General features: G+C 37.3%; 1 long non-coding RNA gene across 1 annotated transcript; it reads right to left on the bottom strand.

Annotated features, from left to right (window-relative positions):
* Nucleotides 1–35,117: 35,117 nt before the first annotated feature.
* Nucleotides 35,118–65,257, bottom strand: LOC114144072 (uncharacterized). The gene is made up of 4 exons (XR_003595398.1): nucleotides 65,149–65,257; nucleotides 63,365–63,416; nucleotides 58,417–58,557; nucleotides 35,118–36,085 (listed from the first exon to the last, which is right to left on the bottom strand). It is a non-coding gene; the product is annotated as an uncharacterized LOC114144072 (long non-coding RNA).
* Nucleotides 65,258–107,611: the final 42,354 nt, after the last annotated feature.

The raw sequence follows: 107,611 nt of genomic DNA on the forward strand, positions 1-107,611 counted from the left end.
AGCTCAGTGCATCAAAAGCAGTAGTCTGAAACAAAGCTCTCCGATTGTCGACAGCTAGACCATTACTTTACTAATCCTACTCATAATTAGGTTGGAAGTTAAAATTGATACTGTAGCAATATGCTTTGTTGTTCATTTAGGTAATTCTGTAGATAATGAAGGGTGGATATTTATTAGGCAACATTCAGAGGAACTTGTGCATGAAAATGCAATGGAAAATAGCAAAGACAAGGAATATAACATTGTGTAAAAGCCTTCATGAATAATGGGTGGAATAAGGGAGTAGGACTGATGAAGAGAAAAATAATGACATTAATAAAACTACTTATTAAAAGAAGTCCTGTTGTGTAATCAGAAAGGTAATGTGAAGAATTGCACTGCTTGCAAAAGTGACAGTATCCATGGAAACTAGTCAAAGTTGATGGAAAGATGGCCACAGGATTATGTTGGAAAAAGTCCTGTTAGGACTATAAACACACATCCAGAACTACAATGAACTAGTTTTAATGAAGCATATGTTACAATGTTGAAGACTTACATTTAGTTGAGAATATAAACATTTATTAGTTAAGTGTGACCCAATTTAAACATGAGAGAAAGTCAATTTCACACTGCATTCATCAGTGAACATGAAGAAAATCATTTTAACAGCAGTGAATTCCAAATGTACATTTAGAATAAAATTGGTGGTTTCATGCATGTTTGGTTTCTGTTTTACAGTCAGATTGATCATGTAAAAGTATCCTGAACCAGAACTTTAGTTCTGATTTATTGGCACAAGCCTCTCTTTTTATTTTACCAATATATCAATCATAAGTATGTGTAGAAACAGACTATTTAAATTGGGTAGTGGTTTTAGGTTTTATGTGTTTGAACTGGAGATTTTGAAAGGTACAGAGAAAATCCGGTAGAGAGAAAATGGAAGAAGTTCATATGTGCACATGTTGGACACCATTATCTGGATAATTCTTTACAAAAGAAAAAAGAACGCAAGCAATTAAACTTTGAAGCTCAAACCACAGTAACCTTGATAACAAAGGCTCTTTGCCTCGAGCTATTAATAACAGTTCAACCAAATTATATGATGTATGAAAAAGAAAAAAAAAACTTGTAAAGGACCATTCAGAGGAAATGTCAGAAGACCAGAAAGTTGCATGGTAGGAGGTCAAGTAGACACTCAACTGTCTCTACGCTTATATTTGAATATGTGCTGGTGCCATTTGCCTATCTTAAGCTGGAGTTTAAAGTTTCCTGACACCTACAGTTTTAAATCACCAGGCACATCAACTTTAATCTGCTCATGGAAAATACAATGTTGTTTATTGTATTTTCCATGAGTTATTTGGATTGTAGAGCTCATGAAAGGAAAAGTATGTTATTTATAAAAGTCCTCTTGGACTTAAAGCTGACTAATAAATTGGCAATCTCACATCTGATTGAAAAGAAAAAATGTAATCTAATAATGAAACAATCAACAGTCTGTTTACAAAGCGTTAAAACTAGGTGCGAAGTAAAACCCATTTCAGCCTTAATGTTTTGTTTTGTGGAAAGCTAAGAACAGCTTTACTGCTTCCAAAAGCCTGGATGAGTCCTCTGGAGAATGAGCTCCTCTATCTCAGCAGGGAGTCATGGAAGAAGTGGTATAGATTGTTCGTGATTTAAAGCGGGTTGTTCAGTGACCTACTGCTCCTCACTAACTGGAAGAAAACATCTCCAAGTTCTGACCAATTTTGCCTCCTGCCGTGTGAATAAGTTTATTGATCCTGCTGTCATCTCTGACCTTAGTGCTGTTCCTCAAGCAGACCACAGTAAATGACACTCATAATCAATGGTTGGTAGAAGGTTTCTGGTAGATTACTGAAAGTGTGTGCAACAATTACATACTTACTGACTGGATTCAACAAAGAATAAAAAGATAAATTACAGTGGTGGCAGAATTTCTTGATTTGTGATATATATACAGTATATATTTATTTATTTTTTTTGTCCAAAGGCAACTTGTTCTAAACTAACTAGCTTCAGGCTTGGTGATACAGCACCCATATTTCTCTACTCTAAATTGGATGTCGCAGTTTGCTTACTAATTCTAATGTATAAACTAAGGATGTAGCAAACGTTACAATATCTCACAATATTAGACAAAATTCTGTCTGTTTACCAAGAGCAATGCAGCTGCTGTCAGCATGTCACTTTGTCTGCTCAAGTATGGCCACGGCTGGACTGATAAAGGTGCATACTGAGCATCTGCTCATGACATGTCCACTTGCAAACTTTGCAGTTAGAGTTGTATCAGGACTGCATTTCTCTTTGCACTCTTCTCCTCCTATCAGTTGTTGAAATGTATGACACTAAAGAGTGATGTCGTTGCACTATAATTTTTAAATCAGTGTTAATATTTAAGTGTTGTTAGTACATAATATTCCCCCTGAACGTTTTTTTTTTTTTTTAGAAAATACTTTGCCATGCAGTTCCAAGCGTGCTGAGTCGGGCTCAACATGCATTGTCAGAAGAGTGTTGGTCACTGATTGGCAAGGGGTTTGAGTTACAGGCTGCGTCCCAACATCTCTTGGAGTTCTTCAGCGTTTCATTGTGCCTTTTCTGCAGCTCTTCTTTTTAGAATCAGGCAAAAAAGTCACAGATTGCTTAACATAGCTTCCATGTCCAACTTGGGACAAATATTGCTTGTCTAGTTTCTAGTCCAAATATCTTATTACAATAAGACAATACTAACTTAAAAGTAACTTTTCAGTAAGACATATGAGCTTTTAGTAAGTAATTCTGTGTGATAAAAGTATTAGTATTATTATGCCAGTGGAACTGTGTTAGCTGATGATTTTTGCAGCCCTTTCCAGCCTTATCCATACATTATTTTTGACAAGACTAAGAGCTTTTCTCACTTAATGACATGCAAATCAACTTTTATTTAAGGTTTTTTAGTTCTTTTATTGATGATTTGCTTCTCTACATTAAAATTAGATTATATAAAATTTCGGGAGAATGCTATTGTTCATAAGAGAGTACACTTATAAACTACAAAGGGTTCAAATACTGCATCTGTTAGCATGAATTTACTAATAAGTACTACAGCCATTTAAGCCGTTTCAATTTCCAGAAAAACAAATTAGGAAAAAAATTCAAAGTTGAAAAAGTGATAAATTTTAGTTCCTGCTTCATCTCCCTTTGACAGATGCTCACACTCAGCTGCAGGAAACAAAGCTCCTGCGCTGCATAGCTGAGGGGCAGCTGTCAATGAAAGATGTCAATCATGGCATCACAATTCCTTGTAGAGCATGAAAACAAATAGCTTAAACCTGACAAATGTGCAAAATGAGCACTTGATCCTTCCTCAGAAGGTTAAGAGATAAAACATACATGTCTTCACCAAAATAAAAAGCAAAGGAAATCTGTTTAGGAGGTGGATATTCTTTGCTGTATTTTTGAGAAAGCTATATTTTGGGAGGAGAAAGGTGGTCTATATTTGTATCCTGCCCTCCCAATTTAATACAGAACCAGATTTTACTGTAGTTACAGTTGCAAATCGAGTAGCATTTCAAAACAGAACTTTTTCCAAATTCTTTGCAAAATAGCAGATGCTTAGTTCCAGTGAACGGAGTATATCTGTGAACATTCAGTTTTAAATCTCACCACAGATTTGGGTCAGGACTTGGATAAAATGTTGTGTCCTTGGCTGTATGTGTAGCCTACAGCAATAACTACCTATATGCTGGTTTAAAGTCTTTGGCATTCTTGAACAGATTGTTTCCCCAAAACTGATGTGGGATTTTCCCCAATTTTATCTCTGATCTGTTTGAAGTTCTTCTTACTTTTATGATGCTGTTTCTTAACCAATGTTCACTAAAAAACCTCTGAGGCCTAAATAAATGGTGGACTCAACTCAATATTTTCCTCTGTGCTGCCAAAGTGGACTGACTTGCAACTGCATGACTCACCTGTCAGATTGTTTGTTGTACGGAACAAATTTAAAACCATGAATCATTTTCCATCAGTTTTCCTGCACTGCCTAGAACTGCATTAAAACACATTGACGTTTTTGACTGCAACCAGACAAAATGTAGCATGAATACTTTTTCACAACACTGTAAATCCAACACTCTTTAAAAAAAATCCAACACATATTGAAGTAAATAGAGAAAGAGAAATATCAGAGATGGAAAGACTAGCTGATGCGGTGAGCAGAGGGAAGGTGTATAGGATCACCTCCAGAATATCAAAGAGCCACCGCATCAGGATGGGTTAGGCCTGCCGTCATTAAACATGCTCTCTTAATGATGAGGCTCTCACTCTTGCACTGATGAGGGAAGGAAAGAGACCAGCGGACAGCTAATTGGAGTCAATTTCTGCATCACTGAATGTGTGCATGTGGATTTGTTTGCATGCATATGTACAAACCTACTGGTTTGTATCTGTTCCCACAAACTTATTTGAAAGAGAGAAGAGACCGCATAAAACTTCTCTCTGACCACTCTGTGCAAAAACCACCTGATTCTGGCTAATTTAGCCTCATTTTAAAAGACAGTTTTTTAGCTGGTCTCCATCAGTCAACTAACCCACGGGGAAAGACAGACCCCAGGCTAACAAGACGAATTTAGCCAGGGAAGCAACTGAAGGGCGGACATATTGACAGACACAGAACACAATTGAATCAAATTAGTCCACAGAGTATTTATTTAGTCCAATTAGTTCCAGGACTAATACCAGAAGAGGAAAGTACCATTAAACAGCTCACCTCGATGGAACCTTGCTTGCTTTATTTGCCGAATTAAAGGACAAAGTCAGATGTAAAATCATCCTCGGTTTGGCAGCATATAGTTGATGAGACAATTTATTATATAAATCAAGGCATAATTAAATTTCACAGGTTTGCATCATACCCAACCACCTTTGACAAGGACAACATTTTGTCCTAATGGTCACAGATTTCATTTAATTGGTCTCAAACCGGGGACTGTGCATGCTGTTGTTTGTACTGTTGCCTCACAGCCACAGGGTTGCCAGTTTGAGTCTCAGCCAATCTCAGTCTTTCTGAGTGGAGTTTGCATTGTATCTCCATAAGGGGGTTTTGTCTGGTTACTCTTCTTTGTTCCTTTGTACACAAACCCTTGCCCATGTTTTTTTTTTTATTTTTTTTTTACTACAGCAAACAAATGTTTCTTGGAAGTTTGCAGACAGTGTTTTTCCTCCGTTACAAAGTTAACTTCTACAATGTTCAACAACATTTCACCTAAATAAGACTTCTCTTTGTCTTTTATTCCTAAATGACCACCAGACTCAGTACATAGGGTTACAAAAACAAAGTTAACACACATCTTGCCTGGCACAACAACAAAGATGATGAACACAACACTTTCATCCAGTCTTTCTGCTTACCTACGCTCTCCTCTAGTTGACTACTGCCAAATTCCAAATAGAGATGTTCTCATTTGCATGTTCCTTTTTTCTTGACACATCATTAATCCACCGTACAATATTGAATAAAAGGCGACTGATTAAGACTGCATTTTGATTTAAACTAAAGTCGATTATGTGCTGCACAGTGGAGCAGTTGTTGCTGCAAGGAAGGAAAGCAGCAAGAAGGTGCTGGACTTTACATGTTCTCCTCTTGGTGCCATGTCTGCCTTCAGCAGTCCAAAAAAATATACATGTGAGGTTAACTGTTCAGTCTAAATTGCCTATAGGAGTTAGTGTGTACATGTAGATCGGATGGCCTGTGTGTGTCTGTAGTATCCTGAGATATATTTGTCACTCCTTCAGGGTGTAACTAAGGATTGCTTGAGATGGCTGTCATCCCACTACATTGTAAGGCAAGTTTAATTTTATAGCACATTTCAGCAACAAGACAATTCAAAGTGTTTTTCATGATGAAAGCAAAAATAAAATAATAAAAAAATAACATGCAAGACACATTACAGTGCCAGAATAAATTAATACAGAGAAAGGATTGGTGAATGGTTTTCATTCCTTATATTTTCTGTTACACAATGACAAAAAGACATTTGTGACAGAATTGTTAAAGTGTATGAGGTTATTTTTAATCCACATAATCCAGATGTACAATCTGAACAGCAGCTACCATTTATATAGTTCTTAACCCTCCAAAAAGTAATTATTTTATCCCAGTTTTAAAATGCACACAATCAAATCACACGACTATATCAGAAGATCTGTTTTGTAAAAAAAAAAAAAACAATCAGAAAAATTTATATCAAATTAATGATAGGAGAAAATGAAATAAATGCTGCTCTTCAACATGCCTTCCTACTGGAATAGAAAGCATAACATGTAAACATCATTATAAATGAATGTTGTTCGTCTCCACTGATCCTTACAACATACAAAAATAAGCGTACTTCAAACATTAAACTATTAAACAGAATTAGGGTTTCCTGATGTTAATATGCTGCACCATTGTGTTTACTCGAGAAAGTAAATAAGCCTGAAGGCATTGAGAAGCATTCATGCCTGGTTGATCCCATTAGTGGGACTTACCAATTTGTGTGGACATGCAAGTTGTAAATAGATAGATTTGCACAAACATCTTATTTTCCTGTTTGATATTTGGAAGAAATTCTCCTTTATATGGAGAGAAATTGTGTAGACTACAAGCTGTGTGTTGTTAGCCCTTTTGACTTGCAGCAAGAAGGACCTTGATTCCAATCCTGGCCAACAGTTTTCTGTGCAAGTTTGCATGTTTTTCCTTGTGTATATGTGGGTTTCCTACCAGCCTACTGCCAAGGTTTTAAAGCCTGCATGTTAATTGGAAACTCTTGATTGCCCTGATGTGTAAGTTTATGCATGCATTTCCTCATGAACTATAGTTGGCCTGTCCAGGGTGTGCCCTGCCTCTTAACTATTAACTGCTTTAGTTAATGTTTAAGCTAAATGTAGCAACACTGCTACATTTAGCGGGTGCTGAATGGATTTATAGCTGTGCTTTCGGAGATTTTTAGATACAAACTGACAGATCTTTTGCTTTATTCAACCTGACAAACTATTAAAATCACTATTTTACCTGAAACACAAACGTAACTGACAGACAGCAATCATATCACTAAAAGACTATTTGAATACTATTGTAGTTACTTGTCATTAAAGCTTGCTTTTAGTAGGATCATTCTTTGGTTCATACATAACTAAAATATCCTTATGTAGTGGATCTAGAAATTAATGTGTTACTAAAACAGACACCCCCATTTTTGAAAAGATTATTTTAAGATGATTAGAACAACTGTCTAACATTAGCTGACTCATGTCAATGACTACCTAGTCAGTAGAGGGCGCTACTGTGAGTGAATGAACAAACGAGGAAACTTCTATAGTGTCTGCCCGCGCATGCGCAGTTAATAATAAACCGCTGCCAGCAGAGCAAGGCACAACGTATTAACGTGTCTGTTCCTCATCATTCACAGGTACTATTTATAACTATTCCTAAACATTCTTAAAGATGTTGAAAGTAATGTGAACTGTCTGTGACATTATAGTAACATTTTGAGAGAACTTGATCCGGGTTCTGAAAAGTATTTGATTTGTTTTGTCGAGTCGAATAATGGCTACCGTTAGTAGTTCTTTAACGGCTTGATTACAGAGAGCCCCTGGGATGTACAGATGTGCGGGTGAAAGAGAACATCGTATTCGTTTACGTTTACTTTTTGGTATCTGAGCTAATGGCTGAAGGTATGAATGGGCATTAGAGTTATTACTGTCTTTGGTGATGGGAAGTTATTATTTTGATGAACATTAAGTTTATTTTGCAATGAACGACATATACACTCAGAGGCAGACACACGTAATGGGTTATTATGTTGCACTTTATTTTATTTTACAAAAGAGTATTTGTTTGTATGACTCAGGTTATTAACAATATTGCAAACCAAGAGGTCAATTGTATTTGAGCTGTTTTGAAGTGAAAGACTATGACAGTGTATTTTGACATGAATACTATCCCAATGTTATGATGTTTTGGGATAGTGTCAACTCAAGGATAGTTTGATATTTGTGTTTAAATAGAATGACTGAATGTTTAAGACTGTTGGAGTTAATAATAAACCGCTGCCAGCAGAGCAAGGCACAACGTATTAACGTGTCTGTTCCTCATCATTCACAGATCCACAGCGCATCCTGCCTGTGCATCGCTTGTGCCGGCCCAGATTCCCCCTAGGTCTGGGGCCGGTAATACTTACAATACATACATGGAATGCTTTCACTTCTAGTTATGCTGATTTTACTGCCTGGGATCTATGTAGGGACTACAGTACTTCAACAATTTAAAAAACCAAGAGCTTTGTTTGATTTGCCTTAAAAGTTTGCATTAAGAAAATAATAATTAAGTAAAAATGTGTCAATAAGTGGGTTCCTGTAAGGTAACTTCAGCCTAATTGTGTTGCTTATTGAGTCATGCCTCAATAAAATAGAGATGCTCCAGTTTGTTTATTTTAAAACCCATCAGTGCAGCCATGAGTGCTGTCTGAGAAAGAATGCCTACCCCCTGTCAATCACATAAACACTACCCAGCCTTATTACAACCAACAAAATGCAAAGAGAAGCAAGAATGTGCACTGAATAAGTGACATGACAAACAAATTGTAGAATCCTAAGAAACCTGGGAACCTCTCCTCAAAACTGAGCCACATTTTTTCTGTAACTTTCAAAAAATTTTATTGTTCTGCTGAGCATATTTATTTGATAAACATCAAAAATTAGTGGACACTTAAACAGCAAGAACAGTCCAAAACAGGTTTTTACCAATTTGACTTAACTACAAATACAACTAAAAATAACTAAAAATACAAAGTACATGACAATGTACCAGTCCTTACTATTGATGTGGAACACAAACAATGTCTGAAAAAAAGACATTGAGGGGAAATCACTGAGATTAGGAAAGGGTGGCACAGCTGTTGTGGAAGTGGGACAGCTGTTTTGGGAGAGCTGTTTGGACATTTTGATGAAACTGAAAAATAATTGCTTGTGATGCTACAGCTGTGTGATAAGTGTAGAAGTAAGTGCTTTCATTTGTAACTCTCACTGCTACTCAGGCGCCTTAAGGGCACCTAAAATGTATAAAATTCACTAAAAATACACAAAAGTAACACATCATTTACATGTAGAAAGAAGACCAGTTCTAAATGACATGACATTAAAAGATACAAATGATGAAGCGCAGCTGGTTTCTTACACGGCGGCAGAGATAGTTCACTATTCAGCATGCCATATTTCTGCTTGCATAACCGCCTGACAGTGTCTGTGCATGGGATCAGCACATTCTTTAATAGCTGCTGTGACAGTTTCCTCGATGTTTCAGCCAACAAAGATCTCACTTCACCCACACCAGAGCATCAGCGAGCTGACATTTTTTTCTTAATGGTGTCACATAGGTGCCCATGGGATTTAAGATTTGGTCTGAAGGACTGTCATTTTAGAGCTTATTTTCTGCTGGGCGAAATATTCTTTTAAAAGCAGTCTAGGATGTTGTGGCTAATAAATGGTGAATTTGCTTTATAGCTCATATCGGGACCCTTTTGCACACTTAATTGCTTTGATATGTAATGGGCAAAATAGGCAACAAGAAGGAAAACATTACGAGAAAGGCGTTATTTCTTTTTACAATAGTCATAGTAAAGGCTGATTAGTGTGGTATCATAATGAAACTCGAAAGGTTTTTATATGTGTTGGTCAATTGTTTTTCCCAAATCTAAGTCAAATATCTCTTAATTAATGACTGACATTTTCTTATTTAGTGTCCATGCCATCATAAACAGCAGTGCATTTTATGAACTCCAATCATGCTATTTTTTCTGACAATATCATCCAAAGCTTCTTACCACTATGCAAATATTCCCTATATTTTACCGTGCTTAAATTATAAATCATAAATCACTCTCGTCGTTCCTTGTTAGACTGTCAGAAAGAGTCATGGGCCCTCTGTAAACATGTTCTCACTTCCCACTCACATAAAGTTGTCTGGCATGCACTCTGTGCTCTCGTTTTTCATGGTGTAGGGTTTTCAAATAGATTTAAAAATAAGTTCCTTAACATTAATAAATTATTAAGACCAATACCAAGTGCTATGTGGTTGTAGCTTTCAAAAATTGCATCTGCTTTTGAACCTTAGCTTAATGAAGTCATTTGTATGCCCTAATCTGACAGCAACTCAATTCAAAGTGATGCAAAAGAAGGCTCATACTGTTTGTCCTGGTTGCTGGTTCTGAAACTCAAAACCAGCAACTGGAATAAAGGAGCTGCTATTTATTTTCTACTTAGTCAGCCACCTTGACAAGAATCCCTCACTTAGCCATCAGAAAGGGCAACTGAAGATCTGCTTCCTTACTTACTTCATAAATTCAGTGTGTAATCTTTAAAGTATAAAACAATTTTATATTCGCCGCTCATAATAGTAGCTTTAAATGGTCTTCATTTTGATGAGAAATGTAATGTACAAATACCATATACCAAACTAGTGGATTGAATCAGCTGTTAGAGGTAATTAGTGAGAAACATGTAGATGATTACCCTGCATGTAATTATGCTAAAGTGACAAACTGTTAATAAAACAATGTTAAGCATTTTTGTGACATTGTGTGAGAGACACTATTTGGCCTTTATGAACTATTCTTTCAACCAAACATCATGTACAGGCTCAAAGTAATGAGTTTATATTTTTCCATGAATTTTTTTTTACTATTTATCATAATCATATATGATATGATTTTCAGGAACTGCCATGAAGTAGACATTGTCATATCACCCTAAACTATTAAATTTGTTGTTTAATACTGAATTTTATTATAATTGTGTATGCTCAATTTAGACACACAGTCATAAAGACAGCAATATGAATGTAATTCTTGGTTTTAGACTTATTAGAAATTCTGATTGATGATGATCACCGTCACTATAGGGACTTTAATGTCTAAGAAGACAAAAACATTTCTGTAGTGAAATGCTATAGAGTATTTTAATTGTTGTTTGTTTTTTTTTAACACTAATCATTTTTTATCCTATCTAGTGTTTCAGTCATGTTTTTTGAGTGATTTTTCTTAACCTTTTGCTATTTTTCTAACTACCTCAGTTTTACATCGCAGAAAATATCCTTTTTGGTTTTAATTATGAGATTACTTCTTAACTTTTGTTCAGGGATGCGGCTTGCATGAGGGTATCATTCATACTATGTGAGTCTTGGGGGGGAAAGGCCGGGTTCTAAGGAGCTTTCCAAATAAATTTGGCTCCACAACAGCCACACAGCTGTCCACCAGCTGTGATGGTATTTTTAGCTGCTGCTTCGCACCATCTGTGACTTGAGCCTGTTACTATGGAAAATCAGGTTGGAATATACAGAGTGCTGAGATTATGATGCCACTTGTTGCTGTCAGTTAAATCTGAAGCTGCTTATTCTCACCCAGAGGGTTTAAGACTGCTAATAATTCTTATCACATAATAGCCAACCATGTTGTGCCTCCTGCCCTGAAGGACTGAACTACAGGGAACTAAGAGACTGGTATAAGAACGATTAATCCCACAATTAGGGATGGGCTGGCCATGGATCAAAAGGTGTCCTGGCTGGCTGGTCTGCTCCAGGCCGAATGGGCCAGTGGTTGGAATGTGTTACTTATTTTCTTATTAATTTTTACTCCATAAAGCACATCAGTTGAAAAACCTGTGGAAAACATCAACTGAAAAAGTTAGTGCAGGATGCAATCAAATTAACAGATATTTTAAATGGTGGGGAGGAATAGGTCAGTGACTACACAGGACCCAGTGGCAGGACTAGATTAACAAGCACCATCTACATGGCTCTATCGTCCCACCCTGGACTTGACATATATTATGTTTGGGTTTTTGTATGTAAGGAAAACCGCAGCTGGTATAAGCAGTGTTTTTTGAGGACAATGACTGATAAAGTCATTTTAATCAGGCAACATTAGCTTATTTCATTTAACCAGAGTTTTGCTTTCCTTCCTTTGGACCAAGCAATGTGAAATATTCCTAAAAAAAACATGTTAAATGTCTAAATACTAGCCAATCTACAGTAGGTATTGTTTATTCAGCTGGTTGTTAATAATAGGCCCCTGCAATTATTTATAGTATAGTATTATTTATATTTATTTATAGCTATTTATTGCTATAATCATGTGCAAGAACTACATGTGTTATCAGCCAGTGGCTTAAATCAATCCAAATACACTGATGCTCCCTTTATCTAAAAATATTTATCGGACTGACAGAATACTTGTTCAGTTAAGACCATGAATTTGCAACAGCTAACCCACTCTAAAAGAGGGTACAAACAAACTACCAAAGGAAAATGTATCTTGAAAAAGCACTTCTTTCTTTAAAAATTGTAACAGCAAGTTAAATTATGTTTGTTACTCCACAAGTCCTCCTGGGAGCTTTGTCAACAAGGCTATAGTAAACCCACCCTTGACCCGGCAGGGCACCTTTAAGCTCAGGCCAACACTGGAACAGACTCTGCAAAGCTTGGCTGAAGGCAGTGGGGAGCAGGTCTGCCAGTGATTGCTGATTGTCTGTGTACTCAAGGGGATTGCAGATATTGCAGGGGTTTATACATATCTGCTCAGTGTCGCCGCTGTTATTTTCCTGGCTTGATGGATGGTTGTTTGCTGCATTCATTTTTTAGCCCTGGCTTTCCCTCTAAAAGCAGGCTTTGTGAATGAAGGTGCATGTGTATGTTTATGTGCCTGTTTATGTGCGCAACTGAGTTAAAAACCAAACGACAGCCTCTGTGATTGATACTACATGTGAAACTAAAACTGTCCCCCGCCTGTGCGGCATAATAAATTACACTTGACGACAACGATGTGTCCACAGATGACAGCAGGACGTGCCCCAGTACCAATAAATCTATATTTCCCCTTGTGCTCTGTTCATTTACTCCCTTTTCTTCCTGCAGAGGCCTCATTGACAAGTTGCGCAAGAGCAGGTTTTATCTTGCTTTACAACAAATGGCAAGAAGAAAAAGTGAAGAAGCCAGAGAATGAGAGTTGATGATGTATCAACAAGGGGCCTGTGAAGCTCATGATGGCTGATGAGTTTTCACTTCAACTGTCAGCAGGTTACAACAAGATGTACAAATTTAGTATCACAGATGGCCAGTGTACAAAAGTTTAGTTGTATATTTGATTTTCTAGATTTCTTTTTCTCGCACATATATATTATGCCACTCACAAGGTGGCTACTAAGAGCCATCACAAGCATACATGCATTCACCATTGGCAAGAATGCCTGGAAACATCTTTTGGGGGGAATTGCAAGATAACTCTTCAAATAATTTTGAAATGAAGTACTCTGCAAATTTCAATTTGTGCATTTTCTTTTCTCCACACAGGATAAAAATCCCACATTCATGTGGAATGATATACATACAGCTTCACTAATATTTTGTTAAACATTCCCTGTCCAGTTGAATCTCATTCAAATGCTTTTTGTTGCTGTCAACCAGCTTTTGAATGTAATTCTGTCTGGATTTTGACCACATTTCTTGTCAGAAATGGTAGTTCTTGGCATTGAACTGGGTTTTAAGTATATACTATTGATTCTAAATAAAACTGCCGTAAGGCCCAGTGTGTTATGGTCAGACGAGAAAAAAACAACAACTCAGCTCCCCCCCCTTAAGTTAGGTTTATATTGCCCTCTTCAACTCCAGGCCATGAGGGCCAGCATTCTATAACTTTTAGATGTGTCTCTGCTTCAGCACACGAGTCAAATAATCAGGTCGCCAGCAGGACTCTGGAGGACTGGACTGCATACTGAGGAGATAATTCAGCCATTTGATTCAGGTGTGTTGGACCAGTGACATCTAAAAATTGCACTGGACATCAAGGCCTGGATTTGAGAACCCTTACTGCCAGGCTAATGCTTATGGTTTTGTTGCCAGTGTTTCTGGTGCATTGCCTAAATGGTGGATATAATGTAAACTACATATTGGTCTTTAGCTTCTTAAATCAACAGCTAAATGGTTGAACCTTGATACAGTTGAGTAATCCAACAGAACAATAATCAAAATGATCTAAACTAGTTGTGGGCTAAATAAAGCAAGGTAACAATAAACCCCAAAGCACTTCACACTACATTCAGTCACTCACCCACACATGCACACTCTGATGGTGGTAAACTACTGGACTGTAGCCACAGCTGCCCTGGGGCAGTCTGACAGAGGCAAGGCTGCCACGCAATGGTGCCACCGGGTCCTCTGGCCACCACCTCGCTCTCTGGAGGGATTCATACAACCGTAGTTACATATTAACTTTCGTTTTAGACTGTGTAGGCTTTTTGTTTTAGAACAAAAGTTGTACCTCTCACACAACTGTCAATGCCAATCTTCATGTGGAATGTGGAGATTGTTGTTCTATAGCCTCTAAATGATAAAATCCTCCCTGCATACTCTGAGGCAGAGTATGCTAAAATTAAGCTACATGTGTGATGTTTCTCTCTGCTCAGGCCATCTACTTTCAACACTTGCTTTTAGGCAAAACTCACGTTTGGAGCCATACTGATGGCTTGAGGGTTTCTAAAAGATGATTGTGTCACTTTGAGAAAGAGAAGCCATTTTACTTGAGCTGGTGGTGTGCACTGCATTCTTTATCTACATTTGTCTTTCATCCAGCAGCTTGTTTTAAGTGACATCCCATGGAGTGTCATTTGATGACTAGCTTTATTCTGTCTAACTCCTTGCTGGGTGGTTCTTTTGTGCACCAAAACTGTTAGAATTACATTGTGAGCATTGTACCTCCAGCCTCCCGTGAAACTATGCTCACTCAGTGCTTTATCCTTGAGAACGAGCGACTGAGAAAGCAAGCACCTTGTGCAGATAGACTTAAGGTACAGACTTGTATGTTTTCTCAATTCTTTTCGAAAAGCGCAGCTATTTGGGGTTAAGAAAAGTTTCCCCGTTACTTGGTTTCAGACACATGCGGAGCAAAACCAAAGTTTTAATGACTTGATACTGTCACATAACTACTTCATTGAAGATATTTTGGCAAATAGGTGCCTGTAAACCTGTTAAAGAGCTTTTCTACACAAACACGCAATGATACATGCTTTCATATCTACATCCACCTTGATAGAGCAGCACAGGTAAAGGCAAAAGCTAAGCATGAAAGTCAGGACCCCCGCAAACACACTCAGACACATCCAAAATAACATCGTAAATATGCACACAAGCCCGCGTTAGAGGGAAAGATTCCTCAGCGAGTAAAAAAAAAATGCCTTCAAGTTAGCAGAAACACACAAACACTCCTAGACACATGCAGTGATCTGTTGTCCTTGTTGTTGTTTTTCAGCTTTTCCTTTCATGTTCAAAGCTTAGCGTGTGATTCCTGCCTCTCCGCTGAGAATAGAGTGAGAGAGCATAATCTGTGTGACGGGATAGAGGTAAAGAAAGAGAAAAAGAGGTGGCAGAACGAATGAAAGGCAGGGGAGAATGTATAATTGAGCAACCTTGGCGATCTCACATCCTCATAACATGATTAGGACTAACCTGGCATCCGAATATGGAACAGGAGAATGTTCCTGTAGGTTACCATTGCCACAGGCCTCCATATTTAACACGATAATATTTCATAATATTTGTTGATTGCTTATTCCCTGTGGGTGGATGCAGGCAGGGTGTTTCTGTGTTGCTGCTGCAGAGACCCTCATAAACATCTTATAAGAATGAAAATCAAACCAGTTCCAAATTTTTTAAAAAAATGCAAAAAAGTGGTAGACACTTGGAAACGAAAGACAAATCTCTCAGCAGTTTAATGTTGGCAGCGCACAGATGGGAACAGACAGAGGAGTCAAGTTTTCCATCAAAAACGACCATCAGCAGAAGTGATGGGTCAGTAGAGCCTGTGTGTACTCACGCAGCCATAATAAACAGAGTCAGCATGAGGTAAAAATGGTTCCTGGCAGATATTAAGAACAAATAGGCTCCAGACTCATCTCTGTGTTCCCCGAAAACACACACAGACGCTCACTGCACCAGTGGCGCTAGGCCAAGCACAGATGAGATGGGGTAGAGTGACAGAAGCAGCGGTTGGCAGGATATCAGCAAAGGACTGAACGTGAACGGAGCAAAATTTGTGTGTGTGAATTGCGTGCCTGGAGACATGCAATGTGGGTACGTGTGTGCACGAGTTGACAGAGACAGCTGGGTTTTTAACAGGAGCAAGCTGTTGGATAAATCAATGAGGCTGTGTGGTGGCCACCACCTCCCCTGTTACTTAGCAGGGAGGACCTATATCCATGTCCTTAGGACACTTCCCACTGCGTGTGCTTGCGTGTGGGAGTGTGTGTGTTGATAGTAGTGGAGGTTGGTGAATATCTGCCAGCTGAGTCTTTGCCAGTTAGTGTTTATGGATCTTGCTGTGGACTACTGTGTACTCCCCTTGTAGCGATCAGAACTCACTCTTTCTGAAACTTTCTCCTGTCTGATCAGCAGAGCTGTTTCGCCTGCCAACTTTTCTTTGTGTTACACAGGAAGTAGGTATAGAACGCATCACTGTTCTTGGTAGATTTCTATTGGGCCTGACATGAAACACACAACAAAATATCAACACAAGTTAGGTCATTACGTAAGTTATGTGTAATAAAGTGGAGTCATCAGGAATGTGTATCAAACATGAATAAAATCAGTTGTAAAAGGCTAAAAAAAAGTCCTGGAAATAAAATACAAACTTTCAGCATTTAGATACCAGGGACTGTCAGTGAACAATTTCCTTTCTCTTACATTGTATGACTTATATCAAATACTGCCTAGAACACTGTAACATAAAAAGTACTAGCATTAACATCAAACTAACGCCTTAAATTTACAAGAATAATTTTCCATGAAGGGCTGACATTTGTCCCTTATCTTTCTCATGTAACTCTTTTCCCTCACTGAACAACCTAGTCAACGTCCCTCCTCCTAAACTTGAGAGGTTGCATGACTTAGTTGTTTCTCGATTGGTCAATCTTGCTTGTCCAATCACATTAAGAGAGAAGAGAAATTTGGAAGTGAACAGTTCAAGAACAGCCAAAATATGGGGATTAGAAAACATTGAAAGACACCATTTTCAAATAAAACAAAGTTTCTCTCTTTAATCCATCTATCAAAGTAGGGTGCTAAAAAAAGCTTGTCCAATAATCAATCCAAAACAGTACAAAAAGTAAACATCAACATTTCTGTGCATGCATTATGAAAATCTAGTACATTTAGGTGCCAAGGACCAAGGTTGCAGGACAGTAAAGGCTTGTTATTAATCATATTTTTCTGATGTTTCTGCAATTCTATCTTGTCTTGCAAGGAGAAATAGTAGACATACAGTAAAGTGAATCCCACCAACAGAATTAAAGTATTTTTTTTTCTTATTACTTTACTCAATTGCTTGCTTGCATATGAGCTTCAGCAGTGAATAATATCAGTAACATTAAGATTTCTTTTAAAAAGTGTCCTTCAGCAGCAACAGATGTCTTAGATTCATAATTTCAGCAGCATGAACACGGAAATCGTATTCATTGACTGTGGAAAGGATGCAAAAGGGTCTTATCTATTGATTCCATTTGCTGAAATTATGTGTACTGTATATATTAGACCACTATATATCAATCCTAATTATTTTCACTGTAGCAAAATCAGAATGCCAGAAGTTAATTACTGTGAAGGATATGGTATGTGTGTCTCAGTATTAACAAATGTTTGTTGTGACTTTGTACTACAGAGGCTTCATCGTTTGAAAGACTTGATAAGATATGTTAACATCATGCTAGGTCTATGGTAATGCGCATAACCTTACCCAAACAAGTTTCAAAAGCAGGTGTCTTATTCAGTCACCTGTTTCCATGGTTACAGTGACTATCAGACAGGTAGTAGGCTTAAAAAATTTATTTTTTTGTTTAACAGAATGCACTTTCCTCTTTTATAAGAAGAAAACATGTTTAAGCAGATAATGAATAGCAGACCCAACCTGTGGGAGGTTATGAGGAGAAGAAATGTGATGTTGCCATTAAAAGGCCAAGTATGTCTAACTAAGCACACACAATGCACAGCATTGCTTATTACATTATGAAGCAACTCCTGAAAAACAGCTTCCTACTTCATGTGATGTTATGCCTGTTCGCTTGAAAAGTTTTGCAAATCAAGTCTCACATTGTTCACGTCCTTCAGCCTATGTCGAAGAAGGCACTCAGGATTCCCCAATGCTTGGGTTATGGATGTCACCTGCTCTTCATCTTCTCTCATGTCGTCTTCCTTTTTTCTGCGTCTTACATTTACAGCTGGGCCAAATTTTTCCCCTTCAAGCTTTTTTGATTTTCACGGTTATCTTTAAGTGTTTCCCTCTCTCTATTTTGACACTTGCATGCTGTCAAGGACAGGCAAATGCAACACAAGAATTGGCAGTTAGTGCCAAGGCACAAAACATGCTTTGATGGAATGTCATGCAGACTTCAAAATGCTTAGCGGACCTTGTACATCAAAGCTGTTTGGAGTTGAGGAGGTAGAAGTGATGTCGATAGAGACCGTGAAGTTTCTTTAGATGGTCTAAGTTGGATGCTTTTAGTTAAGAGAAACAAAAAAACAAACAAATTGTTTACTTCACTATATTTCACTCTGCAAGAGGATGGCGGTTGTTCTGTTTCATGGTGCTAGGGTCAAGTTAATTTAAAGATAGAAAGAAAAATGCAGCTTATCTTGGAATTCTGAGTAAAGAGACTAACTGTATTTCTCATAAAAATACACAGCACAGAGAAATCACACAAGGAACGTTTTAACAGGAAGGCAAAAATGTGGAAAGGAATAAGAGATGCCCATGACCTCCAACACAGGGTATTTCCAATGCATCATAGAGTTAAAGAGTTTGAAGCGGTCTGTTAACCAAAATTGAATCCATAGCTAAAGACCTTCAAGAAAAAATAAAAAAGGCATTACAAATGCCTCAATTTTTTCTGAATTGAATTATTTTTCACACATGGTTTTAAAGGCAGAAAGTATTTCTGGATTTTGGAAAATTTTCACATAGTATCATCACAAAGCTGCAGTAAATTTGTCAGCTGCACCTCAGTAACAGGAATGTTGCATTCCATTATGTCTCAAAGGTGCTCTATTGGACTGAGATCTTCCCTAAAGTGCATTGTCAGGCTCACCATGTAGGGGTAATTTGAGCTTTGTGACATGGAACATTATCCCACTGGGTGTGGCCATCAGCAAATAGGTAGACTTGGGTTTAAATAGACGGACAGGGCCAGTGGCGATAATCTGACTGTGGTTCTCTTGAAAGCAGCTAGTACTGTACCAAGTAACCATTACAATACCTCCATGGATAAAATTTTGTGGCTGGTTTCTCACCACCTTAGCACCTTCTTGTCTGATAAAAAAATCAAAAACTGAGGCAAGTAAAGGTGGGGCACTGGAAAACCTCCTCATTTGCAGCACATCTCCCTCTGGAATTGGTTAATCATAGCTTCGCTAAATGTCAATATGCTCATAAAACATGACACTATATCGAAGACAGTGTACACATTTGAATGCATTATTTCTCTCTATATGAGCACTAATTCCACATTTTTGCTTATTTGGAGATGGGAGTTGTTTTGGTATTGTAGGGCGAAGGGGAAGGTTATGGGTACAGCATTATAACAGAAATTCTACAAACAAAGGAATATGAGCTGCATTTGTAAATACACTTGACAAATGTTCAAACATTTTTCTGCCACAGCAACAATTGTAATATTTAGTTCGATGCCTTCCAATTTATTATATTTGGAGGCTTTTCAAGTGTCTGGAAAAAAGCAACAGCATTGTAGTTTTGAATGTGTTACTGTCACAACAACCATCACGAAATGTGCTATGATATTCATTATTTTTATCTGACTTCATTGTCAATTCTTCTCAACAAAAACAGTAAATCAGGAGGATGTCATGGCGTTTTTCAATTAAAAATGTATCATCACTGAACGAAAAAACAGAAAAGCTTAAAATTACTAGTTTGACGTGTGTTAGTGTGATACATTTGTTGTGATGTTTGCCTTTTACAAGCAGAAAAGCTGTGAATTTTTTTGCTGACAAGTTATTTTGGAGCATACTGATATATCAGTTCGAATCTGCAAAGCATTTCTGAAAATAGTACTCCATTTCATATCGTAGTATCGCAAAAGGAATTAAAGGCAAAACACTGATCAAGAAGAACACACTCATTGCCAGTGTAAACGGACTCTTTACCAGTCATCAACTTTATGAAAAACTAATTTATATTAGTTTAGTACCTTGTTAGTACTTAAGCAGCTTAGCAAAACACAATAAAATAAACAATATTTAAAATGATTTGCCCTAAACCAGAAAACCCGATTGACCATTGAGTTGCATGGTGGGCACTCAGTCTAGTAAAACTACTAGATTTTAAAAAAATAATAATTAAAAACATAATAAAACTGCACAATAAGAAAGCCACAGCAACAACAAGACAGGGAACAAGACATGAAATTTCCTGTTCTGTATCCATCCCCCTCCCATTGTTACAGGATTATAAAGTCTAATGGCCCGTGGTAACGGGGCTGCACAGTGGCGCAGTTGGTAGCACTGTTGCCTTGCAGCAAGAAGGTCCTGGGTTCGATTCCCGGCCGGGGTCTTTCTGCATGGAGTTTGCATGTTCTCCCTGTGCATGCGTGGGTTCTCTCCGGGTACTCCGGCTTCCTCCCACAGTCCAAAAACATGACTGTCAGGTCAATTGGTTTCTCTAAATTCTCCCTAGGTGTGAGTGTGTGTGTGCATGGTTGTTTGTCCTGTATGTCTCTGTGTTGCCCTGCGACAGACTGGCGACCTGTCCAGGGCGTACCCCGCCTCTCGCCCGGAACGTAGCTGGAGATAGGCACCAGCAACCCTCCCGACCCCATTAGGGACAAGGGTGAACAGACAATGGATGGATGGATGGATGGATGGGCCCGTGGTAACTACTTGTACACCCTTGACCTAATACGCTATCCACAATATCATCAATTTGCAAACAAAGGATCAAGAATGAGCAGCCACCCTGTTCCTCTGCAGTGTGCTACTAATCTAGGATCAATCCAAATGGTAAAAACAGTATTCAATTCAGTGTCAAAAATTAGCTAAAAATACCTCAAAGGCCCATCCGAGCGTCACAAACTCCACTTTCTCTTCAGGAGATATCTTACCATCCATTTGCGCTGGAACTCGAACCTCATTTCATCAGTGTTTCTTGCTTATACGTCCATAACTAAGCATGGATGAGACATGATCTGACTCAAAGAAAGGTAATTTGTGATTTCAGTAAGCCTTATGCTGACAAACATGTACAAAGATATATTAACATAATGAGCAAATCAAGTTTTCCTTACATAAGAGCTCAACTGCACTAGTGTTGAGAAAAACGTTGTTTTGATGGAGGCACAAAGTTTAATGGCACAGATACCAAAATATTGCGCTATGGAAAATACACACAAAGATTCAAAGGGATTGTTGTCATCAAAATGGTCCATACACAGAAACTATGCATCTCAGGAGAAATGTTTATTTTCAGATGCTGTCTCTTTCAGTTCCTTTCGCTCTCCTTCAAAGCTTCTTGCCTTGCCCGTGCTGAGTGAGTTGCTGCCATGCCACCGTGGAGAGTTTGAAAGTTAAAAGATTGTGTTTATTGTTTCTAAAGGAATAGCAGAACACGAAGACACTTCCTGCAACAGCTTTCTTTTTGAAGTGCAATCGCTGTTTATCTTTCTGCGGGGTTTTAGTTTACATCGGAGAATACTCAAATAGAAAGCTATTACATTTTTGTATGAAAAAAACATCAAATGCAAAGTGCTTCCTGATAATTGCACGCTGCGTGACTGCTTGTCGTTTTCAAAGATGCTGTCGGCGGAAGTGAATTGAACAAGAAAAAATAAAGTTGCTTACATAGGTGTAAGCAGTGGTTTCATTGATCAAAACTAATCCAACATGAAAATGGTTTCTTGAGCAAACTTGCAGCGTTCTTAGTGGAACACCGGTGCATGAGCTGGAATTTTTGTTTTCCATCTGAAAATCTTCAAAAAAATAAAATAAAATACTACTAGAGGGCCGTGAAAATAAATAATTTATTTTACTTATGCAAAGTATTTTTACATTTTAATTCTACAAGCTCACAAAATACTTTAAGGGCTCAAATATCAGTAAAAAATAAATCCAAAATCCATGATGGCAATTAAAATGTGTCAAGAACATCTGGGAGCCTAGTTGTAGGAGTTCAAATAATTAATTTTAAAAAATGTAAATGAAGCAAATTCAACATTTAAAGCTCAAGATCATTAACTCCTTGGCATAACTATACGAAGATTCAGCACGATGTTTATTATTTTGATATGTGTTGGGGGGGGGGGGGGGGGGGGGGGGGGGGAGGAAATATCCATTCCATGTGGGCAAGTGAGAAATGTTCTCGGAACTAAGAGGCAAATAGAGTATAAAGATCAGTGCCATGGAAAGGATTATTAGAATTTCAGGAACACATGGCAGAATAATGGGTGTGTGACCTTGATCCCTTCTGAGACATCCAATTAAATGTCAAAATGACCACCAGTAATATTCAAGATCTTTTAAGTGAGATTCTGTTAAGATATTAACCTTATATCCTAACTGCAGTAAACTCTCTTGGCAACTTCATTTAGTATAAGCTTACAACCTAACAACTTATTACATTAAAACAAATCCAATCTTCAATCATCATATTGTTTCATAAGAACAGCATTTTATGAACCATTAGACACTTGTTATGTTTATGTGCTGTTATTTACAAAGAAAACAATGTTTACACTGGAATGATGATCTTCCTGTGTGAAACACGTGAAGCATTTTTGCTCAGATTGACTGTTGGGAATAAATGTGAAGTGTTGAAAAAGCGAAAGTGAAATTTACTCTGTCCAGAAATGCTTCACATGTTCCGTTCTCTGGATGTGTTTCACAGGAAGATCATTGCCATCCCATTGATGATCATTCCCCTCCCTCCATTTCCTGTGTAATGTAAATAACCATCCAAAGAAAACATGACCATTGCTCACGCATTCATAAAATAGCCCATCTGTCCATTATCTTGCAGGGTCACGAGGTTGGCTGGTGCCCATTTCCACCAGTCAACGTGTGAGAGGTGGGACACGTCCCGGACAGGTCAGCAGTCCATCGTAGGAAGGATGGACTGCTAGACAGGGTAAACAACCAGCATTCACACACATAGAATTAGGATGGTTGGAGGATCCACATAGGGAGAACATGCAAACTCCATGCAGAAAGACCCCAGGCTGGGATACAAACCCAAGATCTTGTTGCAAGGCATCAGAGCTAACAACTGTGCCTCTGTGCAGCCCAAGTCATAAAATAGCATTCCAAGTTAAACCAAAAATGATTCAATAGCATTATTGAAACGTTAAAATATTTCTTATTTCAGTTTTTTCCCCTTTTTTTCCACAAATACGTTAATAAAAAGCATTTGTTGCAATGCAAGTATTTTTTATTGTTTTGTCTTTTAATTCTACTTCTTCAGTTGTTTTTTAGTTTCAAGGCACTGTTTTGCAAATGTGTGTGCAGTTATGCCCTAGGTGTGTAAGTCCAAGTTATGTTGGGATAACAGTGCATATTATGCTTCTTTTTTTTTTTTTTACATTTCAGGTTCATTCCAATAGAAAGGTGTTTGTGTTTTATTGCTGCCAGCTTTGGTCTCACACAATTTAATCTTTGTAACTTTGAATAATTGCAATAAATGAGTGTGATGTTCTAAGTGTTTGATGCCATCTCATCTGCAAACATTTGCTGTGAACTGGTCACAGCGGGAGCAGCTTTTAAATCTGCAGATGTATGTGGGTGGAGGAGGAATGATACATATCCATCCATCCATCCATTTTCCGTTCACCCTTGTCCCTAATGGGGTCGGGAGGGTTGCTGGTGCCCATCTCCAGCTACGTTCCGGGCGAGAGGCGGGGTACACCCTGGACAGGTCGCCAGTCTGTCGCAGAAATGATACATATCTTTGTTTTAAACAAAAAATAAAGCAAACATACAGGCTGGAAGAGAAATGTGGTGGCTTCAATCCATCTAATGGGCTCAACAAACGTCAGTTCAATCTTGATAAAGCAGTTAAGTTAAACAATGATAAGCAGGGATGAAGACGCTCTTCCAGCCACCAGGCTTTGTCTTTGCTCTTTTGATGTTGTCAAACCCGCTGCGCAATCACGAAATGACACTGCAAACGAGCCTCTATCTCCACTCAGAGTACAAACAGATTTACAGAAACAGACATAACTGCACACTCAAACACACAGACGGCACAATTTCTAACAGAAAACCTTCGGCAGGCACACGCGCACACAGCCATGTTTTTGTCGAGCTTTGGAATGGTAGTCATCTATATTACTGTGAAACAAAACGGGGAGAGTTTTGGAGGCAATGATGGCTTATACATCAAAGCCAGGCTGGTTGATAGTGATCGTAGCTTGTGGCTCCATGGAAATGTGCAGCTCGACACATCCCTCTCAGCAGGACCACATAACGTTGGTATGTGTCTGTGTGTGCATTTGTCTGAGCATAATCATTTAACAGTTTACCCGTGTGCGCCGAGTTCACGCTTTGCACTTTTCACAGGAATGTGCTAAAAGGATTCTGTCAACATGCGCTTGTTTATCCCATGGTCGTCGACTCAGGGGCAGATGAGACTTGCCAGATGTTATCTTTCTCTCCAGATTCTTTCTTTGCATTAGTTCTGTACAATGTGTTAAACTTGGAAACAAACAAAACAATATTTTTATTTTCTTCCAAATACTGTTTTCGTCTGCCTACATATTTGTAATAGCTAACTGAGCCTTTAACAGGGATCTCTGCCACATGGGACGGGGGGTTAGGGTGGGATGTTCATTTCTTGCATGTGATTTATTGCAAGTTGAGTTCCATTTTTGAAAACGCAGGGACTTTTAATTATATGTTCAATGAATGTTTATTTCTGCATGTGTGCATACTGAAGTGTTTTTTTTTTTGCTGGTTTAAATCCCCAGATGTGGCAGACCTTACCTGCACTGTTAGTTAATGGTCATTCAATATTAGTGTGATAAATGAATGCAGTTCCACGGAACAATTGTTTTACCACTATAGTAGAAGTTTGCAAGAACAGTCTTATTTTACCTTTGAATACATTTTGGAGATAAGTCTTTGATTCCAGTTTGTTCTGGTTTAAATATTTTGGGTCACATAATGATATAGCCAGCTTGCCAGCAAGCAAAATTTGTTAGTTTTTAATTTGTAGGACATTTTTCAGTTTTTTTATTTATTTAACCAAAAATGTAATTACAATCTTTCACTTGATTATGAATTCTAAAGCCTGGACTTTTATAATGCATTTCACAAAACAATGGTACCTTTGTAAATACAAAAAAAAAAAAAACTTTAATAACTTGAAAGCTTTCAAGCTTTTAGTTTTTCTTGATAGATGAATGAGAGTGGGTGTTAACAGGTTGATGGTGCAGACCTCATTCAATATAACATTTTAGTGTGTAATTAACATTAATAATGGCCTTTGGCTGACAAGAGGTATCCATGTTTGCTTTTGCTAACCCTTTTATTTTTATTACTAATTAAGAGATACTGGAACATACAGAAAGCACTGCTGTGAGCTGTTAAGTTACTCCCATCCATCCATCCATTGTCTGTTCACCCTTGTCCCTAATGGGGTCGGGAGGGTTGCTGGTGCCTATCTCCAGCTACATTCCGGGCGAGAGGCGGGGTACACCCTGGACAGGTCGCCAGTCTGTCGCAGGGCAACACAGAGACATACAGGACAAACAACCATTCACACACACACTCACACCTAGGGAGAATTTAGAGAAACCAATTGACCTGACAGTCATGTTCTTGGACTGTGGGAGGAAGCCGGAGTACCCGGAGAGAACCCACGCATGCACAGGGAGAACATGCAAACTCCATGCAGAAAGACCCCGGCCGGGAATCGAACCCAGGACCTTCTTGCTGCAAGGCAACAGTGCTACCAACTGCGCCACTGTGCAGCCCAAGTTGCTCCCATACTATACTTAATACTTGATGTACAGTTGATCAAAAAACTCTATGCTCTTTGTACAATCAGTTGTCATTGCTTGTGTTTGTTTTTTATACGTTGCAAAGAAAGCTACAAAATGGCAAAGTACTCCTATAAAGCAAGGTTGTTTTCATAGGCAAGAACCAATGCTACACTCACCTGAAGGACAGACCTTCACCAGTCAAGAGTATTACAAAAACAGTTCTTTTTATAAAGAAAGTTTGCTCTATTGAAAATGAGATATTGAGAAATGCAGATGCTACTACTTCATGAAGTTCAGGGACTCTTAAATTGAGAAAAGAACAAGGTAAAGGATTAGGTACAAGGAGAGGAAAGTGGATAATCAGTGTAAAGTAACAAGTGATTTTATATAAATACGCTGAAATCTGCTTAGAAGAAGAGCTTGTTGAAAATATGAAAGGAAATTTCTCATAATGAAGCTGAGAGGAAACAATGTTTCCTATTGGACACTACAAGGCTTTTGATTAAATGTTTGTTACATGTAGGTAGGAAAAACATTTTTTTGGTACCAAGATGATAACAAATTGACAGCACAAGAAAGGAAAGCAGGGGGCGAGGAAAACCAGCCACGATTGCAAAAAATGACCACAAACTGTCCTTGAAAAAGTGAAATGGACAAATAAAAAAATGAGATGCGTGTACAAGGGCAAAGAAACGTGTAATCTGTTGCTGCAGCATTCATTTAGTCTCTGATGTTGGTTGATGCATTTTCTCCAGTGTGTGTGAAAACAGCACACACGCTGAGCATGTGCACTGCCCAAATGTGAAGGCTATTTGGGAAAAGAGGGTGTTTAACCGCAGTAGGTGGGAACTAATTTCATAGGAGAATTTAAATGTGGAGCCAGTTCAACTTGGAGCTGGTTTACTTTTTTGTGTGTTTATGGCAAAATGTTAAAGTTAACACTCAGATTTGTATTTCTTCTGTACTGAAGGATACAGCAAAAAACAGAAAAAAAATTATTTGAGACATAAAAAATATGCTTTTGGGTACAAAGATCCAATACAATTAAAGCCAAGTAGAAAGATAAATACATAGATACATACTATTCCTTTTTAAGGCATATGCTAACATGTTATAGTGTCCAAATCAGTCTTTTGAGTCATGACTACTTAAGCAGGAAGGCATAGTATGATAATGTACTGTATATATAATCATACTATTTTGATAACAGCATCATCTTAATCCTTATCACTTACATACTTTCTTTAGAGTGCTTATCAAGAAAGTATAAAAGTAACCTGGCTTGTAATTAGGTATGACAAGCAATATGATATATTGATATTATAATTAAATGTTGTTTACTTGAAAGTAGATTTGCCAGTAAACAAAAAAAAAAAATTTGAATATTGGTGTATATGAATTTCAGATGTCTTCGAAGTCACATAAAAATAAACATCTTCTCCCCTAGTTATTCTGCTCGTCTATATAGTTTGCATCTCGCTCACATTAGCATAAATCAATATGTTTCTAAACACAAAACAACTGCAGTAAAAGTATACAGTTAACCGCAATGAAGTTAAAGAATAAGTATCTCCACAGAATTGTCAAGAAAGTTTTTAGTTTTGTTTTGTGAGCATTCAATGTTCCCAATAGAAGTGACTTTTTAGGACTAACCAATGTTATTTTGTGTGCAAACAAATTTTGAATGACATGATACAGACTCTCCCTGAAAATACATTTTGCTAGTAGAATTGAGCTCCTGTAAGCTTGTTATGTACAGAGAAATGAGACTTATACTATCACTGCATGACTCCATAATATTGGGGTATTCTGGTGAAAGTTGTTCAGAGAAACTACATAGCTGATGCATCAAAGTAACAATGCTGGCCAGAACTGGAGCACAAATTTTAACATCAGAATTCCTAGAATTTGTATGTTTTTGGGGGTTTTTTTTTGTCATTAGCAGTTACTCTGGTAAATCACAGAAATTGAATTATACTTAATAATCCATTATCCATCCATTATCGTTCACTTTTTCAGAGGCACAATGTCGCAGAGGCAGCACCATAAGCGGAGAGCTCCAGACTTTAGAATCAGCTGTAATTGAAAATTTAACTAGCTGCATTGAAACTGATGACGCAACACAATACTTTAAAACACAGTTTGAGATTTATGATATATATATTTTTTAGACTTGAACAAACACACAAATGAGCATTTTCAATATTTTTTGCATCAGCTCCATTTAAGTCCAAGAAATGCATGGAAACCTGTTATTACATACCGATATATATATATATATATATATATATATATATAAAACAGGCCAGATCTGGTCAATAATTATGCTAAAACAGTCTTTTGTGTTATGTGAAGGGGTTAGTTTTATCAAAAATGTTGTCAAAATGTTTTAATGTAACATTTCAATGAACCCAATGTACAACATATGCTCTTGTGAGCTGAATGTTTCAACACCGTTGATGTTCCACATGCCATCAGTGCTGCAGTGATAACAGTTTAATCCCCTTCAACTGAATTTCTTTTTGACACAGTAAACATTTGTGAAATATAATGTATGTGCATGCTAGCTCTCAAAGCTCTACTCAACTATTATTTCTCCTTTAGTTACAGCTGTGTAAAGATGTTTGCAGCTTTATTTATTATTGCCAATGTCTGTAGATATAGCGATATTCTTTTCAGAACGTATTTGCATAATTAACTCACGTATCCTTCAGTGAGCTTGTATGTATGATCTTTCTCAAATCTCAGGGTCAGAATGTGTTGGTGGTAGATTAAATGAATTATTGAAACATTAAATTGATTTGAGTCTTCTGTGCAAAAGATAAACCTTACAATAACAAATGAAAATGTACCATCTATGTAATTTATTTAATACATTTTCTGTGTAAGTGTTTCTCTTTCAACATTGCATATAAATAGAAATTTGTTTGTGCACATTGTGTACTTAATTTATTTTCATTTTAAATTAGAACAACTTCAAAAAACAAATCGAATCAATGGTTGTTTAACCTGTGCTCTCATTCCTTTTTTCATAATTGTAAATTTTTATTGTAAAGATCAGGGAGGTTAAAGAAGCAGTTCAGCAACAGGAAGCTTTCATGCTTTAAGCGTTTTCACTTGGCTTCTCATATTTAAAAAAAAAAAAAAAACTAAAACAAATTGATACATCAAGACATTGACTGGCACCTGATACTGGTTATCATAGAATGATAATAGACCATATTTTAGCATTGTTTTGGAAGAGCCGGTGTAAGGACTTCAAAAAGTTGCTGTGTTGTCTTTTCTTAATTTTAGTAAGAAATCAAGCAGCAGCTTGGCCTGTGAAGACACGGTTGCAGTAATCAATTCAACTAAAGATAAACGCACTGATTGTTTCTCAAGACCTTTTTGGGACATTAGTTATTTAACTCTATAAATGTTTTTCAGATGATAGAAGGTCGTCTTTGTAATGTTTTTTGAAGTGGTTCTGAATGTTCAGCTTAGGGTCCATCACTACACCCGGATTTCAGGACTGATGATTTGTTTCTAGTTGTAAGAGCTCAAGCTGCCTGCTGACTCTTAGTTGTTCCTCTTTTGGTTGAAAAACAATTGCTTAAGGTTTTTTTTTTGTTTTGGAGGAATATAGCCCACATTGAAAATGAATTACAAATTAAAATGTGTTTCATCCTAGCCAAGCCCATTATTAGTTTAATTTATTGCCTCTAAATGCTTCAAAAATCAAAAAATTATATTGTTTTTAAGTATTAATTGTCATGGGCTTGTTGTTTTGAAGAGAATGTCATTTTATGTGAAACTTGCTCCTAAAAACTTGTTAAACATTCTGAATATGTGACTCTTTTAAATGATTAAAAACAAACAAAAAACTAAACCCTGGATATTAACACAGTTATTTCAGCAGAACAGAATTTGTCAATCTAATGTTCAACATCTCATCCACACAATTTCATACGGGCTTGTCTGCCTGTTAATGGAAATGAGCTTCTGTGTAGTCATACCTGCAAAATTACAATAATCTTTTATTACTAGGAGGGTAGAGCTCCCAATTTGCTATTAACAAGGTCATATCCTGTCTGGCGAAAAACAGGAAACAAAAGCCATGCTCGCAAAAAAAAAAAAAAGATCAGCATCTCACTTCTACAGATCACCAGTGTCATGAACTCTTACTGAAGCCAGACTCCTTTCTTTTTCTGCCACTTATGAGCATAACCACGCTTGAGTGCATATAGCTGGCCAACTTGAGATCCATCTAGCAGCCATGCTGTTCTGCTGCTCTGTGACAGATAAATCTGAGTTCTGGTTTTGTGCTTCTGTGTTTGCATTCAGCGCCCACGGCAACTGTCAGTCACTGCTGTCGTTTTTGAATGAGCTTCACTGGGAGACGAGGGTCCATTTGATTTGATCGCATAGGGGAAGCATAAGGCCCGTATCGCTACTTCTCTCACATACACACCCACCCCCATGCACACACGCACGCACGCACACAGAGATGGAAGAGAAAGTTGCTATTCCTGCAAAACATCAGATCCTCTCAAATGCACATACACTGACGGCATGCATAAACACCAACCACAATACAGACACTGACGCATCTGCACCCATGTGAATGAACTTGGGCTGTTTAGAGGATCTATTGGATTACACAAATGTTATGGTGCCTTTAAATGTGCAGCCTCTGTTTGCAGCTTTGTGAAGAGAAATTGACTTTGATGAAGACATAAGGGATGACCAACAAGGAGTCAAACATAGGAGAAATATCAATAATACAACAATAAAAATAAGAAAGATACAATAAAGCGAACAAGACTGTCTGGTCAGAAACCAGGTGAGTATTCTTCTTCAAGTGCAGACAGAGTGGGCTTGCTTGGCCCGTTAACCTTGAGAGCTAGTAATTGGCACTTAGCATTAAACGGCCCCTCTGCTTCTGGGATAAGAGGAAAACAGGAGCTGTAAGATCTGGGAGGCTAACAACAGAAAATCAGGTACTGAGATTTACTGCATATCTCTATAACTCAGATAATCTACTAGAGTTCAGGGGCAATATAATGGGATATTAACTCTCAGGAACTCTTTATGGGAGTATTTTACATATACAATATGAGAATAAATTGAACAAATCAGTCACGTGTCTAAGATTTTATATGAAAAACATGTTTGAAGTTGTTTGTGAGAAATCCCTGCATTTTGAGTTCCTCAAAGCGCAGTAACAGTGAATAAGAGTCAGGTGGTAGCAAGAGAAGAGCCACCTCTGACAGAGTTTCTAACCATTATCTTGATTTTATGCATCTGACTTGAACTGTATTGATGTCCTAGAACAACTTATAAACACTTTCCCCTTATTTTACTTCAATTAGCAGGCAAATATTAGATCATTTATTTTATAAATCTAAATCAGGTACTCTCCAGTATGCGCTTTGATCTCCATTAATAAGTCAGGGAATAATTTAATTTTTCATTCCATTGCCTACTTCTTTTTCTTTGCGATGACTTAGTTTTCTAGTAAATTCTACTTAAAATGCCTCACCATTTCCAGTATGTGTGCATATACTGTCACATCTAATATTAAAAATTGACCTCCTCTGCTTCCTCTCTCAGATCTTACTGCCATCTCCAAAAATACGCCGCTCGGTCAGAAACAACCAATCAGAGTCAGGAGGAGGATCTTAGCACTGACAATCATGCTTTTCAACAGGCTGCTCACAGCCTTCCACTTGGACTCTGCTCAGCTGCAGCTCCTTCCCCACTACAGAATCCTGTCATGCATGCTAAGCCTAGTTAGCATATGCACAGATGATGGTTAATAAACAGTAAATTGTTCCTCTTCTTGTAGCACACTTGCAGGAAACCGACAAATAAATCTATGGCATATTCTCTCATTATAACAACATTACACAAACAGACTAAAAAATGGGTAATTCTTTGTTTGATTTAAGACAGAGAGAGAAAAGGGGTTTGTCTCTTTACTCAGCATTCGTACACATCTGAGGCTGAAAAAGTAGTCGATGTATTTGTTACTTCAAGGCTGGACTATTGTAATTCTTCACTATCAGGAATTCCACAATAATGCCGTGAAAAACCTTATTGTCCTCTCCAGGCACTCGAGGCGATGTGTTGTGAAATATAAATAAACTACACTGAATTGACTGCAAGAGACAAGCTCCTGCTGCACACATTAGCAACCAAATTACAACTTTCTGCTTTCATAAAAATGGAAAAGCAACCTGGATGTAGGCAAACTATTGCATGCAGGCGAGAACAGTAATCAATTTATCCCTTGAAAAAAAAGATTTTCATATCATTCTTTGACATGGAAAACTCATTACATAATTGATTTTATTCAGTTTAAAGTTAAACACTCTTAGCAAAGCACATTACTAAGTTATACTATTTATTAATAGAATACGTATTTCTCTGAAAGACCCCATCTGCATAATAAAGCTCACAGATCATTACCATGTGTGCCGCATTAAAACTGTGCCCAGCTTCAATTAAGGTAGGATTGCCAATGCATGACCAGTTTTATCCTCATTTTGAAAGTGGTGCACATAAGCTGAGCACAGATTATTTTGCTTTGAATCTAAAGTGTAACCACAGTTGTTTCTCCTTTTTTGCCTCTAGAGCTGCCTTTTCTGTCACAGATTTCATACTTATAGGTTTTAGAATCCCACGCTCTATTTACGACTAGTGGCGACTTTCTTGACGGCAATTAACTTAAAACTTCTCTCCCCTTGCAGTCTTGGAGCAGGCACATCATTGATTTCCATTAATTGCAGGTGCTGCTGCAAGCAAAGTCTGCATAAATTTCGCACTCCACTTGAAGACACAGGCGCACACACACACACACACACCCCTGGATGTCCATGTCAAAATATGTCCACTTGACAGACAGCGATGACTGAATTAGGATTTTAAAAAGATGAAGAGCTTTGTGCAAAAACTCATTAAAAGTAGTTAACAACTGACATTGCTTTATTAAACATGTGCTTATAGTATGCAGGCAGGCGCACACATCCATGCACACACACACGCCGACGCACGCATTCAGCACCACTCTTGGGACTTAATTATTGCCACATGTGAGCCAGAAGGAAGCTACTTTATTATATTAACATAGTTTCATTTTCCTTTTAATATTCAAGGAAATCCTATTAAACCGAGAGCCTTTGCTGAAAACCGAAATGAGATCTCGATTAAATAAAAATATCTTTGTCCCTCTCCTGTCAAAAAAAAAGAGAGAAAAACTGAAATGTCTGTGTGTATATGTCATAATTCATCCAATAGGTGTGGCCGTTGAAGAAAGCACATAGCATGTTTTACCTTATCCTCACATTGACCTCTGGACCATCTGTGGCACCTTTTCTTCTGTCAGTTTTTCATTCCATTTTGATTTTCTTTTCATGTCATAAATTCTATCTTTTTCTTGTGGCAACGAGGAAGAGTGCCTTTGATTTTTTGTCGGTAACGTTTGGCTCATTACTTTAATATGCAAGACTTACATTACTTTTTGAAAGTGCTTCTGCCAACACAGAGATTGCTACTTCAAACTGCACCACTGTGGACTCTGACACAAATCTACAGCAAAATCTTTTATCCTGTTACAATGAAAAGCAGAGCCTGAGATAAGATGATTTCCTTTAAACTCCTTCTTCTGTAAGGCTGATGCTACTTCGAACATGGAGATTTGTTTTATTCCTTAAAGAACACATAATGACATCTCCATTTTGATAAATGCCTGACATTCATACTTTACTTTATATAGTTTCATTCAACATCATATTTTTAAGCCATGTGAAACAGCTCTGCTGTCAAGAGCTTAAAACCCCGCAGGAAACAATGTCTTATACATTACTTATGATGTTAATTGTTCACAACATCTCTTTTATAGGAGGAATGTTAGTCACATCACATTGCCTTGTAGTGACAGTGAGCCGTTGAGCTGGCTCGTTTCTACTTTTGTTACTTGCATGTTTGTTCAGTGGTAATTTTAGTTTTTACTTTGCACAAAGTTATTAGATGTTTATGAGTTTACATTTAGCATGCACACTTTTTGCTTTCATTTACTGTATTTTGTGCTCATACTGAGAGAGCTGCCTATTGACTTTTATCTTTTTTTTTAAATCAAATTGGTAAATGGGCAAATAAATATATCCCTTAGGATTTTAGTGTTTATCCAACTGAAAAAACACGCAGCTTCACACGACTTCTGACGTAAATGTTTTATGATGCACCGAATCATATTATGTGGGACTTGAAAGTTAGATCTTAAAGGAATTAACCTATGAAGAACTGTGGGCTAAAACTAAATTCTCCTTTACAAACCTTTAATGTAGGTTTTAGCTCACTGATAAAATTTCTCTCCAGGAAATGTTGCAGTTTGAGGTTGAAACCATCTCACACAATCAATATCATCAATGTAGCCTTCGGGAAACATTATATTCTCCCCCTCTTAGGAGCACACAAACATCAGACAGAGTTAGCAGCAAACTAGTGAATACATAAAGCTGAACAATCGGCAGCTCTTTGCAGTCGAGCTTTGCAGTGGCCATCGTCAAAACAAGATGCATACAGGCCTCCTCTGGATGTAATTAAAGATGGAAAGCAAATTTAAAAAAAAAAGAAAAGTTTTAGCACATAGTGCAACAATAATTAAAAATTTTAATGTGGACTTAAAATGTGGACACTATTTATTTATGCTAGGTTTAGAAATATTATAGTAAGACATACAAAGTTTAAAGTTACCATTATAATAATTTTGTTATTCCATTAGTTTAGTTCTTGACCCAACTTGTGTGTTTATGTAGTGTCAGCCCCAAACCAGTTACCTTAGCTTCCCTCTTGTTCCCTGCGTCAGCCAAAGTATCAGCCAGTTATTCTGACTTACTCCTTTCTTAATGTGTCCTCTCAATATTTATTTTCAGTGGTGTTTTTTTTTTGTTGTTGTTCCTCTCCTGGTTTTATAATCTCATCACAACCTGAAGTTTGTAAGTTCTGTGTTTCGATAAGCTTGTGAAAGAACTCAGTACATTAGTTTTGATACTTATGCATAGTTTATCAATTAATGGATACAAATATAAGCCCTACAACTAGGTCCCTCCACAGTAGTTGGACAAACATCAAACAGAGTAAGAAAAAAAAAACATGCAGTGTTTTTGTCAGGTGGTTTACTTTGACTCTGAAATCAGTTGTGAAAACATTGCAGAAAATTACTATATTGGATTTTCAGTCTCAAAATATATATAAGATATATAAAATGTCAACGTTTGTGAATCCTGCTGGTCATTTTATACAGTAGCTTGATGAGTAAATAGGTTACAGGTGTGTGAATAGGACAGCAGGAACTCAAAGTATCAGAAACACTTAGAGGGAGGAGGAAGACAGGGCCCAGCAGGGTCAAGCTGACACACCGAAATTGGATTTCATTGTCACAGTTTTGTGACCAAAATCTTGTTATTTTGTTCTCAGCCTTATGTCGGTCACCTCTTCTTTTCACAACTCCCTAGAGGTTCTTTTAGACTCACCCTACATCCAAAATTCATGTGTGATTGGTCAGAATTTTGTGGGTGTGTTTGTTTATACACAAAACAGCCCCAACTACTCAACTTCCAGGAGCTGGTTTTTCTACCAGAGAGCAGGATGGACAGTTTTAAGGAACAATTGTCCAAGGCCGTGAAGAAATACGTACTGTTGGACCAAAACACTGAACCTCCCCTGCTCGGTTCCGGTCTGATGCAGTGGGTGAACATCTCACTGATGCCTTTTGTTCATTTTTTGGCAAAAAATTTTGCTGCATCTTGTCAACCATTATTTATTCCTCCTCTGAACGTGTGAACTGATAATAGTCAATCTTTTCTGCCATGAGCACTGTGTTTACTGTACTGTTGTAAACCAGACCCATGACAAAACACCATGACGGACATTGCAGTGGGAAGGATTTCAGAGGAGCTTTGCTTGGTATGTCTTATGGATCTTGAAGGCTGGTTGCGAAAACTAATGTCCCTCAACCACATGACTGCACGTCAATGGTTCCACCTCATCGCAACCATGCTGGGCCCTTGAGAAAGAGAAAACAATACAGAAAAACAACAAACTCTCCATCATCACAACAAGTTTTAAAACAACAAATATATTTTTTACTGCAAGTACTTTGAGTTGCTTATCTTTACCTGTTAAAAGCTAAGAAACTTTGCATCACTTTTTTATGTCATATGGCTACATACAAGTTTCAAACCAGGCTTTGCTGCTGGGTTGTGTCTTACATAGAAAGCAATTAGAGCAGATTGCACATGAAACATAGGCACGAGTGACTTTCTTCCATTTAGAAATAAAAAATAAGTGACATGAAGGGTAAAGTCTGTGCATGCAGGTCTCTTGCACTGCCTTTTGGAGAGCTGGCAGATATATATTTTAGCTACAGCACAAATACAAGTGTGCTGCTACAGCTTTAAACAAGGCCTTATTCTTCTTTAAAGGTTAGTTATTTATGATACTGTATCGACCTCTCTAGCAACTAATGACTTTTCAAAGTCAACCAAGTTGAGGGGCATCGTATATAATTGGAAGCTAAAAACCAGAGTGGTGGGATTAAATGTGAGTTTGATATCTTTGGATGTGTGATGGGTTACTTCTCACCTTAAGGATCTGTCCACTAGAGGAGTGAAAAGCTAAGGTGAAAAATGTGAAATAATCTGTGCTGTGATTGGTTCGCTGTGTGATATCTTGTTTTCTAGCTCCGGAGACTCAATCAATACAACTGAGGGTGAACAAAGCTCACTCTGACCATCTCTCACTCTTAGCTTAAACAGGTATGATAGCTGATACTATATCAACTATCTATTTAATAAAAGTCTGATTAATTGAGATTCACCTGTATGTTGCCTGGAAGTCAATTGAAGCTGGCAGATTAAGGAGAGTAAAATAGATCTGTGTTATGATGACTGTCACCAAAATGAGAAATGATGTCCAACTGTCATGGAGACAAATTAAGTCCCCCATTAAACAAATTGTTGAACAAGCATGATCTGTTACCCAGGACCACATGTACCAGTTAATGTAGCATTTAGTAGGTTGGAGGTACAGTATGTGAGCCTATCTACAGCCACAACGGGATGCAGTACAGCTCAGGTTAAACAGATTTAGAGGCTATAAGGCCAACAGATGGCTCATACCTGCATTACAGATAAGGGGCACCTGGGAGGGGTGTTGTTGTCTCATTGGTGATTTTCTTTCTTTGTATTATTAAGGCTTTCTGCTGATGGGAAACCATCTTGTGGTCCAGGAAAAATTCTAGACACCACAGAGGGAGCAAGGCAGCAGCTTCACTGCAGAAACGATAAATAGACATTAACAGTGATGACCCAATTACCTGCAGCTGTGACTGCGTCGCTATGCCAGCCAGAGCAGCGTGCCAATCCAGGCAGATATACCTCACCACGCTATCGCATCTACATCTCCCCAGGCTGCATCCCCCCTGGTGGGTTTGAAACAGAGTGAGCTGCAGTAATTTCGTCAAAGTTCAAATGAAATCTAATATTTATCATGACATCGCAAATAAGCTTGATAAACCTTTCGAAAACAAATTAGAGTTGTCTGTTGCTTTAAGCTCCAGCTTTAGGACAATCTGCCACGTTCGGTTCTGATTGTTTGTTCAAAAAACTGACAGAAGCCCATAATTGGGACTCAGCCAAAATGGGTGTTTACCAAGAAATTAATTTATTACCTATTTTGGATTTTAAGAAACACAAATAGCAATGCAGGTTGAAATGCCATGGAAGGAGAAAGAATGACTGTTTTTCCTAATTTAGTTACATAAATACATTTAGGTTTAACTCACAATTATATGAAGAAATTATATCCAAGTAACAACTTTTTCTTCCTGAACAGTGTCGGAGGGATACAGTGTAGTGATGCTTGCGAGGACAAAGTCTCAACAGTAAGCTTGTGTTTTGTTCCCAATAGATACCGCCTTAATTAGGCAATTTAGAACTAACGAAAACTGCTAGAGCCTCATATTTTTTGCCATGTTTTTATGTTTAGGTTTATGGCAGCAATACAGTTTAAATTATATTTTTATTTCCCATGTATTAGCATCATTCCAAGACACAACAGGCTGTTGTTTGTGGGAGGAAAACAGCACAGCTGTGTAATCAGATTTTTTTAGCATGAAATGGCAGTCAGCGATTACTTGATGTTTCCTTTAAAAATTTATTTATAAGCTTATAAAGATGGCTGTACAGAGATTTTGACTGTTGTGTGTTTAAGCTAAAGCTTGTTTGATTTAAAGGTTATAAACCAATCAGTGAGTCTCATAATAACTCCTCTGAGAAATCTGCTACAAATGAAAGGGTTCTAGATTTTATTTAGAGTCAATGCTGAGATTATCTGTCCGCCCATACCAACATATCTATGGAGGGGACCAAGTGCCAATCTCCACTGGGTAAGAGGCCGGGTTCACCCTGAACAGGTCACCAATCCATCACCAGGACACACAGGACAAGTAACCCTGTACACACACTCACACATAAGGACAATTTGGAGAAACCAATTATCCAAACAGTCATGTTTTTGGACTGTTGAAGGAAGCTAGAGAACCCACGCATGCATGTGGAGAGCATGAAAACTCCATGCAGAAATACTCCTGGCCGGGATTTAAACCCAGGACCTAAAAAATTCTCATTTTCAAATGTTTGATAGGATTAAATTAGTTAGTGTCCAAAAGCATGTCTATGACTAAACCAATGAAATTTTCCCTGACTTGCTGATTTTGTACATAAAAAAATACCAAACCATAAAAAAATGAAAACAAAGGAAGAAACTTTTATTTTTCTTTTAAAGGTATGTTTGTTTCCAATTCAGTTTAGAATTACATATAGAACTTGAACCTAAGTTTGAAGTGCTTATGGATGACTTCTTTAAGAAAACAATATCTTTGTTCCAGTAACTCCTAACATGACATTGCCTGTATGGTAGATGACCAGGGTAGATGGATGTCATTACATTAAACATAAATACATGAGTGGACATTTATTTGGCCATCATACTTATTATTCCATAAATCAAAGATCACCATATGTGATGGTGACAAAGTTTATTACAGACTTGGTATCCTGGTGTCTCACAATAACAAAACTCAAATCCGCTAAATCACTTTAATTACATCTCCAAACAATCCCTTCTACAATCTGAAAGCTTGCTGGAAACACAGAAACAATGTTTACAATAATATGAGTTAAATTATTTTGTGTTAAGGATTTCCTTTTTTTTTTAATCTGTCCTTGCCACTACAGATTGCAAGATAGAAATACTATAAAAGCAAAAGCCCTATAATATATCATAGTGGGGTCAAATTATATTATTTAAAATTCTCTGAAATGATAAATTCTCATTCTGTTATGTCAATCTGTTAGGATTGTTTTTATCCTTTCAACAGTGGAAGAATGTATTTGCATACATTCATTTCTCTGAGTATTTGTTGGATATTAAATGTTAAAAAGTCCCAGGGAGGAACAGTGAGAAGCTGCTGAAAGAGTAGTTACTTGTTTCTTTTTCTTTTTCTTTTTTTAACAACTTAAACAAAAAAAACAAAGTTAGTTTTCTGTGTTTATCCAGATATGCAGAAAGGCAATAGTTGTAGATAGTGAATTCAGAATATGTTGGTTACCAACAAAAACATTAAATTAAGTAAAAAAAAGGACACATATTCTCTGTTTTGGCTGTTCTTTAGTATAATTACCACCTCAATAAGGAAGTACAGCTTTCTGAAGCTGGGCAGTACTCTACTACTTACATCCCTTCAGTTGTAACTTTACAATATGTTCAACAAGAAGGAAAAAGGAGATTGAAAGCTTTTATTTTTAGCCATGTGCTAAATTTGAATTAAAGTCATGATAAGAAACTAGTGGCCTAAAACAGTAACACAGAAGCCAATGTGCGAGAAATCCTACAATGATCTGTTAAAGAGTTTGAAGCTGCATAATTAATCAATTAATTATCTTAATTTAAATCCTTTTGCTAACACAGCTACTCTGTTTAGAAGCCATTTCATCTACAGTTTATCGCAAAGCCCTCCCCCCTTCCACTGGAAATTAGATAAGACTTAAACTCAGATAAAAGTTGTGAAAACAAATTGGCATGGTAGTGAATTTCAGATACAGCAATTTAGATATGATTTATCTCTTGAGTGTAAAGAAATAAAACAGATGGTGGATCAGATGATGTGGCCTTGCTCTGGGATTAGTCTACCCACCGAGATGATGGTAATGGTCGTCTACTTACTGAACAGAATTGAGCAAAATTTAAAGACGTAGAGAATGTCTAAAACAGATTATTAAAAAGGTCATCTGAAAACTACAAAATACAAGCTTTACATAACAAATCTGCAAATAGGAACAATAAAGACAATTAATAAACCTTCTGGAAAAAATGCTTACTGTGAGGTGATACATACTGTGAAATTGGTTTACAATTTGTTTAAGGCTTTCAAGCATAAAATTATAACAACTATTGAGCATGGTGATAGTAGTATCATGTTGAAGGTTCCGTTTTAGCGGTTTTTAGGTGGTGGTGAATTATAAAGTAGGCAGAAAAATGGAAAAAGAGGTTTAAGAAGTATTGAAATAACCAAGTGATTATACTTGTCAACAAGAAGATCCCCAATAAACAGACTTGATGGAAGGAAATGATAAGGAGCTACCAGGAGCTTCCATGAGGTATGGTTAATTATTGACGTGAAAACAGGTATGTGGTTTCAACAAGCTTTAGCTGTGAGTGGAGCGGGAATCTAGGAGCAACTAAGGAAAATGATGAAACACAAGCAGTTTCTGGGAAACACTAAGACAAAGGAAAACAATAGCTAAAAAAATGTTTTGAAGTGTAACTAAACTTAAAATCTTTGTGACAAAATAACCAAATATCAAAAAGGGGAAAAGGAGGTGAATAAAATACAACCTCTTTCATCTGTTGAACCTTCTATGCTAAACTATAAATACCAGTCAACATACTATTCAGAAATGAGATGCACTTATGAGCCAAAGATTAATCTGCTTTGGTCTGAAATGGTCAGAGTACTGTTAAGGCAGCAATTGTGCAACTTTATTTCTGTTTTAATACACAAGCTCGTTATGTTGCTCAGGTGCAAGTCAGTGGGAGAAAACTGATAAAATGTCAAAGCAATCCAAACTTTTAGAGCTTTCTGATGTTTAGCATTTCATCTGTAAAATTTAGGCATATTTTACTATGCTAACTTCCAAGGCAAACTGTTTCTTTTAGAGCCTCTTCAGTATTAAATATGTCTCTCAGATCTCTTTTGGATAGCAGAAATAGCCTTGTCTGAGAGATTTTCAAATATAGCAAGCATGCAAGGATCTGCTATGAAGGTGCTCATCAAATTTGACTGAATATGCCATTGGTCTGCCTTTTAACTCTCCCACACTGTGGCAGCTACACTCAGACTCAGCCTACCTGTGGGAGGCATTGATCTCACAACAAGAGGTCGAGAAAGACAGAACAAATCAGAGTGTGTGCATCTGTGTGTGTACAAATGGTAGAAAGAAAAACTGCAAAAAGGTAGGGAAGACAGGTAAATCTCCTCAAAGTAGGAACTCGAACAAGATGAAACAACAACAAAAGACACAAAGAAAACCACATACTAGAAAACAGTCGAACGGAGAAGAAACAAATAAAGTCAGAGGAATATTACAATAATAACGAGATTATTCAAACGTAGCATGTTCTTTCATCACCCCCACCTTGGATTTCAGTGTTAGGAAAGAATATTTTGATCCTTGTCAGATGTGCAAACAGCTTACGCATTTGGTTGTTTCCGAGGCAAGCAAAATGAAGGTGTTAAAAGCTAACAGCACAAATTATTTAGATATTATTTAGATCACAGGTAAAGCCGTCCAATGTAGGCTGTTAAAGAGATCAGCTCATCTCTGCATCTCCTAAAATCAAAAATTGCCTGAGGATCCCCAAGTCAAACTGAGTGAACCTTATAAAATTACAAAGATAGCACCCTTACAAAGAAAACACAGCCTTTTTCCAAGACAGCCTATGCATTATGTAACCGAGTGAAGCCAACCCACCCACTACATGCAGCAAAATGTGCATTTCATGATCTGGAACAGCACCAATACTTAGAAAAAAACAACATAAACATTATAATTTATATATTATATGTTCGTAAATTTAAGAAAAGGAAAATCACAGTAGATATGTTTTTAGTGACCAGTTATAAGAACAGAAAGAAGATTTTTCTCCAAAAAATGTCTACAATTCTGCTCGTCTTGTACTTTGAATTGACTACATAGTAAAGTAAAGGTAATGCCAGACAGCAGACATCTCCACTTACGGTTAACTTTAGACCTGTAGAGAGAAGTATTGGCAGAGCAAGGTTCTTGTCACGGTGTTTGTGCTTATCTTTCACCTCGAGGCAAAAGGGGAATGTTGTTCCAAAAACCACCGACTGTAGAGCAGACAAGCTGCTTTTCCAAAGCAAAAGGTAAACGGCTACATTTCACTTCCCCAAAAAATCTGACAGTGCCTTTCAAAAGTGTTATTAACTAATAAATTTTATCACGTTTTGTCACGTTACAACCAGAAACTGCAATATATTTTATTGGGATCTTTTTGTAGACCACCTCAAAGTAATTTTACTGTGAAGCAGAAATAACATGGTTTTTATTTTTCCTTGAAATGAACATATGAAATGCATGGCTTGCATTTGTATTCAGATTTATGTTAATACTTTGTAGAAACCAATTCTATAAAAAAAAAAAGTAAGTTTAATGTTTTTTGGTATTTGTTTCTGCTCGCTTTGTTCCTTCATCTTTTTAAAATAAATCAAGCATCTCGGAGTGTCTTTTAAAGACATTCCTCAGACTTTTCATTAGATTCAGGTCTGGTCCCTTCTAATAGATTGCTATTTCTCTGTTTATCTCCCTCCATCTTCCCATCAACTCTGACCAATGCTTCCAGCCTGTTAAAGAAATGAATCCCCACACCGTGATGCTATTGACAACATTTTTCAGGGAGAGCAACTGGTGTTCAGCTTAATGTTAAGAGTGTGAAGATAACTAGTTACATTGGCTTTAAATTAGGGGTAGGGATATCAGACTATACTTTATATAACAGACCTTTCTTTGTATGAAGAAAATAAAAAAAAACACATTTGTCCTTTTCCTCCTCCTTCATAATTATGCATTGCTTTGTGTAATAACTAAAATAGAATATGTAGAAGTTTGTGATTATAACATGAAAAAAGAGCCAGTGATTTTCCAGTAAATGAATCAAAACATAGTGATTCAAAGAAAGAAACAACATAAATGATATTCCCTGATCCTAAAATCTGCATGGTGTATTCTTTGTTTTTCATGATACTGAGAAACAACAGGAGAGACCAGATGTAAGACCCAGCATGCCGCAGAGAGTGTGTTTCTTTTAAAATCTGCATGAGCCTGTCTCTTTTATTCAGGAAATTGAAATAATCTAACTTTCTTAAAAGAAGGCATTGACATCAGACGTGACTATCAGTAAATGTTGAGAAGTAACTATTTTCTCCCTCCGACTGAACAGTGATACAACTGTCAGTGGCCAATAACACCAAATTTCAACAAACAGAATCTTTTCAACTCAAATCATAAGCTCGGACACTTAGTGTTTGTGTCTCCACAACTGTTATTGGAGATTTAAATCATTTTCAATAGAAAAAGATTTTTTCAGACGCATTTGAAACTCCCCATCAAAAAACATAACAGTGTGATATGGAGTTTCAGAAAGCTCAATTTTCAATTAATACCATTCACTGGTAGAGTTAATCAAGAAACAAAACAGCAATTTTGACAGGTATGTGGATGAAACAACTTTACATTGCCGTGTCTCCTTATACCAATCACTGATGGCACTTTAAATGATTTCAAGATATTAAACATTGATAACCAATATTTTTTTCAGCTCATTCAGGGCAAATACGATATTTTCTTAACTTTCAAAGAGATTTAGTGGAAAACTACAAACTCAGTTTCTTTTCTCTCAGTAAATATTACCTGAAAAACACTGTCCGAGTTCAAACATTTCTCTTTTGTCCCAATGCACAAAGTTTTATATTCTTTTAATGGTTTGCAGAATATATTACAGAAACATTATGCTTTCTAAAAAGTAAGCAACCCATCTACAGCGACTAACATTCAGCTACACAAATAGTGACAGAAACGTAAATTAGAAGTCTCCAACTGAATCTTTTCAGTACTGATGTACATGTTTCTCAGCTTCTTTTACTGTATGAGTCATCCACATCCCTCATGGAAAGTTGAAAGTATTTATTGATTATACCCATAAGATAAGCAAAAACCAACAGTGAGTCGTTATTTTCGCATGATTTCATATAACTCTCATCTGTGGAGTTTCATTTATTGAGAGCTGAGGGAAGTGGAGACCGTTTGTGTTCTTTAAAAGCAAACGTATTTGTTTTGCTCAACATTTAACTTCAACGATTGTTCCTAATTTCGTTTTTACTAATTAGCTTTTAGTTTTAGTATTTACTTTCTCTTTGTATTGTGTAAACGTTTTTAGAATTTCATATGTACTAGTTCTCATAATTATTGTATCTGTTTTGTTTCATCCAGAGGTGGATAGATTACCCACCAATCAAGGAAGAGCAGCACTAGTTCAACATATTTACTCAAGTAAAAAGCAGAGTAAAAATACTCCTTAAAGTAAATTTTCCCAGAAAGTTACTCAAATAAATCCAACTAGTTCTTGCCCAACTCTGGTCCCATCATCATTATTAATCTAGTCTTTCAAACCAACATCACTTTTATTCATGACACGTTTCAGTTTTTCATATTCTGTTTGTTCTATTAGTTTATTTCCATATCTTTATTTAATTTTGTTTTCTTATTTTGTTATTTCAGCTTTGGAAGCACCGACTGCCGCCCTTGGTGAGTAAGGCTGCTCTAAACTTAAAAACTGATTTACTGATTGATATACACATTCACTGTCACTCATAAAGCACCTCCTCTATCATGTCCTGAGTGGACATCTTAGACACAGAATGGGAAACATTTCACCTCTGCCACAATGTTATTTTACCCTTTGAAAGCTTTGCTCAGAAAGGCCTCAAGTGCACGAGGATAGAGAGTTTGACGATTCCATTAGCAAATCGGTGTATAACTATGACAAAGCAAAGCAAATATAAGCAGAAGGTGAGAGCTGAAGAGCAGTGATTGTTTGAGAACAGGAAAGAAGAAAAAAAATACAATGTCATACTTGGGAAATGAAGGGAAGCACAAGCTTCCCCTGTCACCATCTGTAGTCTTGTGGAGAGCATAAATCCTCCTATCTGTGTCATGCATACAGTACTGCTGTTGCCGCTGCATCGGAGATCATCTGTGCTCACCCACACAAACACAGACATATACACACTCGCAGACGGACGCAACACACTTAATGTCTTCCACCCCTCTTAGCCCCATCTGTCTACGTCTGTTCTTCTGCTCTTCCCTCTGATGCTCAAATAAACACTGTTTTCACTTTGCAGATGCAAACAAACATGGTAACACACACCAGCAACTAAGAGCAGGGGCACAAGAGCTAATATACACACAATTTCTTTTTTCTATTCCACACCTTTTTTTTTTTTCAAACTCATCTCATCCATTTTTTAATATCTTTTGATCTTTCCAGAATCACGATACATATATTTCCTGGATTGCCACAATTTCTTCTCACATATTCCTGTCCTGCAATGCATTTTTCTTTTTTTTTTATTAGTTTAGAAGTGCCAAGCATGGTGTGAGTGCTTCTTTCACTTTGTTGTCTCATTTATCTAATATTGTTTTACTAAAGACCTGTTTATGTCTGCTGTTTGTTTTGTCTCCTCCATTTACTTATGCATTTATGTCATTACTATAATCATTATCATCCCTTTATCTTTACACTCTACCTCTCAAAACCGCTCTTTAACTCTTTCCTTAATTTTTTTTTAGCAACTTGCCTCTCCCTTCCTTCTTCGCCTTTAAATTGTACTCTCTGTTTCTTTTTTTTTTTCTTCTCATCATTTTCGTTGTATTTAGATTCTCTGAATCTCTTCCTTTCGCTGAAACTCTCTTCTTTTCCTCTGCTCTCCCTTTGGAACGGCAGATCAGAGAGATTTACATTCAGCACCACGGACAGATCCTCTCCCCCCCTCCACACTGGAAAAATAAAGAGTTGCAGTGCCACCTGTTGGCTGACATCAGAAGAACGCTACTCAGAGGATGCCTGTGCTGGATGAATTATTGTTTTGCTCATAAAACTGGACAGATAACGACCACATGCTCATACATATGTGAACAAGGCTCGTCTACGAGACCGGAGGACCCATCTTAAGCCGGGGCTGCACAAAAAGTAGGGTTTTAAAAGAGCAAACCCTTGACTCTGAAAACTACATAAAAGGAGATTCAGCTGGGAGATCTATGTGAGAGGTTAAGCTAGCAGGCTTTAAGGTAATGGCAACCATATATTACCCCTGTAGTTTCATCCCACTATGTGTCGGGGCTCATAGATGCAGTGCAACTGCGAGGCGCTTGAGCCAGAATGGGAATCTCAAGTCTCATTCCCGTTCATAGCAGCCAAGGGGGGAAACAATAGCATCTGCTGTCCTTGGAGACAGGGAATTTAATCACAAGCACAGCCAAGGTAAGATATGAATGTAAAGTAGTGTGGTGATGGGTTTTCTCTGTGTGTGTCGGTGTGGATGTGTGTGAGACAATGAGTCTATTTAAAGGAACAGACATGTTGTTTTGGTAGTGAAAGTAATAAAATGTCAACAAAGGAGGCGGATGACACTGGATGTGAATATGGAAATATGGGAGAATTGTAAATACATGATGTGTGTGTGTGTGTCCAAATCTCCACAGATGTGATTCTCATCAAGCAGAGCACACTGAAAACACTTTCTATTTGTCTCAACAAATGCGCACAGTGGTACTGATCCACTGTAGGGATCATCAGTGATCCATATCAGTGCTCAAACTGGGCAGCACTGGTGTGTGTCTTTCTCTCAGTGTTCCATCCTATTGGGAAGGCAGCCTTGTGTACGCACATGGTGTACATGCATGACTGAATTATTTTTTTGTGTCCACAGAAGATTCTAGAGAAGAAAGAAGTGGTGGAAGATCAGGCGAAGTGGAGATAAAAACATAACAGTAACAATGGAAATGAGGGGAATGACACAGGCAAGAAAAAAGTTTTTTTTTTATTCCTTCTCCCTCTCTTTGCCTACATCACTTTTTTTTAATCCACCCACACAGGAGTAAGTACAATGATCACAGAAAAGCAGATCTAAAACCTCAGCTAGTCAGAAAACAGTGACCAGATATAGAAACATGGGATAAAATCAAAGACAGTTCTGGGTAAGCGCTGTTCAGCTTTCTTTTCTTCTGTACTGTAGGTGAGCAGTTTTTAATGAGAGCATGTTAACAACTAAATTACACAGAAACTGCAAGAACAAACCCCACAAGCAGTGTCTTTCAAAATGAGCCACAAAGAGCAGTGAAAAAGTATTTGTTCCACCACAGAGGTCTTCGACTTTCATGTTAAATGTTTCAGATAATCAAGCAAATTGTAATGGCGATAATCACCTGAGTAAATGCAAAATGCTGATTTCACTAAACGGGATGAAAGTCATCCAAAGCAACTTGGATGACTTTCCAGTTGCTTTGAAAGTCAAATTGAAAGTCGACTTAAAAAGTCTTGAAAAAAGACCATTTTTTCATGTCCTGAGAAAAGACCATTTCTAGTCAATACCTGATAACTGATTTTGCCCACCTTGGCATCAACAACTACCATCACAAATTTCTGATAACTGGCAATTAGGCTTTTTACATCACAGTGGACAAATTATCCTTTTATCTTCGTGCTTCAAAAATGATTTATTGTTTTAAATTTGGCATAGGAGTGTTTTGGAGCATGAATGCCCTTGTTTAAAACCATGTCATGGCATCTCAATCCAAATGGAGTCAAACTTTGACATTTAGCATGTTTTTCTTGAAGCTATTTAGAGGTAGATATTCTGATGTTCTTTGGCTTTTTGTCCTGTTGTGTAAAGCTTGAGTGCAATCACACAATCGGAATGTTGTTTATCTATTCATCATAAGATCATTATATTTGGGGATTTTATGAATAAACAAGATATGACTTTTTGGCAAGTCATTGAGGTCCTCAAGCAGCAGGATCTGGATAATAGCACACTTCACATTTTTTGGCAAATGTGAAATCTTTCTGTCTCTCTTACACATCTTGTGGAAAAATGTTAAAGGAACTCCTTTGGCTTTCTTTTAGCTAATCTTCCAACTGAGGTATGGATTTCTACACTCCTCCTGAGCTACCATGCATGCTTCTCTGATTAGTTGCTCTCCTTGCCAAGCCTGCCAGTTTAAGTGGACAGTCATATTCTAATGCGTTTGCCATGATGGAATACTATTTCCACTTTTACATGTCCAAAGAATAGGATGTTGTTTTTTCAAGGTAACCCTGCCTTAAACGTTTCCTGTCTCATGTTTTTTTGTTGTTGTTGTTTTTTGGGGGGGCTTCACGAAGCTGTTTGTTCACTCACATTGCATTCATACTGAGAATAATTTACAGGGGATCCCAGTTATTATTTGATATGTGGTGGTTTTGACAGATGTTTGTGCTGAGTTTTATTTAATGGTATCAAAGTAAAGATAGTTGAATATACATATATGCATGATATTTTCAAGGAATTGTTATGTCCAAAATGTTGAAAACCATATATCCTTTTTTTTCTGCTGCTTCACAATTTCTGTTGTCCTACCAAAGAAACACAAAGTGCAACCAACAGGACAACTGAGTAATAATGGACAAAAATAGAGGGATTTGTGTCATTTTTAATTGTGTAGCGAACCTTCATATCCCACTTGTGATGTCTACAAAGAAAAGCACCTGCATAGTAAATGTACTTATTTTTAGAGGGATAAGTACTAACATGATTTAGCTAGCTTTGGGACTGCTCAGACTAGTATGAAAACAACTTTGTTGAACATTTTGCATCTCCCCTCCCATTTACGCACAAGTTAGACTTTTTTTGGTTGGCAACAGACGGAAATTAGTAAAGCCGCTGAAAACGTCAAAGAAGGAAATTACTAACCACATTTTAGATGCTGTACCAATTACAATGATTAGAACAATAACTAGGGGTTGAGAGGACATAGTAACGCTGTAAATCAATAGCCACAATGACAGAAGTGATGAGCAGATCTTTTGCTGAGACATGCATTGAGGCAACTACAGATGTGAGATTGAGTAAAGACCCTTTCATAGAATCGTGCTTCTTTGCACTGGATATGCAAAGAATCTGAGGGTTATGTTCTCAAAAGCAGTGAAGGCAAAAAAGGACATCAAATCTATGTAAAAAGCAGTCTTGTAAAACGTGTTTTTGCTTCTCTCTTGAACATAATATCTGTTCCTCTGCCCGTTAAAAAGTGACTAGAATGGCCCTTTGAAGTAATATTTGTTATGTAGATTCTCAGTATAACAGTGTATAAAACTTAAAGTCCCGCTGGGTTCTCCTCTGTTTGGTGAAATTGTCAAGCTGACTCTTGGTGGTTTGAGGTGGTGTCTCTGCCAGCCTCTTCAACATGACAACAAATTCACATGTGGGACTGTGCATCAGCAGGGCTCTGACAGAAGCTTGTTTTTTATGACAGTGGTGTTGCATCACAAAATTTTAGGGGAAGCCTATGTTACAACCCCCCCCCCCCAAGACCACCAAGGGTAAATACTGGCACTGGATGTAACACAAAATAAAATATCTGGAGCAGTTGGATTCAGTCGAAAAAAAAGATAGTTTAATTGATAGTTCAACATAAAAACTAAGTCACAATAAACATTAAGGGAAGCTTTAAGCTTCAGGGTCTCCAAGGCCAAAACAACAAACAAAACATCCCCCTTTTAATTATAAAATAAAAACACTTTCTAGAAGAGAAACTGAAAATAAAGTACAAAACCTGAACTCCCTGGTTAACCAAGAAACAGGAGAAAAACAGTTAAACAAAATGGCAGAGAACCCCTACCAGCTTCCACGGTGAAGAAAAACAAAATTATAACCACTTGAAGCTTCACACAAATGCTCACAGCAAAATTATCCAAAGTCTCAAACAAAGTCAGTTCACCGACATGATCATACCAGATCAAGGCCCAGGGAAAAAGGGCTCTGACATCTCAGGTTTGGAGCTCTTTATGGGGTGGCTGACGAGCTCCAACACATTACACCTGTGGCGGCCAGGTGGAACTGAAACACAAAGAAGAAGCTCTCTCATAAAGAGAGCCCCTAGAGGTCAGTGACCGTAACAGCCTAAGAACAAAATAAAGAAATAGAAATTGTGGCATTGCCTTAAATGCAATTCAGTCTCTGCTACCCACAAAATGTCAGAAAAAATGATTTTTGTTTTTGTTGTAGCTGGCATGAATACCTCGGGTGATGACTGAGGCAGAATCTGAATAGGCAGGTGGCAAAATGAACAGCACTGATTAAAAAGCATACTACAAACATAAATTGCTGACTTCTTACTTTTAAATGTTTTTAAGAAGACTTTGGAGTTTTAAAAATGTTTTATGAGCACAGTAAAATATGCTATTTTATTAGTTTTACTTTGCTTAGCATTGCAAACTGGTTGTACTAACAAAACCATTAGGCAAAAGAACAAAAACTACTTTACATTTAGAAAAAGAACACATTTCAATTACAATACGATAATAAAAAGGAACATTTACAATTGTTGAACAATTGTAAAGGAGCCTAATTGACTGCAGTTTTAAAGCTAGGGCTAGTTTCATTACCAGTATAATTTTTTCCATGTCCAAGTCACGTCTCGAACCCTGAATGGCTGAAATCAATATTTCTGCTACGCTAAAGTGAGAATAAATTAAAGCTAGAGCTATTGCAGAACAAAAGTGCATACGATGTTAGAGCAAAGTATGTTTGAGCCACTTCTGTGTGGTCATAATTATAAAACTCATTACATACATTTGCATTATACATTTATATACATCAGTCTATAGTTATCCATATAGGGAACAGTGTTTGATTAGTATCAGTTTGTCCGTTTGTCTCATGTGAGACATGGTGGGTAAACCAGAATGCAGAGCGAACTCGGCACAAATAATTTTCTGATGGTTTCCGAGTTTTAAATTTTTTGTTCTACGTCTACTTTGCACCAAACTTCACCTTTCGCGGCTGCAAACTGCCATATTTTCTACTCAAGGGGAATCCAATTCACACATCAAGGCATCCTGACAGCAGGTGGTGTATTGGAAATCATACCATGTGTTTACATGCCCTCAGCTGTCTGTACACATAAAGGTACGCAAGTGTTAACAAACGTTAATGAAGTGAGATTTCAAGTTGTTGTTTTTTTTCCACATAAACCCCACCGCAAGCAATTTGGAATAGGTGCACACACAAAAGGATGAAGATGAAAAATTTTTGTTGAGGCATCATTTACTGTAATTTTAGTCATAGGCTACTGTGGTATATAGCGGTGACAAACACTATGTTTATATTGAATACCTATGCTGATTTTCTGGTTGTCGTTAGCTGTTGTTACTGCTGTAATGTGATTGCTTACATTTGAAACCCTCCTGGTGTTTTCCCCAGCTCTATCTGGCAGTTATTTTTCCTTCTTCTCTTTGTTCTGTTCTTGGATTTTGGTTAATTTCAGAGGCAGTCTCAGTGTAACTGTTCTATTCCAGCTCCTGCTGGTTCTAATCTTCTCTATGCCAAAAACTGTTTTCCATCTCCTCTGCCATCAATAATGTAGACAAAGATGTCAGGTGGTCTGCTTCCTGACAATTGACATCACATCATTTGCAACTGTAAGCTCAAACAATGCCAAATTTAACCTGACAATCCTACTTTTTTTATTGATCTGTGGCTCAAAACCAACATGAACGTGACTTTGAGATTTCAGCTGAGTAACAAACATCCAAAATTAAGTTGATAATTTGCAGTTGACCAACAAATAGCTCACAAGATTTACTGCTTTTCTGTGCCACAAAGCTAGAAAACCTTTTTATAACAGATTTGAGTAAATTAAGTCAAACAGTTTTAATAAAATGAAATGTTTTAGCACAAAAGGGTAAGCCTGGAATATTGGGTTAAGATCAGGAAAAACATGTAGCCCTCTCCCCATATAAAACATTTGGGTAGAAACTGACTTAAAAAGTATATAAAAACAAAAGCAAGACAGAACAGAGAAAACGTGAGCTTTAGAAATACAAAAAAAAGCGGACAAAGTGAGGATCTGCCTGCTAAATCTGAAGCATTTAACAGACAACTCTGCATGGCGGAAAGCCCCTGGGAGGGCCCTCATGATGTAATTTGAACTTTAATTTGGCCTTGGCACAGAAAGCTGTGCTTTCAGCTGTGTGAGCCCTTTTAGGGCCAGCTGCAGTAGACAATGGAGCTTGTGGAAGTCAGTTGTCTCAGTTGATAAACTTTGCCCTCAGTTATGCAGCATGTGTAAACGGAGTTATTCACTGTACAAACAGCTGGTGGTATTCTTATTTTCTCTCTGATAATATTTACTGCAGTACATTTGGCTATGGTATTTTGTTTTAGGTGATATTCGCTTACTTACTAATTACTTAATGTTTTTTATAATGTTTAGAACTGTACTAATCTACAGTGCCCTGAAAAAATGTGATCTGCATTTGTTTTGAGGTCCCTTTACTACTCATATGTCTAAATGGAAACTGTTGACAACAACTGTCTTCAAACCTCACCTAATTATTAAATCCAGTCCAACTTTGCATAATTTAATTTCAGCCCAAATGCTGCAGTTTGGTAAAAGGCAAGAGGTTTATTAGAATGCGATTATAAAATGCATGGAAATAGCAGGTCAGAGGTAGTGTGGAGTTGGTTTAATCAGGCTCAGAGTATTAAACACCCTAAGCTTTGGACACTTCACAGAGTACCGTCCAATCTGTTATTCAAAAATGGAAATAGCATAGCGATATGCCAAACATGTACAGATATGGACCTCCACCTGAACGGACAGGACTAATTAGGAGAGCAACAAGGAGGACCAAGGTATACAACTTAAGACACTTATATGTTTTAACAACAACTATTTGCACTTTTCACAAATCCAGCTTCAATGAAAGAATGTCCAGAATGGGAATTACATTTGCAAATAAGCCATGAAAGGATATTGCTCTTCTGCAAACGTGGGAAATAAAAAAAACCTAAAATGTTTTGCTGAAATGCAAAATGCCATGTGTGGCACAAAAATTACAGTGCACACGGTGGTGAAAGCATCAAGCTGTTGGAGTGCTTTTTGACAGCAGGGACAGTGAAGCTGGTGAAAAAAAATGTAAAAAAAGAAGACAAATGCAGCCTGAGATTCCTGTTAGGGATTAGAAAAGACTTGAGACTTTGGCACAGGTTCCACTATCAGCAGAACAAGAATGAACAAATAGTCAGTATTATGATAGAATACTTGATGGAAAACTCATAGAAGTTGATTTTTTTATAATAACACCTCTTTAAATTTTAAAATTATGCAATGATTTTTGTTGATCTGTCAGATGAAATTTGTGGTTGGAATGTGACAAAATGTGAAGGCGGACAGACTCTGTTTATGCCACAAAGCTAAAAGTCATCTGTAGCAAATTAATATTTATTTGTTGTCTTTTACATAACTGAATTGTGTTTTAAAAGACAGATTATTGAGGCACCTAAGATTTTTTGAGAATTGGACAGGAGCGTGATGCAACTTCTTCGCCTCTTTGCACACTGTTTGGTCGAGGAGCTCGACCCGTTGAGACACCCAGCAAATAGGTAGGAGAGATGAAAAAGCATCTGAAAATCCATTCACCCATATTAAAAATACAGCTTACACACACAGCTGTGCACAGACGGACACACTTTGAGGGCACAGCAATGTGTCTGTCACAGGGCACTGGTCACACCGCGACTCCAACACACACTCACACATATACAGAGCTTGACCACCCATGGCTGCCCTCTGATTACCACCACCTTCCACGGCCACTGTGACTCCTTCTCCCCATACCTCCTGCACACTCCAGTGCTTCACGCTTCTCTCTCAGCTTCCCCATATTCATCCCACCATGGTTCCCATCCTTCTCTGCCCTGCTTCCACATGTTTTCCACCTCTTCTCACTCCCCCATTCGTTTTTTTCACACCATATTCTTTCCTCAATTTCCTCTCTTACACATTAGCATATAAAATGCATCAACTGGTTTGTAGGCTTAAGTGTTTGGTGACTTAATCAGTCAGCTGCATAGCCACTTACCTACTCATTCCCTCACTTGATTAGTCAGCTGCTCGCTCACTCATTTACCTGTTTACTTTCTCAATCTTATTCATTTAGGTCTTCATCCACTCTCATACCTCATCAGTGGTGATAAATGTTTCTACAGTGATGGAAGCTGGATATACACTCACAAGTTCTCAAGTAAACTCTTTTTTACTGGGGTAGCAACCAAACTGAAATTTCCAAGGATGAATGCTGGGAAAACACGTCTTCTTTTTTTGTATTTTTTGCATGTCTGTCATAAAATGGAAAAGTTTGATTCTAGTGAAACGCTATTAAATAGCTGTTGTCATTTCAACGACTTCCTATGCTTAATATATATGACTTTCATATTCCATGGTTTAAAATAAAACCTTTGTATGTCAAAGAATGAGTGAATGTGATCGTTATCCCACTTTGACTAACATTTTTAAATTATTTGATCACTGGTATGATCCATAAAGGAGAACAACAATTACATAAAATAGGATTTTATAGGTTGATTTTGCAGCTTCTGGTTGCTAAATAAAAACTAAAAATAACACATACATAATTTAAGTGGCAGTGAAAAGTCTTCTTTGCCCTTAAACTTTTCAGTATTCTGACATGTTGCAACCACAATCTTCAGTATAATTTATTGGGATTTTATGCGACAAACCAACTAACCTATAATTGTGTAGTAAAGGAAACATGACACATTTTCAAATACATATGTATCCAGGCCTTATTATTCAATATCACCTTTGTCTTCAATATCAGTCTGTGTTATCTAGACAATTGTTTGCCAAAATAACCTAATCTCAGGTTGTGAACAGCAATTTTCCACCTTTCTACAATTTCTAAGCTGAACTTAGGTCTATTCTTTTTCAGAAACAAGCTAATAAATGAATATGCCTTAATAAAAAGCCTTTGGCTTTCACTCTGGCTGTATAATTATGTAGTTTTCTTCCTGGAAAGTGATTATCTGCTCTACTCCCAAGTCATTTGCAGGCTTTGATTTTAATTTTTTTTTCCTAGGGTTGTCTGTTTAGCTTTATCCATTTTCCCATCAACTCAAATCAGCTTCCCAGTCTCTGCTAGAGAAAAAAACATCTATAAGTATTATGCTGCCACTACCATGTTACACAATGGATATGGTGTGTTTCAATGAGGTGCAGTGTTAGTTTTAATTCAAACTTTGAGACCACAATGTTCAGTTTTTGATTCCATTTTGCAAGAACATCAAAATCAATTTGTTTGCCATGCTGTGTTCTACGTCAAACTGCAAAATTACTTGAAGATTTATCACACACACTTTTGACAAAAGTACAAAAATATAAGGTGAATGTATAGGGTACAATAAATGAAGAGTAATAAGTCTGTGTCTTGGCAGGTTTAAGAATATGTTTGATGGTTACAAAACTATAAAACTGAATTGTTGATTTCTACAATGCAGACTTTTAAAAAAATAAGAACAAAAACAAACATTAATCAAATTTCCCTGTCTAGAAAGAAAGCATAAGTGCTGAGTAAAACATCATTAGCTCATTATGTTCTGGAATTAGGGGGGCTAAATGACTGTGGATGCAAATATGCCACAAAGATGCAAAGATAAATCAAGAGTTTATATATATTGAAGACAAGAATGAGAGGAGCGAGTGGATTACTTCTAGTCAAAACTCAGTGTTTTGTGCATTCCTCCTTCAATTTCTGCACAATAGACATTTTCACTTCAGACTAAACCAAACAAACACCCCCATTTTTTGTTTATTAAGGTATTAAGTTTGTGGTATGTCCAGATGTCTAAATAAATGCTTAAATCCCTTGTTTTCTGTGCACAGCCTTTGCCAGCTTTCAAGAGCCAAGAGGTGGGTCTAAGGTTACCACTTTATCAGAGGCTCAATTGCAAAACAGAAATCGCCATGCATGCTTATACTGACAAACCCAATTGACCTTAGATGTATGTTTTTGAACTATCAGAGAAAAGTGGACTGCCTGGAGGAGGCTCAAAATCTACACAGAAAGGTCAGAGTTTCAAACTGAAGGTCTTGATTGCTAAGCTAACCATCACCCTACAGTGCAACTCAGATTCGCTCAAACACAAACAAGGTATTTGATTGAAATTGAAATGTTCTTACCCCAGGCACAGGCACAAGACTTGTGGAAAAAGCTCTATATGTTTATGACCAACAGAAAAATAAAAAAAGTTCTTCCTAGATTCTAAGAAATTGTGTGTTTCTTGTTTTTCTAGGGTGGGTGGTTCCAATTTTCAATGTTCATGATTCTCAGAACTGATCAATCTAATTTAAGGGTGTTGCACTTTTATCTCAAAATGTCCTCTGCAGCATATAATGTAGCAAAGCAAATTACCTTGAAAAATCTACTAGGTAGGTCAAACTAAAATAGTTATCTTCATAAATCTAAGTAGCAAAAGACTACTCTACAGCTTTAATCAACTATTCTAGAAAAAGAGCTACAAAATCTTCATAGTACAATATACTTAAGTGCAATGCTAGTATATTATATGCGCTCACCAAAATGAATGAAAAACGCTCAAGAAACTAATGCAACTAGTCCTATTATTAAACAAACTACAACTACTTCCTGATAAAGTAGTTAAGTCCTCCATTATCCTAGCATAATCATGTACAAATCTCCATGTAGCTTCAAAATGAAACCAAGAGCATAGTACATGGCCATAGGAAGAATCATACACCTCTGCAGGTAGCCAGGGTGATATATGAACAAAATATTTCTTAGATATTTATCATTAATAAGATTAACTATAAGCCATGACAACAAGAAGATGTCTTCAGATATTATTTATATGTTAAAATACTCAAATTATCACATCATAATTACTACAAATACAAAAATAGAAAATAGAATTTAATCTACAAGCCCTACTTTTACTTTAGAGAGCTTTACTGGAGTTATTTTCAATATTATTTGGTTTTTAATGTGACTCAACTAGAAGTCATCAGGGCCAATTAAAGAAATGTCATAACTACATCTTTGAGACACATGAATAACTTTTCTTTTCTAATATAATCTAAAAGCAACATTTTAAACTATCTCCTGGTGACTAGTGGAGGCCATAGAATAAATAGTGGGGAATGATATGTAATTGATTGGTCTGCTTTGTTTAGACAAAACTGAGGAAAGTGAAATTTTAACTTTTGTATTTGACATAAAAGGCAAGGGAGGAGAGGTGGAGGATTCTTGTCAGTCAAAATTACAAAAAAATGGGGCACTGGTAATATAGGCTCTTAATCCAGAAATTCTGCCATGGGCCATACACTTAAAAAAAAGGTATTTGAGAAGAGGACATGTTTGGTTCTTAGGTAAAAGGCAGATGCTGTAGAATCTCCTACTGTCCATCTGTCCATGGCCTTGGCTATGGTTAGTTAAATTAACTTCTTGGGGAAGTTAATGGGGAAAAAAAACACAGTCACTGAACATTTTACAAAATGCCAGCTGAATTTATCACATCCATTTTACAACTTTCTCACGCAACTTTTGTTTTCAAGGAAGCAGTAGCACACTGTCAACGTTGTCCAGCACATATTTCCTGCAGGTACTTACAATAATTGGACATAGAGAGCCAGAGCTGTGATTTATTGAGTCCATGAGGATGTGTGTTGTAGTGTGTTTCCACTGTGAGCCAAACACTGCAGTGTGGGTGAGTGCATGTAGATGTGTGTGTGGGGGGCGTGAGGGCATGGTGTGTCTATCGATACATGAACAGAGACAGAGGCACAGTCACACTGCGATATGAAGGGTTTTGCCACCTTCACCTCATCCTCAGGGTGTGTGCGTGCATGTGTGTGTGTGCAAGCATCCATCTGCCCTGTTTCTGAATCCATGTGTGTTATTTTATTTGGACTTCTTGGCTCTGAACACAACCTTTAATTGCCTGGGAGGATTCTGGCTGAATTTAAAATTTAAAGCCTCCCACTAATGTGCTGTCAGTCAGTATATTCACGGACATTTATACTTACACTGATACTTTTCTTTTTACCAAAAAAAAAACATGACATAAAATCAATCTGGAAATTAAAACTTCAACTTCAGAGCACCTGTCTACTTTACCATGTCTTTAATCCCTGTTCAGGTTATGTAATCCTCCTCTTTGTTGATCTGTTGCACAGCACTCCTCATTTATCGAAGTGTTGAGATGTTCAGGCTGTTGTTTAATAATTTGTGATCCTGCTTGTGTGTTCGCTCAACTCCCTGGAGTGGAGGCAGGGCAAAAACAAGGAGGTAAAAGTCAAGAGAAGCATCATGGTGACTGACAGAAAGAAAAAGAAGCAAAAAAGGGACAAGTTGGACGTCGAGTCACTGACAGACATGCTGGTATATGAAATGAATGATAAAAAAAAATCGTTACAGGCAAAATTGTGAGTACGTTATTGACAAGAAATTCAGACTAAAAACATAAACATTTAATGGTGAACAACATACATTGAATATGCTCTGGTGTGAAGGAGGCGCTCTATAAATGAACAAAATAGTGTATGTGCATCAACAAGTTAAACTGAATAAAAAAGAAACCCTGCTAAATTTAAGACTTAACCGATCAAAATAAATATCGGTACATATACACAAGTAGTCAGTCATACATACAACAATTTTTTTTAATTTAATATAAAGATTGTCTTAAATAATCTTTTACACAGGCTTATCTCTCCCAGCCTCAATGTTTCTGATCAAATTCAGCAAATCTAGTCATTACTACTACTTTAACACTAAATTATGAAGAGTTGCATTTCTATAACGGAGTGCTAAGATAAGTTCTGACCATATGTAGGACTCGCCTCACTGAATTTAGTAAACAAATCAAATTATAGCCCAAAAAAAGTTAAATTGTGTGTTTTGTAAAAAAGAAGGCATCTTGTTGTTTCAGACATTATCTTATCTTCTACTAATAAATAAATCAGTTGCCACTTGTGCAAAACTTGTCAAACATGCAACTATTCTTGGAATCACATGGCAATCTGTTTTTCTGTATTTTTTTTTCAGATCGGGGCACTGTGATGGCTACTCTAGACTGACGTTTATTGTCAGCCACATAGTAATTAATTTGGAAGAATTCTTAGGCTCAAGTTGATCATCTGCTTATCTCTTCTTTTTCCCCCGTTTTACTACCGAATAGCTTCCCACTGTGCTGGAGAAGTCTGCAGTGGAGTCTAATTTTCCACCAACTATGCTGCTGATTTATGGCAATCTGTTACCGAATCTTTTAAGTTTTACAGTTAGCCCACATTTATGGTCCTTATCAGCTTCATTCAAAAAACATTTTTTATAGGTGGGTTTGACTCTGGTATTTATAATGGTCAAAATAAACATTACCCATAATTATCCAGGTGTGTGTTCACTGTTATTTTAAACTGAGCTAAACAACATCTACACTTGTGTTTTTCTTTACCTAAGCAACTTTGTGTTGCAAATTTGCAACTGTTTCATTTGTTCCTGTACAATCATACACACATTAGCCTGTTGGGGACTAAGAACATTTTAACAGAAGTAGGGAACAGGCACTGAACCTTCAAGCCTCGAAGCATAAGACAACCACTCTATCATGGAGCTGCAGCCATCCCATGGCAACATATTGGGGGTAACACCATCTGTTGTTAATAAGAATTGCAATGCTTCCGGCATCATTTCTGGCAAGGTGTCTGCAGCCTCTTCCATCTCGAAAAGTTTAAATATTGGAAAGAACAGCACTGTCCATGATACGCTCCGGCAAACAAGTCTCATCAGAATCCTTTTTTTTTATTTTTCCTATAGTCCCAGAATAATATTATCCATGCTCCAAAATTTTCCACTTTGTCTGCCAATGACCTCACATTCCCTAAAGCAATCAGGGAAAAAGTAGTTCAGTTTTCTATTAGCTGATCTATTCAGCTTCTGTTCTCCATTGACCGCATCTCTATAACCTGTCAGGGACTTGGGGTCATATTTCTGATCTTCAACAGGCTTTGAAATCTGTTGCTTACACTCTTGTTAGAATGGCTATTCAAAATCAATAAATATTTCATTCAAAGTTGTAGAAATATCAACAAAATCCATGCAATGGGCAGCTACAAAACCAGGCTATAAAAAATCTCAGTCTCCAAAGCAATTCAACATTCAGAAAGATACAAAAATACAAAGAAAAACACATTATGGATGCCCACTACACTTGGCCCCTTCACAGGGTTTTTTTTGTTGTTTTTTGATTTTATTTCTACTGCTAAACTTTATTTCCCTATTGGTTTTACAGTTTTACTCAGCATTATTTTTTACCAACAAATTTTCTCCCATACACCATTAGCTCAACACTCAGGTGCAACTCTCTATCATTAACCCAAGAACAAATTATAATTACCACCTAAATGTTTATCTATAGCTTTAGTAGTTGCATATTAGTCTGCATAAGCTTTTTTTCGGCAACAGCAGAACAAGACTTTGTCGATGGAACTCTGGAGGGAGGAGTGACGAGGTGAGAGGATATAATTGAAGAGTACTGAGCTTTTGAAAAATAAATGATGGCAGCGGGTATTCAGGCTGGTGTGTCAAAATATGTCAATCTAAAGTCTTCATTTATCATTTATCTATTTCAGCATGAGCATAAATGGCTTCATGTTTTTTTTTTTAATTGGAGGCATTATATCGATTAAGAAATTATGGAAAAATGATAAATATGATCTAAAATTAATAAATTGTAATATAGAATACAGAAGTAAAAACGAATACATAAATGTATCTGTCCTTCAACTGAATCCAGCTTCAGATATTCAGCTAACCATTCAAACAATGGTTAGCTAAATATCAAACATCATTAACAACACAGATTCCAAGATGTTAATCTAAATTCACCCATGCTTGTGAATTTATCCCACAGGCATGGGTTAAATTCATATAAAATTTATATAAATGCATAATTATACTTATTGATTTTGGCATTTATTTCATTTCTTTTTAACAGAGGCTTTACCAGGCTTTGAAATAGTAAATTAGCATAAACTTTCAGTATCGGAGTTACCAAGCCTTACTACTACCAATTCCATTTATGTTTAGACATTGTGGCAAAGTGGCCTGGTTGGATACATTAGTTCTACTAGACAGCAAGAATAAGAACTGATAACAAGATGGTACAAAATAAAATCAGTTAAATTTTTGTGGGTAAACTTTGGGATAATTGACAATAATTGTTAACTGATATTAATCCCTTCTCAATGTGAATAACACAGGGCCATACAGACAACCTGTTGTCTCTACAGTTCCTGTAAGAAGTTAAAGTGACTCTCCTCCTGCTTTTGTTTGTCAAGCTGTGTAGCGTTTGCAGTAATCCCTCTTACTGAGTTTTACGAGATGGCAGCGGACAGAAAAACTTTTAACAGGAAGAAACCTCCAGCAAAACCCATCTCCATTTCTCATGGATGTGCAAATGATATGTGAACAATGATATGTAAGGACAGTTTTATACATCTGGATTTGTTTTGCCCCCAGTATTGTTGATTGCAACATATGGCAGATTTTATTAAAACTAACACAAGCACAGAAGACCTGAGGAAATTTAAAATAAAAACCTGTTGACCATGAACAGAAAATGGAATGTGGTTCATTATTGTGTTTTCAGCAGGATAATGATCCAAACATACAGATAAATGCAGAGATGCTTCGCCAAACACAAATTATCCATCTGCTATTCTTATCTCAATCACCATACTTAAATCGAATGGAAAACAGAAATAGTAAAGGAGAGAAACCAGTGCTGGGTAATTTAAAGGTATGTGTATGCTCCAGTCTTGAGAAATATTATATTAGATAACAAGACTAAGGGCTATCATATTCTCCAAAAGGAAGCTGTACAAATAACAACAGGAATGGTACCTGCAGTAACTATTTTTGTAAACTCTTAAATTCTCTCCTCACTTAATAAATGTAATCAAATTAAAAGTTTAAAATTTCTAAACTTTCCATTGTGAGTATATGCCTCTGTACAAAAAAAAAAAAATTTCCAGTAAGCCTTTTTACACATCTTAAATGTGGAGCGTGTGTAGCGAGAGCACACACTTAAAAAAAGCCTGGACTTTTTTTTAAGAAAGTCCAGCTTTTTAAGCTCAACTGCTGGAATGTCCACCTTCATGTTTTCCAAAAACCTCAATTGAAAACAGTTTGAAATCCCCATTTAAGTCCTGACTTTTATTAAATAAAACTCCATCTAACTGAATAATTTTGTATTTATTTGATTTTGTTACTTGCAGTGAGGTTTCAAGGTGAAAATATTAATGATATTTTACTGGCAAATGAAAATTCATGTAGCTCCTGGAAAATGGAAGCAACAACAGCGATGATTACCAGACAACAAAACGGGCCTAGCACTAATTTCTGTGGTTTACTATATTTAACATGTCAGTGTGACAAAGCATAATAGCCCAAGGCATAATGCGACCCGAAAATATCAGCTAAATACCGATCCAAAGCTGTACGACAATTGCTAATGGAATGGATTAGATTGTCAACAAGAATGTCACGGTCAGAAGCTTGAATGCAGCTTTTAGGTCAAGCAGCACTAATGTAGTGCACTCACCAGCTCTGGCATGTATCAAGAGGTCATTAGTGACCCTTAGACGCAGATGTGCTGCTGACGAAAGCTGTGCAAGTGGTTGTTTGGTCTGATTGTAAAAGCTGTGAGCTGTCAACAGTCCAAAAGAATGACTGAGATCTCAGGCTGTGGAGCAGACAAAAAAGTCATTTATGCAGAACATTACCAGCAGGGTCTGACATGTTCTAACAAAGGCTGTGCTCTTGCAAATGTGCTGTTAACAACTATTATCCTACATGAGGGCAGCAAGAAAATGACTAAATAAATACAAAAAAAATCATATATTGAGCAATCTTTATTACAATGTTTCTATCATTTGAGGTTTTCTCAATCTTTGCACATCACTGGAATTATTAAAATTAAAAAAAATATTTGCAATTATGTTTATATACTACTGAAAATTCTATTTTACAGAAAATATGAACATTGCATGTGTTACCCACCAACCTTGGATGGACTGAGGGTAATTTTGGATAATTTCTTCTCTCAACGTGTGGTGCTGTGATATAGAAAGATGAGACACACACATTGAGCATCCATTAGCATCTAGCATCTAATGAACTAAATATACAATGCTTCATATCAAATGCTTTAGGTTTCACCAAGTGACTGTAATACCGAACGAGAATTCGTTTAACATGCTTCGATTACCATTATGAATATACAAATAAAACATACTTCAATATTTAAGCACTTTAGCTTTTAATTGTGTACATTGTTTTAACAGAATAACAACATTTTATCTCTTACACAAACTGTGCTCTATCTACAAAACTCAAAAAACGTATTGTTCTTTTAATGCTGTGTCTCTTCACTAAGCTTCACACAAGTACAGCCGTTACTCACTGAATGTCACAACAATATGGTTTCTCTGGTTTTTGCAATAAAATAAAGAAATGTACATTTGATAAATAAAGACGTCAAAACAATACCTTTTGTGTGAGAACCATTACAAAAACTGCAAAATACAATAAGTTCAATGTGAATTCAGCTGTTTCTCAGCTAGCTCAACACAGTGCGCTAGCATTAGCATTAATTAGTCTCCAGAAATGTGTCCCGTTTTTTAAACAATACTAATCACAAACTGAACAACGTCACTCACTGGTGACACTCGATTCAATAACCTCTTAACTCTTAAAAGTAACCGACACATATTGTTAAGGAAATATGGCTATTTTTGATTGTTTAATATAGTTAAGCTAATGCCATGTGCGTTTAAGTAGATCAACATTCCTATTTGGACAAGCTGATGCAAGGTAAACGATCAGAGATAAACATTCTCCTGGCAGGGCTGTAACTTAGTGCAGCCATAAAACACTATGCTCTTGAAAGGCTTTAAATTAGTAGGCCATAAAGAATATCTTCCTCGGCTCACAGGTCAGAGGTCGGGGGTTTCCCAGGAGCTCAGAGTTGCATCTGGAGTTGATCACAACTTAGGAATTTTGGGAACACTTAAGGTTTAATTTCTGATATACCTTTTTAATATTGGTAGCAATAGTGTGTTAGATTAAAGTATATTACCCAAGCTACAAGTACTAATCTAGTAAATCGAATGTATTTGAAAATGTACTAACTATGACAATATCGGAATCAAAAGAGAATGATTTGAATGTTATGTTTTACAGGTTGAAAAAGACTTCTATCTCATTATTGTTTGTGATAAAGCAAAGGGTCAAATCTTTGGAGAAGCTGACTGCAGAGGAGCAAGATAGGTTTTGTGAAAATAACTTATAACTTTAATAACTAAAATGACTCTTGATATTTGTCATTAAAACTTAGGGGAAGGTCTAAGTTTTTTCCAAGGTAGCTCTTGGTTGGTCAAAACAGGGGTACGCCCTATTCGCATATATTAACAAAGAGAAACGCCTTCACTAGAAAAAGGGAATGCGCAACAATAAGAATTCAGACAACTGCCCTGTTTTGCTTTTAAGCCTCAGCTGTCTCCAAAGACGCCTTTGTTCTTTTCTTTTAATTCTTTTGTCTCAGGTAAAGAATGTACTTCTTTGTACTCTGAAGTTTTCTTGTTAAATTCATACGGTGTTTTCTATTGAATTAAACTCTGTATCTCTGTGACGTCATCGAGCCTCGCCGTCTGTTTTGTCTCAGCCGTGACGGCATCCGCTCGGGACCCGGCTAACAGGAGGAAAAGAGAGCCATGCTGTTTCCAAAATTTAAGCTAACCTAATAAATTTCCTCCTTAATAATATGCATCATAGTACATTTTTACTGACCTGAATTATAGAAGGAATGAGACACTCATGTTGAGCTTCCATTAGCATCTTAACGCGAAGGTTTATTCTTCTTCTGTGTTCCCAACCTTCGCTATGCCATCAATGTGACAAGTGCCCCCTAGCGGTTGTAAGTGAATCGCACTGAATAACTTAAATAACACTAAATAACTTATTACAACACTAAATTAAGGATAGAAAAAGAAAAATAATGTTGGGGTGGCTATTTTTATACATTGTCTTTTCATTACTTATAACAACTTGTTTTCACCTGTCTATACATGACACCAATAGGAAGTACATCATAATTGAGAGGTATTGTGCTATGGTCATGTTATGGCCTACACAAGCATTGGGAAGACTGCTGACCTGAGAGTTGTCCAGTAGAAACCCACTGATATCATTCAAAAGAACAGTTGGCACACAAGGCCTCTAGTATCTGACTTGTCACAGAGTTATGTTCATGCACATTGTTAGAAAATTAAGCTGAAGGAAAAAATGTGTTGTAGAAAAACAGTGCACAGGCAACAGGGAAATTGCAGCTTTGAGAGCATTGTAAGGCAAATTTGGCTGAGATTGATAAGGCATGGCTGCAGTCCATGAGAAGGCATGGTTGTGAAAGGGGCTACTGGACTCAGTACCCCATTTCACAAAACACTGTAAAGATATCTTCCCTCCCATTTCTGCGTGAAAGAACTGACACAGCAAAGGGGATTGAGGCCATTCCCTCCTCTGTTACACCTGTGATGTGCTGAGTGACTTTCTAAAATAACATTTCTAACATGTGAGACCTGTCAGCTGCAAAGTTTAAAGGTTTAAAAAAGGATTATAAATAATTTCTGATAATACAAGTGAGGGATGGAAAAAATAATATAAATTTGAAGCATTTCTCATCCAATAGCAGGATCACTGAGTTTGCTTCCCATTATTTTTTAATAAGAAAGGCAATGGGAGACGCTCCACATGTGTTTTATATCTAGTGCTACTCCTGTCATCCCCTGCCATCCCACAACTGCTGACTTCATTTCTGAAAGCTCACATCTGCTCCTTGTGATTTGTAAATTGCCTGAATGAGCTCAGAGGAAGCTTGATTAACAAGTTTTTTTCACAAAACATTTATATTGTGAAATGTTTTGTGAAAAAAAACTCTTTAAGACTCTCTACACACAGATGTAGACTTTGGCTACACCAATGTCAAAAGAGTCTTACCAATAGGTTATTTTGAAAAAGAACTGGACTTTTTCCAGTCTATCTCAATCTATCTCAATGATCTAATGCCCTTTTTTCAGTTTTCCTTTTTTTTTTGTATAGAATTTTGAAATCAAGGGCCCAGAGTTTGGAGAGGGATTCTATGTTGTTTAATATCCAGTGTGAAGGTTCCACAGTAAGTGATGGTTTGGGGTGAAATATTATCTCCTGGTGTCCGTCTATTGTGTTTCCTGAAGTCGAAAGTCTGTGCAACTACCCACAAAGAAATGGATAGCTTTGCCAAAAGCTTTATGGAGACGCTACATTTACTGTCCAGTGTGAAATCGGGACCTGCCCAAAGTCCAATACTTGATTTAATTACAACAGCATCCCTATGGTTGATTGGACAACAAAGTGACCAGACCTAAGTATCACTAGTAATCAATGGGGTAGTCTCTAGATTCACCATGCAGACAAGCTAAAGGTAGCTTTTTAAGGTTCCCATGCTTAAGAAAACCTTAAGACCTTAACACTGCCACATGCTGATCACTTTCATGTTTTGATACAGTAATTCATGCAAAAGAAGTCCAAGCTTGGATTGAGTGCTTGTACCGTATATGAACATATTTATAAGTAGGTTGACAATTTTGTAGCACAATGCAAACTGTAAGAGGAAAAAAAAAACAGCATAAAACTTGATACAAATAAATGCTCAAAAAATATTGCTGTATACAATACAGTAAATCTATCATATTACAGATTAAATTTATGAAAGCTGTTGAATAAAATGAATGCTTACAAAACCAGATAAAAAAATATACAGTATATTAGACTCTCTTTAAAACAGACACAAGAGTGAGAAAGGCTTTAAAGGAAGTTGTGGAGATTTCTATCGGACTTGGACCGTTACCTTAAATCTAATACTCAATAAATCAAAGTTGGTAAAGTAAATAAAATATGCATTTCACTCCTCTATTAATTTAGAAATGCAAAATAAAATTGCAGCTTGCAGCTTGTCTAATGTCGATAAAACTGACAGACAATATTTAGAGCTAAGAGGTACCAGATAAAAGAGCTGCAGCAGAATGAGGCTGCCACTGTGGTTAAGAGATCGTCCAAAGAGAGTGCAGTGAGTGCTGTGGGCGAGGACAGCACTTCCAATAAACACTCACAAATGCTAACATTAGTCGATATGTGATGGGTCCAGTTGCTAAACAATTACTCTGTTTTCATTTGTAACCTTTCAGACATTACGGGTTTTTTTTGAGTGATCTTTAGTGCTTGATCACTCCTTCAAAGTGTAACCCTTTCCTTGAATTTCCTCATTTTTCAAATACCATATCTGACTTCAGCTTCTTGGACTCTAATCTTTATAAACTTCATCAGTTATATTTTTTTCAGAGCCTAATGAGCATTGACAAGTTATCTGAGGACTTCAGGAGACACCAGAAATCTCATTCATTATCATTTCTACTCAGTGTTATCCAAGCTGGAAAACAAGCTCCCACGTGTACACTGTATAGTTTTCTTTCAGCTTTTATTTGTGAAATTTCTCGACCTCTTGCCTCGTTTCTTTTAGCAGCTGCTATGTTCTAGTTTAAGGCTTAGATATTTTGAAGCTAAATTGTGCTAAATCTATAAGCTAGATGTTCAAATGTTTTTCTTATTGACGTCTAAACGGAATGGTCTCTTGTTTTACGAATTTTACTTGTTTTGCATCCAAAATATTTCAGCTAATCAGAAGATTGTAATATCAGACTAACAATATAAATGCAGTACTGTTTACATATATATATATATATATATATATATATATATATATATATATATATATATATATATATATATATATATAAATTACATATATATAATTATTTATTTATTTTTATGAAGAGAATAAAGCCTATTCAAATGAGTCTGGCCTGTCCAAACCAATTAATTGCAGGTAATTGAATTTGCCTGCTAAACCTAACTACTGTTTGGGTCAACCCTTGTAACTGGAAACAAGCCTTTCACATCCACATTAAAATTGTAAGAACTCAAGCACATAATGGTTTATGAAAATAAACAGCAGCGTTAAAAGATTTTTTGTTATACTTTAATCAACTCCACATTGTTAAACAATACCATAGCAAGAAAATATTGGATGTTCACTCTATTTTTATTAAAATTTTAAATGGTGTACTTGTATATAAAGTCCATCCTTCTCCATAAACATTTTTGACCACTGTTAAGCTTTAGCAATGGTCCTTCTAAAGACAACAGCACAAGTTGGACCCCTCAGTCATTTTCCTGTCTTGTCCTGATGTGGTTCTCTGAGGAGATGGCTCTGTCAGTCTGGAAACTTCTTCCTTTCCATCTCCAAAGAGTTTCTTCAAAGTAGTCATGAAACTTGTAACATCTTATTCTTGTCATCAAGCCTGAGTTGTTAGGATATTAGTTATCTTCAAAAATCAACACCATAAAGCAAATAAAATTCTAGTTTTATACACTTTTGTAATTCAATTTAAATATGCAAACAGTCAAGCTTTACCAATCCTTTACTCAGACAGTAATTACAATTATAATAAAAAATGTTTCCTATTACTTTTAATGTTCAACAATTTTACTCATATCTACTTTTGTGGACACAACAGTTTGAAATGGCAAACGTAAGGTATAAAGTGTAGAATTGCTTTTCCTAAAATGACTACAAGTATAGATAAATCTGCATCCACTTTCACAGAATTACCTTTTTTATATTAGCAAAGCACAATTTAGTTTCAAAATGCCTAAACCCTGAACGAGGACAGAGCAGCTGCTAAAAGAAACGAGGTAAGAGGTCAAGAAATTTTACAAGTAAAAGCTGAAAGAAAACTATAGAAATATGAAGGAATAACAGACAAAAAGAGAGAAACCTAAGATATTCCAATAACCACTTAGTACTTCACTGAAGAAGCAGGAGCAGAGAGGAGAGGAGCAAAGAGTCGAAATGTCAGCTTTGCTAAGAACGTGCTGAGATTGAGATTCACTGCCACCCTTTTAATCACTGAGTCCTGCGTCGCTGCGTGGAACTCTGCCAGGGGTTGTACGTACGATAGCAAGCGTGTACTTGTGTGTTTATAAAGAAGAGAAAGGTGCCTTTAATGGAAGCCCACATCCATCTCCTCCACGTTGAAAAATTTAAATGAGACATTTTCACTTCTTGCCTTTTAGCGATGACGCATATTAATAAGCTGGTGCTGAAAGGTTAGACAGCTTTTTTTTCACACCAGGAGGAAAAAAAAAAAAGAATTGTGTGTGTTGTCTGAAGTGCTGGTGGGGAGGATGTGGGGTGTTTGTGGAAATGAGGCACCTGGACCTCGTCAGCTGTGTGAACAGAGTCAAGAAAGGCTGAATAAACTCTGGTCACAGTTTCATTTCAGCTTGAAATGGTTCAACACGTTGAAAGCCTGCTTACTTCACATTCGAAGTAGATTTTTTTTTTTTACTTTGTGTTCTACTTTGTCATTTCCAAACTGTACTTCAGTTTTTACCCTTCTCCATTTCAATTCTGGTTTTTTATCAGAAGGTGACACGACCGTCTCACAGCACAACTCAGATCCCCTCCTCAAAATGCCGTAGGCGATTATTTCCCTTTTTAGCATATATTCCTTGTTAATCTCTTTTAATTTTCACATTCCCTAATTTTTAGTTGAAATCCGAGGTACTGGAAGGAAGCAGTACTCACTGGAACTGTTGTCAGTTTAACAGCGGATCTTGTTAAAATGCTTCCTCGGCATAGGGGGCCTTTTTCTGTGAACTTCACACAGGCATGATTAAACGGTGCTCTGTTAAGCGGGATGCTCTCAGAATTTTTTAAGTAATGATCAGATTTATTCATGTGTGCAGATTTTTTATGTCTCTGTTTGTGTTAGTTGTATTACAGTTTTTATGGCCGATATGAATTTGGTGTTAGAATATTTTCTATTGTTTTAGAAAGGTTATGTTGAAAGTGAGTTTAATTTACTTTTTGCATCATCATACTGATGTGTGTTAGACATAAAAAAATAGAAGATGTGAAATATTTCTACTCAATTGGGTCACATTCCACCAGCCCTTAAAAACTGAAGTGATGAAACTTTTTTTTTTTTTTTTACACACTAGTCTAAAGGCCTTCATAAGTAATTACAACAGCTGTATCTAATCTAAGAATTTTGGGGAAGGTAATTTAAAAGACAGTTATTGAACAAATTTAGTGCTTTTTAGATTACAAAAATATATTTTCTTCTATGCAATCAAGTTTTACCACAACATAGCATTCAAGACTGCATTGGTAAAGACTTTAAAAACAACGTCGCTGTGTTTCAATGATCCAATGAAACCGTACGGATTTAAATGGATCCCGTATTGTATTTAATGCTGCTGTTCATTTTGTAGTTGACACTTGGAAAGGCAAGCAGAATTGCCAAACTGGTTCAGATCTTATTTGGCAAACTGGACGTACTTTGTGTTTTGGTAATTAGACATTAAAATGGACAAAGACCAAATGCTTGGTACCTGAAAGCTCCAACAATCCCTCCACTCCCCAAAAAACAAACAAGAAAACCCAGTCTTAAATGTTCAAAACAGCTAATCTAAAACAAAAAGAATACAAACCACATTACAGCAGTCCATAAATCAATGCTCTGTTATCCTGTTTGTAAAAGGATACAATTGAAATCTACTGGATGACCCATGGAGCACTAAATGGTCTTGGATCTAAATACATTTCAGGGTCACACAAAAGCTGAAGGATAGTCCAGAGCTAGGAAACTATTCACTGTTGATTTGCCACCACTGGCAGCACCTCTTACATCACACATCCTTTGACGCTTTATTAGTCTCAGAATATTGATTAATACAGCAGTGACAGATGTTGGAAAAGCCTGAGTGATCCTCATAAATGTAAATGTTATACATTATTTCCCAGCAGGGATATGGTAATACATAGTCCAAATAGCCTGACAATCAGCGACTATGCAGTCCTTATAATGCACAGGTGCATGGTGAGTTTGCAGGAGAGAGATACAGAAATATGTCAGGCTTTACATTTAGTTTTATTTGCTGTACTTAATCAATTATGTTATATCTTAAACTGAAGAAAACAAAAAATGATTAAAAGGGGAAAAAATTATACACGTTCATTATAAATTTGTTTTTGTTGTTTCAATAGTTTTATTAGCCCTTTTCTATATTATTTCATTACTTAGTCAGCTATAAGGGAAAATAGAGTTCCATGGAGAGTTACTGTTTTACACAAAGAAAAGTGTTAAAACCATGATTCATGCAGAAAGTTTCTAGAAAACTTTAAGTACTTATTTGCCCCTAATTTCCACCTCCCTGCTGACTTGTGAATTTCCAAAAGGTCACACTGCAGCCAAAAATGTCATCCAGTGGCTTAGATTGATGGCTCTCATCCAAAGGTGAGTGCTTGCCACTCTCTTGGTCTGTGGGTATGAAGTGGCTTCAAATCACCTCTTGATGCTGCGTTGTTGGTCCTTTCTGAACCTGAATGGACCCCAGGCGACTTGTCAGCCAACACCCCCAGATAACAAAGTTATGTAATGTAAGTTAACATTAGAGCATCACTGCTGAATCTTAACCTTTTTAGAGATTCTCTTACCTCTAGTTTGCACAAGCCTCGCAAACAGCTGACAGACTGCTCTTGCTGGAAAGGCTCAGAAGTGTATTGATGATTCCCCTGTGTTTTTAGCATGAGTTTTGAGACTCCAAGAAAACAAAAGAGGGGCATTTACTGAAAATTATTTTTCTTTAGGTCTCTTTAGGTTTAGACTTTCCCAGGTTAGTTATAGCAACAGTCACACAGGTGTAAAGGTGTACAGTGGAACAATTGAACACTGTAAAATGCATAAAAGATAGCATTTAAATTTATTCAGTGATGAAAAAAATACTTTCAACCTGAGAAATAATATCAACTTTGTTAACATAAAATAATTTTTTCAAAACCCTGACATTTCCTGTCAATGATTGTAACAGAAGCAGTTATTTTAATATTTCACTTTTTATCACTTTTTTTAGCAGCGTTTTAATAAACCTCACAGTAGTAATCCATGAAATCCCGTTTAATCTTTGATATAAATTCGACATGAGATGTAGGTCCATTTCTCTTAGCCACAGTTCAAAATGAAAAAGGTCCTTATTAAGTCAGATAGAGGTCTGTTGAGCTTCAAAATTCCTTAAGTGTCTCTTGGAAAACACAAACTTTCTCACTTAGAGATATAAACTAAAAGTAAAAGTAAAAAAAAAGTAATATAAATTTCATAAACAAGCCTAAATGAAAACATGGCGATTTATTACAAATTCTACACATGGACTAAAAATGTCACATTCTTGGTGTCAAATCACAAATGAACCAGAAGTAAGAACCATCAACCTGTGCTAAGAAGAAAAATAACTAGACTGTGTGGTCCAAAGTCCTCTTTTCATGTGACAGTAAAGTTTCCGTTTTAATTAGACATCATCAAGGTCTCAGAAGCTGGAGGAAAAAAGGAGAAGCACCTGTTGCTTAAAGTCCAGAGTGAAGTTTCCACAATCAGTGATGATTCATCTGATGTTGGTTCACATCAATGGAGCCATCCACCAGGAAATTTTGTACAGCACTTCATGCCTCTTTCTGTTCATGTTTTTCATGGAGAACCTGACTTCATTTTGCAGCAGCTGCCCACATGGCCCAAGATACCTACAGCTGGTTTATTAGCCATGGAGTTGCTGTGTTTGGTTGGCCAGTAAATTTACTTGCTCTCAACTCCACAGAAAATCTCTGGAACATTGTGAAGAGGAAGATGAGAGATGCCAGACCCGGTGATCTAAAGACAGCTATCAAAGCTATCTTGTTTCTATTATACCTCAGCAGTACCACAGGCTGATTGCCTCCCTGCTGTGCTGTATTGATGTAGTAATTCAAGCAAGAGGAGGCCCAAACATCCACAAACATAAATTTGAAAGTCTGACATCAATTTAAAATGTTCTAGTTTCCTGAGACTCTGAATTTTGGGTTATCTGTAAGTCAGAATTATAAGAAATAAATTCTTGAAATTGTCATGAGGTGGTGGTGATAGGTGGTGAGGAAAACGCAGCAGGCTCAGGATATGATGAGAAATGGTGTTTTAATAAAGTAAATCCAGAAATAAACACAGTCCAAACAGTCCCAAAGCCGGGCAGCACGGCCGAGCTGAAGCCAGGGCTCGACGCCGGTAGCAACCGGTAAACGAGGGACGAAAAACAGACTGGACACATGGAACGAACAAACGCCAAGTAACGACAAGGACCCGACGAAGACACAGGTGACATTAAATACACAGGAGGTAATAAGGGAATGAGAAACACCTGGGAACAATCAAGGGGAAGACAGGACAACATGGAAACTCAAAATAAATACATAGAAAAACACAGATCCTGACAGAAATATTTCACTCTGTATAATGAGTTTTACTTTCCGAAATGAGAGACACAAATGCTGATCTCTGTCAAAATGAGCAAAATATCAAGAATAAGAACATTAATATGCTTACACATTTTCACTAAGAGTCCTTCTCTAGATAACAAACACTCATTAATGTGAAGCACACTGCATATCAACAAGCAGAAAAAAGCACTTTGGTCTTGTCCTGATATTTGCTTTAGAGCAAACCTCTGATGCTTTCATAGAACAGCTGTATTTATACTGAAAACAAATCACACACATGTGATTCTATTTACCTGCTAGATGAAGTCAGAAGAACATTGGACTGGATTTATTTAGGGATATCAGAATAAAGAGGGATGCTTCCACTGTTTCCAAATTTATACTTAAAAGAATGTTGAAACCCGAATATAATCTTCGATGTGATAGAGTGATATCACATCGAATTCCAGTAAAATGCATTAAAGTTTGTTTTTATTATCAAAAATGTGAAAGAAAATAAGTTTAAACACATTTTCATGCTGCGAAAGACTGTGACAGCTAATTAATTATTTCTTACTCTTGAATCTTGAACTGGTTCGCAACAGCGCAATTTAGTGGAACATGCACACCAATCTGCAGCACCCTGCAGCTAGTCATCATCTGAGTTATGGTCCGTATAAATTCGTCACTGATGTTCTCCATGTGTTGTGGTTGTCTCACACTTCTATTCAGTAGTGTAGAACATAATAAACCACTGTGATGACTGATGTTATTAGTTGTAAGCAAACCAAAACCTCTCCAATTATCATGTTATTTTTAGTCTCCCCAGGCAAGGCAGTAGAGCAGCAACTCTCAACATGTTGTCAGCACACAAGGTTGGCACACAAGGTGAGTTCTTTTCCTTGAGGCTTAAATGCACACATTTATTCATCTAACACATTCCTATATTCAACAGCCACAGGAAGCTAGAGGCTAAAAGTTGTGAAGGCGAAAGCAATATTTCATGGGCTCTAATTATACATGTTTCATTTGGTGAAGCAAGTGACAAGCTGAGGAGATGCTGCGAAGCAAAGTGACGGTAGAAAAGGAAGAGAAAAGGAGCCTAAGTGAAAGAGACTTCTGTGAAGTCGATGAAGGCTGCACTCACTGCTTTCCCATTTACTAAAACACTGACACTTTTGGGATTTTTAAATCATTTATACCCCGTGGCATTACGAATGATTTTCTCTCCTTCAGCGGGATTTGACGGAATACCGAATCTACCGAATCTAAACACATTTCTTTGCCAGCCGTTGAAGAGACTTTAACGATGATCATCACTAAGTATTGATTTTCTCAGCATAAGTCTGTTTATTTTTAACCCAAGCATTCTTTACATGGAACCCCTGCTTGTTCGTTTCCCCCTGCAAAGTCATAACTGCTTAACGCATGTTGCAAGCCTTCAGATTTGTTTGGCGTAACAAAGACACAGTAGGAAGCGGTTTGTCAGGGTAAGCAGAGGACTGGAGTTAGGGCAGATTTTCCTGGAGTTGCTGTGATCTAGCTTTGATGCGGCTCTCAGGAGATAATGTAACTAATGCATATAAAGTAGAAAAAAACAAAGATGGAAAGTGAAGAAACAGAAGCAGAAAATGTGAAGAAGGTTAAATATTTGTAGAGTCAGCATGTATAAGTAAAGTACTGTGACAAAAAATTGGAGATGGAAATTCTCTTACAGTTACAAGAGTTAAGAATGGAAAAAAAGACTATATAATCACTGTCCCTGTGGATACCCTGTAACATCATCATCCCTTTTCTAATTCCATGTATCATTCCCTCGTTCAGGCTCTGCAGTCATCACAGACCATTGAGTCCAGACATCATCCCCTCCCTCACAGCTTCTCGTTTAATGGAAATCTAAAGGTGTTCCGGCTCATTCCATGTTCATCGGTGTCTGCCGCAATAACTCTGGAGAGAGTTAGCGAGAGCTTGTTGTTCCATTATGGCTTTTGTTAGTGTGCGCACAAATCTGTGCATTGATGCATGGTTTTTAGGAGTCACATTAGTGAGGACAGAACCACCAGGTGACAAGAGTGTTGAATTTTTACCGTCTGCGTTACACCAGTCAGAAGAGCAACACACATGTCGCACATCAGCTCTCTTGTCCTTGTTATTTTCTTGTGAAGAGTCACTTTAAAGCAGCTGAGAGTGACAAACAAATGGAAAAATTCAAAATGTTCTCACATTTTAGAGTAATTTCATGGAGCTGACTGCTGATAGACATTAGTATATTCATTCACAAAAACATTGAAAACTCAGTTGGTTTGATATCTGGTGAACTTTTTACATGTTGATTTGGCTCATCTATTAAGCCGAAAATTATCCATACTCCTGGGAGATTTAGAAATAAGATTGTTTTCATTGAGCTAATGTCCAATTATTTCTTCTCAGATTTCACACGACTATATCTGCATTGGTGAGACTGAAAAAGCTGTTCCTGGCAAGATTCCCAAACAACTACTGGCCTTGCATAATTGAGATACTTGCTGTCATTAAATTGTACATAAAGCAACAATTTCAAGTTAAGTACAGTCTGTGACTAAGAATTGCATTTATTTAAAACTTGTCAAACATGAGGGGGACCTGTTAATGTTAATGATATGATCTGATGAAACATTGTGTTCAATTACCTGCTTTTCAACAAATTTAGGAAACTCACTGTTTTGTCTTGGTAGTCTGCTGGTAGTTTCTGACGCACCAGTGTCCGTTTTCTTATTCAGAGGGGTTAGGAATGGCTCCACTCTACACGCAAAGTGCATATCAGTGCAGAGATGCAGTGTAAATATGGGTCAGAGAGAGACTGGTGCATTGTATAAAGCAGTAAAACAAAGAAGGCTAAGAAGAAAAATCATTTATATTCATCTTCCTGACAACTACCAGGACTCTCAGCACATTCTTTATGTAGCCATGTGTACTCCTCCAGCTCCGCCGATCTTGCTTCTAGCCTGTGATTAGCTTTTTCCATCTGTCTGTCAAATGACACTTCTTATTCTACAGCTGGACAAGCACTACTCCTTTCTATAGTGTTCAAGATAATCCAATTACAAAACCAGGTCATACAAGATGAATGGATCTGATTTCATATCCCAACAGATATGGAGTCAATTAACCCACAACCTGATTTTCAAAAATATATGTTTAATTCAAACTAGCAATAAAATGAAGCCGTATTACTTCCTTAGTACATGTATGAAACCTGAGGATCCTGTGGTGGTCGTGGTCTACCACTGACTAATATTTTTTTTTGTGCTGGTGGCAGACTATTAGAGGAACTTTCCTTCCATGCCAATAAGATTAAAAACAACAGAGTGATATTATGAAAAAATACTAGTAAAACTATATGTGTTAACACAAAAACATTACTGTACCAAACAATTATTTTTTTTCCTATTTGTACATTATTCATATTTTACAAACATGAAAATTTATTGTCCAAACATCAAAAAATATTGTTAAAACAATAATAACAACGATGGGCGCATCACTCTATCTGCCTCTTTTCTTAGCACACAAGTTTCAGCCCATCACTCTGGACACTCTGGATAAGTCTGGACTTATCAAACCACATGATGTCCATTGCTCCAGAGTTCAGTCCTTATAAGTCATTGAAAAATGTAGCCTTTTTTATCCAGTTAGCCTCCTTGATTACTGGTTTCCTGATAATTTCACAGCTGTTTAGTCCCAGCCCTTTGGATCTCCTAAGGATTTTGTGTTGAAATACTCTTACTTTCACTATAAAACATACCCCTGAGTTCTACTATTGTTTCCCTTTTGATGTGATTTCAAACAATTGAAACATTTGATTTCACCAAATGTTTAAGTGTTTGCCAAATATGTTAATTTAGGACTTTTTTCCACTATCCACAAGACTATTGTTACTCACTTTCCTTCCAGGTTTCTGCAACTCCTTGGATGTTTTCTGTGCTTGATGCAGACCAAAGATTTGACCCATCTTAAACAGACTAACATCTTTTCAACAACCATAAGATGTGTCTTTTGATATGGTTGTTTAAGAAAAGATAAGCTACTCATCTGGGGTTAAATAACTTGCTGCCAGGTGAACTGTAATAACCTGTGCATTTTCTACTTTGTGTTGGTGTATCACATCAAATTGCAGTGAATTACATTGCATTTGTGTAGTGTGTGTGAACGTAGCAAGACTAATCTGTCAAAAGACAGAAAAAAATATGAATACATTTGCAAGTATTGCAAATAATTCCTAACATTTAGGGCTTCCAATATTCTGCTTATAAATATGCCTTTCCAGTAAGCAGCGACATTTAGTCAGGTCATTTATCTATTTTTTTTATTTATTTTTATAGATCAAACATTACAGCTTTAAAGACAAGAACCCCGCCACAGTGTGTGAAATCAATTGTCTTAGTACAACTGAGTTTTATGGTCTCCTAATTTAAATTAGAAAACAGAGTATGTAAGTCTAATTTGAATAATAGACAGATTTTCTCAGCGTCCTGTTATGGTCCGTTCCTAATATGCCCCACGGTTGCTTTCTAAGCATATCATCATTTCAAAATAATCACCTTTTTATTTGAAGGTTATGAGCAGCAAAAACATGAACATTTGTTTGGGGCTGATTGTCAATCACTGTGTTAGTGTAGGAAATGTGTCTTTTAATATGTTATTGTTTACATTGTCTACAGATGTTTTTTGAAAAAAGGCAGAAACCAATTGTATTGCAAAGTGCCTTTGTAGGATCTACAGGTTAAATTTGATTTCTTAAATCCTGGAATGCAGACCAGATTTCTCCATTTTAGCATGAAGATATCTGCAGAATTGAAACAATCGTACTTTCAAACGAGAAAACAATGACATTAGCATTGCTTGCTACAGCTGAAATTATAGTCTGAGAGAAGCTGTGTTCCTGTGTGTTCTGTCTGTCTTTTCGTCTGTCCTCTTCCACCAGCAGGGTCTGTTCATCTGGAGGAAGATGAAAGGATGACATTTGCTCATTGATATAAATATATGGAGAGATAGAGAGAGATGAGGCTAGCCCGTGTGGGAGGGGAGATATCCTTGGGGCGAAAGAAGGAGTAGGAGAGAGGGATGTGGTGAGCGCAGGGAAAGAATGAAGGTGGAGGGTGAGGGCTAGAGGGAGGTGAAAAATGAGGAGTGGGAATACAGACAGACTGAGAGTTTGGTAGCGAAGAAAATTCTGAAAACAGATGGGAGAGGGAAAAAAAATAATAAAAAGAGATGGGGATAAAGGGTGTAAATGAAAACGAAATTCCCTCAATAAAAATTACAACTGCCATAAAAGGATCAAAGTGATTGAGTGCGTATATGGTCTGTGTTTCCCAAAACTTTGATATGTGTGTTACAAAATGTGCACATTTGGTCTCTGCCCACACACGTTTTTCTACATTTGTAGGCACGTCTGAACGTGGATCAACTGGCTCTTGGTATTTTGGGGAGTTTATGAGCTCATCTGCCTATTTTACACTGAAACTTGTGTGCTTGTGCAACTGCCAAGAGCATGTGCTTGGGCGTGTGTGTGTGCGTGTGTGTGTGTTCAGAGCCTTTATATCACCCACCTGTTCATGTTGAAGTACATTCATACGGAGCTCCAGTTAACCTTTCTTTCCTGTCTAAAGGCACAGAGTTGTGACATTTTATTAACTCTGGCAGGTGATATATTACCACACTTCCCACAGTAAGATCACATTACCTCTCTCGCTTTTCTCCTCTTATTCTTCTTTACCACTGCACCTCCTGATATCTACCTGGCTTAACTGCTTCTCCTGCTTGCTTTTGTTTCCTCCTCTCCTCTTGGCAAAATAGATCTCCACTGCATTGCTACGTGACGGCATTCACCACAATAATTAGGCTAAAGGGATAAGGGAGCGAAATTAAAGTCGCAAGAGACTGCAAGAAATCTTATTTTGAAGCAGTTTTAGAGAAGTGGAGAGAGTGCACACATCCATAAAAGAAACAGAGGGGAGAAAGAAAGAGACAGAGAGAGAAAAGGCACCTTTCAGCCAGCGACAACTCAAAGTGCTTGTACAATGAAGTTATAAGTAACATATATTAAGAAAAACAAGAAAGATGAGAAGATTGGAAGTAAAGCAAAGCCTTTTGAGTTTTGTTTTGTTTTTTGTTTTTTTTGCATTTATGGGCATCCCATGTGATTACAAGTGCTGATATTCCCTGTGGTGTCCAAAGTGCATGGAACCCCTATATAATGTGTAGCTTTGCCCTAGAAGGTGGTTGCTACATGAAAGAAAAAAAAATGGCATGCTTCATACTGCTGATTCTCTGTTAGAGCAAAACTGTTGCCTCAAATTTTCAGGTTCAAATTCCAGCTTGGACTGTTCTCCATGGAGTTTCTCCCATGCATCCGTGGGTTCTCTCCAGGTACTGTTAAAGGTTTCTCCCAAAATCCAGAAATCTGCATGTTGTGTTAATTGCTCAATTTAAATTGCCCTTATAGACAAGATACACAATATCTATGTCAAGGATGTTGTTCTGATAATATGGGTACAGCCTATATGTATTAAGGATAGGGTGCATCCTTAACATGGATATAAACTATCATAGGGGGCTGAGCCCTGAATGAGAGGATGGATCATCCTCTCATTCCTCTCATGGATGGATGGATGGATGGATGGATGGATGGATGGATGGATGGATGGATGGATGGATTGTCTTATCTCTTTGAGTAATAATTATTCAGACTGTGGGAGAGATCTGAGCAAAATGCATCACTCTGCTATAACCCATCAACAATAATAATAACATTTAAGGCACAACAGATAGTTTATGAAGCAGAAGAACAACTTTTCTTGTACGTTTTGCTAATACAAGAGTAATTGGAATTGTAAAACCTTTTACAAGTTTGGTTATCAACAAAGCATATCAAAACAAAGAGACGGGGAACTAGAGTTAGCCATGGCAAACATTTCTCTCTGCATGGTCCCTTAGGAGTGTGTGATGAGCATTTACTGATATGATAAGGCTACACAGCGTTTTGATGAAGGATTATTAGAACATTATAGCAGCCTCCTAAAACCCAATTAACCTTGTGTTGGAGAGGACTGTCCAGAAACTCCACAGAGATAAAACATCAATTGTTAATCAAGTGTAGATTGAATTTTAAGCTTAAGTCAGAAATGTTCTTATCTCATAAAAGTCTTCACAGAAAACATGTATTTAACGACACAAACACTTAGACATAACTGACAGGTGCATTTGCAAGATCTGTAAAGGTTTTCTAGTTTCCTATTAAATATTATACACTGAAGAAATATTTGAATACCTCTTTCTTAAATCACAGAAATTCAGAAGACTTAACATTTTATTTGGGAAAAATGAAATTATATTTTGGTTTAAAAAATACAGTTAATTTTACAAGGTGCTTGAATTGGGAAGTTCATTGAAGACAGATTGTCACTTCTTTTTTTTTTTTTTTTTTTTTTTTTACACTAGGTTGTTTTCTAGAAAAGCTTTGTCTCTATGTGATCCACCTCTGTGATTTCAAATCAATCATTTTATTTTTCATATACTTCTTTTGTCTCTAAAAAGTGCCAGTTTGTTGAGGCATAAACAAGTGATTAAGTTGATTGAGTTAAGAATAGCTTCTAAAATTAGAGTTCTCATTACACTTTATTTTTAAAAATGAAAGTGGCTTAGGGTCACAAACAAATGCAGCATAAATTCTTCTGCTTGTAAGTTTTAAGCAAATTGAACAAAAACAGTTTTCTCCTACTTCTTCAGGAGAAAAACCTACGAATTCAGTTTGGTCTGTATGAGAGAAGTGAGATGAACCTGATGTTGCCATTATGCACATTATGTTTGAACATCCTTGCCTTGGAGGGAAGGACATTACTGAAAACAGATGGAAAGTAATCATTTTAGAATCCTACAGATGTCAGGATTTGCGAAAAGGGCACATTTTTTGTGGAAAAAAACAGGAAAAAATGACTGATAAGTAACTGAAATTATGATGTTATCATGTATTCTTGCTGAAACTCATTTTGTAAACATTTGTGTTGGAATGTTTTCTTTATTTTAATTGCCATAGTTACTAGCATAAAGCAATAGGGCTTTAAAGGAGCATTTTTCTAAACAGCAAATTTTCCTAAAAATTTGACTTTTTCAGGCCATGTGAAATGTGCTTGGTGGTTTTCATGGTGCTATGGCTTCCTTCCATCATCTAATACAGTGGTTCCCAAAGTGTGGGGTGCACCCTCTGGTATTTGGAGAGGCACCAGCCTCCTCACCCAGCAGGTCTAAAGATGCACTTACCAAAAAGGGAGTTTAATTTCAGCTGCATGTGTATGTTTCTGAAGTTGGGAATGACAAACAGAATCTAAAGTAAGTTTGTGCTAACCACAAACCTACTGATACACTAGTTACTTGATCAGAAATCCTGTGGATAATAATGGGTCCTATATGTTCAGCAGAATCTTTTGATCTTTATAGAGTAGCAAAGAGCTAAGCATGCATGTTCACCACTTGCAAGTTCATCTCTCCTCTCCTGTTTCTTCCTCCATTTCCTATGCCTTGTCCTCTCTTTGATTTAACTCGACTGGATCAAATAAACAAGACCAACCATGATACAAAGCTCTGCTTTATTTGGCAAGCCGCAGGGAACTAATCCAAATGGTCCCCATAAATCCCGTTCACCCTGTTTCTGCAACTTGACCTCTCAGAACTAAACAATAAAAGTTGCGGGTGTGGACTCAGATGAGATTTAGAGCCACAAAAGACCAATTAACTGCAAACTACACTATGGTAAATCTTCCTTTAATTAGGAAATTAGAATTAGAATTGTGCCTATTTTGAAAGGCACAAGCATTTTTCTCATTCTGTTAACGAATGTAATTTTGAGATGTACCATTAAAACTTACGGTTAAACCTAAAATAGTTAAATTGGAGGGTGTTTTAGTTGTTGACTTTTTAATGTATTTGTCTTTATGTTTTTTGAACCATCACCTTCTTTATTTAGATCATGTCTTTCCTTTTTCTGTCTGGAAAATCTTGACTTATTCTTTTTCTGGGCTTTGTCGGTTTTTGCCTTGTTTCTGTATTCTGTGGATTGCATGACATTTTAATTTGCAGAGCCTGTTTCTTGTTCATTTTGATCATACTGATTGGCACTAACCTTTTCTCTGTACCTTTATGTTTCCTCCCTCTGTATACTTTCTGGTCCTCTTTGTTCTTTACTAGATTATATGAAGCTATTCTTTCCGTGTGTTCTTTCTTATTTAATTTTCTCTGTCCAGAGCTGAAAAAACAAAAGTGGGAAGTTAAACTTTTGTACCCCGGACCACCAAAAGAAAAAGGCCAAATGATGTGACATGATCAAGTTTATGTGACATCATTTTGATGACTGGGTATGTTTGTGTACCAGGGGTACTGCTCTGCATTATTATTTTACTTTGAACTGTACCACCTCGCCAGCGAACGTCACAGACTAAAACCCTTCCACAGAAATTGTACTCCCTGTTCGCTGGAGCTCCTTTCAGCAGGTTAATGTAATCTGACATAAAACAAAACAACAACAAAGAAATGGTTCATTCTCATAAAAGTGTTCAGAAAAAAACAGACTTCGTTGATACCCTTATAGCATATTTGTTCTCCAAGGCAGACAATGCTAATTGGTATATATAATGAATGAAAGGGGAATGAGATATGTCCAATGTTTTCTCTTGGGATGTTATTTATTTCAGATGAATGCAAATAATTCATTTGAGGAGATTATTTGAAACCCACATGAGGAGTAAAAGAGGACATATAAAGGTACTGAAATTACAGCCTAATTAATAACTGGAGAGTTTTTTTGGCCCACACGACTGTTGGGAGGGGCCTACCTGTCCCCTTAATATAACAGACAGCTTTTGGATGGGATTCGGTCCACTGAGAATCAGCCCAGTCACTCACCTTCATAGAGTCTGACACCGGACCGCTTTGGCCTAATTCAGACTTCACATCCAATCACTTTTCATCTTCTCATAAATCTTGCTAAGCCCCGCCTCCTTTCCCCGCATTCCGCTTAGGTGATTGTGTGTTTTAATTTGAGTCAGCGAATCAGCCATTAGCTGCAGCGGACAAGCCATTCGTGTACCGTCGGCCAGGAGCCCAGCAGCTGTGACAGTTCATCCTCTTTCACTCACTCACTCATTGCCCAACGTGTACTTGCTAACAAAAATTAAATGCCCGCCCGCTTTTAGGAGATGAGATTAGCCAGACTGCTCAAGCAGACAGGAACAGACAGGAGCCCTGAAAAACAGAACACAGAGCAGATGGGTAAATCTTTCTTCCCTTGCTCCTGGGCTGTTAGGTTAAGAAGTAAGATGTATGCTGACATATTTGCAAGGTGTTGCAGAGCGGTAGAAAATAAAGAAGAAGAATAGAGAAGAAGATAGGGTTGGTTAATTGCAGTTGCAGAGGGTGTCAGTGTATTATCAGGGTCTTTTTTTTATTGCTTTGGTGTTGACTGGCAGCTTGAGAGAGGCTTTATCAGAAAGGAGAAGAAGTGAAAAGAGGCTGTGAAACAGGAGGGAATAAGTGATGAAAGAGAAAGAAAGAGAGGGGAAGAAACTGAGCAAAAAAAAATTAGAGATGGATAAGAAAAAAGATATTCTTGTTTTCTTATTTGCAAAAATGGAGCCTCTGAAGCTTCTTCATTCATCGAGATCTACCGCAGAACTTCAGAGGATTTTGACTTGTTGCCAACAAGAAAACATTAGCAATTATGAAGAATAGAAGCTAAACAAACTGGCTTCCTTTCTACTAATTCAAAACCCTCCTACGCACAGTTCTTGTACAAGAAGGCCTGGTTTCGACTTTTTGCGTTTATTTCTGTCTACAAACATGTTTGCCCTCCATAACTGCCTTGCATATTTTCCATTTTTCACGAGTTTTTGTTGCTTTTATCTGTTTCCCATTTTGTTCTGTGCTGTTTGTGCTTTTCAGCTCTCCCACTCTACATTAGTTCATAGTGCCTCCTTGTTCAGCTTCCCTCCCCTCTGCTGCACTTTATTGTCCTACTCCAGTGAAATTCAGATCACATCTTGATATCAAAGATGCCAACCCTCCAGAAACCACTACTTTCAAGTGATGAAACCTGCTTATAATCATTTCAAAGCTGTGCAGCCCAGGCTGAATATTAACATTCCACATTATTGACCTTTCTCCCTCCACAATCCTTCTTTGACAGCCATACTCAAAGTGTCTATGAACAACAAACTCCTGGGCAAAAATCATCCCATCCAACATCTCCACATTACGTAGAGGAGTCCTATTTGCTACAATGTAAAGGACACAATGTTCATCCTTGACACGGTGAACGAATTGTTCTGGATGTCAAGGATGGAGGCGCTTCTTTTATTATCACAATGTTTCCTCTTCAGTTGATGTCAGGAGGCATAAGGTCATATTTTGCGGTTTATTACAGTTACCCAACATTGGAGTTTGTCCAAATTGAAGATGTATGGATGCTGAATAGCCTGATGGTGTCAGCTGTAATGTTCTAATGAATGTCACAACACCTACAAAAAAAAAAAAACACAACAGAAAATGACTTGTTTAATCATGGTTAAATGGTTAAATACAATCTTCTTTTCTAGAGTTAAAAAGATTGGGAGTTTTCATGAAGCAGCAATCTCCCGCATTTTTGCAGCTGTTTTATACCCATATTCTAAAGTCATTACATGATGTTTGTTCAGCTATACGATACTAAATTGCACATTTGTAATTATATCATAATATTTGTTAATTAGGCAGGATGTAAAGTTATTCCTGAATGTGCCTCACCCAAATTGTAATACAATGTCTGTTTTGTTTTGTTTTTTTTACAGTTAATGTATTTCAATTCTGGTAGTTTATGTATGTGAAGAATCGTCTTCAGTGCTTCATAATCATAAGGTTAGAGTTGTACATCTAAAAAAGCTAAACAACCTTTTCATCAATTAGTGAAATTATTCGCAAAAATATTCGTCAGATAGAAGAGAGGCTACGTTCCTTGAACTTCCTGACCCATGTTTTTTATAGCCAAACCCACAAAAGGTTCATGTTTTTTCTTCTTTTTCTTCTTGAACTAAAAATGACACTCAGACTTCAGCAGAAGGTATTTGTTCACACAAACTGTGATGCAAGTCTTTGAAAATTTGAAGGTATATGCTCTGGCTGTAATTTTCATAAACATATACAAAGTAAGGACAGACTTTCCCTTAAATGCAAAATAGCTAATTTAAGTGTCAAGGTAGGGAGAGACATTTTGCTTGTCCATGATATTTTAAAGCTGAATTATGTAACTGTTATAATGTGTTAAAACTGCCACCATGTCATGATAGTGCATGAGACAAGTAATCTGTTTAATCTTAAGATCCTTACCTTTTTCCAGTGCTACTATTGCCTGTAGAAATGCATCGCTCCTGGTTAAAAACAGCTAATTAAAGCCAGAAGAAAGGTCCTGTCAATCAAGCTTGTGTATGTGCTGCTAAATGTGCTAGTGGTGGAAAAACAGCTTACCATTCCAGGAAAAGCCATTTATCTGTCTCTATCAGTAACCATGCCAACTAAGTGCATTCATGACAGCCTCTGCTGACAGGGAGAAGATCTAGCGTTGCAGAGAGCAAGGGAGGATATGAGCAGCATGCATGATTTACAGTGATAAGCCATCCCTCCTGACCATGACGTTATACAGAAATACACAGCTGGCCCAGCTGTGTATTTCTGTAGTTAGCACTGGGAGCACTGGGAGTAGACAGAGGAGCTCGATTTATTTCACTATTCAATCACACCACAATTTATTGGTAATAATTCTGAACATTTGGAGCATTTATTTTGTCATTTCAAAATGTCATGAAATGTGCTTTTATAGTTGGACCAAAATGCAGACAGAAGGTTGGGATAAGTAGTGGTTTAAAAATTAAACCACAGAACTTACAGCAGTGGACTGATGAGTACAGGACATGGAGCACACATAGACAAACAGGAGAAATCAGTGACAAATAATGAAAACCAGTGTGATTAAATACTGATGGATTAAATAATGATAATGGATGCAGGTGAGGAAATCAACAGAATGGGAAAACCCTGAAGAAACAGCCAGTTGACCAGGTGGGAAAACACATAATGCGACACAGTTGTAACAGAGATGCTAGGTGCTTTGAAAGATATGCTTCTGTTCACAATAACTGTTCGTGGCAACCAGCTATTATCTCAAACTCCTCAAATTTAACTTACTAAAAGATGGAGTTTGATAATTGAGGCTTCTTAGTAAAGTTGTCGCCAAGAAAAGCCCTCTGTTAAGTGGATTGATCTGCCTAATAATGGAAGCACAATTAATTGAGTCAGAGGAGATTAATGGCTGAGCGCCGATGATCCGGTGACTTTGCAAGAATTGATTTGTCCCTTATCTTTGCTAATAAGATGCTGTGGGAGGGGGAAAAAGAGTAGCACTAGTTATTCAAACTTAAGCTTCTGTATCTAACTTAAGGCTGAGGCTGAACTCTGGTAAAACAATATCGGTTCAGTTATCAAATGTGATTAAGAAGGAACTGTTTTTCTGTGATGGGAAATTCAAGGTTGTTGAGGCAGAACGAGAATTCAGAATTCTGCTGGTCTAAAAGAGAAGAAACAATGGAGATTTGATTGAAACCTAATGAATATGTGTAAATAGCTTTAAAACAAGAAAGTATTTTACTGCTGTAGGTTGAACCCCTAAACAATTTGACCCACTAACTTTGGGTTTTTCCATTCAAATGCATTTTAGTTGACAACTGCACCAGTAAATTTGCAAATTCCTGAACTTAACCAGTCACATTTAACATTTACTTACTTATTTTGGCTGTGAACCTGTATCAAGACTGTGATTAGCTGATGTTATCTTGCTGTCCAACTCCTTTTTACACTACCACTGTTTCAGAGAGCAAAGAAACCTTCAACAATTTGCTACATGATGAGTGACTGTGCCTCATGATTGTGCCCTATTGCCACAAGGGACATTGCCACTTGAACAACAGCAACCATAGGCAGCCCTACTGGGTGCAATTTCAGAAGAAAGCATTCTCTATGTTGCAGGCTGTAGAGGGCCTGCAACGTGAAAACATGACATTCACAGATAAATTTCCTGATTACCGTGCCTACAGTCACTCCTGCAGTTGTGAGATAAGCACACTTTAAAATAAGTGCATCTTGCTGAGAGCTGTTTTTAGTTAACACTATTCAAATAGCCTTTTTTTTTTTTTTTTATACTCTTTATTTAACATTTTTCATTATAATGAAACATAAAACACAAACAAAACTTGGGGCACTGATACATATATAAATAAAAAGAAAATAAAAAAATAATTACAAGATGTTACATCTAGTTATGCTTCCTTGTTATTGTATAGCAGCCATTTAGACCAGCGTTTGTTGTAAGAGTGTCCTTTTATATGTAAAAGATATGTCAGTTTTTCCATTGAGTGAATCTCTTCCACGACTTCCCGCCAATGGTCTAGCTGGGGAGGGAGTTTCTTTAGCCAAGAGCGTGTAATAGCTTTTTTGCTTGCAATTGATAGAACTTTAAAAAGATACTCATCTTCTTTTTGAAATACTTCTCCAGACACCAGCCCCAACAGAAAAATTCTGGGGTCTTTGGGGATGACATACCCCAAAATTATCCCGATAGTCTGACAGATTCCCTCCCAGTAAGGTGCCAACTTTGGGCAGGACCAAAATACATGAGAGTGATTGACATTCTGTTGGCCACATTGCCTCCAGCATTGCTGATCTTGTCCTCTATGTCTACTAGTAATTTGAGGTGTGATAAAGTATCTAATTAAGCACTTCCATCCAAATTCCTTCCATCTTTTAGAACTGGTAGATGTCTGTTGTGTCACACACATTGAAAGCCAATCACCCTCTGTAACTTTTACTCCCAATTCCCTTTCCCATTTAGACTTAATATTCAAGGTGTTATTTCCATTATGTTTCTGCAACCCTTTATATAGTTTGGAAACAGTTTTACATGGGAGATGAGTATAAGCATTTGCAAAAATTTTTATAACAGTATTACCTTCTGGAGGAACACCTTTCTTTATTTTAGTATTGTAAAAATGTCTTAACTGAAAATATTTAAATAAATCTCTGTTCTCAAGATTATAATCCCTTTTCATTTGCTCAAATGTTTTAAAGGTGTTCCCTTCAACAAACTGGCACAAAGCCACAAGTCCTCTATCTTTCCAGGATAAAAAAGAGGAATCTAGTTCTCCTGGCCGAAAGTTTGAGTTACAGGAGGGCCACATTAGGAGTCCAGTGACATCTGTCAATTTGTACCTGTCAACCACCTCTTTCCAGATTAACAACGTGTCTTCAACTATACCATTCCCATTTTTGTCTGTAACTATTTTATCTCCCAGTCTTGTTTGGGGTTGAACCCCACCTTGCCTAAGTTCAATCTGTTTCCATCCGGTCTCCATTTCTGAGGAGCACCAGCAGACCATAAATCTCATCTGAGATGCGTAATAGTATTCCCTCAAATTTGGAAGGGCCAGACCCCCTTGGTCCCTATTAATTTGGAGTGTTTTAAATTTTATCCTTGGTCTGGTCCCGGCCCAGATAAATCTTGAGATCAACCTGTCCCAGGCATGAAACTGTGCGCTAGATATTCTAATAGGCAATGACATGAAAAGATATAAAAAACGAGGAAGCAGATTCATCCTCACTATTTCCATCCTAGCTGTGAAATCCAGCAGTAACCTTGCCCAGGCTGTCAAGTCTTTTTTTATGGTTTCAGTAAGATTACCAAAGTTCAAACTAAATAACTCATCCAAATCTCGGGAAATAAGTCAAATAGCCATTTTACTGAAGACTGATTGCACCTGATCCATCTGTACTGATTTTAGTGGAAGTCTCGTCAAGTGGAAAAGTAGTCTTTTCATTAGCTATGATGCATCGGAATTGACTGCTGGTTCCTTGGGATGTATGTAACCTCTGCATGGTCAGAATATTTTGGAAATACTCCAAAAATAAATTGTACTTCGTTCTTCGTCAAGAAATGTCAGTAGATGACCTGCTTAAGGAAGTAACACATGGAAAAAAATGGATAGAGAACATAATAGTTGACATTCTGAATAAAAGACTGACATGTAAATTACATGTGTCACCTCTTTCTTGCGTAGTGTTTAGTATTTCCCCTTAATAAGTGAGATGCAGGTGCTGGACTGATGGAGCGCAGTGAAAGACATTTCTGCATTTCATCTGTTCATAATGTGGCAACGGCCGCCATGACACAAAACTTAGATAAATACTGTAATTATTATTCCTGCCTTTCACAGCTCACCCGTTTGCCAATCGTCTGTCTTATTCATCATGCCTACACAAACACGTATTTGCACACATGCCAATAGACAAGCATGTGCACACAGTGTTTCGATGTGTCAAAGCTATATCCATCGTGGCGAGTCAAAGTGTGATTTAGTGCAGCACACTGGCAGGGTAACTGCAGTGTGGGCGACTTCATATTAAATTGTCTACTGAAGTGGGCCAGATTGTGTTAGGGCCAGCCTATCCATTCATCTCGGTTGGTACTTTACTGCCTTCATCTATTTCATGAGGGGTAACAGAGGAGGACAATTCCTGAGGGAGAAACGGAGGAATGATTTTTTAGAAGACCCAAGATAGAAAGGTCGTTAGAGAAATTAAAATTAAACCAAAAATATACAGCGCTGTTTAAATAAAAAATGCTTACATTTGCCTGGCTCAAGTATACTGGATTTTTTGAATGTCTGCATATTTTATTTGCCTTTACTAGTTTTTAAACTAATTACGAGTCCTTCTATCTGACAATGACAGCGTAAGAAATTAGGAAATCAGATGAGTGGACGGAAGAAAGGGGTCGAGGTTAAACTATATGTTGCAGATGAACCATATTAATAACACAGAGTTTATAAATAGTTTTCATAAAAGTTTTCCATTCTGTGATTTCAATAATTGGTAATTAGTGTAGAATACACTGCAGTCCAATAATATATTAGTTATTCAAATGATATTGTGCTTAATATTTATGTCTAATTGTGTAGTGAATCTATGGTTTAGCAGATTCTGAGAAATGCTTTAAAAATGTGTATATATTACAAACTGCATTTTAAAGAATCTCTCCTCAATGTGTGATGATGTAGTTTGGGTTTGACTGGTTCAATCTAAACCAGCTGGTGGTGGTCAGCGGGCCAGCTGCCTCGCTTCTGTCAGACTGCCCCAGGCCAGCTGTGGCTACAGTCCTGTAGCTCACCACCATGGATGTGTGTGCGTGTGCATGAATGACTGAAAATAGTGTGAAGGAAGTGCTTTGAGGTCCTCTTAACTTTATAAAGCACTATAAAATTCAGGTCATTTACATTAAAAATAAGTCTAAGCAGATGCTAATTTCAGAGTGATTAATGACCAATTTCTTGGTACTTTGTCACTTTGTCAGAATTTCTCTTTACTGTTTGCGACAGTGTGTTGCTGGCCCCTCTATCAGTATGGCCTCTCTTTCACAACATAGAGTTTGCCTTCAAAGTTCTGTCCAGTTGCTGCCACAGCATGTGAGTTTGTCCAGCAAAAAAAGTCTGAAATGCTATTATGATCCCAGCCTTGGAGAGGAGCGTTTCAAGCTCAACACTGTTTGAAATTTCTATGACTAAGTTTTAAAGCAATTAGTTTTTGAGTTGCTGTCCTGTTGTGTTAACATAACACTTGTAAAAATATTGTTGGCCTTACTGGCAATGTTGTATTCAACTGGTAGTGAAGAGCCTTCGACCCCTTTTAAATGTTTGTGTGGCAGAATTCTGGGTCCTTGGTGGCAAAAAACAAACAGTGACATAATAACAGACAAAATGTGGTTTGCAAGAATCGATTTCTGAGCACACTTTGCCTAACCAGTAGCCACAGATGATGCTGAAGTTGGTATCTGCTTTGGAGTTTATATAAAGTGGATACAGTTTGGGATTTGGGTTTTTGTCATTCATCTGTGAAAACAAAAAAGGGGAATTTTATCCTATTCTAATTTTATTAACCCATTTTCATGTATTGTTTCATGAGCTGGAGCTATCATTAGGACAGCTATTTACTATTGTGCAATACAATACCATAGAGACCCATTAAATAAGTTAGAATTTTAAGAAAAAGTCAATTTATTTCAGTAGCTTAATGCATCAAGTAAAATATTATTTAGATTAAACAGAAACTGGTATCTACACGACTTTATTTCTATTAAGTATGTTTTTCCCCTTACAGCTAATTAAAAAACAACATTTAAGATCATAATATTACATCAAACCAATTTAAACTTCTAAAGCAGATGTGTGGGTTTCATGAAAAGTATGTTTAGCACTTGCTTGAAGGCCACTATTTTTTCAAAAGGTACTTTTACTCTTCGTTTTGATTCAATATCTTGGAAGGCAGCAAAGGTCATCCCTTCAATATTCTCCCTATATAAATTGAGGCATTTGATCGAAAATACATTTGAATTTGTTGGTCAGCCTAGAACAAACCACTATTTGAACTTGATGTCATAAACTTATGAATTCATGCAAATCAAAGCTTAACAATTTTTTAAAACCATTATGATTGGCGAAGTGGTCTGCCATCTTTCATCACCAAGAACTCTACTCTCTGCCCATTTCAAAGAACCCAGTGGAGCTTTCGACCCTTTGGCATGTAGATTGCGGCTGCTTGTTGTGTCGAAGAGCTGTCAGTAATCTAAAAGCAAAAATAACAGAAAGCACAATAATCCTCATCATAACCAATAACATTTTCCTCTGAGTCTGCTTATTTTTTGCATTATAAAGATGATAATTAGTGGATCTCCACTCTTAAGAAAAAAAATTGTATTACAGATCGTAGTGGCCTCGCAGTCATAGCATGATAGTTGTAATTTTACGTTAATATCGCTTCAATGAATTCAGCTGTTGCTTCAGAGTGTTGAAACTGTGAATAGCCAAGGTCCCTCAGTGCACACAGAGGGTCACTGTGACAGAGCAACTCAGAGTCTGTGCAGCAAGGGACACCTTCATCTTCTGTGAATCAAACTTCACTTGTCTGTTACCCTGTTGGCAGAATGCAATCCAGCTTATGTTTGGACATCATTCAGATGATTGATGTATCTCCAGCTGATCCGGCCACTGGTGATTGTTAGCGGACTGTAAGCCTGTAGCATATTTTGTGCCAACCCTAACATGGGGCAAGCATCCATCATGACAAACACCCTGTCACCAAGAATGTTTCGAAGGGTTCAACGTGGCTTCCCTTTAGCAACTACCCAGATAGACAAGCTCATCCATTGTGACATACCACTCTTGTACCACATGTGTGCAGTTCGTCCAATCAATGAACAAGCAGAACCTGGCCAGTTTCTGGCGACAGGCTCTCAGTTAGTTAGTAAGCTACTGGGGCCTTCCAACAGCTTTTGTTGGCCAACCACCATAGGAGAAGAGCTTCAGGGGCAACATCTGTCCCATATCCACAAATTTTTTTATGGGGGTTGTACTGGACATGTTTTTAATGTCTAAGGTGTCCAACATGAGACACACACAACCATATTTAGCTGGGTCTTCATCTTGACTTTCCTTTAGCATGTCCAGCATTGCAATGTTAAGGCCAGGCTTGGTATCCACCGTGAGCCCATCCACCGTGGCAAGAAAGAAAAGCAGCCATTTAATGAGGCTGCCTTGCTAAAGGTTTTTTTTGGAGGGGGTTTCACTAATCACCGGAAGGAGTATTCAACATGTTTTTCATGATAGATATGGACATGTCCAGATTTTACTCTGTTCTGTTAAAACAGGATAAGATGCACAGCTAACATGGAAAATAATTCAAATAACATAAATAAATATGTTTGCGGATGTGGGAAGTTGAGATTAAAACTCAACTTTGAGCCATATACAGTTGAAACCATATATTTACATACACCCAATAAAAAGACACCACACAGTGAGGATAGAAATCATTTAGGTAATTCTAACTAAGCTAAAACAATAAAAGTTTGGCTGGGTTTAACTTCACACTGAGAACAAAAAACTTGTTTGTGTCCTTATTTGGTGTAGGTAAATATCTGGTTTTAACTCTAAGTGGTCTTTGGGTTTTGTGTTGTCAAGAGGTTCTAATTAAATTTTAAGTTTTGAGTTTTAACATTCAATTAAAATTTTAGATCTCAAGTTGCACTGAAATCATTGCCACGGTCCAGTGAGAGGGTCTCCTGTACTCTCTCAAAGGATAAACGATGGAAATGATCCAGCAGTGCAATACAAAATACATCCTTGACTCCATCACATCCAGAAAGGGGAAATCTTACAGCAGAGCTACACACCAATCTTGAGGAGATGAGCTGGGAAGCTGAGGACTAAAGGAACCTCTCCAGCTCTCATCCTGACTCTCTCTGTCCTGTCAAAATCATCTGGTTTGAAAAGCTCATTGCAGAGCATGGATGAGGAGCTAGCAGAAAACCATTTCCTCCTGACAGCTGTTTCTCGTTGCTTTCGCAGCATTCTTTTTTTTTGGAACACAAAGAGTATGAAAAAAGCTTGCTAAGCAAATAGCAAGCAACAATCACAGTTACTTTAGGTCAATGTAGTTAAATAGAAAATATGTCTTGGTTTGAGACTGGTTCACGGGCAGAAAATCACAACCTGATGCACGGGAATTCACAATGACGTTAGGACATTCTTCTTGTAAAATGACTATATAATGGACAAATATAATCATACATATGCTTCCATTCTTAACTGTGAAAAGTAATGCCAATGGATCTGGTGTGTACCGTAAAATTTATAGTATAATTCCACATTACCCTGGTAAAAACCAGACCCTTGCTCTATGCTTTGCTACGTACAGAGAATCTGGACCCATGGCTGGAGGTGTGGACTCTGTTGATTTTTTTTATTTTATCCAGTCATTAATGTTTGGCCATGGCATATGTAATGCTCCAGTTCGATGCTAGGAAGCTTACTGGAAACTGACTGCACTGTAAACAACCATCCTCCACTGTGAAGAGAGAAACGCTGAGCTGAAAGAGATGGTTGTTAATTTGAATTCAATATTTGGAAGCATGGCCAACACAGACTGACTGACTTCGTTCTCTTGCTTAAACTATAGTAAGTCTACAATTCTAAAACAGCCCAAAATTTTGAGCTTGTATATCTTTCTTTATTGTTTAAATTGTCAACCAAAATGTAACTGAACTGAAATGCTTAATGGTACTGTATCCAGTGTGGTGCAACTTCAACCTTAACAAAAACTTGCTCTAGATTCTGTTCAGCCAGTTTAAAATGAATGAATTCATGTTCACAGTTCACCAGCTAAAGACTCTTACTAAGTTAACTGCTGCAATATGAAATAATTCTCATTCATTTAGCATTTTTTGCCTCAATTTTTAAATATAAGTCATAATGTCATTTAGCAATTACCATATCAGCTATGTCATCTGTACAGCTCATTTAAACTGTATCTTACAATGACTGAATTACCCCCCAAAAAATGCACCAAGCTTCAGTTTCATTTGCTGTGCCATGTAAGGAAAAAAAACAAAGCGGTGCAAAACAAAAACCCAAAAAACCCCACCAGAAGCTGAAGGCTACACAGAGCAGTTTATAACAGGCAAAAATGGATAAGTCTGTATTATCAATATGGGTAATGTGAGATATGGCAAAAATGATTCACTTGTGTCTGAACTTCATATCTGCTGCCCACATGTGCGCATTTGCTTACCAATAACTCAGTGCTCGCCTCAAGGGAAAATGTTGCAGCTCTTCTGCTTGACATATCCAGAGGGTGCCCTTAAAAAACACAGTGTAAATCCCAGAATAAAGCACAGATGAATGAAATCAGGAAAATTATGAGCTGTGTGCACTTTAAGTTCATCATGTAAGAAACAATATTGTTCAACTCAAAGTTCTGAAAACTCAACTCATACACACATGAACAACATTGACTGTAACAGATATCGCTACTTCATTAAAATGTGATTTACTGCAAAGAATATAACTAAATGTTGTTTGTTTGATTTTTTGTTTGTATTTTTAAAAAATTATGATAAATATTTAAAAAAAGCAATGCAAACAAGATGGATTTTTTTAGGAGACTCTGGTGGTAATGAGGTGCCATTTTTGACAGGTTTTTGACACTATTACTTCTTCTAAACAATTCATAAGTCATAATTAAGTGGTGCCACAAAAATGGAAGACAAAAAAAAAGACAAAAACACATTGCAGTTCTGGATTGAAAGTTAGTGAGAAAAAAAGCTGAGAAAATCTAAGAGGAACCCTGAAAAGCCATAACAAAGTATGAATAAAAATAGACTAATAATACCAAAAGACTTTGAGATTAAAAAACGAATAAAGAAGGAGCAACTTGTTTTGAAGCATTCTGTAGATGCAAACAAAAAGATAATTGCAAGAGCAGAAGCATTTTAGGCATTGGTTCTCCATAGCAATTAGCTGCATTGTTATTTTCACATTTGCTTGTAGTTTTAAACGTTATAAGCTCATAGCTCCTGCTAAACAAGACCTAATGGAACAGTACAGCATGCCATGTACAGTACACAGCACAAGCCCCACTAACAAGGGTCTGTGGTAATGAGCTGGAGTAGCTGTAAACACATATGCATGATTGGACACACCCGCGCACACACCCATAAGCAACACCTCAATGTGCCGAGACACTGTCAGCTGGCTCCCACTTGCCGTCACCACTTTGGAGTGTTTGTTGCTATGGCGACACTGTGATTTATTTCCCAATTAAGACTTGGTGAACTTGCTCACTTTACGCCCGGTAATATCATGCTGCACATAAATTACCTTCAAGCCTAAAGTGGCCTGTGTGCTATTAAAAACAACTGAATACCGCCATCCTGTATCTCTCAGACGGGTAAACTTCGGCATCAGGAGTTGCGTCTTTGTTTTGTTTATCGCGCACGAACGGATATTTTCTGATAATTGTGCACTGCATCTAATTGGCAATTAATGCGCCTGCAAAATACAGATGAATTTCAGCGGTCTTCACATCCAATAACAGACCCTTTTTTCATGCACCTTGCTTAAAATGAAGATAAACAACATGTGGATGGATGAGAGAGTCAGCAGGCTGGTGGGAATGTAATGGAATCAATTAGGCAAACACTCATGATTTATATTCGGAGCTGATAACAAAGAAAGCTTAATTTAGTTTTCCTTCCCTTCTTTTCTTCCTAATGTTTGTACAAAAACAGCTGATAAATCCCACACCGCATCTTGTGACAAATAACCACGGCGTCAGGCCTTTCTTTGTATATCTCCTTGCTCGTTCTCATGTTAGAATTAGCTCATGAACAGTAAGCCCATTGTATCTGTGCGCTCTCTCTGTGCGCTTATGTTTGTATCTAAATTTCTTTATGTCGACGCAAACTGTGCTTGCATATTTCAGGGTGTTTGAATGTGAGTAAAAGAACCTTGTTTGTTCGAGTTTGCAAATACGAGTTTAGCATTCTTCTGTAATGAACCCCTTCTGTTGCTCTCTCTTATCTGTTCCCCTCATTGTCTCCCCCCGCCTCCCCTCCTGCTTGCTGCGGAGCTCTTGAGAAGAAGAACTCGTCTGGCCCTCATTAATGTCCTTGGCATCCGCTTGGCTCTGCAACTCTCTCTTCCTCTCCCCAGCCTCTTACAGCTTCATCCCACATTCTGACCATGCAACTGTTGTACACAAAACACTAGCAGGCTTCAACTGCAATTAGTGCTTGTGTCGTCAGGCGCTTGAAAATGCGTACACACACGCCGACACGCGCACGCACACACTGGAGAAGTGTTTCCAGCTAGATCTTTTTCATGCCATCGACCATCTTTCCCATCCTTCACCCCTGCAGTCTTTTAAGTAATGAAGGACTTGTTGGACAATAATTAGACCGGCTTATTAAGCATTCAGTGGTTTAGCAGAAACACACCAGGATGCCATGTTCTCTTAGAGAAGGCCTTTATTTAGGGCAAACATCACTTAGCTCGAGAAGGAAGTTTATGTGGAGACAAAACTGAGGACAAGGTTGCATAAAGTTCAGGCCTAATTTATACTTTGAATGTTGCCATCATATTTAGCCTTTTAACAGTCAGAAAAGTCTATATATTTTATTGGAATTTCAGAGGGGAGACCTACACAAAGTAATGCATAATTGGAAAGTTGAAGGAAAGCTATGCATGGTTTTAAATGTTTTGGGGGGGTTTCCAGATAAAAATCTCTAAGGTGTGCAATGCTATGAATGCAGTTTTACTTTTATGCTTCTGAATAAAATCTAGTCCAATCAAAAATCTTCAAAAGTCATGTGCTGATTAAATTCCAGGTGTATGTATTATAATACTGGGTTTTTGAGAAAGACTTCCGAGGTTTGTTAGAGGACAATAACCATGAAAACCAAGGAACACACCAGATTGGTCAGAGATAAACTGGTGGAGGAGGATAATGCAGAGTTAGGTTACGAGATAATATCTCAAGCTGGCCATCATCCAAACTGACAGGTTGAGGAAGGATAGTTTTAATCAGAGTAGCAGCTAAGATGTCTTTTGTAGTGGTGAAGGAGCTGCTGATATGCACAACTCAGGTGTGTGAATCTGCTGACCTGACCAGTGAGTTGTGTAATCCACAAATCTGGTATTGATGATCAAATGGGAAGATTGTTAAGTTGTTGAAAACAAAGCCAGAAATTTACCACAGCCACTATACTATTGGCGTAGAGCAAACATGAGGAAAGAACTAATTCAAGAAAATGGGACCAAAATTAACTAACACCATAAATACAGCATGTCAACCATGAAACATGGTGATGGCAGCATCATGCTGTGTGGATGTGTTCTCTTCATCAGTAACAATGAGGTTGGTCAGAATTGAATGGAAGATGTTCAAGCATAGTCATTCTTTCCTGGGTCCCCTTCAGTTCTAGGTCTATACAACAATTACTGTACAGTTAGGGTGGAGCTACTGGTGTCACTCAACAGAGTTAATTAAGGAACAGAAAAACGTTCCTGTCTGTGACAAGCACAAGACATTTGTTTTTCCACTAGTATGGAGTCTATCTGGCAGTGGAAACACTCTCCTGCATAATCTGGATCATAAAGTAGCATACTGAACAGCCCGGTTGTTCTGAGGGTACATTCACATCAGTCATGGTTAGTCCGCTTCAATCAAACTCTGGTTTATTTTCCTAGAAAGTTTGGTTTGTTTGGGGAGGTATGAATGCATAATCGAACTCTGATGTGGACCAAAAAAGCGAACTCAAAACCTAGGTCAGAGTTCTGTTGAAGTGAACTCTGGCGCGATTCAAATGCCATGTGAATCCCCAGCAAACGAGACTGTTTCAAAAGCAGGAAGCTGACTATAGCGCAGAGCATTTTGGTTAAATCCTACCAAAATAAATGCATAAATCTTGTGCTAGTGGGAGAAATGGCTCATGGTTTTTGTTACACACTAGAGAAATCCTACAATCACTAAAATCTGACACCACTCCATTTTTGTTTACAATGCCATGAAGAAGGAAGTTGTGGTCAGTGTCTTCTTCAGAGATTTTTTTTTTTGTGTGTTGTTTCCTTCAGTGCAGTGCCACCACAGGTGAGGAGGAAAATAAGGTTTTCGAGGGTTTTTTCATTTGACACCGTGGAGTGTGAAAGCAAACCGCACTAGCTGAAAATGTAACAGTGTTGAAATTTTGATCCCCAGTTGAACCGAGTCCATCATTCTGTTAGCTGTGAAAACACTCTAAGAATAATTTTCTTCCACTCCACAAATACGTGTTTTGTGTGTTGGTCTACCATAAAAAAAATCTGAATAACACACATTAACGTTTGTGGTTATGTAACAAAGTTTAAAAATGTTTATGGAGTATGAATAATTTTGCAAGTCTCGGTAGGTAAGATTAAGTCTCTCATAAAAACAGATCAAAGTTTACTTTTCATTGTTCGATGCCTTATACTGGAAGCCAGCCATAAAAGATTTTTTTTACTGCACAAAGCTGATACGTTCTCTCACACTGTGCAATCTGATAGGGTTTAAGCCATTAGCTTGCAAAAGTTATGGGTTGTTTCATATTAGCGGTGGTGTAAATCTTTCATTTAGGCCTCTGTCACATAAGCACTGAAACCAGGCACAGTCATCACTGTTTTTTCCACTACGCTCGATCGTTTTGTGCTGTGGGATCACTTCTTCATCCCTTGCATTCTATTTTTCATCACAACTTTATCCTCACTCATACACTCTTTTAACTTCAGGAAATGAGTTGCACATCTTTTGGACAGAAAAAAGGAAATAAAAAAGAAAACGAGTAAGAGAACTAGGTCTGGTGTAATCACCAGAAAGTTTCTGACACCGAGAATCACCCCTAAGCTGATGCTGAATGTTTTAGAGCCGACTGGTCTCTCTTACTGAGGGAAATAAGACAGCTCTTGTGTTTGCATGTCTGCTGGGGCTTTGGAGGTAGAGGAAAGGCAGCTAGCTCTTTTGCTCTCCCCTCTCATCTCTTCACACTAATTAGGGAGAACTGGGTTTGAATTTTAGTGGGGACATGCATCCTCAGGCTGCTCTCAGGTAGGTGTGGGGAGTCATCATTCATCAAAGGCTTTTATGAAGATTCTGTTTTTGTGAGAAACATAATTTTAGGTCATATTTTATTAGAACCAGACATCATGGTGGAATGCAGCGTGACCACTTTTCTGTCTCTGTGTGTTCGTGTAGGTGAATATTGTGCTGTGTGGTGGCAAGGCACCACAGGCAATGATAAGGAGGGGGCTTAAGCAGTCGGCTCTCTAGGCATAATCACAGCTCCCATTTCAAAGGCGAGAACGCCAATTAAAACTGATAGGGCTCAATATGGGCTTTGGGGCTGCCACAGTAAAGAGCAGCAAAGGCAAAACGAAAATCTTTCACCTGTCTGTCTTCTGGTCAGGAGAAGTGGTTTGTTGGTGATCTGAAGGAAGATTCTGATAAAAAATGCAGGTTTTATTAGGACTTGTAACAAGGCAATGGTGAGGTAATCACAGAGTAAACAACATAAGACATTTAGACTCCCAAGTCATGATTAGTGTCCATAAAGCACCCCATAAACTTTTCAACATTTTATCACATTATAATCACAAACCTCTATACATTACATTGCAATGTTTTATGATTCACCACCCAAAAAAGTACATCACAAGAAGACATCTAAAGAGTGTGCTTTCCATGTGTATAGTTTCACTGAGCAAATACTTCGCTAAACTTTTTGCCCCATTTAATATGTGAAGATGTGCAAACTCTGCTGAATTTGATGGACAATTATCAAATATTGCTGAAGACATTAGTTAAATTAGTAATTAGGTTACTTTTGTTGTAGGCTGCTGTCGGTTTTATTTAGGGGTATCAGACAAAAGGGGGCTGAAAAGTTTGGACACACTTTCTCATTGAATTCAATGAGAAAGTGTGTCCAAACTTTTGGTCTGCACTATATATATATATATATATATATATATATATATATATATATATATATATATATATATATAGAGCCACAGCTAAATACCTCCAACGAATAAGGCAAGTCCTGAGAAGCCAGCTCAATGGCAAGAACAAAATCCGTGCGATAAACAGCTATGCCCTGCCAGTAATCAGATACCCTGCTGGAATAATTAGCTGGCCAAAGGAGGAGATAAAAGCCACGGATATTAAGACTAGAAAACTACTAACAATGCATGGAGGGTTCCATCCCAAATCCAGCACCCTGAGACTGTACACGAGCCGCAAGGAAGGAGGCAGAGGACTAGTGAGTGTGAGAACCACAGTCCAGGACGAAACAACTAAGATCCATAAATACATCAGGGACAAAGCCTCAACAGACAATGTGCTCAGTGAATATCTCAGACAACAGGGAACGGAGGTTGAGGTGCCAGAGATACCATCATGGGAGGACAAGCCCCTACATGGGATGTACCACCAGCAAATAACCCAAGTGGCTGATATCAGTAAATCCTACCAATGGCTGGAAAAAGCAGGACTCAAGGACAGCACAGAGGCCCTCATCCTGGAACCAGGAACAGGCCCTAAACACCAGAGCAATAGAGGCCCAGATATACCACACCAGACAAGACCCAAGGTGTAGGTTGTGCAAGGAGGCCCCTGAGACAGTCCAGCACATAACAGCAGGGTGCAAGATACTGGCAGGGAAAGCGTACATGGAACGACATAACCAAGTTGTAGGCATAGTGTACAGAAACATCTGTGCAGAATATGGACTGGAAACCCCGAGATCAAAGTGGGAAACACCCCCAAAGGTGATGGAGAACGCCAGAGCTAAGATCCTGTGGGACTTCCAGATCCAGACAGACAAAATGGTAATGGCGAACCAACCAGACATTGTCGTAGTGGATAAACCACAGAGGAAAGCCGTTGTGGTTGATGTAGCAATACCAAGCGACTGCAACATCAGGAAAAAGGAGCATGAGAAACTAGAGAAATACCAGGGCCTCAGGGAGGAACTGGAGAGGGCCTGGAAGGTGAAGACCACAGTGGTGCCTGTGGTCATCGGGGCCCTCGGAGCAGTCACCCCCAAACTGGACCAATGGCTACAACAGATCCCAGGAACAACATCAGACATCTCAGTCCAGAAATGTGCAGTCCTTGGCACAGCCAAGATACTGCGCAGAACCCTCAAGCTCCCAGGCCTCTGGTAGAGGACCCGAGCTCAGAGGATAAGAACCACCCGCGGTGGGTGAGAAGGGAATTTAATATTTATATATAATATACATATATCCCAATATATGTATATTAAAGGAAAAGAACTGCAGAGGGTTATGAAGAGTCAACTCAACAATATAAGTATCATTTAGCAAACTAATTCATTTAGTTTTCCACAAGCTCTTCACTTATATTTCTCATCAGGCAGGGTAAACGTAAGTAGTCATCATTGCAACTGTGAAACAAACTAGCTGATTAAAACTGACTAATTTAATTGTGTGGGGAAAAAATGAACGAACGTTTATGATATGCAAAAAGTCCTCAATAATATAATTGTTTTTTTATTTGATCAGACAATCACAGGGACAAAACACAGATTATATAAAACAGTGTTTTATGTATTTATTAGGTCTTGTTTCTGCTTATCAGTGTTGCATAAAACTCCGGTTACACAAGCAGTCCTTATCACCAAAGCAATCGAGAATGGTAGATAGGTCACACTGTGCTGATGTGATTTACGCTCATGCCCAATATTATGTGGCGTGTGTATCTGGGTACTTGGACAGATATGTGTGAAGTGTAACACTGTCTGACAAGCTGATAACATATTTTCTGTCATATTGTTTTACATCATTAAGTAATAAAGATTGATTGTCCTTTGGTTGCCGTCAGAGAGCATTTTGCACAGTTGCCCTGTTGCTTTTGTGATGATTGTGTGTATGCGTGAGTGGGGGGTGCGTGGGTGTGTGTGTGTGTGTGTGTGTGTGTGCTAAAGACAAGAAAATACAGAAAAGAATAATGTTTTTTTGGAAGCTTAGGCCTTCCCCCTCCACAGATCGGATTCAGGCTGCACCCAATCCTCTCCCATGATGCTCTACAGGCGGAATTTTTGGAAACAGTCCTGGTCAATTCTAAGAAACAGAAAGGGGATATAATTATACACATATTTGTTATGCCAACATCCATATGAATAAAAATCACAAATGTGTTGTAGATACAGTACATGTTCAAAGTACAAATTATGAAGAGGTATGAAAATAGTTACTCCCTTTTTGAAATTAGCAAACACCAGCTGTAAAATGGAATTTGTCATCCCAAAATGAAATCAGTGTAGATAACTATGATAACTATGAGGATGTTATTTGTGAAGTATTTAAAAGTGCTCTAAAAGGGACAAAAATGAACTACAAAAAAAGAAGTCAGTGGAACATTTATAATATATTTCTCCACAGCTGCTGCTACTATTACACATAATTAGAAAATAAGTTGACCTCCTTAAGAAAACTTGCGTGTCTTGCCAAACAAATCGCCTACTTCTCCTTATGAAATTTACTGATCATTACTTGCAGTTTCTTTAAAGAGGATTCACATTGCATGTATCATTAGTGATCTCAAACTCATGCAGATAAACAGTTGTTGCTGCTGTGGAATTTCAAAGGGCAGTCGTTTCAGCGAAGTAACGGGTACAGCATGTAGGTCTGTGCAGCAGTCCTTTCGAGGCAGATTTCCTCTTTTGTATTTGCATTTCTATCTCTGACTGAGGTTTTTTTAAATTTGTTTTTGCTCTGCTCGTTATATCTCGTGCAATCTTAACATTCCCAGGTATGTGGGGTAAAGAAAATAAAAACATGGACTCAAGCAACAGGGATAAATGGAACTCTGAGAAAACTGTGAAGTGAAGCACACTTAAAAAGAACATTTGGAGGAGATTCAAAAGGCCGGTACTGCAGCTGGAGTTAGTGGTTCAAGAGCCATTACACACAACAACTGTTGCTTTCCTTGTGTTAAGCCACTTCAGAACCCGAGATATTGGAAGCTTTCTAAGCAAAGGAGGACTGTTCGACTACACTTGCTCCAGAGAAAGAGTGGAGAAGCTGACATGTTTTATGGCGATGCTGATTTCATTTTGCAGTAACGTTTGGCACCTCCTTACACTCCCAGAAGTGCCAATACTTTCTCTAATGGCCCTGACATCATGGTGTCTAGGGAACCTTACACACCTTAGAGCGCATATGAAGTGTTTTATTTGCTTATTTTTTACTGAATAACTGAAGTAAAGTTTTTACTTTCAGTTTATGTTGTATACTGTGTCCTTCTTCTTTTTTAATTTATTTGTCTATTTTCTCTCATCAACATCATGCACTTTAAATCTTATAAACGCTCTCATTTGAAGATACTTTCCTAGAAAAATATCAAAATGAAGCTATTCAAGCTATTGAGTTGGCCTACTCACGCATCGGGGTACAGGCCTTCCGCTATGCCCTCTTTGGGGACAGGGTAGAGTGCTTCGTGTGTTCGATTCTCTCTTAAGCCATGACTGGCATAGCAGTTCATCTTGTTGACATTGGGGCGGAAGTATGTCCATGGGATTAAAGCCTGACCCTGCCATGTGTCCCCGGTGATTGTGATTGTGAACTCAATTGGCAGTAGTTGCTGGGGAATGAGATAATGAGGAAACTATGAATGATTAGCACAAAAACAAGCACCTGACACACAACGATAATGTTAACTTACATAGAGTGGTTATCCGTCTGCTTTTAAGACTATTAGGTGTTGTCTGTATCTATAATGCGGACAACATATCTATAATATGGACAAAATTGACTCTGTCTTCAAACATATGGTCATAGATATGGAAAGTTAAAAGAATGGCATAAACTCTAACTTACGGTCAAAGCACCACGTCCAGGTAATTGTTTCTTGTGCTATCCAGGAATATTGAGCTCGCAAGTATGAAAATAACAAGAGCAAAGACCTTAATTATTAATCATTATTAAACTTAAATCTTAAAACCAACCTAATTGTTACAGAAATCAGCAATCGATTTTAAAGTGTGCTCAAAACCTGAGTATGTGCAATAGCTGGATTCCCATTTCAACATACTCAATGCCGACCTACATTTATTATGGTTCCCAATCTGTTAAGTGGCATTAATTAGGGCCAATGTAGTGGGGGCTCGAAAACCAGAAATCACGCTTCTTTATGGTAATTTAGAACAGACTGTTATCACTCAGACTCATTATAAAGTTTAATTGCTTTGTATTGCCATAATAATGATAACACTGTTACTATAATGGCCTCATAACATTGACAGGCCCCATGTCTATCATATCTCATTGGAATATATGTGCAATTTTAAATCAGGTTAAACACTTAGTCTTCCAATTTATATTACTGCTCTACTCATGGCTTAGAATCACTAAGGTACAGTGGGGACTATTAAAGCTGTACATGTTCTCACATGGAATCTATCAGGCTGTAAATACTTACTTTGGAAAGTTTTTAAACTTGGATTTTAAATTACTTTTATGGTATGTGGAATTGGTAGGTCAGGAATGATTTGTTTGTTGTTTGAGAACACATTGAGTTTAAAATGTAAGTTTGAATTTGGAGTATAAAAGGACCATTATGCTGAATGAAGAAAGGGTTATCTTGTAAATGATAGAATTGGGGAAAGTGCCTCTAGTTATTGAATAGAAAGATTAAACGGATGCAGTCAGCAGTAATAATTCTACAATTAGGTAAAACTGGTTTACCACTGAAGCAAACTCAATAAAATGTATTTTCTGCGTTTTAAAATTAAAATTTGAATATTGTATTTACATAAGTGACATTGTAAATTTATTCTCACTTTTTACACTCACTTTCTTGCTCGCAAATCTATTCATATGCTCTTAGGACAGTAGTAACACGCCAGACTGCATGAGTCTCATACCTTCATAAATCCTGAGCGAGAGGTCTGGAAGACTGGGTTCAGTTGGAGGATGAAAACCCTTAGAGAATGGACCAGACACTTCAATTTTCAACCCCTATTTCCCATCAGAATAGGCCAACCTGATGGGTTCATGATCCACTGGCTTGCTGTCCCAGGTGTGCTGGATTGCAAACTCCATTTTCCGGAAATTACTGAAAATACACCAATTACTGTGAATGAGAAATTGATAAATAACAAGAAAAAAAAGTATTATAAAATAATAATTACAGAGCTTCACAGCATAGCAGAATGTGGACCAGTGCTAAAAGTTGAAAAGTGACCACTATGTTGTCCAGTCTTCTTATACACTACCGCATCCCTTAATTTCACTAAAGTATGTGTGTTGCTGCACTCCTTCAACTATTTAAGCAAGTTCTTATCAAAATGGGTCTAATGTTTAATATGTTCCTGTTACTCGGTAGTCACAGAGTTAAGGGCATCCCGATGGGAAAGACTATGAAGCATTCTGTATAAGGTTGAGCAAAATAGGCAAAGTTGTAATTAAGATGATTTTTTCATAAAAACTTCCAAAAATAACTTAGACAGATGTTAGAATAAAACCTTAAAAAGTTTCTTCACTAATGTGTTCAATTATCAGTATCAAATTTAAAATATCAGTTTCATATTGACATTTTTATAGTATTTTCATCAAAATGAAATTGATGAAAATGGCAATTAACAGTGTATCGGACTACCCTGATATGCCGTACTTGCAATTTAAAAAATAAACAGTTGTTCTTATCCATCAATTATTCACACTTTTATCACTTCTTGTTATTGAAAATCTAATTTGGCATCTAATTGAAAAATAAATGTGTTTTTTCAAAGTTTCCTTGCATGATAAACCTAGAAACTGATAAATGATGAAATGTATTTAAAGCCAGAAAAGTTTAGCTGTGATTGTGTTGTTGCTAAATTAAAAAAACTTTGGCGTAAAACATGCTGAAAACGCTTCTTAAAGATTTTTTAATCAATTTTACATGTTTTAAACAATGATTGAGTGAAAACAGAATGGTTAAAATATTACTAATCGCTTCACATTTATCTGTGAGTAAAAAATGGTTGTATCTCAAAAATTAAAAGCCTCAGATTGCTTATCCGTTTAGACTTGTAGCATTTGTAATTACCTTAAATTATGCTATCATCAGTCATACTGAAGAGATCATATAGCTACGAGGTTGTTAAGATAAAATAAAAACATTTTTACTGACTCTTTTACATCATTTTTGAAGTATTTTAGTGTGGTTTCAAAGCTCTTACAGTTTCTAAAAGGCCACTATTGATCGCAATCTCAGCATTGGAATATTAAAAAGTACCGTACTAGAGTGGTTTAGATCTCAACAGATGACAGGTGCTGTTCTTTAAACCTCTGTAATTCTGTTTCATCTGCCGCTCTTTCTTGTGGGGTTCCCCAGGATCTTATTCTCAGGCCCATA

The sequence above is a fragment of the Xiphophorus couchianus genome, chromosome 5 (genome assembly GCF_001444195.1).
Source record: "Xiphophorus couchianus chromosome 5, X_couchianus-1.0, whole genome shotgun sequence".
In the NCBI taxonomy this organism is placed as follows: domain Eukaryota; kingdom Metazoa; phylum Chordata; class Actinopteri; order Cyprinodontiformes; family Poeciliidae; genus Xiphophorus; species Xiphophorus couchianus.